Here is a 144,179-nt window from a genome sequence, read left to right as displayed (position 1 = left end):
CCAACTGAGCCCCATCTTGCAAAAACTGCATCACCTCAAACAGAGAAGCCACCGTAGGATCCACCAGGTGACGCAAACACCAGGCATAAAACACTTTCCACTGACGATCACAGGATAGTAATGTGGAACGACGCAGGGAAGCCAGAAAAGTTGAAGTCAAAGGGACCGGAACCCCCAACCACCATTCAACCTCCAAGCCGTCAAGTGCAACTGCCGCAATGACCCCAGAGGGAGGCAGGAAAATGCCAGAGGAGAGGGACAGAGAGGGAGAGCCCACATTTGACCGGAGGCCATCACCCGAAGCAAAGGAAACCAATTTGCCCGCGGCCAATGAGGAGCAATCAAGAGAACCTTTGCCCTCATTAGACGCACCCTCACCAGAAAAGCACGGAGCAACTGGAAGGGTGGGAATGCATACAGAAGACCACGAGGCCAAGGACACGACATCCCGTCCACCGCCCAAGCCTGAGGGCAACAAAACTGGGAGCAAAAGTGCTGCACCTTCGCATTCTCTGAGGAGGCAAACAATCCATCACCGGAAGACCCCACATGTGAACCAGACGATGGAACAGAGACAACCGAAGGGAAAAAACTTGGGTGGAAGGAATAACCCAGCTCAACAGATCCGCCTGAACATTGACCACCCCTTGAATGTACGTGGCCCGAAGAGACCGAAACCACTCCTGAGCCCAAACGAAAATGTCCCTCGCAATCCGAAACAGAGACTGAGATCTGGTCCTACCCTGCCTGTTCACGTAAGACTTGGCGACCATGTTGTCCATCCAGAGAAGAACATCCATGCCCCTCAGGGACACCTGAAAATGCACCAGAGCCAGAAGAACCGCCTTCAAGTCCCTCCAATTAGAGGATCGGACCGACTCCCGAAGAGACCAAAACCCCTGGACCTGCTCTGACCCCAACCATGCACCCCATCCGGAAAGACTGGCATCAGTCGTCATTATAACAGGTCGGGAAGGAGCCAAAGGTACCCCCAACCGAAGATGAGCTGGCACCAGCCACCAACCCAACTCTTTGCGAATGAATCCCGACTCAGGAATCCTCGCCCGAAGAGAGCACAGAGCCAGAGCCCAATGGGAGAGAAACCAGTTCAGCAGGCAAAGAAGATGAAAACGCGCCCAAGGCACTAGAAAAATCACCAATGCCAAATGACCCTGCAGACGCAACCACAGAACAACCCTGGGAGCTCTCTGCGACAAGACCTTCAACACCTGTGACTGGAGGCTCAACAGCCGCTTCTCCAACACAGTCACCAATCACAGTATAGTCCGAAAGCGTGCCCGATGAAAACCAGATCCTGGGAAGGAACCAAATCTGACTTCCCCCAGTTAACCAAAAACCCATGACTTTACAGGACCAACAAAACCCTTGCCACATGAATCCCCAACAGAACCCTGCTGGGGGCCTGAATCAGAATATTGTCCAAATACGAATGGACAAACACCCCCTCAGAATGAGCCACCAGAGGAGCCAGCACCTTGGTGAAAATCCTGGGAGAGGACTTGAGGCCAAATGGAAGAACACAGAATTGAAAACGGTCCCAGCCTACGGCAAAGCGGAGAACCTCTGAGAGGACAGGGCGACCGGAACATGCAGGTAAGCATCCTGCAGATCCAGAGACCCCAGGAAAACCCCCAGACTGATCAGTGGAAAAATTGTCTGAATGGACAGCATTCGGAAATGCACAGTTTTGATCCAGGTATTCACCCATTTGAGATTCAGCACCAGACGAAAACCCCCGACACCTTTGGGACCAGGAACAAGACGGAATAAGGACCCTGACCCCTTTCCCCCACAGGAACTCGGGAGACGACCCCTTTCAACAGCAATTCTATGTCAGGACCGGAGGCTCCGATTATGCTATCTCTTTCTTTACTGTACAAAATCAGCAGCCAAACAAATAACCACAAACAAAAAACTACACATCCCATGATGCTAGTAATCAAGTATCACATGCTCCAATCACTGCACGTGACCTTTGTCCATAATATGCATGACCCCCAACGTCATATCCTCTTTCTTTGCTGCTTTGCAGCAGATAAGTGTTTTTTCCTTTCTCTCTCGTATATTTGAATGTATTGATTGTTATTTGCATGTATATTTGTATAGGCCTTTAGCGACACGATTCCGCTCGCTAGCCTTGGTATTTGTTCTGATTTTCGGCTTCATGCGGATCTTGGTGCCCTTATTTGTTTATTTAAGTGGAGCGGGAGTTTATACGTGCCTCGCGCGTACAGTCTTATTTCTATTTTTGGCACGAAAGGTTAGTGCGCGCGCGATTTCACGAGCCAATCTTTCCTTTTCCTGCATTGTTGGGGATCAGCTCGTGATTTCAAGCGTGTTGTGGTCCTGAACTGATTGCCTCCTGTTTATTGTATTTTATACTCCCTGACGCCCAGCGTTTCAACGTGAGGGTTGTAAAATTAATCAGCCATTGCCTAGAGTGTTATCGCAGGCAGCTCCCTCCACATCTTATTGGGCCTCACTAAATTTGGTGCCTGCAAGGGGTTTTACACTCCCCCTAGAAATCTATATTTCTGCCTAAGTCCTACTAAAGATTACTCTATTTTGATATGGCTCAATGGACTGAGCAAGATGTAGGATATTATCCTGATGATTCTAACAACCAGTTAGAAGTTAATCTGGTTGACGCATTGGACTCAAGGGTTCAGCAGTCCGTTAATGATGCCCTAGTTAGAGTGTTAGGACCCTTCTCGGGTCAACTTTTTGAATACGCTCAGTCACAGGGCTGGTTGACTGGTCAAACCTCATCTTTCCCCGAAGGGGAGAAGCCTAAGGCAAAGGCTAAATCTAGGAACAAATCCAAGAATCTTGAAAGTTCTGATGCCCCTTCGGGGGATTTTCATGAGAATATTTTTGAGAAACTCCGCAAGAAACGAGTGGCGGAACATAACTATAGTACTAGAGATGCTTCTCCATCCTCTTCAGATAAGAGCTTTTCGGACAGTGACTCAGATGATTCTAACAATCCTGGTCCTAGTAAAAAGTCAAAGAAACAACCCTCTACTTTCCAGGTTTTAGACTTCGACCCTTCAGACATAGTTCACCCTAGACCTTCTAATTGGCTTCCGTCAGAGGAGGTAGCTCAATATATTCATGCTAATCTGAGACAGGGATTTGATAAAGAGGTTCGCTCTCGTGTGAGGGCAGAATGTCCTAGACCAGACTTGGATAATAAAGTTTCGGACACTCCGGAAATTGATCCTACAATGGTGACCTTCATGAAAAAGTTCAGGAAGGATCCTTAAAAAGATCTGGATAGATCATGGCGTCTGTGCCAAGACAAGCTTCTAGACTTAACAGGCCCTCTAACAAAATTTTTGGACATGGCCGTTCTTGCTAAAGAGTCAGGCACTCCGGTAGACACTTAGGGGCATATTTATACTCCGTTTGCACAGAATTTGCGTCGTTTTTTTCTACGCAAATTCGACGCAAAACTAACTCCATATTTATACTTTGGCGTTAGACGCGTCTAGCGCCAAAGTTCATGGAGTTAGCGTCATTTTTTTGCGTGAACACCTTCCTTGCGTTAATGATATGCAAGGTAGGCGTTCCCGTCTTAAAAAATGACTCCGATGCATATGCCTCGTATTTATACTCCCGGGCAAACATGGGCGGGTCTAAAAAACCTGCATTAGCGCCGGATTTTAGTGCCTGGGTCAGGGCAGGCGTTAAGGGAACTGTGGGCTCAGAATGAGCCCAGAGGTGCCCTCCCCTGCCCCCAGGGACACCCCCTGCCACCCTTGCCCTCCCCAGGAGGACACCCAAGGATGGAGGGACCCACCCCAGGGACATTAAGGTAAGTTCAGGTAAGTATTTTTTTTTTATTTTTTTGTGGCATACGGGGGCCTGATTTGTGCCCCCCTACATGCCACTATGCCCAATGACCATGCCCAGGGGACAGAAGTCCCCTGGGCATGGCCATTGGGCAAGGGGGCATGACTCCTGTCTTTGCTAAGACAGGAGTCATTTCAATGGGGGTTGGGCATCGTAAAAAAATGGCGCAAATCGGGTTGAGGCGATTTTTTTGCCTCAGCCTGACTTGCACCATTTGTGGACGCCCATACGCCATTTTCCCCCTACGCCGGCGCTGCCTGGTGTACGTCTTTTTATTTAACGCACACCAGACAGCGCCGGCGGCTAACGCCGGCTAACGTCATTGAATAAATACGGTGCCCGCATGGCGCTTCAGAATGGCGTTAGCCGGCGCTAATTTTTTTGGCGCAAAACTGCGTTAGCGTAGTTTTGCGTCAAAAAGTATAAATATGGCCCTTAAAGTTTGATGGGATGGGCTCAAAGAGCCGTTTGTCATCTGGGTAACACCAATTGCGCTATTTCTGCAGAACACAGGAAATCTGTTCTTATGCAAATTGACCCTAAATTAGTGGATTTAGCTTCTTCCGAAGCAGGTCCAGCAGCAGAAGGACTTCTTTTTGGCTCCTCATTCATCAAAGAATTAGCAAAATTCTGTTCCACCTTCTCCTCATTAGATAAAGCGCAAATGTCCCTTAAAAAAGTCTTTAAAAGAGGCCTTTTTGTCAGGGCCGGTCGTTTTGGTGGACGAATGCCCGGCCGTGGATCCTTTTCTAGTCCCCAAAACTATTATCCTAAAGGATGTGGTAATTGGTACAGAGAACAGTCCGACTCTACATTCTATCCCACTCGCTCCAGAGGTGGTAGACCCAGATTCCGCAGAGGACATCGCAGGGGTCAGCAAGGAACAATCCAGGAAGCTGCCTATACAGGTAAACATTATTTCCCATTCTCAAGTTATTCTTGGAGGCAGAATGGGTTTGTTTTTGGACAACTGGAGAAAGATCTCAGGGGACCCCTGGATCCTTCAGACGGTCGCAGGTTTTCATCTGGAGTTTATCAGTACTCCAACCCAACTTTCCCCTCCAGTTCAAATGCATTTTTCCCTCGCAGATCAGAATTTTATAGATGCAGAAGTTCAGGCATTAATAAACAAAGGAGCGGTAGAATTTTCAAGTCGCCACCCCTCTGGGTTTTGCAATCCCATTTTTGTGGTAGACAAAAAAGGTGGGGGTCATCGGCTAGTATTAAATCTAAAAGATTTCAATTCTTGGATCGTGTAAAGACACTCCAAGATGGAGGGGATCCACATGTTGAGGGATATTCTATTAGAAGGAGACTGGATGGTCCGCCTAGACCTAAAGGATGCTTACTTATCAATTCCAGTGTTCACCCCTCACAGGAGATTCCTTCAGTTTCTTTAGAAGGGTCATTGTCTAGAATTCAAAGCCATGCCGTTCAGCCTGTCCTCAGCACCATGTTGCTTCACGAAACTGCTGAGACCAGTAGTGGAGTGTTTGAGAACCAAGGGTGTACGATTGATCATTTATTTGGACGACATCTTATTGATGGCGCAGGAACCCTGTTTTCTTCGGATACACTTGAATTGGACAATCAGTCTGTTACAAGATTTAGGTTTCCTGATAATGTGCAGAAGTCGTTCTTGAATCCAACGCAAGTGATAGAGTTCTTGGGTTTCAAGATAGACTCAGTTCTCTCTCAGCTGATCCTTCCCTCGCTAAAGATTCGCAATATCAAGAGGGAATTGAGATCAGCCTTAGCCAGCCCGACCATCTCCTTGAGGAACATTGCCAGAATAGTAAGTCTATTGGCCTTGTCTATTCAGGCAATCATTCCAGCCCCTTTGCACTACCGTGCTGTACAGAGGTTGAAAATCAGACACCTGCGTCAGGGTCTGAGTTATTCGGAATTGATTCTGTTAACCTCAGAAGTCAAAGAGGAGATTCATTGGTGGCTTCAACACATGGAAGCCTGGAATGGCAGAGCCATCTTTGGGTTGCACCCAGAAGTAGTGATAGAATCAGACGGCAGTCAGTGGGGATGGGGAGCACGCTGCAGGTCCCTAGTGACCGGGGGCCGCTGGTCTCAGACGGAACAAAACCTACATATCAATTGTGTGGAACTCCTAGCAGGGTCTTTTGCTATAAAAAGCCTTTCTCCTCTGAAGACAGACTGTTGCATTCTTTTGAGAATGGACAACATTTCAGCAGTCCGATATGTCAACAAGCTAGGGGGAACAAAGTCCAGGCTTCTAGCAGAGATTGCCAAGGAGTTCTGGCACTATTGTTTGAATCATCAACTAATTGTGATGGCAGAGTACCTTCCGGGAGTCCAGAAGACTATTGCGGACTGGAACTCCAGATACTTGACGGATTCCAGTGACTGGAAATTGGATCAGTTGATTTTTAAACAGATAATCAGGGAGTGGGGTCCTTGCGAGGTGGATTTTTTTACCTCTCGGGTCAATGCCCAGATTCCGAAATTCTTCAGTTGGCGCCCAGACCCTCTAGCGACAGATGCTTTCCTGCAAGTCTGGTCCCCCTTTCAGGGATATGCTTTCCCTCCTTTTCTGCTGATTCCCAGGGTACTGTTGCAAGTTCGGAGACAGAAATCAGACCTGATTCTGGTGACACCATTTTGGAGGTCACAACCCTGGTTCCCAATGCTCTTCAATTAGCTTGTGCTCTCCCGCTAATCATTCCTCCTCGTCCGAATCTTTTATTGAAGATTTTAGCAGGGAAATTGACACTGATGGTATGGAAGGTTTCGGGGCAAGATGGTAAACCCCAGGCCTTTCGCAACAAGCTGAAAAATTTATCAAACAAGCTTGGGCCCCTGGCACCCACAAAAGATATTCTTCAGCATGGTGCAGATGGAACGGAAGGGGTAGTAATCCCATGGAGGCAGATATTGAAGTGATTGTTAATTTTCTTGCGGAATTGGCCTCCTCGGGTCTGGCGTATAGATCTATTAATAATTTCATATCAGCCATTTCTGCTGGTCATGGGCATATTGATGGCAAACCGGTGGGTGAGCATCCCATAGTTTGTAAATTATTGAGAGGTATTCGTTTCTCCAATTTTCCTCAGCCCAGATATTCGGTCTTATGGGATGTAAACATTATGTTAAAATTTCTATCTTCCTGGCCTAGTAACAAATATCTATCTCGTAAACAGATCTCGGCCAAGTTAACTATGTTATTATGTTTAATTTATTGTAAGAGGCTTTCTGATGTTGAAGCTTTGGATTTATCGGGTAGAGTATACTCCCCTAATGGTGTTACATTTACCATTACCAGAAGGACAGAAACTAATTGCAGGTCAGTAACCTATCCAATGTATCCAGATAATCCAAAACTCTGTGTTGTGCAATGTTTAAAAGATTATGAGGTGGTTACAGAGGACTTTAGGCAGTCTGCTAATGGGCAATTACTAATTTCTTTGCAGAAACCTTTTAAGCCAGTTTCCTCAGCCACTCTATCAAGATGGATAAAATGGTTAATGAGTGAAGCAGGTATAGATACTAGTAATTTTGGATCTCATTCTGTTAGAGGAGCTATGGCCTCGAAATCTTATGCTATAGGTTCTAGATTGGAAGATATTATGAAGGCAGCAGACTGGTCTTCTGAAGTTACATTTAGAAATTTTTACCATAAACCTGTGGTAGATGTTGCATCTGTTGTAATTAGTCAGCTCTGAACGAGCATAATCGGAGCCTCCAGTCCTGACATAGAATAAAAAGATTTCTAGCTTACGCGTCAAGAATTTTCAATTCTATTAAGTACACGGAGGCGAGGATTATCCCTCCCTTAAACGTATTATTATGTTATATATGTATATAAATGCATATTTATTTCAGATTTTGTATTACTATTATGCCCGCCCTGGGTTATTGATTAAGTTTGATAAATTCTTACTGACTATGTTAGCACTATGAGGTATTACCTTTCATCATTGTTCTTTTAGGTTCAGATCAGAAGAATGCCTGATTGCCTGTTTTGGTGGATATCAGGGAAGATGTTCTTCTTCTTCAGCCGTTAGAAGGTTGTCTCTACTTCCAGCTCCGATGAAGTCCGGTCATGTTGGGATCGTCTTTACCACCAGAAGACGTAGAAGGAGCATCATCATCCGAGGAAGAAGACCCCTCCGCCGCCCCCTGAGAGACAGGAGGCTGAAGAACATCCAGGTTGGGATGCTCCACCCTGAAGGGCCTTAGACACAGCCACCTCAATCATGTCCTGAACCTCCTCCCTGGACATGAGAGGAGCAGGAACCCCCAGTGTAACCTGGCATCCACCAGGCGTCTGAATGGGAACCTCAACATCCTTCCCCTCTGAAGAAGAAAAAGAAGACACAATCCGGCACCGTTTGGAATGACTCTGCACCGACATGCTCCAAGCCAAAATGCACTCCAAAGAAGCCCCAACAGCAGCCAAGTAAAATAGGGGAGAACCCCCCCCCCCACAAGCAGCAAATAAAAATGTCACACCAATTACACAAAATCAAGAAAAACGCAGGCAGAACGGTCAGCCCTACAGTAACTGCAGCAAGAGGACACTACCGTAGAATCAGCCCTGCAAACGCGAGGCGAAGACCCAGAAGTGCAGCCTCAGCCACCAGAGAGCCGTCCGACTCCATCAGCTGACTTGGAAGCGGTTCCCCATGGCAGCTCAGCCGACCTCCAGGAAGACGCTACCACTGGGAACCCACCGCGAGGAGCATCGCACCCGCAGAGAATCAACACGAAGCTCCCCCAGGCCCTGCCATGGAGGAGAAAAGAGAAGGTAAATCTAGCGGGCTGGACAAAAAAGAACAGGAGGTGTTGGGGGTGGGGGGACTTTTCAAAGGGGAAGGGAGTGGTCTAAGGGAGGCAAGGAGCCTCATTGGTTGGGAAAGAAAGGCAAAGGAGGAACGGGAGGCAATGGACATTTAGGGGTCGCAGCTGCAAACCGTGGCCTGCCTCTTGCTAACCTTGGCACTTCCTCGGGGGGTGGCACATGATCAGTGTCTGGAATAGAGCAGAAGCTCCTCCATAGCTGGTCTTTGTGGATCAAGTTTTTATAACACTAATAGTGAAAACAATTACATTCTTCATTATTATTATTATAGTAGCTGGAAATGTGCTTTCCCTGGTAGCTGAGGTACGGCAAAATGCTTTTAAATGTATACTTGTGTGCGTTTTTGCAGGTGAGTGTGTTTATTTGAGAGTGTGCAGCATGTGAAAGTGAAGGTCAAAGGGTGTGTGATGTCACTTCCGCTACCCCTGGCATTTTGCCGAACTGACCTGCATGTAGTAGATAGTGTCACATGACACCTCTGCTTATTGTTTCCAGATAATCGGGACTGGGTGTGAAAACAGCAATTTTCACGCCTAATCCCTGACACATAGGCTACATTTTTGCAGGATTTAAGGAAGGGAGTAACACTGCTGTAATTGGAAAGAGCTCTTGCTTTAAGAGAATGGGCCGCATGCACCTGTAAACGTTGGTGTTTCCAGTGATGGAGCAGTCAGATGCTTTGCTGAGTAAACCAGCCTGAAATGTCGACTTATTTATTCTGATATGGACTGCCCCATTTGCTCGAATAGTTTTTTCATGTTTGAATATTTTTAGTTGATTGATACATTTCGGTATCTATTGATCTCCAAGTGCATCCTATTATCCTTAATCTCATGTTATCCTTTATTACACCTGAATTTCATCAATTCCTCACTGTGCCATTACACCTTTTTGCACCGTGCCTTTATAATTTATTGTGGTTGTGACTTGTTTATTAAAACATATTTCTACAACTATTTGCTGTGCATCTATTCGTGTGGTTAGTGTATTCGCTACATTTTGGCTTACCCATCTCTTTTCTTTATCTTCTCCCAAATGAACCCAATATTTGATATGTTTATACTTCCCTGGCTCTTAGGGTTGTAGGGTGTACACTGGTTATTGCTATAGAGTGCAAGTGGCAGCAGTGCAATGTTTACATATACACAGAATGGGTAGAGTGAAGGCCGCTGAAGAGAAAAAGTAAAGTACAGACAACAGCAGAGCAAGATCTCTGTCAGACACAGAACAGGCCCAGCATGGGCAGCATCAGTGCATAAGGGGTACAGCACAAGCAGCAGCAGCTCAAGCGCATCGAGAGGGTAATGTAAAACCAGCAGCAAGGGAGCATTTTTAAAAATGGGCTCAACATGTGCAGACAGTGAATATTACCTTTACGCACACAGAGATATGTATATACACCATAGGTAAGAGCAGGCCAAGCTTCCCTCGTACATACAACAGGTACAGCGGATGCAGTAGCAGTACAATCTTCAAACACACAAGATGGGTTAAACTTCGAGGGCAGCAGAGCAAGCTTCCCTTACACATACACAAAGGTGCTGCAAAAGAGGCAGCAGCATATACTGTGTACTGCTGTTGCAGCAGCAGTGAATCTATTCCATCACATGCGAAACAGGTACAGCTTACGCATCAGCAACACAAGCTGTGGGCAGCATCAGTGCAAGCTTCCCTTGCTCGTGTAACATGTCCTGCTCTTCCAGCAGCAATGTACCCAGTCTTCCACGTGGAAAACAGGGATAGGTAATGCATCAGTAACACAAGCTTCCTTCACATACACAAAGGGTGGTGCACGGGAAGCAGCAGTGTAAGTTTCCCTCTCATACAAACTGTTAGCAGTGTGAGCAGCAGCATTTCAAGCTTCCCTTGCACATATTACACGTACTGCTCTTGCAACAACAACACTGAGATTCCCTCATGTGCAAAACAGGGACAGCTTATGCATCAGCAGCACAAGCTTCCCTCACACATACACAAAGGTGCTGCACAGGAATCAGCAGTACAGACCATGTACAGCTCTTGCAGCAGCAATGAATGCATTCCGTCACGCTCAAAACATACAACACATATATGCATCAGCAACGCATGCCTCCGTCAAACATACACAAATGGTGCTGCACAAAAAACAGCAGCGTAGGCTTCTCACGCATACACACCGGGATCAGTGTGGGCAGCATCAGTGCAAGCTTCCGTTGCTCATGTAACATGTACTGCTCTTGCAGCATCAATGTACCCAGTCCTCCACATGCAAAACAGGTATAGGTAATGCATCAGTAACACAAGCTTCTTTCACATACAAAAAGGGTGGTGCACGGGAAGCCGCAGTGTAAGTTTCCCTTGCATACAAACTGGGAGTAGTGTGAGCAGCAGCATTTCATGCTTCCCTTGCACATATTACACGTACTGCTCTTGCAGCAACAACACAGACATTCCCTCAAGTACAAAACAGGGACAGCTAATGGATCAGCAATGCAAGCTTCCCACACTCATACACTGGATACAGCAGAGGCGGAAGCAGTTCAAGTTTCAATCACACACAGAACCTGCCCAGAGCACTCAGCAGCAGTGCATGTTTTTTAAACATAGGAAATGTACACCACTGGTAGCATCTGGGACTGCTTTTGTTTAATTTTTCTGGAAAGCAAACAATTACTTAAATTAAAACATAGATCAGCAGCCAAGAAGTATTCTGAATGCAGCCAAAGGAAACTTCTGTTGTGTTAGTGCTGAAAATACATATACAGATTTTATACATGTTTACATATCCATATGCATATGTAAACAACACATAAATAGAGCTATCCCACATATCAAATCCTTTGCACGGAATAGGCTGCCAACTACTGCTACAATTTGGAGGACTTCAATATATTCCACCACTGCAGTTCTCTGTCAGAATCTCACCTGGATCTCTGCAGGAGTGAGCAGACGAAGCAAGGACAGGTCCCAACTTCCTCAAAAGACAAGAGGACCAAATATAGTCGAAGCCGCTACTGTCCACGGGGTAAGAGGAGAATGGGTAAAGAAACAACTGCTTTTGTAGGCAACAAATTCTGGAGGTATGTCTACTATTCGTTAGTGGTTCCATACCCAGTACCTGAAACATATTTGAAGGAAATTACATCCAGATTCTAATTCTCGGCTTTTAGCAGTACTTTCATATGAGCCATGATTTCTGAAATAACTACCTAATGATTCCCCTCTACAGTCTCTGCAGAGTGAGGGTTATGCAATATGTTGAAATCTCCAAGTGCAGGAGTGGAGACCTCTGGAATGGATCATGCATACTAGTAGGATTTAAATGTTATTAATTAGCAAGCGTAATTAATAGTTAAGCTCCCATTTTTCCATTCTTACTAATTTTTATAGATAAATACAGACAGAAAACAATGTGTTTTCTGTCTGTATTTTTTTTAAAGCGGAAAAAAACAGAAAATTGTGATTCTTGGGAGTAACTCTCCATGCTGTTCTTTATGAATTCCAGGCCCATAGCTGTGCAGATACAAGCATGAGGCATTAAAAAAAAACAGGAAGGGATTTCCTGGAACACAGGCATAGGAGTGCATATATTTGTATATAATGCTCATATTTATCTGTAGGTGTAGTGTTTTGTTATGTTTGGCTGCTGAGTACGCAACAGGCATCATAGGAGGAATGCATGCTGGTCAGTTAAATAAATGTGGAAATACACAATTTTACGGCTCCTTTTCCTCAAAACAAAAAATAAATATGGATAAATTCAAATTAGTTGGGAAAAGACTTAGGGGCATATTTAAGAGCCCCTAGACGCCACAGGAGCGTCATTTTTTGTGATGGTCCAGTTGCTCTAACCTCTGCTCCATAATTAAAAGGCGGTGTAATGACATTTTTTGTAGTGCTTTCCTCCTTGTAACTATGGGCCCCTCCATTGCAGTTTTCTGTGTCAGAGGGGCGTGCAATTGTGCAATGGGTGTTGCTGTGGGCGTTCCACTGCAACACCCATTGCTTTTGAGGAGAAATCGTGAATCTGTGGCAGCGCCAAAAACTAACGCCATCCCAGATGGGGCATTAGCATGACAAAATGAGGAGGAATGCATTTACTCCTCCTCATTATTTGCTTTTTCTATGTGTGCTGCATTCTGCAGCACACATAGAAGAAGCAAAATGCCATAGATGATTGTTTATGTGCAGGAAGGTGTCCCTTCCTGCATATAAAGAACCATTCCAAAATGAGGCTTTGGTTCTTCAATGTGTGCTGCATCTTGCAGCACACATAAAAGTGCCAAATCACCGTTATAGATGCCACTTTTGCATAAATCTGGGCCTAAGGGCCTTATTATGACCTTGGCAGGTGGGATACTCCGTCATAAATATGACGGATATCCCGTCCACCATATTACAATTTCCATTATATACAATGGAACTTCTAAAACGGCGGACGGGATATCCGTCACATTTTTTACGGGGTATCCTATCCGCCAAGGTCATAATCTGGCCCTAAATATGGATACATACAGAAGGAAATGTTAACAAAATAAATACGGTAAAAGTGGGAGCCCTACTAATAATTATACTGTCTAGACATATATATTTCATATGTAACATATTCAAGCCTACCTCCTACCTATTAGGGATCCAAACAAGGATTAAAAAACTGTCTCCTAGGAAGTAACCACAGATCATAGAGCCACAAACATAAATAACTAATATAAAGGACACATGCATGAGAACATAAATACAAGAATATTGCCAAACACACAAATGAAGGATTACATTGTGCTTGAGTCATTAGTGCAATATGGGCTGGAGACGTCGATATATAGGATACTGTTCGTCCCCTTTCATTGATCAAGTAATCGCCAAATTTATAGATGATATATATCTATCTGGAGATATACATATATATATATATATATATATATATATATATATATATATATATACACATAAAAATCCCTTTCAGGGTTAGAGTGACGCATAAATTATGCAAAAAAGAAAAAAGAATAGAGAACTCTGGGTAGTTCCCAAGTTTAGGTGGAGAGCAGCTCCAGTAAGGAGCACCCTGTAACACCAGCGACACTCTAGATCTGCTCACCTCAAATGTCTGTTTATCTAGCAAAGATTTAAGAATAAGATCAGCACAGTGCTATCCACACCGTGCTAGATAGGGACAAAGTATTTTGCCGTTTGTACCGAAAAGGTTTTCAGCATAGGTTTAACACAGTGTCAACCTTGCCAAGCTATAAAACAACAAAAGCCATTTACCACCCCAGGCACAGTATTACAGCTTTGGACTGGTAAAAATACCATCCAAGCCAACCTGGATTGAGTAAAAGCAACCCCTGACACATGTTTCGCTCTCATTAGAGCTCATCAGAAAGGTGTAGCTTTGTCCAGAAACAAGGGAGAACCCAGTATAAGTCAAACTAAGGCCCTTTCAGGGTTAGAGTGACGCCTAAATTATGCAAAAAAGAATGAAGAACTCTGGGTAGTTCCCAAGTTTAGGTGGAGAGCAGCTCCAGGAAGGAGCACCCTGCAACACCCGTGACACTCTAGATCTGCTCACCTCAAATGTCTGTTTATCTAGCAAAGTTTTTAAGCATAGGATCAGCACAGTGCCTTCCACGCCGAACTAGATAGGGACAATGGGCCTGATTACAACTTTGGCGGAGGGTGTTAATCTGTCCCAAATGTGACGGATATCCCACCCACCATATTACAAGTTCCATAGGATATAATGGACTCGTAATACGGCAGGTGGTATATCCGTCACATTTGGGACGGATTAACACCCTCCGCCAAAGGTGTAATCAGGCCCAAAGTCTTTTGCCGTTTGTACAGAAAAGTCTTTAAGCATAGGTTTAACACAGTGTCAACCTTGCCAAGCTATAAAACAACAAAAGCCATTTACCACTCCAGGCACAGTATTACAGCTTTGGACTGGTAAAATACCATCCAAGCCAACCTGGAATGAGTAAAAGCAACTCCTGACGTGTTTCACTCTCATTAGAGCTCATCAGAAACGTTTAGCTTTGTCCAGACATAAGGGAGCACCCAGTATAAGTCAAAACAAATCGCTTTCAGGGTTAGAGTGACGCCTAAATTATGCAAAAAAGAATAGAGAAATCTGGGTAGTTCCCAGGTTTAGGTGGAGAGCAGCTCCAGTAAAGAGCACCCTGCAACACCAGTGACACTCCACCATTTTAAACATACAAAACAGTAGAAATTCAGCTGTTATAGTTAGGGTTATTTCAAGTAACTATAACTTGTGCCCTAAGGTCACTATAACTCGCACCCCTGCCATGCACAGTTTTTTCCTTGAAAGATTTTACTGAAAATATTAACAATGATGTTATCAACGATGTCATGAGTGCTGTAATATGTGGGATATTTAACAGTGCATGGTGAGGGCGAGAGTTATAGTTACCTTAGGGCACGGGTTATATTTACTTGGAATGACTGTAGCTATAACAGCTGAATTTGTATAGTTTTATACATCTAAAATGTGAGCTTAACCATATCGTCCCTGTAACCTTTGTTTTTTTAAGTGAATAGATAGATAAATAAATAGATAGATAGATAGTACCTTAAAGTCCTTTTGAATCCATTCTCTTGCAGGTGTACAAGAAACAAGAATCCAAGTTATGAAGCAGCCTTTCAAGAACATTCCAGGAAACAGGATAAGTATTGTATGTTTGCGCGTGCAGCGAGTTACCCAATATAAAAAACTGCTCCCGGTATTAATTTGTTTTTCTTCTCTTTTTTAGGTTAGAATGCGGAACACATCCATAGCAGACCTCCCACAGAGGCGAAGCTGACGAGGAAGTCTGATGGATGCTGCTGAAGACTCCTGCAACACCAAGGAAGAACAGAGAGATGTGATGTCGAGGTAAATGCGAGAGGAAGTTGCAGGTCAATGTTCGAAACTAGAATGAGAAGCAACTTCCTCCTGTGCTGTGCACAGCTTTATAGCCGACGTGCTTCCTCTTCAACATGGCTGCTGCAGTACAAGCCCAACAGTTCCCAAATATTTATTCACTTTGACTGTGTCTTTACTTCTCACAATGACACTCAGATGGGATGATAATAACAATGTCCATCTCAATAAATTTCTCACCTCTCTCTCCATCCATTCATACCAGCACAGGACCACAACTATATACAAAATCTCATATTGGGCAACCCAGTGCAGTAATCAGCTGAGCAGACTATATTATTTTAAATTCCAGAAAGGGACTTGCAGGGCTGTGTGATGCTACCAGCATACTGAAAACCATTAACCCTCGAGGCAGTCCCTTACACTTCATCATCCAACACACTGCTACGCACTGCATCCCATAACATGATAACCGCACCTCAGTGGTCATTATGCATGGAATGATAACACTTCCCACATAGGATAAAAATAAAAACAATCAATATCCTTCCAACCACACACCCCTATTAGGTGTAACTTGCTACCCATATAGGCATGCATTTCAGAGCCCCACATAGGGGTGTTAAATACTACGTAAATGCTGCACTACAATACGCTACCATACCATACCTCATAGAAAATCTACTCAGGGGTGATAGGCTTGGAATTCCAGTGCCCACAAAGTCCTGGGAGCAAAAGGCTCAGTAGCTCTTGACCAAACTCCAAGAAATCCATGCAGACGTGACTGCTTTGTCTCCTTGTGCCAATCCTTTGAGTCCATCCAGTTCTCAGTACATGGAAAGCTGCAGAGTGCAAAAGCAAACCCCCTCCCCGATCTCCTCAGAAAATAATCTGGCTGAGTGGCCACCTAGTGCATTGAAGACATGCTTAATTATTGAGGGTTTTATAGGACACAAGCACATGTTTTTTGGGGAAGACCATTTTATTCACAAAGCTCGTTTTCCCATTCGCTCTCTTCAGTGATCCCTCGTTCCCCGTTGCCACATTTATTTATTTGTTTGTTTGTTCATTTTGGAAGATGATGTATTTTGATAGAGAACTACTTAACAGAATTAATAGCTATGTAGAAGCAGCTTTCCTCCTCTGAGCCCTTCCTTTCCATGCTCCTCCCCATACTACCATACCTCGACTGCATTCCAGTCTTTACAAGCAACCTGCATGACAACACAACAACCAGTGTGGATCTATGCATGTCTGCTCAGGCAGGAGATGTAGTGTCCAGATGATGGGTTCCCCCTTGCCCACGACTACGTGTAAGGCATCACCTGATATGGGCTAAGAGGCCAACAAGAGTTCAGATAGTCCCTGACAAGGAAGGGAGTGGGTGAATCTCCTGTTTTGTTGTGTTCACAGCTGAAAGATTGGCTGGTTGAATGTCTTATCTTGTTGTGTTCACCACTGAAATACTGGGTGTTTGAATGTCTTGTGTTCAATGCTGAAAGACTGGGTCATTGAATTTCTTATTTTATTGCGTACAAACCTGAAAGATTGGGTAGTTGACTGTTTCCTATTGTGTCTGTTGCTGAAAGCCTGGGTGATTGAATGTCCGCTTGTGTTCACCGTTGCAATATTGGGTGGCTGAAAATCCTGTCTTGTTGTGTTAAAAAAGACTGCATGTTTGAATGTTCCGTTTTGGTTGTGTACGCCACTCAAAGACTGGCTAGTTAAAAGTAAGCTTTTGTGTTCAATGCCAAACAATTGAGTGGTTCACCAGTGGTGAACCTCCAACCATACTAGCTCAGGACCACAACTAAACACAGAACCTCAGATTGGGCAACCCAGTGGAGTAACCAGCTAAGCAGACTATATTATCAGCGGTGAACACAAGATAAGATATTCAACCATCCAATCTTTTGCTGGATCACTCATCTTCATGTGATCAGTGAGGAAAGATTGTCTGGAGCGGGGCATGCCCAGGTGCTTTTTTAGCAGATGGTGCATGAAAAGAGGCCTCAAGTGTATGTCAGTGCTGTTTGATAATGTCAAGTCCAGAGCGCCGAGGGTTCGCACTCTCCTTCATTTCTCCCGAAGCCATGGCCTATTTTACCCTGCCTGCAGGCATGTTTATACACTGAGATTTTGACTCATTCAGCACATTTTTCCCTTCACGGGAGGCCACCCTGCAATACAGGTGAAAAGATTTTTCAATTTAATATATATTCAGCAGCACTGTATTTGGCAGTGACATGCAGTGCACATGTTATCTTAAGTTAGACCCTGTCTGAACCTATTACTACAAATTAGCTTTGACAGACTTAAGTTAAGTTTCTTGTTAGCAACATAGAGTAGTGCCAGGTTTTTCAGGAGGTCCAGGCTTCTGCCTCAGGAGACCTTCTGTGTTGCACACAGAGCTCTGAAACCCATTCTTGTTTATGAAGGGAGCCAGTGGAGTGATTTTTAGGTCTCGTTTTCAACAGCGCATGCACTGCATGCACTCTTGCGTGCAAGAGATATTGTATACAACAAGGGGCATTCTGTCTGCCCATTACTTAACATTAATTGGCCTCATTGTCACTTATTTGTGGCCTTCTAACTGTCCAGCATGTGCTGGCTTCACTCCCTTTGCTTCTGGCTGGAGCATGGACCAAGTATTGATTGCTTCAGCTTAACTGCAGTCCTTCCGCTGATCGCACTATGATTGGGGTACTACTTTAATTTCTTCTTCTTCCCTATTGCCCTGGTTCAAACTCTTGCCATTTGCAGCTATGTTTTACTATGCCACACACGCTTCAAAGAAGCACTTTTCTTCTTTGAAATGGATGTCTATTGTGACAGCAGATGTTATCTGTTCTGAATATGTTTTCACTAAGACAGAGATATGAGTATAATTGCTTTCTGTATGTGATCATTTTTTCCCCCCAAATGTAATCTTTTTTTCTTTTTCACACAAGGGGAGATTAACTGATTTCCTCAGAATCACAGGGGTGCCGTGCCGAAACCTAGCAGGCATTGGCAAAGCCAATAGGTCTCGCTTGAGGCTGTTGGCTCTGCCATTGCCTTTTGTTCATACTGTGCAGCATGGGCATTGCTGACTTCAGCAAATACCTGCAGCCATGATGAATAGTAGCATGGCTGCTGTGCAGCATGGCTAAAATTAACACTAACACGGGACTATGATGAATCCAGAGTCAATGCACCTTTAAAAAATAAAAAATGTGCTTTAGCCTTGGCTGCATCATAGTGTTTTTTTAATTAGTTTTAGCCACACTGCAAAGCCTTCAGGCTTCTGTATAACATGGCTACATAACATTGCCAAAGCTAGTAGCTCTCATAGGCGACACCTATACACCTATTGGCTTTGCCAATGCTTCCTTTTTTTAGGTCTAGTCTTGAGACAAATAATGCGTGTGTGTGTGTGTGTGTGTGTGTGTGTGTGTGTATGCATGTATCTATTTCCGTCTGTCAGTGTCATTCACAGCACATCATGCGGCAATGGGTCAACAATTGTCTCTCTTCTCTGTAGGTAACATATTTTTTTTTTCTCTTGCACATGTGCACCTTTGCCTACAAAGTAGTCCACTTCAGTGCCAGGTCGAGGTGTTATATGTTTTACTTACTTTTTTTTGCAAACTTTTGGGCACTTACTTTAAACGGAAGGATTTTTGCTTATCATTACCTTTACACTTTTAACCTCTATTTCATATGTTTGAGAAAAATAAATGCATAAAAATTGAAGACTTGCCAAACCCAGACCAATTGGCTTTACTATTGTTTAGTTCAGGGTTACATGTTTGTGTTTCCTGAAATTGTGGAAGAGTGGAACCACCTTCTTGGTAATCTCTGTGACTGTTAGACCTGATTTTTGAGGAGAGAACACTGGGCAGATTTACAACAGCTTGCACTACTGCAAAGTCACACAAAGTTACGAAAATTGTTGATAAAGTATTTAGGGCCAGATTTATACTTTTTGCCGCAAACCTGCGTTAGCGCAGGTTTGTGGCAAAAAGTATAGCACCGGCTAGCGCCATTCCTAGATGCCGGCCAGGTGCCATATTTAGGAAATGGCGCTAGCCGGCGCTAGGGCCCTGTTAGCGTCCTTTCAAAGGAGGCTAACAGGGCCTGGGAGGCGTAGGGGGAAACGGTGCTTGTGTGCCAAATTATGGCACTACACCATTTAGAGGTAAAATAAATTGCCTCTAAGCAGTGTAGTGCCATTTTCTAGCGCACAAGCCCCATGGACATGGCTCCTGTCTTCGTAAAGACAGGAGCCATGCCCACCACCCCAATGGAATGAATGTCCCCTGTGCATGGCCATTGGGGCCAGCGCCGTGCAGGGGACCCCAAGTCAGGGCCACTGAGCGGCGCTGGACCACAAAAAAAAATACTCACCCAGACTTACCTGCGGATGGGTCCCCCATCCATGGGTGTCCTCCTGGTGTGGGTAGGGGTGGGTGGGGGTGTCCCTGGGGACAGGGAAGGGCACCTGTGGGCAATTTCCATTCTCCGGCCATGGAAATCTGCCTACCGGTCCCCTTACGCCTGCCCAGACCCAGGCATTAAATAATGTCGCTAAGCAGGCTTAGCGCCATTATTTAAGGTCCTCCTCCCGTGCGTGATTTTTGCACAGGAGGATAAATAAAGCGCTAGCGCCTTAGAGGCATTTTTGGCTTAGGAACGCCTACCTTGCATCTCATTGACGCAAGGTATGTTCCCACAGACATGTCTGGCACCAAAATATAAATATGGAGTTAAGTTTGCGCCGGATGTGAGTAAAAAAAAAAATGACACAAATCCGGCCAAAACTTTTTGAAAATAGTCTTAAAAGTAACACAATCGGGTCCATATTTATAAAATTTTTGCGCCGCATTTGCGCCGCTTTTTGATGCGAAAGCAGCGCAAACGTACAAAATAAATTGTATTTTGCGTCGAAAAGCAGCGCAAATGGGGCGCTAAAAAAGTATAAATATGGGCCTCAGTGTTTTGCACTGTTTTGCACTACTGTGCATTTAGAGTGTGTTCAATGGTGGTAAATGGATGTTAGCACTGTATCCCCAGCGTTTTTGTTGCAAACCCCTATCTACTGAAATTGGTAGATAGGCCTTTGCACCAAAAAATAACGCATCCTTGAGGCAGGTTATAACAAGGTGAAATTACTTTATTTCTCATAACTTTGTTAACAATGCATATGTACCACACTGTATGTCACACATCCAATGTCCGAAACATTTAAAATTTTGTGTGTATGCTAAATAGCATACACACAGCTTTGCACTATGATGCAAAAGTGCTCTTCATTAAACGTGGGCAAAATTGTAATCACACCAGTGTAATTTTGCTGTAATATTGGTATTTCACATATCCACATTTTGTTTAATGAGACTCCTGTTTGTAAACAAATTGTAAAGCGAGATGTACCATTCAGGTAATTTTTTAGCACGAATGGCAGTGTTTTCAAAGAGAGCATCAATTCCTATAGCATAGGTGGCCCACAAACATTTCAGGTAAATTTTTTACCTGAGCAGACCATTTGGGTCATTTTTTAATGCAACACTGAAAACGTGAACACGAGCGGCAGTGTTTTGAATGCAAGTAACCGGAAATCGACTCAAAATTACATTCTGGAGTTGAATTTTTACCCCAGTTCAGGTAATTGCAAGAAGGATTTTGTGGAAGTATGTAAATTTCACAGAATTTTGCGGTAATTTCCTGTAGTTACACTAGAGCAAATTACATGAATTTCACACATCCTACTCTTCATCCATTGGTCTGTAGTTGCGGCAGTCATATATTTCTTCCAACCACTGAAGTACAAACCAGTGGTTCAGCCCATGTCAGCCACTGGCTGATTTCACTGGAATGACGCAGTTTGCCCTTTCACAGGAAAAACATCCACATACAAAGTAATACCCTTAAGTATGAAGAACTAGTATGGCAATGTGTGCTTTTTGACACTAAAACATATTTTTGATTTTAGGCAATCATTTTTTGATTTACATAAAAAAAATCTCCAGCCACTTCCCCAACAGTACAGTTGTGCAAAAAGCATGATAAAACAAAACAAGCACTGACAAAAAGAAAAGGCTGGTTGCCAACACCAGACTTATTCACTTTGCCACTGCCTGTTTAGAAGATGTGTCCCAGGGTGTGGCAGATCACGACTGGGCTAATATCATGCATGGTTAGTGGTGGGAGTGCACGGGGTAATTGTTCCCTTGTTCACACTGTTTGTCAGAGGGGAAAATGAAGCTCTGAGCTCTGGTCCTTGGCATTATCTCCTAGTTTCGTGGCATACCAGCAGCCTTTGGCTCGCTGGTGTTGTAGTGATGCCAGAATATTGTTTTGAAAATATAATTTACAAAAATACGTCCCTTTGGAGTTAATAATAAAAACTATACACCTAATGGAATTGACACCTGATATTTCTGTCTACACTCAATTTACAAAAGGTAGCAGTGGATATAGTGCCGAATATCCAAGTGTGTACGAAGTATTCTACCTGCTACCCTATGACATGATTTTGTTACACCTAACCATTAACTACAAACAATATGGGTGTATTTTAGGAGCACACTTTAACATTCCTTATTTTTGACATGCAAAATAGTTGAACATTATTCGATCCAAGAAATTACAGATTAAAATGTACTCTTCAACCCAGGTTGGTGTGAAGATTAAATTTTAATCTGTAATTTGTTGGATCAATCAATAAACGGAACGAAACTTAAAACTAAGAGGGGGAATTTATAGGCCCCTAGTGCCAAGGGAGCGTCACTTTTCGTGACGCGCCTGTGGTGCTTAGCACTGCGCAGTAATTACAAGGTGGAGTTAAGCCACATTTTGTAGCTTAACATCACCTTGTAAATATGGCCCCTTCCCACGCAGCACTGTGCGTGGAAGGGGCGTGCAATGGGTGTTGCTGTGAGCGGGCCACAGCAACACCCATTGCATTTTGACCCTGTCTCAGATTTATGAAATTTTTTAAACCTAAAGCAGAGCCAAAATCTAACACCACCCCAGGGGTGGCATTAGCAGGGTGCAAAGAGGAGGAATACTTTTATTCCTCCTCGTTTTTTGCTTTTTCCATGCGTGCTGAGCAAAATGCCAGAAATGACTGTTTATGTGGGGGAAGGTGTCCCTTCCCGCACATAAACAATCATTTGAAATTTACACTTTGGCAATTCTGTGTGTGCTGCATTGTGCAGCACACACAGAAGTGCCAAAGCGCCATTAGTGATTGTTTATGTGCAGGAAGGGACAGCTTCCCACACATAAACAATCACACCCCTCAATGCAGACATCCTTGCACTATTGTGCAAGGATGCCTGTGTTTTGGCGCAAGCAGCTAAATTTAGCGTCAGCGCAGGGGATAACATAGGGGTGCACTGTATTCACTTAAATACGGCGCATCCCTGCATTTTTAAAGTGACGCAGTGCGGTGCTGCCAATTTTGGCACAGCACCACACTGTGCCACTTTCTATAAATCTGGCCCATAGACCACAACGGAAATTCTTCCACATACTGATCGAGCAATTGTTGAAGAATATTTTTACAAAAACTGTTGAAGCTGTTCCTATCATACCATATGGATATTTCTATCAAGGATAATCTGAAATATATCTAGATGAGGTGGACCGGTGGCACCCTTGAGGCGTCTCTGGCTTGGGTCTATTGAATCACCAGAGGTTTCTCCTCCTTCAGGGGAGGCGGGGAGGCTCTTTCAGGCTGGGATTTGGTTTTGAGCCCTAAGGCTTCCCTAGTAACATATGATCCCCTGAGATTGCAGGAGGTGAAGCCTGGCAGGTGAATTAAGCGATCCTTTTACACTTTGAGCAGGAGTAGCGATCAAGAGGACCCCCCCACCAGTTGCACCTATTATTTTGAGTGGATGGTTCCTACATTGTGGGCACTGTCTACCCTGCCAGGACTGTTGAAAGGCGATGGACATAAAAGGCCAGCAGGGTTGTACCATTGTCAGTCACATGTTTTGTTCATATGAAACATGAGGCTGGCTCATCCCGTCATGCCAGCCCCCACAAAAGACAAACTCAACATGGAAATTACTTCTCGGGATCGACGAGGGTTCCCAACCCTACTTAAGCCCTACTGGCCTTTGAAAAGCACAGGTGCACCATGTCGCCTACTCTATTCAAGCCCTATCAGCTTATAGAAGCTCAAGCCCGAATTCGGGCTGAATCTTCCCATCTATCGACCATGTGAAAAGTACAACCTCGACACGATGCTGCATCCGCCCCAGTCCCAACGGCCTTTCAACTGCTCAAGCACGACATGTGGTGACGCGTTCCCAAACCTAATGGGCTCTCGGGCCATCGCTTTAGTTCCCTATAGGCCTGTGATCCTCTGCAGATCGCGGCAGTTCCTGATTCGCAGGTTTCCAGAGCAGTTCTGGCCCTGAGCCCCGAATGCAGGACATTGTTTTGAAGACTGGGGCCCCCTCCACGCCCCACGCCCCCGTGACTCACCGAGCAGGGACCGGAGGCCGTCTGCCTGGGAGGCTCGAGGCCACATGCTTGTTTATTTCAGCTGCAAGCCTCTCCTCACTCCCGAGAGTTTGGCAAAAGTACACAGAAAATATGAACAAAAAAAACATAAATTGAGATGGAGGGGAGGGGAGGTGCTGAGTGGTGAAGGAGAGGGGGGGAGTGTTGAGGAGAAAACAAGGGAGAAGAGAGAATAGGGAACGAGCGTAGGAGGGAGGCAGGGCCAGAAGAGATGCATAGGGAGAGGAAGCGGCGTTACGGCCGGAGCTGCTGACTTTGGAAGTGGAGAACCAGGTTAAGTCTCGGGATCTGCTCAATGTCCCGTGATTCTGGGCAAATCACTTACTCTCCCTGTGCAAACAAACATGAATGCGACCTTGTGTGATGTAACTTCTGCTTATGTAAAGTGCTCCAATACCCTTGGGTGAGTCTGCTGTGTATAAAACTGCAAAAAGAGATGAGGAGAGAGTGGTAACATGGATACAGAAAGGAAAACATCACAGCAAGGAAGGGGACTGGAAAGTGCGGTGAGAGAATTCCAAGGAAAGACTGATGGGAAATGGGAAGAGGGAGAGGAGGTGGTGTGAGACACAGGAAAAACTACAAGTAGATTAGGAAAACAGGAGGAGGTAGGGAGGCTGTGCACACAGAGAAAGGATGTGGAGTGGGAGGGAACTAGCAGAGCACTCATAGAGGTGAGACTGAACCAGAGGCAATGGAAAAAGAGGGGCATGGGAGGGAGAAGAATGAAGGAGAGCTATAGTGAGAGAGATATAAACGAGGGTTTGATGGAGGGGAGAGATAGTGAGAAAGAGAAGCATAAAGCCCGAGAAAGTGAGAGAAAGATAAAGAAAGAATGAAACTGAGAAAGTGATGGGGAGTATGTTTGAAAGATGGTCCAATTGTCAGAGGGAGATGGACAGAAATCAAGCCAGATTGAGAGCACGCAAGGGAGGGAAATACAAACTAAGACAGAGAAAGAAATGATGGAGTCAGAGAAATAGAGAGAGAACAAGCTTTGGCAAAGCAAATAGGTCTCACCTACATAGAAGCTATTGGCTTTGACAGTGTTTTTGACCTTTTATACACCAGCGTGGATAATGTTCATCATGGCTAAAAGTTAGTGGCATAAAGGAGAGTGGCATAGGTTGGCATGGAGTGAAGTGTAGTGTCATGGACTGTTGTGGAGTGTAATGGAGGGAGTAGAGTATTCTAGAGTGGAAAGGCATATAATGGAGAAGAGTGTCATAGAGTTGGGTGGCATAAAGTGTTGTAATGGCATAGATTGGAGTGTCACAGAGTGTTGTTGAGTTGAGTGGCGTAGACTGGTAGTTTACAGTGTTATAAAGTGGAGTGGCATACAGTGTCATAGAGTGAAGTGGTGTAGGGCAGAGTGGAGTTGCATAAAGTGGAGTAAAGTAACTTGTAGTGGCCTTGAGGGAGTTACGTAAGGTGAAATAGAGTGGCAGAGAGTAAAGTGGCGTAAAGCGGAGTAGATTGTCATAGAGTGGAGTTGCATATAGTGATGTACTGTGGTAGAGTGGAATGGCATAAAGCAGAGTAAAGTGTTGTAGAGTGTCATAGTGTGAAGTAGCATAGAGTTGAGTAGAATGTCGTAGAATAGAGTGGCACTGAGTGTTGTGGAGTGGAGTGTGGTAGAGTGAAGTAGTGGAGTGGCATAGAGGAAATTGCATAGAGCTTCAAAGAGTGGAGAGAGTGCAGAAGAGTGTCATAGAGTGGCATATTGTGGAGTAGACTGCTGTAGAGTGGAGGGGCATAGAGTGGAGGGGTTTAGAGTGGTGTATATTGTTATAGAGTGGCATAGAGTGGAATGAAGTGTCAAAGTGGAGTCGAGTGGAGTGGAGTGGAGTAAAGTAGAGTAGAGTGACATAGAGCAAAGTGTCATAGAGTAGAGTGATTGTAGGAAGCTGGCTCTCTACATAGTACACTGAAGTGAAGTATTCTGTGCAGAGAGTCCAGTGGATCCCCAAAGGCTTGCAGATGCAGAAGTAGACAAGTCTAGTGCTCTTTTTGTAGTGTAGGCGAGCAGTTACGCTTATCAAGGAGTTGTGCTAAGCCTTTGTTGTACTCACAGAGACAATAAATGAAACACACACTCAAAGAATAAATCTGAGGCTAAATATTATAGATAACAGTTGCTTTTATATATGATTTGAACCAAAGAACTTTGTTATAAGGTAAGCAGTTTTTAAATTAAACATACTTTGCTGTTTCAAAAATCAACAGTGCAGTTTTCAGAGTCTTCAATGTTAACCTATAGGAGGAAAACAAGTACGCAGTTTCGCAGTCCCAGTCTTCAGGGTTTTAGACTAGCACCGGGCAAGGTTCAGGTTGGTACCAAGAGTAAAACCACAGTGGCACGGGGGTGGGTGGGTGCAGAGGTCAAAGTCGAAGTCAGTGCCCAATGTTAATCAATCAAGAGTGGAGGGGGGATGAAGACACACTGCTCCCAGGTAAGTACAAGTGGTGTCCGAGGTTGGTATCTGGGGGTTGAGGTGAGCACTGGAGGTTGGGGGGGAGAGCCACAACGCAGCACCAAACTTACAGCCTCAATGTTACAGGGGTGGCCGGGTGCAGAGTGCCAACACAGCGTTGGGTGCCCAATGCTATCCAACAGAGGTAGGGGTTATCCACTGAAACGCTGCTTAAATGAAATGAAATGTAGATTTTTTTAGCACGGCCTATCACCCACGAGGGTCTCAAGACGCTGTACATGGGCACAGGGAGATTACGTGATTTGCCCAGATTCACAGGATGGTGCACAAATGCCAAGGATTGAACTCAGATCTCCGGGTCCCGAGGCAGTCGCTCTGACCTCTTCGCTACATCCTCTCCTCTGCTTACAGCACAACGTTGGGTGCCAAATGTAATTCAATGCAGCAATCACGTTCAGAAACAGGCTGCAGGCTTTGGCCAGGAGGCCAGGAGAGGTCAACCCCCAGCTGCCCAGGTAAGTTGAGATGCTGAGGGTTGAAGAGACACTGACTGTCCAGCTTCCGAAGACACAAGGGCTTCAGGTGCAGGGCTGTCTTTTGGTATCGGAGTCAGCTTACCAGGCAGTTCAAGGTCAGTGGGAGTCCTCAGATTTAGACTGCAGACATCGCTGGAGAGTCCGGCAGGGGTCAGGCCATCGTGGGCTCTTGGTCAAAAGTGCTGGAGAACCTTCATTGGACTGTGGGCACATGGACTCGGGCTGGGGGCAGTGGGTGCAGTGGTCACTTCTGGTGTCGGGTTTCGCTGTTGCTCACGCAGGCTCCTTCTTCTTAAGAGATGGTTTCTTCTGGACAGGTCTGCTGTCCACAGGAGTTTTTGATCTTTATTGAATGCAGGCAGTTCTCCCACGGCTTTAGAGGGCACTAGGCTGCAGGACAGTCATCTTTGGGTGTATGTTTATTTGAAGGCTGCAGACAGGCCAATAGGGCTGGGGCCAAGTCAGTTGGTGTCTTCAGTCTTCTCTGCTGGAAAACTTCTGGATTGTCCATCTCTTCTTAGGTCAACAGGAATTGTATTCTATGGTTCAGGGGTGCTCTCTAAATGCTGAATTTAGGGGTGTTACAGGGAGCGCCAGGTGGTAGTCAATGGGCTACTCACCTTTAGGATGACTATACCCTTTCTATGACCACTTCCTTTGGGAAGTCCTTCTACGCAAGATGGAGGAATTTAAAAAGAAGTGCCCACTTCAGCTCATCCACCCTGGGGATGGGACCGGCATGAAGTGGCACTCCTCCTAATTTACTCACCAGTCCTGCCACCAAACGTGGGGTCCTCCATCTGGTGAGGCCTGTGTCGCATTTCAAAGACAGCAAGACCTTTGAAGCTCCCCGCCCTAGAATGTCCATCCTGCCTGGCAGAGGAGGTCACACCTCTTCCCAGAGCAGACTTTTGGTCTGAGCCCCTGAGAGCATTGACTCTCACCTCAGGGGGCCAGAACTCTAAGATGGCTGTAATGGTTTTGATCAGTCAGTAGCCATGCTAGGAGTTGGTAGGTTTTCAGGGGGCACCTCTAGATGGCCTCTGAGGGCATGTATTAATAAATCCATCACTGGATTCAGTGAAGGTGTGTTAATAAGAGATGTTTGAAACCACACATCCATATTGTCAAGGAAGCCATCATGTAGCTGGGGAACTCGTAATGACCAGTGCCCAGCACGTGTACTTAAAATGACTTCACTGTTCACCCTCACATGCAATATAATGCACTTTGCCTTTAGGGCTGGAAGGCCGACTAGAAGGCCTGCTAAAAGGCAAGCAGTGTAAAGGGTACAGGGCACACAGGCTGTGTGCCATGTTGTGTTTTAATTTTAGCACTGCACCAAGACAGTCAGCATGCCAAACAGCACTGTGTGCACTTAGTGAGGGGGTCCCTGAGCGTTGCACAATTCATACTGCAGCCCTCTAGGGCCTTCCTTTAGTACGCCATGCCATATGTACCGGGGTACCATTTACTAGGGACTTATAGTGGTAGCTAAATGTTTGCCAATTGGAAAAAATGAGACTGCACGGTTTTAGGGAAATAGATCTGGCCCTGGGGGCCTGTTTAGCAGGAACCCAGTGTACTTTGAGTCGAAATTGCACCAGAAACCAGGCAAAAAGTGTGTGAGGGGGTGTGACCATGTCAAAAGAGGCACTTTCCTACAGTGATGTAGACTGAAGTGGGGGCATAGGGTGGGGGGACATAGAATGGCGTACAGTTTAATGGAATAGAGCGTCAGAGTAAAGTATCATGGAGTGGAGTGGGGAGGAGTGTCGTAGACTCGAGTATAGTGGCCTAGACTGAAGTAGCGTAGAGTGTTGCACAATACAGTATAGTGAAATAAAGTGTAGCGGTGCAGAGAGTGCACTGGTTTTGAGTAAAGTGGTGTGGAGTGCATTGCTATAGAGTGCAGTGACATAGAGTAGAGCAGTATAGAGTGCAGTGGCATAGAGTAAAATGGTGTAGAGTTGAGTAGAATGGTGTAGAGTTGAGTGGCACCACATAGATTGCAGTGGCAAAGTGTGGAGTAGAGTGGCATAGAGCAGAGTACCATAGGGTGAAATGGTACAGAGTGGAATAGAATGCAGAGGGTGGACTAGTGCAGAGTGGACTAGAGTGAAGTGGTGTGGAGTTTTGCAGGGTTGAGTGGAGTAGGACAGGGTACAGAGTAACGGTGTAGAGTAGAGTAGCACAGAGTGCAGTGGCTGAGAGTAGAGTGCAGTGGTGCAAAGTAGATTAGAGTGCCATAGAGTGGATAGTTCAGTGGTGTAGAGTGCAGTAGAGTAGAGTGGCGCAGAGTAGAGTGACAGAGTTCAGTGGCAGAGAGTTCAATGTTGCAGACTAGAGTGTCATAGAAAGCAGTGGTGTAGAGTGCATTAGCATAGAGTGAAGTGGCATCAAGTAGAGTGGCATAGAGCAGTAGCATAGAATACAGTGGTGCAGAGTAGAATAGAATGGCTTTTGGGTTAGGTGGCGTAGTGGCATAGGGTGTGCTGGCATAGAGTGCAGTGGTGCTGAGTAGAGTTGCATAGAGTAGAATGGCACAGAGTGCAGTGGTGCAGAGTCCAGGGGCTTAGAATATATAGTTTTAGAGTAGGGTGAAGTGTTGTAGAGTGGAGTGGTGCCGGGTGGAGTGGTGCAGGGTAGAGTACAGTAGCGTAGAATGCAGTGGTGTAGATTAGAAGGCAAAGAGTGCAGGGGCACAAAGTAGATTAGAGTGGCATAGAGTTCAGTGGTGTTTAATGGCATAGAGTGGAGGGATGCAGAGAAAGTGGTGTAGAGTGTAATAGCATAGAGTGCACTGGTATACAGTGCAGTAGAATGGCTAAGAGTAGAGTGGTGCAGAGTAGAATGCTGTGGCACAGAGTGGCATAGAGTTCAGAGTCAGAGTGCTGAGTAGAGTGTCAGTGCAGTGGTGTAGAGTAGAGGGTGCAGAGTGCATTGGTGTGCAGCGCAGTTGAGTATAGTGGTGCAGAGTAGCATAGAGAGCAGTGGCATAGGGAACAGTGGTGCACAGTAGAATAGAGTGGCGTAGAGTGCAGTAACATAGAGTACAGTTGAGTGGAATGTTGCAGAATAGAGTATAGTAGGAGGATAGGGTCAGCAGTGAAGAGTAGATTGGTGTAGAGCACAGTGACATACGGTGCATTGTTTTGAGCAAAATGGTGTAGAGTGCACTGGCATAGAGTACAGTGGTGTAGAGTGCAGTTGTTTAAAGTAGCCTAAAGTGCAGTAGTGTAGAGTAGCATAGAGTGGAGAGGTGCACTATAGATTGTAGTAGAGTAGTGGTGAGTGATGCAGAGTGGAAAAGGGGTGGCATAGAGTGCAGTGGCTTAGAGTAGATTGTTTCCAAGTAGAGTGGAGTGGCCTAGACTGGAGTGGTGTAGACTGCATTGGTGAAGAGTGAAGTGGTGCTCAGTAGAGTGGCGTAGACTGCATTGGCATAGAGTAGAGTGTGTAGAGTAGTGAGGTGTAGAGTGCAGTGGAGTGGTCCAGAGTAGGGTGCTGTGACACAGAATGGAATGACGAAGAGTGGAGTATGCATGCTGTGGTAGCACACTGCCATAACAGATAACCCATTTACAAATGAAATGACCATCACATTTGCACAGACACATAGTTTTACTGATAAAACTATACAGCAGACAAAAGATAATGTGTGAAAATTTAATCACTTAGTGTACTGATTTGTTTTGATCCTATTAAAATATTTGTTTCCACCTCACTTCAGAATTACCAAAAACGTGCTTCATTTGTGCTGTCCTAAAGGGACAAACTCAAGTTGGATAGCCTAAAACAGTTAAAGTCAGAAAATAGAAAGCAAGCAAATGTAAGTTACGAACCACAAAGCCATTGGCAAGCAATGGGCGGAATGCATTCACAGGGAAGCTTTCCGAAAACCCACCAGAGGTCTTTAGCAAACTGGACAGCTGTGCTGTCCGGCAGCCTTTAACCTAAACAAGCATTTGCAATGCAAGGGTCTCGCGTTTGGTCGCGTTAGAGCTATTAGCATTGTAAACTCCTAACCGGACTTTTCTTGCCACATAAACCAATATTGAAAAGTAAAACTGTTTCACATATGCGAGCCGATGGTCGCCATGAGTGTGAATGAGACACAGAAAAGGAAACAAGTTCCCTTGCAGTGAAACGTATCGGCAAAAGTGCAAATATCCATGTTACCAGCAAATATGCAATTATCCATGTAACAGGGTCGATGTTATGCAAAGCGCTTGACTTCTGCCAAGCGAGATCACGCTGCGCAAGAAATGAAAAGATAAAGTACTCCAGAAACCAGCTGAAAACACAAAGCCTTGTGTGTTTTCAGTAGTTTACCAGTGCGCTCAAGGAGGGCTAAACACCGGAAAAGGCATGACGTATGCATGCCTTTCACAAATGGAATCAATCAATTTTTAAAAGGCAAGCCCACAAACTAATGAAAGTCACGGGCATGACATGGGCGTGGTTAGAAGCCCACAGAGAGATTGCAACATGGTCCCCGAAAGCTTGCGCGCGCTCGACCCTCAAAACAGAGGCTTATGCAAACAAAGGTGAGTGGAGAGGAAGTTAGGATTGAGAGTGGGTTGATAATAGCCAAGTGAAAGAAAATAAGTGAGAAAGAAAAGAAAGACAGTAGAAAAGACCAAGACAGTCAGACGGAGAACAACACTATGCAGAAGAAATAAAGTAACACAAAAAACGAAAAGGAAAATAAGAAAGGAGACAACTGCCCATATTTATACTTTTTGATGCAAATCAGCACTAGCGCAGATTTGTGTCAAAAAGTTTAACGCCGGCTAACGCCATTTCAGCGCACCAGCCAGGAGCCTTATTTATGGAATGACGTTAGACGGCGCTGCGGCCTGGTTAGCATCAAAATAAATTACGGTAACCGGGCAACGGAGGCGAAGGAAAGACTATGGGGTTGTGCGCCAAAGAATGGTGCAAGTCAGGTTAGAGTCAAAAATATTGGCTCTAACCTGACTAGCGGCATTTTTTGACGCACTACCCCCATGGAAATGACTCCTGTCTTAGCAAAGACAGGAGTCATGTCCCCCTGCCCAATGGCCATGCCCAGGGGACTTCTGTCTTCTGGGCATGGCCATTGGACACAGTGGCATGTAGGGGGCCCATGTTAAAAAAAAAAAAAAAAAATACTTACCTGCAGTCACAATGGATGGGTCTCCCCATCCATGGGTCTCCTCCAGGGGTGGGCGAGGCAGCAGGGGGTGTGCCTGGGTGCAGGGAAGGGCACCTGTGGACTGCTTCCATGGTCTCCAATCATGGAAATGAGCCCACAGGTCCCTTAACGCCTGCCCTGACCTAGGCGTTAAAAAACGGTGCAAACTCAGCCTGGCGCAATGTTTTAAGGCCCGCCTCTGCATCATTTTGACGCCAGAGGATACATAAGGCGCACATGCCTTAGAGTCATTTTTTGCACGGGAACGCCTACCTTGCATGTCATTAGCGCAAGGTAGGTTTTCACATACAAAAAATGGCGCACACTCCATAACTTTGTCGCTAGATGGGTCTAGCACCAAAGTATAAATATGGAGGTAAGTTTGCGCCAACTTTGCACCAAAATAAATGACGTGAATCCGGCGCAAACATAAATATGGGCCAACGTGAGATGGGAGATGGCGGGAAAGAGTCAAAACAGAAACCGAGATAAGGGAGGGACTAAAAAGAAAATTGGACATCACCAGTAAGGGAAGGAAAATCAGCATGGAACTATTTGTGTTAACCGCGGGAATGTGGGGAGAGAAAAATGAATAAAAGCAACCGAGAAGGGCGGACTTGGGCGTAGGTACTGGAGGGATTTCATGCTCGGACTAGTGTTACGAGATTGTATATTTAGGCAATTCCCAGACATTTTCCATGCGGGCCCGTGTTTGTGGCAGAGAAAGAGGTGTGGTTGGGGGCGGGGAGGAACTCTGAGCACCCCTCTCATAGAAGCTCAATCGCTGCATTCATGGCCTCCCCTAAGGAAATCGATTTTATAGTGATGAAAGGTAAACACCACGGGGGAGGAAATGTCCGTCTGCAAAACATGCTGTCTTCGAGGCTGAAAAGCGCCTTTCATGAGGAAAGAAGGCTGATTGGAGGGTCCAGTGAAAGGAATGTGTTTTTCCATCTGAGGAGTCACTCTGAGGGGGTAGAGAGAGGTCGGGTCACCTTTCCTGATGAGGGCCCAGCACATGTACAGCTGCCCCCTCACAAGTGGTGTTGGAACATGTTACATCACTGAAGTCCTAGGGATTGTGAAATATTCTAGTCTCACACATGGAATAGGTTGCAGCAAATATATTCAGCAGGATACTGGAAAGCGAGTAGAATGCAGCTGGTGATGCATTTCTAAGCACACTATCGCACATTTATTGCTATAGCATGGTGGGGTAGCGCACCGTCATTTAGAGACAGCACACTTTCTATTGAAAAGGCCACACAATTTAACACTGACATGCAATTTTACTGATAAAACTATACAACCCACAAAAGATAATGTGTAGAGATAGACTTTCAGTAGAAATGTATCATTTGCACATCACCAATGGTTTTGCCTATTAAAATCTTTGTCTGCATGACACTTTAAAATTCCAAACAAATGTGCTTCGTTTGTGCATTCCTAATTGCTGATATATTCGGAAATATTTGTACAAATCATTTACAGGTATTCACATTTTCTTGCGTGTTAGATAAAATGACATCTTACATCCTTTCCTTTCTCACTCCTGTTACCCCAGGAATTCCCATTGTCACATAGTTGGCTTTACAAAATCTGTTCACTTTGCAGTCAAAGAAAGTAAACACCAATCTCCATGTTAAAAGAATAAACAGCAATTTGTAAGAAGACATAACCTGACATTTGGCCTCTGTTCTTGAAGTACAGTAAAAGTGGAAAGATAAAAACAAATTTTTAAAGCATCTTTTAATGCACTTTGAACTCCTGCATGTTTATTTTTGGGGCACTGCTGCACCCCGCATCCCTACTTCCAGTGCTTATGGCTGTCACACCTGCCGGGGCCAGGGGGCACTCATGGGGTTGGCAAGTAGAGAATGGCAGGGACACCCTTCTCTGGTCAGGGCCCAGCACATGACAAGCTGCCCCATCACCACTTTGAAGTGCCCAGTGGAACTAGCGCCCGTATTGAGGCAGGGACGCCTTGCCCTGGTGCAGGCCCAGTACATGTAGAGCTGCCTTGCCACATGTGCCAGCACCACAGGGCACTCCCAGGTGTTCACAAGTAGAGGAGAGAGAAGCAGGGACATATTTCCTTGGCAAGAGCTCAGTACATATAGAACTGCCCTGTCACATGTTCCAGTGCCACGGTGCATGCACATTAGGGGGTGACGGTTATAGAGAAGGGCAGGGCATCCTTCCCCTGGTGAGGGCCTCCCACATGTAGATCTACCCTGTCACACATGCCAGTGCCAGCGGGCATGCACTCCTTGGGGGTGGAGACTAGAAATAGGCAGGGGCACTTTTTCCTGGTTAGGGTCCATCACATGAAAAGCTGTCCTCACCAGTGGGCAGTAGCTTTTCCTTCACAGTTCTTCTTCAGCCTGCAAATGCCTGGTTTCCAGACCCCATCTTTGTGCCTTAACTTTCCTTTTATACTACCCTAGCTCTATTATTTCACCCCTACAGCTTATCTCACTTTCAAGCAGGGGCGGATCCTCTGTTAGGGCGGAGGAGCAACGCCCCCCCGCCACCAGCAGAAGCTGCAAAACTTTTAACAAACAAAACGATAAAAAACCCTGTTTATTTATCGTTTCATTTGTGAAATGGGCGGGGCCACAGGGGTGAGGAGCAGAGAGGGGAGTGTACTGTGAATTCCCCTCAGTGCACATTTATGTTTAGCTGGCTGTCTTGGGCCTGCCAAACGCACATATGCACATGTGCAGTAGGTTCTTGGGATGGAGAGAGGCTGCACAGGCTCCCAGTCTGCCTGGGAGTGCCCTGGCTGGGCGCTCTCAGCAAATCCTAACGCTGCTCTGAGCAGTTTCAAGATTGGCCACAGGGCAGGCTGGGAGCCTGTTCCTGCAGTGACGACGGGAGAAAGAGGAACGGCGCGGCTGGTCCAGGTATGACTTTTTTAAATTACATTTTAGACCCTCCTCCCTCCCCACACCTCCCTGTGAGTCGCATCTTCCCCGCTCATTATGAGCAAAGCGAGCCGTGACTGCTTCCAAGTAGTCAGCTCTATCCGAGCCCAAGATGAACCTGGTGAAGTGAGCCTGGGACATCAAGATTGCCTTCTGGTCAAAACCCAAGCAAAAAAGACTATGGCCCATCTCATTTATATGTGCGATTTTGTTACAGAGATGTACTTATTTATTGTTTTTTTTAGGTCTCGCTTGCTACAGGGCATGCACTCAGACTCGCAAGAGATATTTTAAACAAGGGGCTTGCAGCCCACCCATTTGTTTCAAATTCGTTATCTTCATTGTTACTCTTATTTGCTGCCTCCTAATTGGCCCACGCTTCATCTTTTTTCATCTGGAGCATAGAGCAAGGACTGATTGCTTGAGCTTGGTTGTTGTCCTTCCTCTGATCGCGCGGTGATTGAGGCACTGCTTTTAATTTTCTTCTTCCCTTGTTGTCAGTGTTGAATATCTTGCCATTTGTAGCTATATTGTACTATGGCACATGCAGTTCAAAGAAGCCCCTTTCTCCTTTGAAATGGATGTTTATAATGAAAACGGATGTTATCTGCTTTTATTCTGACAACTGATGTTATCTGCTTCCAAATGTATTTTTCACTATGGCATAGACATGGGGACAATTGCTTTCTTTATATGATAGATTTTTTTGCCAAATGTCTTTTTTTATTTTTCCACGCATGGAGAGATTAACTGATTTTCTCAGAATCACAGGGGTGTTGTGCTTAGACCTAACAACCACTGGCAAAGCCAATAGGTGTCGCCTTTGAGACTACTTTCTCTGCCTTTTGCTCTTAGTGTACAGCATGGGCATTGCTGACATTGGCAACAATTTGTAGCCATGCTGTATAGCAGTGTGCTTGCTGTGCAGCTTGGCTATAAATAATTATAAAAAAGAACTATGTAGTTGAAAAAAGTGCATTAGCCCTTGCTACACCATAGCGCTTTTTAAAAATTAATGTTAGGCACATTGCAAAGAATCAGTGCTGCTTGTACGGCATGGCTACAAAACATTGCCAAAGCCAGTAGCTCTCATAGGCGTGATCTATTGGCTTGGCTGATGCTTGTTGTAACTGAAATTCATTTTAACTTGTACTGGTGCAAAAATACTAATCAATTTTGCTCGTTGTCTAATGCTGTAAAGCATATATTTAAAGTAGGGCAAACATGCCAGATACTAATTTTCGATTATTTGTTTACTGTGCTCGCAGAAGAAAATGTAGAGAAAATATATTTCTTCACTTTACAGACCGTAACAGAGCTACGTTTGAGGCAAAACTATATGTTTCAGTTAAACAAGTAGGAAAGGCGTTGAAAAACCAATATGCTCATTTCTTTTTAAGAAACATTGTTCACGTACAATGTTTTTTTTGTTGAAATCTCTATGACTCATCTAAATTGCTAGATAAGCAAAAATGTGTGTTTGTACGGCAGTAGTTCCAAGATATACGTTCTAATTTTAGCCCTGGACTAACAAGATTTCTGTAATAAGGACTGGAATTTTGTAGATTCGTGCATGTTTGATGATGTTGGCTGTTATGCCTGCAAGCCTACAAAATGAAACAGGCATCTATTTTTTAGTTTACTGATCTGAGAAGGACTGCTTAACAAAAGAAGCTTCGGCAAATCCAATAGGTTGCACCTATGCGGTGCAACATGGTTTAAGGTAAAAAAAAGCTGTAAAAAAAAGCTCTATGATGCAGTCAACGGTAGCCACGCCATAGAGCTTTTATGTTTTTTCCTTTAGGCCATGTTGCACAGCACCCCACACTGCTATGCAATATGTATAAAAATATTGATAAAACCAATAGATCTTGCATACCAAATACCTATTGGTTTTGCCAACATAAAAAATAAACCGGTGGAGGTAGAGCAATGTGGTTAAAACAGACTCCAGTATGAGAAAGAGGGTCATCTGTTCGGGTGGGGGTGGAGGGACTAGTGAAAGGGGGAAAGGGGAGATGTTTTCGAAATGAACAGGACACAAATTGCTGGTAAATAATTGAAAGTTGCAAGGAAAGAAGGCAAACAGATGGAGGAAAGGAGAGAAATAAGTGGGTGGGAATGTGTGGCAAAGAAAGGGTGCCCATGGGGGGCAAGGAGAAGCTCTGTTGGAAAGGAGGCCATTTGAGGGGGAAAGCTAAAACTGTTGCTGCTGCTCCTGTGTATTGAAGAATGTGGAACAGAAAAACACTCTATATCCGATGGAGAAGCGGGTTATATCGCTCTATGGAGAACACGTCACCCTCTCGCTGAATGCATGATGGTAGGTACCGCCATAAGCAAGAGGTAAAGAGCAGGAAGTCACTCCATAGCTCTGCGATGAAGCGGTCTATGCTTCTCGGAGCAGAGAGAGTCATCCACCAGCGAAATAAATGATCACAAACAATGCCACCTAGGATGACAGCGACTGTAAAACCACTCCTCCTCGCGGTGATGAAGCAGTTTATGCTGCTAAATGGAGTGAGGTTATCCACCCACGCAGCAAATGATAGAAAGTAACACCATGTTCAGGCGGCAGAGAAGACAAAACTACTTCACACAGCTGTGGTAAGGCGTTTATGCTTTATCCATCTGAGGGAAGCATGATGGCAAAATACTACCAGGCACAGGAGTTGACTGATAAATAAACACTTCATGGCACCTTAAAAAGCGGTTTATGGTTATGTTATGTTAAAAGGTTTATAGAGTGCATAGCTGCCCCGACATACTGTCTTCCCAATGCTGGCCTACAAAACACGCACTGCAGAAACTGGTACCCAAAGAATGGGAGAGGCTAGATGGAAAAAAATTCCGTTCTTAAGAGACTTTCTAAAAAAATTATTCTGAAATATTTCTAATAGAAAGAGGAAGTGCATTCCAGAGAGAGGGGGGTCAGGGCCACCCCACTCTGGCTCTCCTCACTGGGGAACTGTGGCCAGATTAAGGTTGGCAGGGCATAGGGGAGGAGCAGGACAATACTATGAGATAAGATGGCTCAAAATGGGAGACGCCTGGGAATAGAGAATTATATGGGCATTGCGGAGAGTTTAAAAATGAACATGCTTGTCCACAGGGAGCCAGTGTAGCCTGCCGCAGAAGACCGGAAGCAGAACACAACTTCGGGAAGAAGAGCAGCCTCCCAGCAACATTTTAGGAAAGCTGCAATTTCTTAATGACAGATTTATTGGCACCCAAATATAGAATACTGCAGTAGTCCAAATGGGACAGTATAACCTCATTGATGATAGTTTGGCACGTGCGAGGATCACAAAAGCCCGAATTGGTTTAAAGCATCTAATGAGACCAAAACTGGTGCCACCAGCCGTTTGGCTTGAGCCTTAAGGCCAGGGTGTTATCCATCCAAACTCATAGGTTTTTGATACCAGACATGGGCTTGGGGGAGGCCCAAGGGAAGAAGATCACCAGCAATCATCCCAGGAGAGAGTTTGTTTGCCTAGGAGAAGAATCAACATCTTATTAGCATTAAGGCGTAGACAGTTGTTCGTCTTCCATTCTGCCACCGCAAGCATAGCTTTTTGAAACTTGACCCTGTCTTGCGATGGATTGTCCGATATTGAAAGTACAAGCTGAGTGTCGTATACGAAATCAACGTCAGCCTTATAGATTTCATAACTTGAGCTAAAGGTTGGATGTTTATGTTAAACAATGTGGGGCTTAATGACGAACCCTGAGGGATGCCATACTGGAGGGCATGGGGTTGAGAGCTGTACAGAGGGGAGATGACCTGAAGGGAGCGCTCAAAAAAGAAGGAGGCAAATCAAGAGAGCGCAACACCTCCCTTACCAATATCCTGCAGACGAGCAAGTGGGAGAGAGAGAGCCATCTACCCTCAAAATAAATGATGAGAAGTGTTGCCATATGCTCATGGTAGAGAAATGAAAAGTGCTGTATATCGCAGTGGTGAAGCGGTTTATATGGGAAACATCCTGAACAACTAGGTCTCAACCACTACTTGCCTGAACCACTACTGCTAAACAACTAAAAAGTCTCTACAACTAAGTACTGAACAACTACTGTCTAAACAACAATTGTGCCTGCATAACAATTGCCTGAACAACTAATTTTAAGTTAAGGTTTTCTTTTTGGTTTTTATGGTTTCTTAGTTGTTTAGAATATATATATATATATATTAGTTGTTCAGGCAATTGTTATTCAGGCAAAATTGTTGTTTAGACAGTAGTTGTTCAGTACTTAGTTGTAGAGACTTTTTAGTTGTTTAGCAGTAGTGGTTTAGGCGATAGTTGTTTAGGACCTAGTTGTTCTGTCACATATTCGGTTTATATTGCTCATTAGAGTGAAATGTGCCCCCCAAGAAACAATGATGGAAAAAAACGCCATATCTAGACGGCTAAGAATGAAAACCATTGCCTGCCTTGGTTAAAGAGCGGTTTATTCTGCTCGGTGCTCATAAGGTTTATGTTGTTGCCATAGAGAGCGCTGTCCATCAGAATGTTGACAAAAAAAACAACTAAGCAGAAGAGAGTGGAAAGGACAGAACAAACAACAAGGACAGGAGAGGGGAGGGAGGGATGTGAAGGGTATAAATAATTTTAAAAATGCCTCTACAAGCGGGGGCCACTGGAAGGACATGGGCTGCAGAGACAGGAATCTTTACTTGGTCCACGGATGACCAGAAGGCAGGAAGAACCAAAAAGAAAGTGGAAGCAGCAGGAGGTCCTTACCAATGAGGAGCAAGGAAATTAGAGCTACCTGGGAGCTGACCAATATAAGTAACAGTAAGTATGGGGTAGGCTCTTAGCCAGTTTTTGAGCATTTTTTACAAAAAGCTTTCGCTGACCGCGCATGCACGCTGTAGGTGTAACCTTAAAATGAAAAATAAGTAACAAAAGTGCTTTTTTAAAAGGCCGATGGGCCAGCAACAGTTTGCTGCATGGTCCCACCGCCCCCAGAAAAAATACACTAATGAAAAATTATTATTATTATTATTTTTTTAAATAGTGGGCGAGGAGTGCACTGGAGGAGCAGATGGGGTAAAAATGGGTGGAGGAGGGAAAAAATTAGAACATGAGGGATCGCAATTCATGTGGTGGGAGGGAAAGCACAAAAACAAGAAAGCAGCACCGCGTGGGGGAGGGAGACAATTTATTAGGGGGTGGGAGAACACAAGAGGGAGCTTGAAACATGACAGAGCCAGCGACATGTAGCGTAGGAGATGCAGATATTTAATGGGAGGAAGTACACATGGGACAGAACTGAAACAGACATGCTCTTTGATGGAGTGCTTAAGCAAAAAAGTAGTTCTGTAAAAGTGAGCAGCGGAAGGACACGTCAGCCAGTCAGAAAGATGGTAAAGAGGACTTGCTTCAGGGGAGGAAGAAACTTATGAGAAACAAAGTGGGACAAGAAAAATTATTGAAAAACAAGCCAGCAAATAAAAGTGACAATAAAGTCATCTAATAATAAGCAATACGTGGGCTGTAAGTCCCTTTACGTTCTTGGTAAGGCCAGAATAGGTCTTCTGCAATCAGACAGGTCAAGCTGTCTATTGGCTCAACCTAAAACATTTGTAGTGCCATTTCTAAATAGCCACAGTGTTGTCTCCTGTTTCTTTCAAAACAACTCGATAATTGTGTGATGAACCAACTGAAAAAGACATATCCAATAACAAATAATTACCAAATTTTCAATCTGGCTGAGACCTGGTCAACACCACTCAAACTTTCTTGCTTCAAGTAGTTGTTGATGTTGATGCCTGTAACATCTTGTATTGTACTGAGTCAGGTCTCCAGGTCTCCTCATTCTTTTCGACCCCCACAGCATTCAGCACCATTTATCACACCAACCTCCTCGATACACTGAGTTAAAAACTCGGAATTTAGGACGCTGTATTGAAATTACTCATTTCGTACTTTTGCAACCATAAATTAGAAACTGTTTTGGTTGATCATCGCTCTACTCACACCCCATGCCACAAAATATACTGCAGTGTTCCATCAATTCTCCCATTTTTTTCAACCTTTACATGGGGCTCTTTGTGGGGGGTGGGTGCTCCTAAATGATCTTGGTATAAGTTTCCACCAGTATGATCATGACACTCAACTTTACCTTCAGATAATCTGTGGACGACGTGCCCTTGCTTCTCTCGGGTAAATCAGCCGCTGGATTACTTTTCATAAGCTTAGGCTTAACCCTCAAAAACTTGGGGACATATTTACTAGGAATTGGCGTAGGGCAACGCCGCAAGCCTTTCCACTGGTCTGCCCTACGCCAGTTCTAAAGAGCATAAATGCACTGTGTTTACAAGATACGGTGCATTTCTTTCCTTTCCCCTGCACTGGTGCACAAATTACTGCCTAGCGCCAATGCAGGCACCCTGGCACCATGGTGCCAGGGTGTCTGCGTTGTTGGCAGGATTGCTTTTGTGCAGGAAGAGACACCTTCCTGCATAAAAACAGTCCAGAGAAGCATTTTCCTCTTTCTATGTGTGCTGCAAAATGCAGCACACAAAGAAAGCGGAAACAACGAGGAGAAATAAAGATATTTTTCTTGTTGCGCCTGCCCTGGGGAGGAGTATAGTTTTGACGTATTCCCAGGTTTACAGATTCTTGTAAATCTGGGAATGCGTCAAAACCCACAGGTGATGCATAGGAACAACCACCGCAGCGCCCATGGTACGCATCCCTGAGGCAGTGTAAGGCAATGCAGTGACTTGTGCTGCGTTGCCTTACACCACATCCACAAGGCTACGAAAAGCCATGCTGAATATCAAGGAGCAGACACTAGCCAAAACAATCACTTCAGTCCTGCAATTAGTGACCCAAGAAGCCAACTCAAACCTGAAGGCATCACCGACTGTCTGTGCACACCAAACTGTCTTGTACACCTACCCAGAAGTAAGAGAGAGTTGCACCTGCAATTATTAATGTTCATGAAGCAGGGAACCTTGAAGCTAGACTTCTCCAGAGCTACCCCAAACTTCGTGAGCTCTTGGCACACTTCCATTGGGAACACACGTACAGTTGTATATCAGAATATAAAAGTCAAATCGGCTACCATTATATGGTCACTGTAAGCAGATAAAGGTAACCATAGATTTGCTATTCTTACTCTGCGTCTACCTAATTTGAAGATATTCATATCCCATACTTTGTAAACTTGTAGGGTTAGTTATTTCTGGTATGTTGCTGGTGTGACAGTCTTTGATTTAATGCTCCGGGGTAGTGGTTAGGCTGTCTCTGGTATCAGTATTGGTTGGGCCCGTACTGTTATGGTCTTGTTGACCTCTCCTCTGGTTTATTTGTCTGACTGGCCGTGACAGTATTTTATGTCTTGTCAACTAACTTGTCATGGACTATGACCCTCTTCATTTGTTTCTAGTCTTTGTGGACTTATCTACAGCTTGTCATGGAAGAGTAGGTTCAAATATTTGGGGCCAGATTTACAAGGCTTTAGCGCCACCTTGCCCCACATTAGCGTCATTTTTTAAATGCTAATATGGCTCAACGAGGCAATTTCCGTCGCACCAGATTTACAAAGTGGGGCAATGCATGCATTGTGCCACGTTACCCTCTCTTGCGCCACATTATGCCTGTGCAAGGCATAATCTATGCAAAGGGGGCATTCCAGCATTAGAAGGCCTGCAAAAAGGGCTTAGTGAAATCTACAAGATTCCACTGTGCCATTTTTGGTGTCATTTTTACTCCTGCTTAAAGCAGGCGTTAAATGGATGCGTCCAATTAACTCAATGGGCCTCCTTGCACTTTGCTGCACTAGCGTCTACATTTTTTACGCTAGTGCAGCAAAGCTCCAAAATAGCATCAAAAATGTTGATGCTATTGTCCTAACGTGCGTCATATTGTAAATACAGCGCACCATGGTGTTGTTAGGTGCTGGTAGGGCGGGGCGCAAGAAAAGTGGTGCATCAATGCTTATGCGCCACTTGCTTGTAAAACTGGCCCTTGGTGTGTAATTAACCTTTTGCTAGCCATAGGGTGTCCGTGAAGGTGTGCCTAGTTGTTGATGGTTTGACTGTGTTCATAGCCCTAGTCCAGTGCAACTATTAGTTGGTGTTTTTACTGTGTTCACAGTGCTTGTACACTTTTTACTAATTTGTTTGGTGTTTGTGAAAGTCCATTTTTTTCGAGTTCTAGTTTGATGTTAGATTGACCGTCACTCTCAATAAATTCACCTTCGTGTTTGGCTATATTTCATGCTGCTGATTCTGCTACTGCTAATTGTATTGACGATATCCTTGGCAGTGAAGTTGCTGTGTTGTTGAGTTTTTCTGGTGCTTTACAGGTGCAATCCTTGTCACAGCCCCTTGCAGTGCTTAATTTGTAAATAAAAACGTGCCGGTGCCCAAAGCCCTCCTCTTAAACACGCAGCTGCTGCAGTTAAATGTGCGAACATGGAATACTGAGGCAGCGTAATCCTGAAGCCATCTCGGGCCTCTTCAATCCATTTACAGCCGCTCCCAGCCCATCCAGCTCACTCTTGCAGCTTTCTGCTTTCTCTCATTGCTTTTTCGTTTTTCTCTTCCACAGTCTTTCCCTTATTTGTCTTTTGCTCGCAATAAATGCTTGAGGCAGAAAAACAAGTGCTGGCCCTCAAAAATATGTGCCGGTGCGCCGCTCCGGAAACATCAAGCACAAATTAAGCACTGGCCCCTTGGAACACATGCATGCAGTTTCTGAGTGGATGCTTTGGCCGCTCATACAGGATGTGAGGAAGTTGGCAAATCCACCAAGTTTCTGTTGGTCTTCAGCTTGTTTCCATGAAGTGAGCCCCCTTGGATGATGAAGCCTGTGTAATTATGCTGCTCACTGTGAAGTTAGAGATACCTGGAGGGTGGAATGATGTGTGCTCATCTTCCGCATTCACCCCTACTGAAGGTAGGGATCCAACCACCCACATTGACCTTCTAGAAAATGAAGGCATTTGAACCCCCCCATGATGCTGGTCAATTGGATCCTCCAGGAGGAAATGGTTGACGGCGTATGCATGTGATCTGCTCTTTATCCATTCTCTTTTACTTTCACTGAAGGTGTCTTTATGGTTTGTGGTGCTGAGACCAGAGTGAACAATAACTCTCACCTCACCGACCCACGCACTGCTACAAGACCGCCCTCCCGGGGGTGGGGGCGGGAGGCATAAGCACGTTATAGACGTTCACAAAATAAACAAAAAATAAAGTGCCTTTGGCCTGGCTGCCTAGTGTTTATTCCGTCCTAGATTTGTGGATTGAGTTTCCTGTCCCTTCAGCTGACACATAGCATAACATAACACAATATAAAACAACATTGCATAAAATAACACAGCATAGCATAACACAACATAGCATAACACAACATAACATACAACATACCATAACATAGCATAGCATTACATAACACAACATAGCAAAGCATAACACAACATAATACAAAATAGCATAACATAACACAACACAGTATAAAATAACACAATATAACACAACATAGAATAACACAACATAGAATAACATAACGCAATATATCCTAGCATAGCACAACATAACACAACATAGCATAGCATAACATACAACATAACATAAAGCATAACATAACAGAACATAGCATAACACAACATGGCACAGCATAACCGAACACAACATAGCATTACATAACACAACGTAGCATAGTATAACATTACACAAAATAACACAATATAGCATAACATAACACAACATAGCATAGCATAACATAACACAATATAACATAGCATAACATAACACAACACAGCATAACACAACATAGCATAGGATAACATAACACAATATAGCGTAGCATATCATAACACAATATAGCATAGCATAACATAACACAATATAGCAAAGTATAACACAATATAACACACTATAGAATAACACAACATAGCATAACACAACAGAAGACAAAATAGGATAGCTTAACATAACACAACATACAACATAGCATAACATAAATTAACATAACCTACATAATTCCATGTCACACCACATACATCCACTCCATGCCAAACCAAACACATGGGTAAAAAACATTCTAATTTACAACAGCAATAGCTCTAACTCTAGCAAATGCAAGACCGATTGCATTGCAAATGCTTGTTTTATTTTAGTTGTGGAACTCTATTAGTGTGCATGTGTTTGCAGGTCTCCTCCTGCTCAGCATTGTTATTGCTCCGTTGTTGTTGCTTACCATATCATTGCTGTTTTATCGTTGCTTGCCCCATTGTTGTTGCTTGGCACTTTGTTGTCACCCTATTGTTTCTTGCCCTGTTGTTCCACTGTTGTTTCTTGCCTCTATGTTGTTGCACCGTTGTTGTTGGCTTGTCCCGTCATTTCTTGCCTCTTTGTTGTTGTTGCCTTGTCATTGTGGCTCTTTCGTTGCGTGCCCCGTTGTTGTTCGCCCTACCTCCTCACACTTTGTTGCAACAACATAACCCCCACCATCCTCTCATGTTGCTTGCACCGTCCCTCGCCCAGGTTCCAGCTTTCCCCCTCACCTCGCCCCTCCTCCCACGTCCTTGCCTGCCTCGCCCTATCCCACTGTGTTGCTTGCCCCATCCCTTCCTGGCTGGAAAACAATAATTGGCAAAGCTAGTAGGTCTTGGCTAAGCAAGATCTACTAGCTTTGTAAACATTTCTTTTAGTCATGCTGTAGAGGAGTAAAAAAAACACTATGACGTGATCAACGCTGTCTGCATCATAGCACTTTTTTTTACATTTAAACAAGCTGCAGAGCAGTCATACTGCTGTAAAACATGGCAAAAAGACATTATTGACAAAGTCAAATAGGTGTGCTATTTGACTTTGTCAATGTGTTTTTAAAGGAAAACATTCCTGTTTAGCTTATGGACCGCACACAGAATTACAGATTAAATAAACTCCAAAATTTAAGGAGACAAAAGAATAATACTCATTAACAGTATGATGGTGTAGCCTAGGTGCCCGACCAGATGCTGAAGTGATAACTCAGACAGCAGTCCAAGTGCTGCCACAACAGAAAATAAAGACCATAAACATACTGGGAGAGAGCTGGCTACCATTAACTGTGGCACAAAGGGATGAAAAACATCTCAGGCTTGGGATTGGAAATGCGAGAATTGACTAGTAGTGAGATTGATAAACAATCACCGGCAAAGCCAATATATCACACCTATGTGAGATCTATTGGCTTTGGCATTGTGTTTTTTGAGCCATGTTGCACAGCAACGTGGCAGCTGTGCAAAATTGCTGAAAGTAAAGAAAACAAGCATTTGCAATGCAATGGGTCTCGCGTTTGCTCGCGTTAGACCTATTAATGTGGTAAATTCCTAACTGGACTTTTCTTGCCACATAAATTGAAAATGAAAAGTAAAACAGTTGACAGAAGCAAGTCAATTCAAACCACCACGGGCGCCATGAGCAGGACCGCAAGAGTTATAGGCGCCCTGCATGAATGTCTAGAGAGGATCACGGCTGGGATGAAAGGTAAACCGAAACCAGAGGAGTGGCCATCGCATGCTGTAACAGGAGGAAGGGTGAGGTAGTGTGATGGCCAACAAAAATGTTCACTTAGTGAAATCGCCTGGGAGGGAACGCTGCACACAAAGGAGGGACATTTCACAAAATACCCCAATAAAAATAAAGCGTTTAAAACAAGCAAAACAAAGAATGAATAGCAAGAGTGGGCATGGTTGAAAGCACACAGAGAGATTTCAACAGGCCAGAGTACTTGCGCGTTCGACCCTAAAAATTGCTACGATGCAGCCATAAGTTAGCACGTCATATCACCTTTTGAAAATATACAGTAAAAACTCGTGGATTCAGATAGGCAATTCGGGTGTTTGGAAGCAAAATAAAATCAGAATATTGATTGTAGTACACAATCACAAAAAAATGTGTTGATTGACAATATTCAATAAAAACAAACGTCTATCGAAGTTGTTAAGCGACTTCCGGGTGCGTTAATGAGTATTTTAAAAAGTAAAATGTCTGTTTACATATTAATAAAATGGAAGACACAACTCACAGGAAGTAGTCTGGGAACTGGGTGTGAACTCTATTGTGATTTCAGTCATAATGTTTGTTATTTGGCCTTCTGTTTTAGTGGCTGGCGGGTCCGACCCTTTTCCGAATATAAAAAAACACTGGTATCCAAAGGACACGTGATCAAAATGTGATTTTCCCATGCGTCTGTGTTCTCTGCGTGTGAGGGTGTATGCTGAGGGATTTCAAAGTGTGGAGGGCTGGGGGACATACCATTTCCCTTGAAGTGAGTTTGGCTACTTAGCAAGGGAGGTGATGCTGATTGGGGGTTGTTTGCACGTATTTCTTTAGCCATAAAGGAAAGCCCTGAGATAAAAGCTTTTGCCAGACACATACACAATACAAAAGGGCCGCACTCGGCAAACGTGAACTTCCCTTTCAAAGAATGGATTAATTGTTTGTGCTTTTGGTTTGGAAAGAGAAGTCAAAAGTTAGCATTTTTTTAAATATTATTTAAGCATGTGCACTGGAGCTATTTAAGGAAAGCTGCCCAATGAGTTCTCCATTGTGCATCATATTCAGTGCCACTGGAATTATGCAGTAGGGGAGGGCAAAATTATGCTGCAGGGTAGGGAAAATTATGCAGCAAGAAAAGGCAAATTATGAAGAGTGAGAAGTGCCGGTACTCTCTAATTAACAGTATTACTTTTTTCCCAAGAAGTGCAGGTACTCTCCCTCTTAAAATAAAAAAGTGCCGGTACTCAGTACCAGACAGTACCGGCCCATTTAAAGCACTGGATATACTATTTCATTATTCTGTCATTTTTACACTTGTGTACACTGTCGGCATTGTTTTCACCTCATTGGTACCAGTTTAACTCCCAAATATAGTAATCAGCAACAGAAGAGGAACCAGTCACCACTGCAAAGGGCCTTCCACTGCACAGCAACGTGTGTCTCTGTGCTTTTAATAACTTTTGAACCATTTGAACTAGAAATAAAATTGTTTTTGTTAAAGTCTGTTGATTATGCAGGAGACGTGGGATTATGTGGTAACTGTGAAATCTATAATTATTAGAAAAACGCCGCGGACGCACAATCACATAATTCCATGGCCCTGGTTACATTATAATAACACACGGACATGCAAATTTGCTCACTCCCAGGCGCTTTTGTGCCCTCGTCCGTGTGCGCTAGGTAGCCAGACTTACGTTGTGAAGACTTAGGGCTAATGTCAAAACTCTTCCCCTTTCTAACACAGGTCACCGGAGCATTTAAAATTAATTCTTACTCGTAGCCCCCAAAGAAACTCTGCTGTGTAGCTGTTAAGTTCTGCCTGCGCCGACGCCCACCCTGGCATGTTGCGCCACACCAGTTGCCGGAATAAATTGGTTGGTTTATGGGCTTGGAGCAGAGATCTGTGTGCGGGCTGCGTCGGCACTGCCTTCTATCCGCCATCAAGGCAATATTGACACATGGCAAATAAGAATTCTGGCGTGGGATCCCAATTTTAAATCCACTTTCACACAACTTCGAATATTTACACATCATTTACGGGATTCCCGTTTATTCTGCGAAATGCTGTGCGCAAGGAGCAGAGAGGTGCCGCGAAAGGAGCCGTGTACCGTTCGAACCATGGCCCCCATCACATATTTGATTAAATGTGCTTTTGAAATTCGTACCTTTTATTTCTGAGGCTGGTTTGCTCCGAGTAAATAATCGAGAATAGAGGGGAATGTACGTTTTTTCCTGCTTAGCCCAGGGTATGCTGCTTTTGGACTTAGCTGTAGCCTTAAAACTGGGGAAGCACGTTCGAGCCTCAAGGTGGGCTCAGCATTCTGTGATTCTGGGCAAAATACAAAAACTCCCTGTGCCTAAAAAAATGAATGTGACCTTGTGTAATGTAATTGGCGCTCATATACAGCGGTCCCATAGTTGCCAAGTTTCCCAGGTCTATGCACGATGTCCTGCTCAAGTCCAGTTTGAATTGAAGGACTTGCAGTCATGTTTTATAATGGAATAAACAAGCCTATAAGTCCTAGAATGAAATAAAAGAACCTGTACAGGTGCAGCACAACACACACGGACCTGGGAAACTTGGCAGGGCTGCACTCCAGTGCCCTTGAGTGGAGTTAGTGCTATAAAAACTACAAAAATAGCGTTTTCTTTACTTTCAGATATAATGCTCAACATGGAAAAAAATCATTGTCAAAGGTAATAGACCTTGCACAGCCAAGGCCTATTGTCTTTTCCAGTGCTTGTTTTCCCGGTGTTTCTTCTGCTCTTTTAGGCAGAATCGGTGCTTAATTTGAGCCGGCGGTTGGGAGTGGGGGCCACGGGCTTCTTTCTCTGCATCAGACATTTACCGAAAGCAAGAGAGGGTAAACATACAAAGTGTAAAGGGGAGGAAGAGACAGACTGGAAACCCGTCATCAAGGGAGGCAGCAGGAACCGGCAAGAGTGAGGTAAAGGGCAGGGAGTGTCTGGTGGTGGATGGAGAGGCCGGGGGTGGATTCAGGCCTACTCACTCTTGGTAGCAAAGTTGCGCACCGGCTCCTATGTTTTTTTACAAATTAAGTATTGGGCAGAACACAAGATAACTTCCTGATTACTTCTCTCCTGTTATACATGAAGGCCCAGATGTACCAAAGGATTTTACCCATTCTGTGTCTATGGGAAAAAGCTTTCATACATATGGCCAGAACTGTTGCTAATCATCTGCTTTTATTAATCTCAATCTTTCGATTAGTGTGTGTTGACAATGGTCCCCCGTGCCACCAACAACATGGCCGCCCTCCTCCCCTTCTTATGCTCCAAACTGCTACTGTCTGGCTGTGGAAAGTTTGATGTGAAGCCATATTTCCATTGAGGAGCTGAATCCAAGATTGACTGCCTCAGGTTTCTCTCTGAACGTTATTACGTTTTTTTCAATAATATTCGTTTGTTTTCTTGTCTCACAAAATAGCAATATCTAATTTCCCATCTATTCCTATTATTTTTGTTGCCTGCTGCTGTCTTCTGTAATTGGGATTCTATTGCATTGATGCCTCGATGGCAATCTTTAGATATGACCTGAAAGCTCTCCTCTTTGAGAGATATTTGAGTTCATTTCTCATACCCCTACAACCCTCTGGGACTTGTCTTTGCACTGAGCCCCTCTTTTTGGATCATCTCTCTACCACAGTACTATATGCTCTTTTTTCTTGTCTCTTACATGTTCTTAGCTCTTGTACTTAATATTTAGGACTGCTGTAATGAATACTTATGTACTGTTCTTGTTCTATTTTAAAGCACTTTAACACCTCTGGGTATTGTCCTTACTATATAAAACCTCATAAATAGATGTATAGGTAAATAAATACCCACGCGTACTCCAAATCTTACTGCTGATCCACCCTACTCTGTTGCTGTCATCACCCGGTTTCAAGTGCGGGTCTATTTTCATCCATCCTCTTCTACGTCTGCCCCAGACTTCATCCAGTCCCCACAGCTGCCTCTGTATTCACCCTGCCCATGCAGCCTTCCCTGCCTCTCCTTAAAGTGCGGATTGTGTGTCTAAGAATGGCGGTAGGGTGTCCCCTCTTGAAGTGGCTGTGCTCTGGCATGGAGTGGGTGTGTCAGGAGGGCATGGAGTGGGTGTGTCAGGGCATTGAGTGGGTGTGTCAGAGGAGGGCATTGAGTGGGTGTGTCAGGAGGACATGGAGTGGGTGTGTCAGGGCATTGAGTGGGTGTGTTAGGGCATTGAGTGGGTGTGTTAGGGCCTGGAGTGGCTGTGTCAGAGGAGGGCATTGAGTGGGTGTGTCAGGGCATGGAGTGGGTGTGTCAGGGCCTGGAGTGGTTGTGTCAGAGGAGGGCATTGAGTGGGTGTGTCAGGGCCTGGAGTGGGTGTGTCAGAGGAGGGCATTGAGTGGGTGTGTCAGGGCATGGAGTGGTGTGTCAGGGCTTGGAGTGGGTGTGTCAGGGCATTGAGTGGATGCGTCAGGGCATGGAGTGGGTGTGTCAGGGCATGGAGTGGGTGTGTCAGGGCATTGAGTGGGTGTGTGGAGATAGAGAGTGGTTGTGCCCAGCCAGGGATGGAGTGAGTGGGTTCAGGGTGGCGTGAGTGTGACTAGGTGTGTTGGGGGGTATCCAGGTATAGTCATGGAGTGGGTTAAAAAGTAGTTTGTTTTTACAGCAGGGTGTCCTAGATTTTTAGTTTTTGGGACTTTATTACTGATTGACTATGCGCCAATGAGCGCAGTGAGAAGGAAACACATTCTTAGGACCCACGCATCATCCATCACTCTGTTTTTTGTCCGTGTTCTTTTTGTCCGTGTTCCATGGAATTTTTCTGTAGCAGATGCATAGTGGGTTTTATGTCATCGTTTCCTTCCAGTGGCGATTGTGAGTTATTTCACTTCCTCGCATCTGTCTTCGCTCATTGATTGTCTGTTGCGTGCCTTTGTCAATTACTTTCATCTTTTCCCGCTTGGAGCCATTGCTTTGGGGAAACCTTTGTTGTTCTAGACAGTTCCCGCAGTTGCGGTTCACTTGCTGGTGTAATGAAGGAAAGAGGTTGTGGCTATCTTGAGAGTTTTAACCTCCTGCGTGTAGTGCTAGCTGAGTGCTTTCATTGTTGTATTTTTAGATGCGGCTTGACAGAGCAGCTGTTTGCATGGGGTTCTTTGGCTGCTCCCAGAGAAGTATTTATCTCTCTCATCATGCTGTTGGCTGTAATTTTGTCTCGTACGGAGTGCTAGCCAGTGCTTAATTTATAAAATAAATAAATTAAAAAATAAATACAAATAAATGCCAGGGCCCTTGTCAGGTGGCCATTGTAGCTTGCAATGTTCATTGCCCCTGCCAGCGCTGCCAATGAAAGTACAACACAACTACTAGCCATCACACTCCAACAAGTGTGACAGATCAGACTTTTAGTACATTAAACATGACTATTAATTGCTGCCCAAGCTATTCCTATAGCTTTGGGTAGAAGGTATTTGTTATTTTTAGTGCATATTGAAGAACTTTTGTACTCTTCACATAATACAGTGCCACCATGTGGCGGGCTGTCATAAGTGCTGGTTTTGAAAACTAAGTGCTGGTGCTGAGCACCGGAAACCACCGGCTCAAATTAAGCACTGGTGATAGCCTTGCAATGTGAGGAACTGTGTTACATTTCAAAAGTACTTTGCATCATCACCATTAAATTATTAATTTCATTGATACACTGTATACAGAAAGCAGACATTTTTGTTTTGCTTTTCACCACAGGAAGTTCCTTATGTCTTGCCTACATGCAGTTTTTAGCTGCCTGTTATAGAAGATCCATTGTGGACAAGGTCACTACTTGTAGTCAGCTTTGGGTAAGCCCATTGCTTACCATTGGTTGATTTTCTTGTCAATCTCATTTGCCTGCTTGTTATTTGATGGCTTTCCTTCCTCGTGGTCTGTTTGTTAGCTTCTTTATCACCCTTTTTATTGGGTGATTTGTATCCTTGCACAGCTGCCGCCACAGGAGCTGTATTTTTATTTTGTTTTCAGCAGACTATGGGAGACATGTTCACTTGCACTCTTTTATGTGTGCCGCGTTACCCTAACGTAACTGCTTCCCCATGCTCTCAGTGTTTACCCCACCAAGCTCGTCCATTGCTCCCCTCCCCAGCTCACTCAACTTTTTGAATGCACTGCTGTTGCTTGGTGGCCTATTGTATCTAAAAATACAATCCTTTAAAGGGGATTTAAAACCACCAGTTACTTACCATTCGTCTGCATCATAATTACTCTTCTTAAGCGCCTTCTTATTCAACAGCCTGCCCCAGTCACCAGGTACTGGATTACTTCCATTCTTTGTGTGGTGCGTAGCTGAAGTATAAACGGATCTCTCTTAATTAGTGTCTGTCCACTACTCACGCTGTTGTTGAGGTACTAATTTCTTTGTTTAACATATGATTTTTTATAGTGCAAACCCGACTCAACCCGAAAATACTGGAGCACTTTACATGAGCACAAATCACTTTCATGCGTTTTTTGGTATGTGCCTTTGGAGGCAGAGCTCCATGATCTTTGCACTTGACACCAATTGCACAAGAACTGCTCCTTCTGTGTGCATTTCTGTTGCTCTTCTCTTCATTCTACTTGACTCTACTCCATTCTAATTCACTCTAATCCAAACCAATCCACTCCAATCCACTCCAGTCTAATCCAGTACACTCCAAATACCTCCAATTTTATCCAGTCCACTGTAACCCACACCACTGTAATGTACTGCAATCCAATTCAGTCCACTCCAATCCATTACACTCCACTGCAATCCACTCCATTCTAATACATTCCACTCTACTCTGATCCACTTGAATCAAGTCTACTCCAATCCACTCTAATCCCCTCTAATCCATTCCAATGAAATCCAATTAATTCCACTCTAATTCACTCTAATCCACTCCATTCCACTCTAATCCACTCCATTCCACTCCAATCCACTCTAATACACTCAACCCAAATCCACTTCACCCTATTCCACTCCAGTCCACTCTAATCCATTCCACTCCACTCTAATACACTCCAATCCACTACATTCTACTCTGATCCACTCCACTCTAATACACTCCAATACCCTCCACTTTAATCCACTCTTATCCACTCCAATCCACTCTAACAAACTCTACTCTAATCCACTGCAGTCCACTCCAACCTACTATAATCCACTCTAATCCACTCTACTCCACTCTAAACCAATCCAATTCAATCCACTCAAACCCACTCTAATCCATTCCAGACCACTCCACTCTTATCCACTTCACTCCAATGCAGTCCACTCCACTCCAATCCACTCCACTCTAACGCACCCCATTCTAATCTATTCCACTCTAATACACTCCAATCCACCCCAATTCATTCCAACCCACTCAAATCCACCCCAACCCTCTCCAAACCTCTCCACTCAACACCAATCCAATCCACTCCAATGCAGTACACTCAATCCACACTAATGCACTCCACCCAAATCCACTGCAATCAACTGCACTCTAGTCCACTCAACTCTAATCTACTCCACCAAATGCCACTCCAGTCCACTCTTATCCACTCCACTCAAAACCACTCCAATTTAATCCACTCCAATTCAAACCACTCCACTCCAATACTCTTCAAAACACTCTAACCAACTCCAATCCACTCCACTCCAATCCACTTCACTCCACTTTACTCCGTGCCACTCCAATCCCCTCCACTCTACTCTAATCTACTCAACTCTAATCCACTCCTTTATAATCCACTGAACTCCACCTTAACCCACTCCACTCTAATGCACTCCACTTTAATCTACTCTTCTCCACTCCACTGCACTATATGGCTCTCCACTCTATACCACCCCACTCCATCCCACTCTGACAGTCCACTATATAACACTCCACTATATGACATTGTTCCTTAATCCACTCCATTCTAATCCAGCCCTCTCTAATCCATCACAATCCATTCTAGTCCACTTCAATCCACTCAACTGTTCTCCAATCCACTTCTACCACCTTTAATCCACCTCACTCCACTCCAAACCACTTCACTCCAAACCACTCCGATCTGATCCACTCTAATCCACTCCACTTTTCTCTGCTCCATTGTAATCCACTCCACTTCACTCCACTCTAATTCAGTCCACTTTAATGCACTAGACTCAAATCCAATACACTCTACTCTAATCCACTCCACGCTAAACCACTCCAATCCACTTCACCTCAATCCACTCCACTTCACTTCATTCCACTCCAATCCAATCCAATCCACTACACTCCAATCTAATACACTCCAATACACTCTGATCAAATCGAACCCACTACACTCTAATCCACTCTACTCCACTCCACTGTACTCCAGTATAACCCCCCCTACTACATTCTAATCCACTTTGCTCCAATCCACTCCACTTTAATCCACTCCACTCCCATTGTCACCACTCCACTCCTACATAATCCACTCAAATACACTTTACTCCACTGTAATTCAATCTAATCTACTCCACTCTAATCCATTCAACTCAAATTCACTCCTCTTAAATCCACCCTACTCCAATCCACTCCACTCCCCTCTAATCCACTTAATTTACTCTAATCCACTTTAATTCACTCTAATCCACTCCGGTTCACTCTAAATCAATCCAATTCAATCCACTCCAACCCACTGTAATCCATTCCAGACCACTCCACTCTTATCCACTTCACTCCAATGCAGTCCACTCCACTCCAATCCACTCCACTCTAACGCACCCCATTCTAATCTATTCCACTCTAATACACTCCACTCCAATCCACCCCAGTTCATTCCAACCCACTCAAATCCACCCTAACCCTCTCCAAACCTCTGCACTCAACACCAATCCAATCCACTCCAATGCAGTACACTCAATCCACACTAATGCACTCCACCCAAATCCACTGCAATCAACTGCACTCTAGTCCACTCAACTCTAATCTATTCCACTAAATGCCACTCCAGTCCACTCTTATCCACTCCACTCAAAACCACTCCAATTTAATCCACTCCAATTCAAACCACTCCACTCCAATACTCTTCAAAACACTCTAACCAACTCCAATCCACTCCACTCCACTCTAATCCACTTCACTCCACTTTACTATGTGCCACTCCAATCCCCTCCACTCTACTCTAATCTACTCAACTCTAATCCACTCCTTTATAATCCACTGAACTCCACTTTAACCCACTCCACTCTAATGCACTCCACTTTAATCTACTCTTCTCCACTCCACTGCACTATATGGCTCTCCACTCTATACCACTCCACTCCATCCCACTCTGACAGTCCACTATACAACACTCCACTATATTACATTGTTCCTTAATCCACTCCATTCTAATCCATCACTCCACTCCCATTGTCACCACTCCACCCCTACATAATCCACTCAAATACACTTTACTCCACTGTAATTCAATCTAATATACTCCACTCTAATCCATTCAACTCAAATTCACTCCTCTTAAATCCATCCTACTCCAATCCACTCCACTCCCCTCTAATCCACTTAATTTACCCTAATCCACTTTAATTAACTCTAATCCACTCCAGTTCACTCCAATTCACTCCAACCCACTCTAATCCACTCCAGGCCACTCCACCCTAATCTAGTGCACTCCACTCAAATCCACTCTACTCTAATCTACTCCACGCAACTCCACTCCACTTCAAACCAATCCACTCCAATTCGAGCCACTCCAATCTTATGTAATACATTCCAGCACACTCCAATATACTCTACTCCATTGTAATTCAATCTAATCCACTCTACTCTAATTCACTCAGTTCACTCCAATCAACTCTAATTCACTCTAAACCACTCCAGGCCACTCCACTCCAATCCACTCTAACCCACTCCAGGCCACTCCATTCTAATCAACTCCATTCTACTCCATTCTAAACCATTCCACTTCACTCCAATCCACCTCTCTGTAATCCACTACACTCTATTTCTCTCTAATGTACTCCATTCTAATTCACTCCACTCTAATCCACCGAAGTTCAAGCCATTCCAAGCCATTCTAATTGTAGGAGGCTGGCCTGGCTTGTAGTGGGTACCAAGGGGTACTTACACTCTGTACCAGGTCCAGTTATCCCTTATTAGTGTAGAAGAGGTGTTTCTAGCAGCTTAGGCTGATAGAAGGTAGCTATAGCAGAGCAGCTTAGGCTGAACTAGGAGGCATGCAAAGCTCCTACTATACCACTGGTGTCATATGCACAATATCATAAGAAAACACAATACACAGATATACTAAAAATAAAAGTACTTTATCTTTATGACAATATGCCAAAAGTATCTCAGTGAGTACCCTCAGTATGAGGATAGCAAATATACACAAGATATATGTACACAATACCAAAAATATGCAGTAATAGCAAAAGGAAGTAATGCAAGCAATGTAAAGTTACAGTAGATTGCAATAGGAGCACTTAGGTATAGGGGCAACACAAACCATATACTCCAAAAGTGGAATGTGAACCACGAATGGACCCCAAACCTATGTGAGCTTGTAGAGGGTCGCTGGGACTGTAAGAAAACAGTGAGGGTTAGAAAAATAGCCCACCCCAAGACCCTGAAAAGTAGGTGTAAAGGGCACCTATATTCCCCAGAGAGCACAGAAGTCGTGATAGGGGAATTCTGCAAGGAAGACCAACACCAGCAATGCAACCAAAGTGGATTTCCGGACGAGAGTACCTGTGGAACAAGGGGACCAAGTCCAAGAGTTGCGACAAAGTTGAGATTGGGCAGATGCCCAGGAAATGACAGCTGAGGGTGCAAAGAAGCTGCCACCGGATGGTAGAAGCTGTGGATTCTGCAAGAACGAAGAGGACTAGGAACTTCCTCTTTGGAGGATGGATGTCCCACGTCGTAAAGAAGCTTGCAGAGGTGTTCCCACACAGAAAGATCGCAAACAAGCCTTGCTAGCTGCAAGGGTCGCGGATAGGGTTTTTGGATGCTGCTGTGGCCCAGGAGGGACCAGGATGTCGCCACTTGGATGAGGAGACAGAGGGGGCACCCAGCAAGTCAGGGAGCCCTCACAGAAGCAGGCAGCACCCGCAGAAGTACTGGAACAGGCACTTGGAAGAGGAGTGAACCGGAGCTCACCCGAAGACACAAAAGGGAGTCCCACGACGCCGGAGGACAACTCAGGAGGTTGTGCACTGCAGGTTAGAGTGTTGGGGACCCAGGCTTGGCTGTGCATGAAGAAAATCCTGGAAGAGTGCACAGGAGCCGGAGCAGCTGCAAATCACGTGGTACCCAGCAATGCAGTCTAGCGTAGGGAGGCAAGGACTTACCTCCACCAAACTTGGACTGAAGAGTCACTGGACTGTGGGAGTCACTTGGACAGAGTTGCTGAGTTCCAGGGACCACGCTCGTTGTGCTGACAGGGGACCCAGAGGACCGGTGATGCAGTCTTTTGTTGCCTGCGGTTGCAGGGGGAAGATTCCGTCGTCCCACGGGAGATTTTTTCAGAGCTCTTGGTGCAGAAAGGAGGCAGGCTATCCCCAGAGCATGCACCACCAGGAAACAGGCGAGAAAGCGGCAGGATCAGCGATACAAGGTTGCAGTAGTCGTCTTTGCTACTTTGTTGCGGTTTTGCAGGCGTCCTGAGCAGTCAGCGGACGATCCTTTGGCAGAAGGTGAAGAGAGAGATGCAGAGGAACTCTGATGAGCTCTTGCATTCGTTATCTAAAGAATTCCCCAAAGCAGAGACCCTAGATAGCCAGAGAAGGAGGTTTGGCTACTTAGGAAGGAGGATAGGCTAGCAACACAGGTAAGAGCCTATCAGGAGGAGTCTCTGACGTCACCTGCTGGCACTGGCCACTCAGAGCAGTCCAGTGTGCCAGCAGCACTTCTGTTTCCAAGATGGCAGAGGTCTGGAGCACACTGGAGGAGCTCTGGGCACCTCCCCTGGGAGGTGCAGGTCAGGGGAGTGGTCACTCCCCTTTCCTTTGTCCAGTTTCGTGCCAGAGCAGGGCTGGGGGATCCCTGAACCGGTGTAGACTGGCTTATGCAGAGATGGGCACCATCTGTGCCCATCAAAGCATTTCCAGAGGCTGGGGGAGGCTACTCCTCCCCAGCCCTGACACCTTTTTCCATAGGGAGAGGGTGTAACACCCTCTCTCTGAGGAAGTCCTTTGTTCTGCCTTCCTGGGCCAAGCCTGGCTGGACCCCAGGAGGGCAGAAACCTGTCTGAGGGGTTGACAGCAGCAGCAGCTGCAGTGAAACCCCGGGAAAGGCAGTTTGGCAGTACCCGGGTCTGTGCTAGAGACTCAGGGGATCATGGAATTGTCTCCCCAATGCCAGAATGGCATTGGGGTGACAATTCCATGATCTTAGACATGTTACATGGCCATGTTCGGAGTTACCATTGTGACGCTATACATAGGTAGTGACCTATGTATAGTGCACACGTGTAATGGTGTCCCCGCACTCACAAAGTCCGGGGAATGTGCCCTGAACAATGTGGGGGTACCTTGGCTAGTGCCAGGGTGCCCACACACTAAGTAACTTAGCACCCAAACTTCACCAGGTGAAGGTTAGACATATAGGTGACTTATAAGTTACTTAAGTGCAGTGGTAAATGGCTGTGAAATAACGTGGACGTTATTTCACTCAGGCTGCAGTGGCAGGCCTGTGTAAGAATTGTCAGAGCTCCCTATGGGTGGCAAAAGAAATGCTGCAGCCCATAGGGATCTCCTGGAACCCCAATACCCTGTGTACCTCAATACCATATGCTAGGGAATTATAAGGGTGTTCCAGTATGCCAATGTGAATTGGTGAAATTGGTCACTAGCCTGTTAGTGACAATTTGTAAAGAGAGAGCATAACCACTGAGGTTCTGGTTGGCAGAGCCTCAGTGAGACAGTTAGGCATCACACAGGGAACACATACATATAGGCCACAAACTTATGAGCACTGGGGTCCTGGCTAGCAGGGTCCCAGTGACACATAACAAACATACTGAAAACATAGGGTTTTCACTATGAGCACTGGGCCCTGGCTAGCAGGATCCCAGTGAGACAGCGAAAACACCCTGACATATACTCACAAACAGGCCAAAAGTGGGGGTAACAAGGCTAGAAAGAGGCTACTTTCTCACACTAATCCACTCCAATCCTCTCCAAACCACTCCAATGCACTAAAATGCACTAAATCCATACCAATGCACTCCACTCAAATCCACTCCAATCCACTCAAATCCACTCATCTCTAATCCACTCTAATCCAATTCACTATACTCCACACCAATCCATTCCACTCTTACCCACTCCACTCCACTCTACTCCAATTTAATCCACTCCAATCCAATACACCCATCTCCAATACAATATGCTTCAAAACACTCTAATCTACTCCAACCCACTCCACTTGAATCTACTCCAACCCACTCCATTCTAATCCACTCCACTTGATTTAAAGCCTCTTCAGTCCACTCCACTCGCCTCTACTCCACTCTAATCCATTCCACTCCAATTCACTCTAACACACTGCACTCAAATTCACTCTAATCCAATCCACTCTAATCGGATATACCCAATTTAATCCACTCCAATCGAGTTCACTCCAATCAACTCAACTATACTTGAATTCACTGTACTCCACCCCACTCTAATCCACTCCATTCCACTGTAATCCACTCCATTCCAATCCACTTAACTAAAATCCATTCCACTCCACTCTAATTCAGTCCACTCTAATCTGCTCTACTACAATCTAATCCACTACACACCTGTCTAACCCACTCCACTGTCACCAATTACACTCTAATCCACTCCACTCTAACATATTCCATTCCACTCCACTCTGATCCACTGTACTCAACACCACTCAACTTTACGCCACCCACTCTGCACCACTCTATTCCACTCTACAACACACCACTCTACAACACTCTATGCCACCCAAGTCTATGACACTTCACTCTACAACACTCTTTGCTGCTCTACGCCACTCCATTCTGCTCCACTCTACTCCACTCTGCTCCATGCCACTAACTTTTAGCCCTGCTGAACAGTGGCCATACAGGTGTACAACATGGCTAAGACTCATTACCAAAGCAAATAGGTCTTGCATAGGCAAGACCTATTGGCTGTGCCAATGCTTGTAATTTAATCTAAGCAATCCCCCTATCCCTTATCTAACTCTGCTATTTCTCACCCACTGTTACCTGCAACCCTATTGCATTCTTTTTTTCTTCTTATGTCGGACCAGAAGCTGCAATTTTCTTCTGGGCTTTTCCTTCAAAAAAGCGCTTTGGTGTCCTTTGAATAGTTTTTTAATTTACAGCTCCAAAATAGGTGTCTGCCGTGTTGGATCTGTAAATGTAAACAAACACAAAAATGGCCACCGTTTCATGACACATGCACACAGGCATCACCATGCTCAGCAACCGTAGCATAATGACGCATTAATGCACATGTTTCATGATGCACGCATGGGTATGAATCTTCATACCTATTTATATATTTATTTATTTATTGGTGGAGATGTTCTGCATCAGCAAACAATCATTTTTTTTTCTTTTGGAAGACAGAATAGCATAGGCACAAATGACTGGTAAAGTCAAATGGTCAGGTAGAGCTGTTGAAAGCAAGACCTATTGACTTTGCCTTTGCTTGCATAATTTTTAGTCAGCACGCAATCAACAAGCTTAGCTACACTTACTGGCTTTGCCTTTGCTCCTTTTTTAGGGTCAAGCATGCAAAGCGCTCTGTCCCTGTTGTTATCACTCTACACACTTGTAACCACACCCATCAGTTTGGTTGGTTCGTGGCCTTGCCTTTAAAAATTTGCTTGATTTGATTAGTGAATGGCATGCATACGTCATGCCTTTTTCTGTGTTAGCCCTCCTCAAGCGCACCGGCCAACTACTGAAAACATACGATGCTCCATGTCTTCTGTTTGGTTTCTGGACTACTTTTCCATTTATTTTGTAGGCAGTGTGATCTCGCTGGGCAGTAGTCGAGCGTTTTGCATGACATCGATCCTGTTACATAGATAATTGCACTCTTGCCGGTTACATGGATAATTGCACTTTTGCCCATAACTTTAACTACAAGCTAACTTCTGTTTCCTTTTTTGTGTCTCCTTCAGGGTAATGGCGACAGTCGGCTTCCTTATGTGAAACTGTTTTACTTTTCATTTTCAGTTTATGTGGCAAGAAAAGTCCGGTTAGGAGTTTACAACACTAATAGCTATAACTTTAGCAAATGCCAGACCCATTGTATTGCAAATGCTTGTTTGATTATGTGTTGGTTTTACTGAGAACAAAAGAGAATTGATATATTTAAGTCCAGAAGAGGAATAGCTTGCTTTTGGGAAGGACGAGGCTTAGAAGAAACGGAGTGTAAAGAGGCAGGGCTTCTGGAGAGGACAGAGACTTACAGGAAGGGGAGAGCAGTGATAGAGAAGAAAGAGTGAAAGTCCTCAACTAAAGATAGGGTGATCAGAATTTTAAAGCCAAAAAACAGGACATTTCACAGAAATAGGGCAAGGACTACAATTTTACTTCAACCCTAGCTCACAGAAAGATAGCACTCATCAGCATAAAATTACCAAAGAGGCACTAAGAACATAAATAAAGTGCAATTTTTAAAGCTAGTATCATGTCTGTTATTTCAATTGGTTTCATATAACAGCTGCTAACTCTCCCAGCTTTGTACAATATAAAAATGCACCTCCCACTGTGTTCAGTTGTCCCTCTAAAAACCGGGACATTAACTAGATTTCCCAAAATTTGCTGGGATAGCTGGTGAAAATCCAGGACTCCTGGTCACCCTAACTAAAGAGCAACCGCAGAGATAAACAGTCTCAGTAGAGAAGACAGAGACTTCAGCCTGGACAGATGCCAGATTCTGGGGCAGCCGTCTCAAAGAGAAAGGTGGGCCTTCAGGAGAAAGCAGATATGGCTGACAGATGGGCCCTTGGGAGGGGTCAGAGGTCTGCCACAAGGGGAGGAAGGTAGGGCTGCGTGTGACAGTGGTACAAGCAACCACTATCACCCGGCGGCTTATCTCGGTCTCATCTGCCACACAAACACACAGAAGGACAGAGTGATGAAGCTGAAGGACAATGGACATCAGGGCCTCTTTCATCTCCAAGGGAGAAGCGTGTCAGAGGCTGGGGCCAGCAGTCAGCTCTGTGGAAACAAATGACCTCTTCTGGGTACAATGAAATGAACTCGGGCTGGTGCACCCAGGCAGTGCTCACACCTCCTCCCTGAGGTCTAGAACAAGTACACACAGGAAAGAACTCCCACCCCACTCCATGAGATCCAGAGCCAGTACCCCAAGAGAACTGCCCTCAGCCTCCCATGAGCTCTAAAACAAGTACACACAAGACAGAACTCCAACAATACAAGTTGGGCGGTTAATCCCGACCTGTGCCTAAACTCCTGTTTACACACAAGTTAGAATTATGAGTTGTTAGGTATTTCAAGCACATGATAATTATTGGATGCATTAAATAACAAAACCTCTGTTACATTTTGGCAGGTCTAACTGAAATTTAACCAGGAAAAACCACACAGTATTTACAATATTGCAGGGATTTTGGTGCATTAAACATCAAAATCCGCATTTTGTTCCCCAAGAACTTGTAATAGGTGGTATTTATCACACTCACAAAATAACGTACCCAATAGAACACATACAGCTAGAGCTCACAGCTACTCTACAATAGATGTCACAGCTCTAGTACATACGGGTCAAGCTTCCAGCCTGTCCCTCAGCACTAGTACTAGAGCAAGTGCTCTACAACTAGTCTACACAGGGCAGAGCTAGCTTTATTAATTGAAGGCCTTTACTTAGCAAGGTCTTGGCCTAGTTGCATGGCCTCATGTCAAGCTGCATTGCTAAGGCGTTTAATAAAATGTCTGCTTAGGAAATTAAATTGTGATTTTCCACTGTACTGTCCATGATCTCGTAGCAAGTTAGTTCTCATGAGAAACTGCTCGCTAGAAGATGATGTGCTTGCTAGTGTAACAATGTTTAATGTAATGTGTGTAAGACTGACCTTCCCAGGAGAAGACAATGAATGTACTGACTGGTGTATAAGCTGCAACAATATTGATACCTGACGAGGGCAAAACTCCCCGCCTCTCCATGAGCTGTGGAACACTACACATAGTCCCATTAAATCTAGAACTAATACACTCAAGGCAGTTTTTCCAGTCTTTCTATTAGCTCTAGAACTGGAAGACGTAGGATAATTGCACCACTGCCCTCCTGTTGGTACACAGCAGTTATACAGGCAGAGCTCACAGGCACCCAAACAAGTGGGCTGGAACTAGTACCAACAGGCCAAGGTCCCAATCTCTCTAGAACATCCAAATAGGTACATTCAATGCAGTGATCACAGCTCCTGTACAAATTCTGGAACCAATGAATGCAGTCACAGAGTCCAGCCACACAGGAGCTCTAGCACCAGTACATAACAGCAGAGCTTCTTGTCCCCACAAGATCTAGACAAACCCCCCCAAAGACCTTCAAAACAAGTACCAACAGGCAGAGCACTGATCCACTCCATGAGTCCTACAACCAGTAGGCACAGGGCAGACAACCCTAGAACTGGTCCATGCAGAGAAGATCCAAGGCATACAGGTAAAGGTCTCACCCTCTTCATGAACTCTTCCAGCAAAACATACAGGGCAAAGGTCCCACTCCACCAAGAGCTCTAGAACTGGTTCCAAAAGAACACACACTCACACACCTACACACGCACAAGCACACACACACACACACTCACACACACACACACTCCCCCCGTGGAGCATTAATATCCAACAAAACTTCACTACAGTGCTCTTATGGATTATGGATGAATGTTAAATCGGTTTTCCCACGTCAAAAATATTGATCCTCTCCTGAAAATTGAAGCAGCATAAGAGAAACATACATTTAAGAGAAACATACATTTGCAATTGAATAGGTGTCGCATTTTCTTGAGTTAGAACTATTGCCATTGTACATTTGTAACTGGACTTTTCTTGCCACATAAATTGGTCAACCCTGCCTCATAATTTCATCCTTTCCTGACATATAATTCCAGTGGCCCAGCATTTAACTAAAGCACTTCAATTTACATTCTTCCTCTATCTCAAAACATATACAAATATCACATAAACCTTTATCCTAAATAAACTGTTGGGAGGGCGTGTCCAAGATGGCGGCAAGCTAGGATGCTCCCGTCCGAGCTCCGCCGCCCCGGCCTGAAAATTGCTGTTTGGCCCAGCGGGGTACGCCAGGAGGCTCCCCCCCCTGAGGTGCAGAGCACCCCGAGGGCTTCCTGTGGCCTGGCGAGGGCCCTAAGGAGGGTCGCGCTGCTCCCGCAGTGTGAGGCGGGCGGCCCGAGACTCGATCGGGGCCGCGGAGCGGCGTGGGCGGCAGCTTGGGCCGCAAGGCGGGCCCTCTCCGGCGGCCTTCTGAGCCTGGCGCTGCGGGGGACCGGGGCCCTGGAGGGCTTTGTTTGGACCCCGTGAGCTGCGAGACCGTGGTGGGGGTGGCGACCCCAGGCTGTACGGTCGCTTTGGGCACGAGGGCGCCTCTGCACACGGGACCGGAGAGGGGGCCTCCCACTCTGGCACCCCTTGGAGGGGCGGATTGAAAGCCTAAGGCCCGAGTATCGACTGGGAGCCCCATTGCTCTACCTCAATACTGCGATACTTACCTGCTGGGAGTCTGAGCATTTGTGGGTCCGTGCATACGGAGGCAGAGGCAGCAAGGGCCGCGTTGCGCAGGTGGTGGCCTCCGGATGTTAGGCATAGGCATGGTCTTCGGCACGGCGGCATCTGGGGACTCGCCTCAGAAGGAGATTTTGGAGAGACTTGAGGGATTGCCCCGCCAAATCGAGATCAGGTTGGTGTGACATGGCAACATCTAAATCCAAGCGGGAGCGCTCAGTGAGGGACATGCTGACAGGGGCCCGCCTGACATCTGGGGGCATGGCTGAGGACCCACTTGTCACGAGGACCCTGGAGGGTCGGGTGGAGACGGACTCAGACGAGGGTGCACCTGTTACGAAGGGCTTTTTGACCTCCCTGTTTGATTCGCTTCGGAGCGACATCCAAGAGCTGCGTAGGGACATATCCCAAGGGGTGAAGGAATTACGAGGAGAGGTTTCCTCCTTGGGAGAGCGAGTCTCGCAGCTGGAAGATGGTGAGATCCCCCGTGGTGAGGAAGTGGCGGGCCTGAAGCAAGAGGTAGTTCGCCTCCGAGAGCAGCAGGATGCCCTCCAGATAGTGGTCGAGGATTTGGAAAACCGCTCAAGGAGACAAAATATTTGCATCAGATGGGCTCCGGTAGGCGCTGAAAAAGAGGACGTTGGAGACTATGGGGGTGATTCTGACCGCGGCGGACGGCGGTCGCCACCCGCCAAGCGGTTCCCGCCGAAAGACCGCTCCGCGGTCATTCTGGCTTTCCCACTGGGCTGGCGGGCGACCGCCGAAAGTCCGCCCGCCAGCCCAGCGGGAAACACCCTTACCACGAGGACGCCGGCTCAGAATGGAGCCGGCGGAGTGGGAAGGTGCGACGGGTGCAGTTGCACCCGTCACGAATTTCAGTGTCTGCAAAGCAGACACTGAAATTCTTCGTGGGGCCCTCTTACGGGGGCCCCTGCAGTGCCCATGCCATTGGCATGGGCACTGCAGGGGCCCCCAGGGGCCCCGCGGCACCCCCTACCGCCATCCTGTTCCTGGCGGGAGACCCGCCAGGAACCGGATGGCGGTAGTGGGTGTCAGAATCCCCATGGCGGCGGAGCGCGCTCCGCCGCCATGGAGGATTCTCAAGGGCAGCGGGAAGTCGGCGGTACACCGCCGACTTTCCGTTTCTGGCCGCGGCTGAACCGCCGCGGTCAGAATGCCCAGCGGTGCACCGCCAGCCTGTTGGCGGTGCTACCGCCGACCTCCGCCATGGCGGTAATTTCCGCCAGGGTCAGAATGACCCCCTATGTGAAGGGCCTGTTTCGCTCTTTGCTTGGCCCTGACGAGACACAAGAGGTAGTCCTGGATAGAGTTCATTGTGTCAGCCACGCCGGTGGCCCTGGGGATCGCCCTCCAGACATTCTAGCCTGTCTTCATAATTTTACTCTTAAAGAAAAGATTCTTCAGCAGGCTCATACTGTTCAACAGGTACTTTTTTGAGGGCATGAACTCCAGCTATTTCACGACCTCTCTGTGCGGACTCTGCAGAGGCGGAGCGAATTTAGACCGATTACAGATCACCTGCGAGCGCACAATGTGTCCTATTCTTGGGGCCACCCGTTCCGCTGGTCTTCCGCTGGGGCGATTAACTTCGGCAGGTGAAATCCGTTTTGGAAGCAAGCCGTATACTGGGTCTAGAGGACACAGACCAAGAGGCGAGTGATAACGTGGCCCTGCCCGGGGGGGCCCTTTGCGCTGGCGGCGGAAGGAGAAGAGAGGAAAGCTGCGACGCCCAACGGCCTCTGCGCTAAGGTCGGAGATGGAATCTGTTTTGAACAGCGTGGCCGCCGGAACTTCAGCTTAGAGACGGGGTGGGGGGGGTGCCATTGATGACCTTGGACCCTGCTCCTATTGGCATGCTGATTTTTGAATTGGGCATGGGCGGCGGGGGCGTTGACCTGGTTACTAAACATGGTAGGATATAATGCCCTGTGGAGATTCTACCTCGTGAAGATGGATGTTCGAGGACTTCTGTGTTCTACGCACCTGTTGTGCATATCAGTTGAATGTTGTTGGGTTTCCCTGAAATATTGGCTTCTGGTAGAGATAGTCCCAGGCCCTGGGGTTATAGGTGGCCTAGATTTTGACATGGGGGTGGTCTTTTTGCGGGCTCCCTTCTCTTTGCATGCTCCTTAACTTTAAGACATGACTATTAAATGTACGAGCTTGAATGTCCGGGGGCTCAATAACCCTACCAAGAGGTTAGCCATCCTGTCATCCTTAGAGAGAACGGGGAGTCATATATGCCTTCTGCAAGAGACACACCTTCTTTCAAAAGATACTTATCGTATGCGCTCTAAGTGGTTTCCCAGGCAGTACTGGTCGTCATTACCATCAAAGCATGCAGGGGTGGCGATACTCCTAGCGCGCTCATTCCTTGGAGAAGTGATATCACAATTGTATGAGGTCTGCGGGAGGCTTATAGCCATGAGATTGAGATTGTTTTTTTTTTTCCTTTACGGTCACTTCCCTGTATGCGCCTAACTCCCAGCAGGAAATCTTCCTAAAACAACAGGCCTTGCCTCCGCTGCTGCAATCCCCTGATGGTGCAATCCTGGTGGGGGCGATTTTAATCTGGTGATGGATGGGGATCTGGACCGTTCGGGTCACTGGTATGGACAGACGGGGTCTATGACGTTGGCTGGTCGTCAGTGGTTGAGTGAGTGTGGCTTGGTGGACGTGTGGAGGAGTGCGCACCCCACGCTAAGAGATTACTCCTTTTACTATGCAGCGACTAAAACATATGCTAGGTTTGACCTTTTCCTGGCCTCGCAGGAGTTCCTTCCCCGGGTTTGGGATTCAGTGATTGAGCCTCGAGCCCTGTCCGATCATGCCCCGGTTACAGTTGAAATTCATATGAATATGGAGCGCGTAGGAGCATCGGGCTGGCGATTTAGGGATTCGATGCTTCAGAACGGGGCAACGTTACAGGCGATTCGAAAGGCAATAACAGACTATCTCAGCTTTAATGACGAAGGGACAACAAGCACTGCGAAGATATGGGAAGCATTGAAAACAGTTGTGAGGGGTGAGGTGATGTCGCTCTCGGCTAGGGACAATAAGGCGAGGAGACAACTCAGGGAGGATCTGGAACAGCGAGTGAGGGTGCTGGAGGGTTCACATAAACACACAGGTGCACCGAGAACATGGCGAGAGCTTGAGAAAATTAGGAAGCAGCTGAGGAGGCTGGATTGGGACAGGGCAGAGTATGCAGTAGTCCGCCTTAAAAACAAGTATTATGTCGAAAGTGATAAATGCGGGAAGCTATTAGCACACAGGTTGAGAGCACAGCGCGCAGCCCCAATGATAAAACGTATTCGCTCACCCTCAGGTCTGGAAGCGCGCACTAGCGACCAGATTGCGGAGGCCTTTGCGGTATACTATCAGGGTTTGTATGGGGCTGAGGAGCCTGGAGACTCAACTCCGGAGTCCTTCTTAGAGGGCATAGCAATTACTCCCTTGACTGAAAAGGAGGCAACTCTGCTAGATCACCCTATAAGGGCAGAGGAAGTTATATCAGCAATTGCGCGCCTACAATCCGGGAAGTCGCCTGGCCCTGACGGTTTCTCCGCGCTTTTTTATAAGTCCTTCTGTATGGAACTAGTACCCGTTTTAGTGCGACTTTTTAATTCCTTTCAGGACACGGGGGCTCTTACGACGAGCTTGTTAGATGCCACTATCGTGGTTATTCTGAAGCCTGGGAAGAACCCCGAGGAATGTGCCTCGTACAGGCCGATTTCCCTCTTGAATATAGATGCCAAATTATTCACTGGCATTCTGGCACACCGACTCAACTATTATATGCCGGGGCTTGTGGATCCCGACCAAGCGGGATTTATACCGCATAGGCAGTGTAGTGATAACACTAAGCGACTGCTTCACCTATTGGATAAAACTGAACGCTCGCGTAGGAAGGCGCTCTTCCTATCTGTTGATGCTGAGAAGGCGTTTGATAGGGTCCATTGGCCATACCTGTTCAAGGCGTTAGAGCACTTTGGGTTAGGCCCGGGTTTTATGGCATGGATCCTCTGCATTTATCAGGCGCCTCGGGCGGCGGCCAGAGTTAATGGAACGCTCTCTTTACCATTCTCTGTTCAGAGAGGGACCTGGCAGGGGTGCCCGCTTTCGCCCCTCTTGTTTGTTCTTTATATGGAGCCGATGGCGCAGAGGCTCCGGGACGACCCTAGGATTACGGGGGTGAAGTTTGGGGGTGATGAGCATATTATATCGTTATATGCGGATGACGTTATTCTTACTGTGGCGGAACCTGCGACCTCACTACCGGTACTAATGGGTGTCCTAGAGGAATTCGGGCGGGTCTCGGGGTTCCGGATAAATATGCAAAAATTGCAAGCTATGGGCAAGTTTATTAGTGCTAAGCATGAAAGGGAGCTGAAGTCCCGATTCCATTTTATATGGCCTTCCTGGGGCCTTCCGTACCTGGGGGTCGAGCTTGGTTCTACGGTCGCTCGTACGGCGACGCTAAACTACACTAAATTGATCAAGGAGGTGCAGCGCGACTTAGACACCTGGGGGAGACTTACACTGTCTTGGCTGGGCAGGGTGGCTGCAGTGAAGATGACCATCCTGCCACGTATACTGTATGTATTCCAGGCACTCCCGGTAGAACCCCCGCCACGAACGATAGCAACCCTCTAAACAGCGGTTCTAAGATTTATATGGGAAGGGCGAGCGTCGCGGCTACCCCGACGGGTGCTTTATCGCCCTAAGCAGGAGAGCGGACTCGCGGTCCCCTGCCTACTTCGATACTTTCAAGCAGCACAGCTGCGTTTCCTTTTGGAATGGAGCCACCCGTCTTCCGAGAAGCATTGGTGCTTCATGGACCAGGCAGTGGCTGGTTCTCATATTTGGAAGGATCCCTGGCTTAGGCGCCACCACAGAGAGCAGGGCTTGTATGTATCTCCGGTCACGGGGTCTCGATGAGGGTGTGGGATCGGGTGGTCAATAGGGTGGGCTTGACGACCTTCCCGTCCCCAATGACTCCCTTGGGAGCGAACCCTGATTTTGTTCCAGGTCTCCAGTCGGAGGCATTACGTCGATGGCATGAAGGGGGGCTGTAAAAGGGTAGGATATCTATTTGATGAGCAGGGGGTGATCCCCTTTGACCAACTGAGGGAGACATACGGCCTAACCGAGGCTGACAGGATGATGTATTATCAAATACGGCATTGGGCCATGTTACCAGCTAATAAAACATTGATAGACAGGCCGTTAATGCCGTTTGAAAAATGGCTCCTAATGAAAAAGGCAATAACCGTGTGATTTCGGAGCTTTACGCTCTTCTGCGTGGAGGGATCCTTCAGTCTAGGACTAAGGGCCAGCTGAGATGGGAGAGGGAACTTGAAAGGGAGCTCTCAGACGAGGAGTGGGAGAGCATTTTCTACAGGGCACACCACACAGCCTACAATGCAGCAGATACAGAGACAGCTTATAAAGTGGCCTCCTCTTGGTACTACACCCCAGCAAGGATTCACGCTTGGGATCCCGCTAAATCTAGCCTTTGTTGGAGGGGGTGTGTGGGTGGGGGCTCGCTCATCCATTTACTATGGCACTGCCCTAAGCTCCACCGGTACTGGGAGAACATAATAGACATAATTGATAAGGCGTTTGACACTCAGATCCCTAGACTCCCTGCGTACATTCTGCTCGGCCTTCCCAGCCCTCTCACTTTCCCCCTGAGATCACTGAAGGGACGGCAGATGGCCTTAGCTCTAAATGCGGCATTACAGCTGTTGCTATCCATGTGGGGGACTGACCAGATCCCAACAGTAATTTCATGGCAACACAGGCTCTGGTTTATCCTCGCTATGGAAAAGCTTACTCTGACCTCTCAGCAGCGAGGTGCGGACTTTAAGGAACTATGGCAACCCTTCTTACAAATACTGTCGGGGGAGTTTACAGAGTTGACATGTCCGACCTACTTGAGGGTTCTGAACTTGAACTGAGAGATTGGGGGTGAATTTGCATTAGAAATATATATGGGACCACGATTATATTGTTACAGGGCCTGGGACCGACTGATTTTCACATTGGTCTCTAGCTGCGGGGAAACAAAGTTGTATTTTGTATTACGTTTTTCTGTCACTGTACATGGAGTAAACTTTATGTCAATTTTATGCTTTTGCTCCTCTGTGTTGCATTTGTGATGTTTTATAATTGAAAAGCCAATAAACAGATTTGATCCATAAATAAACGTTTGGCATTAGCATGTAATGCTCAAAACACATAACAAAAACATCATTTGGGACGGATTGGAAGGTGAAAGGAAAGAGGGAGTCATGAGTAAAGATGGAAAGGACATGTCGTGAAGTAGTGGTGCCACGGGCCCTGGAGTAAGAAAGGAAAACGATTGACTGCAATTGCGGTAGGAAAAAACAGCAGTAATTAGAGTTGAGTGAGGTCCATAGGTCTCTGGGCCCCGGTGCCACTGCACCCATTGCTCTATTGATAACTAGGCCTCAGAAGAGAAAGTGGATGGGGCAGAAAAAGAGAAGCGAAAGGACAAAAGGAAGAAAGAAGGGAAAGAAAGAATGAGAAAATGAAAACACACTAAGAGAAGAAACAGAGCAAACTTGTGAGACAAAAGAAAAAAGGGAAGGAAGTTAGTGAACGAAAGATAGAAGAGAAAATAATGAAAGAAGTGTGAAAAAAAGAAAGAGAAAAATTAACATTAGAGAAAAAAAAGAGATGGTGAGAGAAACAAGCAGCGAAAGAACCAGGGCATGTATGTACTGACACATTTCCCACAGAATAGGAAAACCACTTTGACACTTTGGGTCCCGACAAGTAACTTGTGGCTTCCACATACAAACGGGAAAAAGAGGGAGGGATTTATAGTAAAACATGATTTGACTGCTAAAGATAAGAAAAACACCAGAGAAAGGAAGGAAGAAAGATCTGAAAAAAAAAGTGAAATGACGCTTAACGAATCAAAGGAAAGAGCAAATGAAAAAGACAACGAAATAATGAAGGGAAGAAAAACAAATAGTGAAAGAATTAACGTCTGATGAAGAAAAAAGAGAGGAATGAAACAAGGAAAGAAATAGCCAAGTTTTCGCAAGTTTGAAAGAGGAGATAGCAAGAGGATGAGGGAAATAAAAAAAAGGGAGAGAGTAGATATAAACAGTTGAAAGAAAGAGTGAAACTGTGAACGTGTAGATTTTAAGAACTGGAAAGAGAAAAGTGGGGTAGAAAGAAAACATTGAGAATAAACAGAATAAAGGAAAGAACAGAGTGAGATAGGTGAACCAGAAACTCCCAAATACAAATGGCAGCTAGGAATAGATTTATTTGGCTCCCCACGTCCTCAAACAGAAGTCAGTGTGTGGAACAGCAGGGAGTACTGCAGAACAGCAGGAGGTGCATTAGCAAAGCTGTATGTGTATCCCAATACAGCAACACTGGGGCACTTCAAATCAGGATTCAGGATTATTTTCAGAGCTGTGTCCTGGCCCAGTGCTGGAATGACAGAAAGGCAGCGGGTGAGGAATGAGAAACGGAGTGCAGTGTAATTACTAGTATTGGAATAATGGGGCACTGCAGGTTAGGGTTGAGGTGCACTGACAAAGTTGTATGTGGGCTGCAGTACTGGAATAGTAACAGACACAGAAGGTCAGAAGTGAGGTATGTTAATGGAGCTTTTTGTGGAACCTAGTATTGGCAAGCCAGTGTTGCCAAGTGTTGGCCTGGAGGTGCCCTGGTGAAGCTGCCAGTGGGGCCCAGTTTGGGAGTGGCACCGCCTCTGAACCTCAGAAGTGAGGAGTCCTGAAGGGCGTGTGTGTGAGCCTTAGTCCTGAGAATAAATGTGCACTGAATGTTAGAAATGATGGATTCTGGTGGAGCTGTGGTGGTTCCCATCAACAGTGATGTTGGTTGTTAGACTTGAGGTGCCTTGGCTGAGCTGTGTTTTGCTTTTTTGGGTCCAGTGTTGGCTTGACAGTGGGACTGAATATTAGAATTGAGCAGCTGTAATGGAACTGTATGTGAGCGGGATCCCAGTATAGAAAAGGAAGTGACCGCCGGGATAGAACTGAGGTGCACTGATGGAGCTGTGTCCAAGGTCCTAGTACTGGAACAGCAGTGTGTACTGACTGTAAGAATTGAGGTGCTCTGGCAGACGGCGTGTGTGGGGTTCTGGCACAGCTGAGGGGCTTGGAGTGTGTGAACTGAGGTGCACTGATGGAGCTGCACCGAGGTCCCAATACTGGAGCAGCAGTCTGTACTGACTGCGAGAACTGAGGTGCTCTGGCAGACAGCAGGGTTGGGGTTCCTGGCACTGGCATGGCTGAGGGCTTGGAGTGTGTGAACTGCGGTGCACTGATGGAGCTGTGTCTGAGGTCCCAGTACTGGGAAAAGCAGATTGTACTGACTGTAAGAACTGAGGTGCTCTGGCAGACAGCGTGTGTGGGGTTCCTGGCACTGGCACAACGGAAGGCTTGGAGTGTGTGAACTGCGGTGCACTGATGGACCTGTGCCCGAGGTCCCAGTCCTGGAGCAGCAGGGTGTACTGACTGCAAGAACAGTGGTGCGTTGGCAGACAGCATGTGTGGGGTTCCTGGCACTGACACGGCTAAGGGCTTCGAGTGTGTGAACTGCGGTGCACTGATGGATCTGCACCGAGGACCCAGTACTGGAGCAGCAGAGTGTACTGACTACAAGAACTGAAGTGCTCTGGCAGACAGCATGTATAGGGTTCCTGGCACGGCTGAGGGCTTGGAGTGTGTGAACAGGAGTGCACTGATGGAGCTGCAAGTCGGATCTCAATATGGAGCAGAAGTGGGCACTGTCTCTAAGGATTGTGGAGCCCTGGTAGAGCTGTGTGCTTAGTCTGTAAGCAATTACAAGCGATCCTTTGCCCTTGCTCTCAGCACACAGGCAAGCAGACTTGGTAAAGAAAATCCAAGCCAAGGAAGGACGGGAGCGAGGCAGCTGATAGGGGGTGCAGAGAGCCACAAAGACTAAATGTGACCAAGATAACAGCCTGATTTATAGCCTTGTGTACAGCTAAGCTCAGAAGAAGAATGCTCTGCAAATGAAAAGGGACGCTTCCCTGGACAGGAGCAGGAAACAAAGTAAGGAAAAAGTCCCCTGCAGACCAGATAAACAGGAAAAAGCCTAATTATATAGTAGTTGGTCACTGCTCCCACACAGAAGGAGGAGGGACGAAGAGGCATGACTGACCACTAGCAAGCAAGGATTTTCAAATGACACTGAAACTAACAAATGAAATAGCTGGAAGCCCCAGAAGTATACTGAAAAGTGTACAATAGGTCGTATGCTTACACTCGACCGAAAAGAACAATTGCATTGCTAAACGTTTTCATATACAAATAGTGAAAACATCTTCAAAAAGCTAGAACCTGTGTCTATGTGTTGTAAATTCACTCATTTCTTCCTAAAAAAAAGGAGCTTGTCATGTTAACTGAAAGACACACTCATCACAGTAGTTTTCTGTCAGTACGTTCCACAGAGTTCTGCCTTCGCGGACAGGTGCTATGCACAAACAGTGTATGATGTGAGTAGTATCTGTGTAGCTTTTGGCTAGGGCTCCTCCTGGAAATATATAAACCGATTAGGAGCCAATCAAATTGCAGTATTTAGGCTATTGCAGCGCTATCAGTCCCCTGCAATCAAACAATGTCAGGCCTATTCTTCAGTGACACTGTAATTACCACAAAGAATGACCTGTCCTGTTACACAGTTTGTATTCTGTTTTCTACATATGTACCACCATCAAACCTTGTGATCTTGAGCAGAAGTGTCTCCAATAGGAGCAATGGTCTTTTGCTCTCACTTGTAGCTCTGTGATAGTTTGGAGATATGTGCTGTTGTACTAGCTCCCATTCGGCCACTGTGGTAACACCAGATAATGAACAAGCATTGGCAAAGCCAATAGGTCTCGCCTATACAAAAGCTATTGGCTTAGGCAATGCTTTTTGACATCTTGTACACCAATGTGGCTGCTGTCCAGCATGGTTAAAAGTTAGTGGCGTGAAGTGGCAAAGTGGAGTGGCAGAGTAGAGTGTCGGAGAGTTGAGTTGAATGGAGTAGAATTCAGTGGCAGTCAGTGTCATAGAGTGGGTTGGAATAAGGGTTGGAGTGGATTGAGGTAGTGGGGTAGATTGGATTGGAGTAGAGTGGGGTGGATTGGATTGGGGTAGAATGGGGTGGATTTAATGGAATGGGATGATTGAGAGGAGTGGGATGATTGAAATGGGGTGCGGTGAATTGGATTAGGTTGGATTAGATTGCATTGATTTGGAGTGAAAGGGCTAGGATGGGGTGCATTGGATTGGGGTGGTGGATTGGATTGGAGTAGGGTGGATTAGACTGAATTGGAGTGGACTGGATTTGAGTGGGGTGGGGTGGATTGCTTTTACTGGATTGGAGTGGACTGGATTGGAGGGGTGGATTGTGTTGGAGTGGGTGGATTGGATTGGGGTGGGGGTGGGGGTGGTGGATTGGATTGGATTGGAGTAGGGTGGATTAGACTGAATTGGAGTGGACTGGATTTGAGTGGGGTGGGGTGGATTGCTTTTACTGGATTGGAGGGTGGATTGTATTGGAGTGGGTGGATTGGAGTGGGGTGGGCTGGATGGATTGGATTGGAGTGGGGTGGACTGAACTGAACTGGGATGGGAGGGGTGTACTGGACTGGGTTAGTTTGGGGTGGATTGAGTAGAGTGTGGTGGATTGGCATGAGTGTGGTGGATTGTAGTGGGGAGAAGTGGGGTGGATTGTAGTGGGGTGGGGTTGATTGAAATGGGATGGGTGGACTAGAATGTGGCGTGGTTGGTTGCAGTGGTATGGATTGGAATTGGTGGGGTGGACTGGAGTGGGTGTGTTGGACTGGATTGGAGCAAGGTGGATTGGAGCACAGTGGATTGGGATGGGGTAGATTGGAGTGGGGTGGATTGGAGTAGGGTGAGATGAATTGGAGTGGGATGGGGTGGGGTGGATTAGAGTGGATTGGATTGGTTTGGCATGGGATGGATTGCATTGGAGTAGGGTGGATTGGAGTGGGGTGGACTGGATGGATTAGATTGGAGTGCGGTGGACTGAACTGAGATGGGGCAGAGTGGATTGGAGTCGAGTTGAGAAGATTAGAGTGGGAGTAATTGGAGTGGGGTGGAGTGGAGTGGTTTGAAATGGGGCGGGTGGACCAGAGGGGTTGGATTGGGGTGGAATGGACTGAAGTGGATTGCACTGAGGTGAGGTTGTTTGGATTAAGGTGTGAATTGGATTGTGTGGGGATGGATCAGTTAGGGGTTAATCTGATTGGGGTGAGGTGGATTGGAGTGAGGTGAATTGGATTAAGTAGAGTGGATTGGATTGAGTGGTGTGGATTGGCCTGAGTGGTGTGAATTAGAATGAGGTGGATGAGGGTGGGTTAGATTTAGTAAAGTGGATTGGATTGGGGTGGATTTGATGGGGTGGGGTGAATTAGATTGGACTGGGGTGGATTGGGGTGGGGTGGTTTGGAGAGGGGTGGATTGAAGTGGGGTGTGGTGGGGTAGATTGAATTAGAGTGGAGTGGATTGTGTTGGATTGCATTTAGTGGAGTGCACCTGGGTGGGTGGAATGGATTAGAGTGGGTGGATTGGATTGGAGTGGGGTGGATTGGATTGGTGTTTGATTGGATTAGATTGGATTGGTGTTGGGTTGATTCAGTGGAGGGGGTGGACTAGATTGGAATGGAGTGGATTAAGGTGGTTTGGAGTTGGGTGGATTGGATTTGAGAAGGGTGGATTAATATAGACTGAATTGACCTGGAGTGAGGTGGATTAAAGTGGATTGCAATGAAGTGGGATGGGTTGGGGTGGTGTGGGTAGATGACAGTGAGGTGGATTGGGTAGCAGAGCACTTGATTGGAGTGAGGTGGATTGGAGTGGGAGGATTGGAGTGGAGTGTGATAGATTGGAGTGGGGTGAGATGGATTGGAGCAGGGTGGGATGGATTGGAGTGGGGTGGGGTGAGTGGGATTGGAGTGGGGTGGATCAAGCTGGAGTTGGGTGGATCAGACTAGTATTGGGTGGATCGGAGTGGATTCGGGTGGGTTGGATGGGATTGGGATGAGGTAAACTGGGATGAAGTGGATTTGATTGGAGTGGACTAGAGTGGGCTAGATTGTGGTGGATTGGAGTGGGGTGGACAGGATTGGTGGTGGGTGGACTGGATTGTAGGAGGCTGGATTGAGGTGGGGTGATTGTGGGTGGAGTGGGGAGGATTTGATTGTGGTGAGGTGGAATGAATTGGAGAGGGGTGAATTGTAGTGGAACAGGTAGTTTTGGTTTGGAGTGGGGCAGGTTGTTTTGGGTTGAAGAGAGACAGATTAGAGTGGGAGGATTGGAGTGGGACACATTGTTTTGGATTGCAGTGGGACACATTGTTTTGGATTGCAGTGGAGCAGATTGTATTAGGGAGTGGGGTGGATTGGATTCGAGTGGGGTGGATTGGGTTGGTGTGGGGTGGATTGAATGGGAGTGAGCTGGATTGGAGTGGGGTGATTTGGGATTGAGTGTGGTGGATTGAATTGGGAAATAGCCATTACTATGTGACTGTTTCCCCGACTAGCCTTTACCACTCATGCATGCGTCATTGCAACAAATAGCCTTTACCACACATACCTTAACAATGATTGTAATGGTATGCATGGTAAGGGCTACGTGTGATAATGATGGTGAAGGCTATCGCGTTGCTAGAGGAAATGGAAAGATCATTCCGTTTCCACAGAATGAGATGTGATGTGCCTTAGGATAAGGTAAGGGGGATTGGGTCGGGGGGGGGTACTGTTTTAAGGAGGGGGCGGGAGTGGGGGTGTTACGTTTTAGGGTGAGGGCGGTTATCAGGTTAAGTGCAGAGGGTGTTTGGGTTTGGGGCTGGGGGGACTGTTTTAGGGAGGGTACAGGGGGTGGGAGGATATGTTTTAGGGTGGGGTTGGTTTTTGGGATTAGGGCAGGGCTATTATGTCTGGGGGTGGGGAGGGCACTGTTTTAGGAAGGGGCGGTGGGTGTTAGGTTTTAGGGCAGGGGATGGTTTTTGGACTTGGGGGGTATTGGGCCTGGAGGGTACTGTTTTAGGAAGGGGGAGGGAGATCATGTTTTAGGATGGGGTGCTTTTCAGATTAAGTTCAGTGGGGGGTTGGGCTTGGGAGTGGGGGTGGGGGATGACTGTTTTAGGGAGGGGAATGGTGGAGGGTTAGTGTTGGACCTGGCTTTTTGACAGGGTCATCCCCAAACCTTTTGCCTCCTTCCTCCTATTTTTTCTGACCTGTTGTTGTTGGCTTTTGAACTCTGGGCACTTTACCACTGCTTACCAGTGCTACAGTGCATATGCTCTTTGTGTAAATTGTACTATTGATTGGGTTATCCATGATTGGCTATTTAATTTACTGGTAAGTCCTTAGTAGAGTGCACTATATGTGCCAAGGGCCTGTAGATTAAATGCTATTAGTGGGCCTGCAGCACTGGTTGTGCCACCCACTTCAGTAGCCCCTTAACCTTGTCTCAGGCCTGCCATTGCAATGCCTGTGTGTGCAGTTTCACTGCCACTTCGACGTGGCATTTAAAAGTACTTGCCAAGCCTAGAACTCCCCTTTTTCTACATATAATTCACCCCTAATGTGTGCCCTAGGTAACCCCTAGAGCAGGGTGCTGTGTGGGTAAAAGGCAGGACATGTACCTGTGTAGTTTATATGTCCTGGTAGTCTAATACTCCTAAATTCGTTTTTACACTACTGTGAGGCCTGCTCCCTTCATAGGCTAACATTGGGGCTGCCCTCATTCATTGTTGAAGTGGCAGCTGCTGGTCTGAAAGGAGCAGGAAGGTCATAATTAGTATGGCCAGAATGGTAATACAAAATCCTGCTGACTGGTGAAGTCGGATTTAATATTTACTATTCTAGAAATGCCACTTTTAGAAAGTGAGCATTTCTTTGCACTTAAATCTTTCTGTGCCTTTCAATCCACGTCTGGCTAGGTTTAGTTGACAGCTCCTTGTACATTCACTCAGACACACCCCAAACACAGGGCACTCAGCCTCACTTGCATACATCTGCATTTTGAATGGGTCTTCCTGGGCTGGGAGGGTGGAAGGCCTGCCCTCACACAAAGGACGGCTACACCCCCTACTGGGACCCTGGCAGACAGGATTGAACTGAAAGGGGACCTGGTGCATTTCTTAGCCACTCTTTGAAGTCACCCCCACTTCAAAGGCACAATTTAGTATAAAACAGGGCCTCTGCCCTACCTCATCAGACACTTGCTGGAGAAGAAACCTGAACCAGAAACTACATCCTGCCAAGAAGAACTGCCTGGCTGCTCAAAGGACTCACCTGTCTGCTTTCTAAAAAGGACTGCTGCCTTGCTGTTGGCCTGCTGCCTTGCTGAACTCTTGTCTGGCTGTAAAAGTGCTCTCTAAGGGCTTGGATAGAGCTTGCCTTCTGTTCCCTGAAGTCTCAGGACCAAAAATACTTCTCTTTTTCATTTGGACTCTTCGTGCGCCGAAAATTTCGACGCACAGCTTGCTCCGCGACGAGAAAATCACCACACACCGACGCTGATCGACGCGAGGCCTACGGGGCGACCGGAACTTCGACGCACAGCCTCGCATGGACAACGCCGCCGACTTCCAGAGGGGAAATCGATGCGATGCCTGCTGTGAGAAAAAAAATTCCACGCACAGCCTCGCGGAACGATGCGCAGCCAGAAAACAAGCCGAAGAATCCACGCACAGACCTTTGGACATCTGGTAATCCCGCGATCCATAAAAAGAGACGGTCGGCATCGGCAGTGCAGGGGCCCCCAGGGGCACCCCAAGTCCCCTTACCGCCAGCCTTTCCATGGCGGTGTGTACCGCCATGGACAGGCCGGCGGTCGGGGACTCATAATCCCCCGGGGCAGCGGTGCTTGCACCGCTGCCCTGGGGATTATGACCGCCAGGCGGAATCATGGCGGGAAAGTGGAGGGGCCGGCGGTATGGCCGTGGCAATTCCGCCACAGTCATAATTGCTGGTGGAACACCGCCAGCCTGTTGGCGGTGTTACCGCCAACATACCGCCAGCCGCCAGGGTCGTAATGACCCCCTATATGTTTTTCTAAACACTGTGTGGTGCATTTTTGTGGTGCTATATTAAGTTATTGTTTGATTTATTGCACAAATGCTTTACACATTGCCTTCTAAGTTAAGCCTGACTGCTCGTGCCAAGCTACCAGAGGGTGGGCACAGGATCATTTGGATTGTGTGTGACTTACCCTGACTAGAGTGAGGGCTCTTGCTTGGACAGAGGGTAACCTGACTGCCAACCAAAAACCCAATTTCTAACATTGGTGATCAGCGGTGAGGATAGGACTTGTGTTTGTGCAGTGACATACAGTAGCTAAGTATTTCACTACCTACCCACAGTTGAAGGTCAACTTGATTTTTCATCTTTTTGCTTTTGGTTCTCTGATGTCCTCTTGGATATATTATTGATATTTTGGACTTTGGATTTTGGTTTTTGCCTGTGATACCTAATCATATTGAGAATGGGTATCTACTGTGTGTCAAACGTTGTGCCTACTGAATCCCTCACTAAGGCTGACCTAAGGAGGCTTTGCAGAAAATGGGGACTTCCTATATCAAGGAGATCCACTAAGATGGAACTGCTAGATATCTACATAACCTGGGGGGAAGAAAGATGGGCAGAGGAAGAGGCAGCAAAAAACCAAATGACTAAGTACTCCCCAGATGAGGAGGAGGACTGCTCAGATGAGGAGGAGGACTACTCAGATGAGGAAAGAGAACCAGTGAGAGATGAATGGCTCCTAGCTCGAGAGCGGTCGCTGGAGGAGCTAGATGACTTTATTGAAAGGGCTGAGGCAGCAAGAGCCTTAGCCCTGGAAAAAGAAAGGATTGCTGCTCAGGAGCTGAGCTGTGAAGAGCTGAAACTGGAGGCCAGAAGGGCTGAGTCCAGTTCAGATGGTGGCAGCAAAAATCTTGCATCCAGTACTGCTGAAGAAGGGCACAAGCCCAGAGATGTGGTGCCCAACTTGAAGAAGGGAGTTGACACACCCCAGGCGGTTCAAGGGTATGAGGTAGTTCCCGTTATGCACAGGGTCCCTGAGAAGGATTGGGGAACTGGCACAGGGAGTCATATTCCTACTGGGGGGAGGGACACTTTACTGGCTCAGAAGAGAGTGACAGGGAAAAGGGTTCCCCCCTGGTGGACGTCCTGGATATAGAGTATGAAGACATCCCAGAAGAGTATGGGTTGAGTGTCAGGGACAGCCAGATACTGTCTCAGCAGTCTCAGGAGGGTGATGTAGAGTGCTTTTTCAAGGCTGAGTCACTGGATGGTTGGGTGAAGGGTACTGTGGTTAATACATGTGAAGGGCAGAGTGATGTAATTGCTGGAGAGCATATGTCTGGTCCTAATTTTCCAGAGCCACGCCAACACCCGGTGGAGTGTGAGTTCTCTGACCCCAGGGAGCTTACAATGGAGGCAGACCTCTGGCTGAATACCAGAGAGTCTGAAGAGGCATTTGGGGGTGCTCCTGAAGGGAGTGGTCTAGGTGTTACCCAACCAAGCGAGGTGGGAGAGGATTGTAGTGTCCCAGGTAGGTCCCAAGTCCTAGAGCAGTGGTTCCCAACCTTTTGACTTCTGTGGACCCCCACTTTATCATTACCTGAGCCTGGGGACCCCTACTAAATTTGTATTGGATTCTGGGGACCCCCCCAGTCATTATTGAAAGCTGAGGACCTAATTTGTTAATATTATTTTATTTTCCAAGCAGTCGCGGACCCCCTGAGGAGGCTTCACGGACCCCCAGGGGACCCCGGACCACAGGTTGGGAACCACTGTCCTAGAGGGTTCCATGAGGGAACGCCAGGAGGGAAGCCTAGCCTGTACCGTAGGGCCACCTGTTGAGGGAGGCCCTGCAGTGTCACAAGAACTTGGGGGGGGGGGTGACTGTAGCCAGCATCCCACCAGTTCTGGTGTCTGGCAGTACCACTCCTAGTGAGGGGGTGCAGAAGTCCAGACAGAGGGTTGAGAGGGGGTTGCAGACCCCAGTGGAGGTCCTGGAGAGTCAGGGGGAAGCTCTGAAAGCAGAGCACCCCAGGAATGACCCAGGTGAAACTGTTTCTGGTTTGGGGGAGATCCAGACTCTGCCGGATGGGCAGAGGTCAGGAGACCTGCGCCAACCAGACTCTTGTGTGGCCCTTGGGGACGGTGTGTCCCTTGTGGGGGGTGAGTGTGCCCCGCAGGAAGTCCTGGCATGCCAAGCAATGGTTCAACCTCAGGATGGGGACTCTGGGTTGGATGACCAGGTTCAGGGGTTAAACTCTGACCTGGTGGGGGGTAGGTGTGCCCCCCAGAAAGTCCTGGTGTGCCAGGCAATTGTTCAACCTCAGGGTGGTGACTCTGGGTTGGATGGCCAGGTTCAGAGGCTAAACTCTGACCTGGTGGGGGGTAGGTGTGCCCCCCAGAAAGTCCTGGTGTGCCAGGCAATTGTTCAACCTCAGGGTGGTGACTCTGGGTTGGATGGCCAGGTTCAGAGGTTAAACTCTGACCTGGTGGGGGGTAGATGTGCCCCCCAGAAAGTCCTGGTTTGCCAGACAGTGATCCAGTCTGAGGATACAGACCCTGGGCTGGAAGACCAGGTTCAGGGTGACCCCCTGACCTGGAGGGAGGGGCTACTGATAACAGTGCCCCTACCATGTTGTCTTCTGAGAGGGCCACTCCTAGTTGGAGGGTGCTGGACCCCAGAAGGGAGGGCTGGGGGAGGGAAGCCTCACCCCGGGCACTAGTCCAACCTGAAGGTGCAGACCCCAGGTTGGAAGGCCAGTTGCAGGTTAACAGCCCTGCGCTGGTGGAGGAATGGTACAGGGCGACTTCTATAAGCACCCTGACCATGTTGGACTCTGGGGGTACCGCTCCAGGAGGGAGGGTACAGAGCCCCAGAGGAGAGGACCAGGTTCAGGCTGTCATCCCTGACCTGGTAGAAGGGAGACTGGTTAAAGGGTGCCCAGCACCTGGGGCTACCGCCCCCCACTCTCCACAGCCACAGTGGTGGGAGAGCTTTGAGAGGCCTGGGGCCTGGCTCTCATCCCTGACAGCTGTCAGTAACCACAGTGGCTTGCTGTCTGGGTGGACAGAGTTATCACTGGGGAGGGGACAAGTGTCACACCCCGGGGGTAGAGTGGGCAACACCACTGTGTTGGTCCTGGTGGTACTATCCTGCTCCTGGGATACATCTGTGAGCAAAGTAAGGTTAGGTGCTGCACAGATGGTATCCGCAGGTAAGGAGAAAGGTTCCCCATGGGTTGGCTTAGTGGGCCCTGAGAGTATGGACAGAGGGATCCAATTGGAGTCAGGAAGGCGAAGAACTGGAGCATTCCCCTGCTGTTGTGGGCCTGGGTCCTTGTTCTGTCGCCTCAAACAGGGAAGTACATCAGGATAGTGATTGTTCTCCCCTGGCTTTAGGCTGGTGGGGGCTCATGTTGGACCTGGCATTTTGACAGGGTCATCCCCAAACTTTTTGCCTCCTTCCTCCTATTTTTCCTGACCTGTTGTTGTTGGCTTTTGAACTCTGGGCACTTTACCACTGCTAAGCAGTGCTAAAGTGCTTATGCTCTCTGTGTAAATTGTACTATTGATTGGGTTATCCATGATTGGCTATTTAATTTACTGGTAAGTCCCTAGTAGAGTGCACTATATGTGCCTAGGGCCTGTAGATGAAATGCTACTAGTGGGCCTGCAGCACTGGTTTTACCACCCACTTCAGTAGCCCCTTAACCTTGTCTCAGGCCTGCCATTGCAAGGCCTGTATGTGCAGTTTCACTGCCACTTCGACTTGGCATTTAAAAGTACTTGCCAAGCCTAGAACTCCCCTTTTTCTACATGTAAGTCACCCCTAATGTGTGCCCTAGGTAACCCCTAGAGCAGGGTGCTGTGTGGGTAAAAGGCAGGACATGTACCTGTGTAGTTTATATGTCCTGGTAGTGTAATACTCCTAAATTCGTTTTTACACTACTGTGAGGCCTGCTCCCTTCATAGGCTAACATTGGGGCTGCCCTCATACATTGTTGAAGTGGCAGCTGCTGATCTGAAAGGAGCAGGAAGGTCATAATTAGTATGGCCAGAATGGTAATACAAAATCCTGCTGACTGGTGAAGTCGGATTTAATATTACTATTCTAGAAATGCTACTTTTAGAAAGTGAGCATTTCTTTGCTCTTAAATCTTTCAGTGCCTTTCAATCCACGTCTGGCTAGGTTTAGTTGACAGCTCCTTGTGCATTCACTCAGACACACCCCAAACACAGGGTACTCAGCCTCACTTGCATACATCTGCATTTTGAATGGGTCTTCCTGGGCTGGGAGGGTGGAAGGCCTGCCCTCACACAAAGGACGGCTACACCCCCTACTGGGACCCTGGCAGACAGGATTGAACTGAAAGGGGACCTGGTGCATTTCTTAGCCACTCTTTGAAGTCACCCCCACTTCAAAGGCACAATTTAGTATAAAACAGGGCCTCTGCCCTACCTCATCAGACACTTGCTGCAGAAGAAACCTGAACCAGAAACTACATCCTGCCAAGAAGAACTGGCTGGCTGCTCAAAGGACTCACCTGTCTGCTTTCTAAAAAGGACTGCTGCCTTGCTGTTGGCCTGCTGCCTTGCTGAACTCTTGTCTGGCTGTAAAAGTGCTCTCCAAGGGCTTGGATAGAGATTGCCTCCTGTTCCCTGAAGTCTCAGGACCAAAAAGACTTCTCTTTCTCATTTGGACTCTTCGTGCTCCGAAAGTTTCGACGCACAGCTTTCTCCGCGACGAGAAAATCGCCGCACACCGACGCTGATCGATGCGACGCCTACGGGGCGACCAGAACTTCGACGCACAGCCTCGCATGGACAACGCCGCCGACTTCCAGAGGGGAAATCGACGTGACGCCTGCCGTGAGAAAGAAAATTCCACGCACAGCCTCGCGGAACGACGCGCAGCCGGAAAACAAGCCGAAGAATCCACGCACAGACCTTTGGACATCTGGTAATCCCGCGATCCATAGAAAGAGACGGTCGGCGTGTCGGAAAACGACGCACATCTTCCCCGAGTGAAAAATAACGACGCAAGTCCGTGTGTGAAGGGGCGCAACCGACGCACACACCATTTTTCCTCCCGTAGACCGACGCACGTCTCCCCGCGTGAAAAATAACGACGCAAGTCAGTGTGTGAAGGGGCGTAACCGACGCACACACCATTTTTCCACGCATCTCCTCTTCTGCGGCCCTCTGCGGCGAGTTTCCACTCCAAACCAGGTACTTTGTGCTTGAAAGAGACTTTGTTTGCTTTTTAAAGACTTAAGACACTTCATATCACTTTTTAGTGATATCTTTACAAATTCATATTGCATCTTTGATCGTTTTGACCTACAAATACCTAGATAAATATTATATATTTTCCTAAACACTGTGTGGTGTATTTTTGTGGTGCTATATTATGTTATTGTATGATTTATTGCACAAATGCTTTACACATTGCCTTCTAAGTTAAGCCTGACTGCTCGTGCCAAGCTACCAGAGGGTGGGCACAGGATGATTTGGATTGTGTGTGACTTACCCTGACTAGAGTGAGGGCTCTTGCTTGGACAGAGGGTAACCTGACTGCCAACCAAAAACCCCATTTCTAACAGTTAGGTTTTATGGGGGGTCCGTTTTCAGGATTAGGGCAGGGGATTGGGGTCTAGGTATGGGGGTACTGTTTTAGGGAGGGGCAGGGGGCGGAGGTGGAGGTTAGGTTTTAGGGCAGGGTGGTGGATTTCGAGCTTGGGGGTATTGGGCCTGAGGGGTTAGGATTTAGAGTGGGGAAGATGGTTTTTGGGTTTAGGGCATGAAAGATTGGGCTTGGGGGTGGCGGTACTGTTTTAGGGGTGTTAGCTTTTAGGGCAGGAGGTCGGTTTTTGGGATTAGAGCGGTAAGATAATTTTAGGGCTAGGGCGGCAGATAGGGTTGGACAAAATTAGGGTTCAGGGTGAGAGAGGGGCAATTTTAGAAAGACTGGGGGGAAAGTCACGCTCAGACCATTATCACGCAAATGCCTTTAAAACACATGCTTTTACAACATAATTAATTGTAAAGTCATCTGTGGTAAGGGATATGCGTAGTAGTAGTATACTCATTGTAATGTACTTGTGGTAATGATGTGCGTTGTAACGGAATGCGCAGTTCCAACATACAACTGATTGAATTAGGGTAAAGTGGATTGGATTGGAGTGGGGCGTATTGTTTTGATTTGGAGTGGGGTAGATTGGAGTGGGGCACATTGGAGAGGAACAGATTGTTTTGGACTGAGTGGGGCACACTGGGGAGGGAAGATTGGAGTAAGGCAGATTGTTTTAGATTGGAGTGGGGTGGATTTGAGTGGGTCAGGTTGTTTTGGATTGGAGTGGGGCAGACTGGAGTGGGCGGATTGGAGTGCAGCAGATTATTTTTGAATGAAGTGAGGCAGATTGGCATGAGATGGATTGGACTGTGGCAGATTGTTTTGGGTTGGAGTGGGGCATTTTGTTATGGATTGTAGTGGGGCATATTGTTTTGGATTGGAGTGGGGCAGATTGGAGTAGGGTAGATGGAAGCGGGGCATATTGTTTTGGATTGGAGTGGGACAGATTGTTTTGGATTGGAGTGGGGCATATTGGAGTGGGGTGGATTGTTTAGGATTGGAGTGGGGCAGATTGTTTTGGAGTGGCGCATATTGTTTTGGATTTGACCAGGGCATATTATATTGGGATGGGTTTGAGGCCCGCCTTAGTGATTGTGGCGTTCTGTGCTCTGTGCGACAGTGTTTCTGGCACGCTCCCAGGTGACCACCTCTTCTATGGATTCCATCACTACCACACTTTAGCAGTGCACCTCAAATATCCATAACCAATCTCTCTCAGATGTATTTAATTGGTTTTATAGTGCCACTCATACCAGTGTAGGGTGTCAACACTTTATATTGCACACACATTACACAGAGACAATCAATCATAGGTGTGTAAATCAGTATATAAAAAATGTTATTTAAGAAAGAGGACCATATGGTGTAGGTGTCACATGCCAACCATACTGGTAGCTTGTAAAGTTTAAAAGTGCTTGGTCTGAGGAAGCACAAACTTGGAATTTAAAATGGAATATCATGGTTGGAGGTTCTCTTTAATAATAAGAATTGATTATACCCAAATGAACCGTTTTTTGCAAAATTAGGCTAATGAAAGCCTGGGGAAGAATCATAGGGCCTGATTACAACTTTGGCGGAGGGGGTTAATCCGTCCCAAATTTGACGGATATCCCGCCCGACATATTACGAGTTCCATAGAATATAATGGACTCGTAATATGGCGGGCGGGATATCTGCCACATATGGGACGGATTAACCCCCTCCGCCAAAGTTGTAATCAGGCCCATAAAGTTTTAATCTATACCTTGCAGTAGGCATGTGTTTTTTATGGCAGTTAATAACCTGGGTCCAAATGTACGAACACATTTTCCAACAGACACAGAATGGGGAAAACCATTTGATACATCTGGCCCCTACCTATATTAGGATTTTAACTTATAAACTGCAAGTAACAAAAGGACCTTTCTGACAAAAGTAGTAACCAACTGTCCTATTTGCATTATATGCACCTTGCGGTCTGCATGGTACACGTTCTTTGCAACAAACATATTAACCCTCTCGGCTACCTTAAAACATCCACTAGAGAATTATCTGACCTCTCTACAGACAGAACATTAATCACCAGAGTTATCTTGGCGTTTTTATTGCTGCCTGAAAATTGTGGAGACAAGGAACACTGCAGCAGGTTTTTTAAAACCATAATATACCTGCAAACACGGCACCCCTACACAAAGTCACGACCTGGTGCAGTGCGGTGGCACTGGTCGCGCCACCCTAGAGCTGGCCCTGGTGGGTTGTGAGTATTGGAGTGAGGTGGGCTGAAGTGGGTTCAATTGGGGTGAGTAGTTTGGATTGGAGTGGGGTGGATTGTTGTGGGGTGAGGTGGGGTGGATTTAGTGAGATGGATTGGAGTGGGGTGGATTGGGGTGTACTACACAATTATGTGTTGAAGCATCATTTCAGAAATTACACATAATAAAGAAGCAATGTCTCTTTGCAATATTTAGAACAAGATAATCATCATCTTTTGAGAACAGAAACTACAAGCAAAAACAAAGAAAACATGAGTGCAAAGTTGCAAAAGGCGACTTGGCAAAATAAAAGAAAGTTAGCCATGAAAAATAAAACTTTCAATTTAGTTTGTCCTGCTGGGCACGTTTTTGCCAGTCACAAACAATTTATTTGCAGGGCAGTAAAAGTTAGAAAGAACAAAATAGTACCTCAATCATACTGGGAGCAGTGGACAGGCACTGATTAAGTTTACTCAATCAATGCCTGGTTGCTCCTCCACACATAGGAAATGATGCTTTGACTTCAGTGTTGAATCACAAGGCTGTAAAGGAGAGTACCACGCAAGCCAACAAATGGTAAGCAACAGGCAGTCTCCAAGCCCGTTAATCTACACAACAGTCTCACAAGCGAGACGCATGTGCTAGTGCATGCCCTCACAGGCTCAATCCTGAAAAGGAGGAAAATATGGCAATGGAAAGAGCAAAACAGATGGTACGACCAGTTGCACATGCTCAGCCGAATGTCGCTCCAATTTGGGAAAGAGTTGAAGGCTTATCTCTTGAAAGAATGCTACATAATAATGCATTAACCGTCAACAACTCAGATTCCTCTCCTATTACTTGTTGACTTTAAGCTTGCCTTTGATCACATATGGAGCTCTGCTGTTTTTTTACTAGGTCCATGCTATAGAAATAATATAAACATACATACAAAAATCAGCAGGAAGTCTGGCCAAGAACTCCATCCAAATTTCATTTGCACCAGGGAGTTTTCTGGGCCTGATTTCACCACCATGCTCATAAAGAACACAAAATTATTGAAAGCAGTGTCATCTTAAGGATTTTGGGGGCCCAAGCAAGTCATGTGTGGGGGGCCCCTGTACGGAACAAATTTGAATTGTATTACCCATTTGCTGCAAATGCAAACCTGCTTGATGCCAAAAAATACTAAATAAGAAGGTTACTCAAGAACACATGAAATATGTCTTGCTCTGGACCCTGAAAATCCTGAAAAGGGCACAAGATTGAGAGACCAAGTAAAGGTAGGCAGAGATGGGTGAAGGTTTAGATGTTAAAACAGAATAGGTAGTGGTCATATGGAGAGGAAATCCACTTCCCCAGGGGACCCTTGGAGGGTGGGATCCCTAGGCAATAGCCCACTTTGCCCATGCCTTAAAGCGTCTCTGATTGAAAGAGGGAGGGGGGAGAAAAGGTGCTGCTACCTATTGCAAACAATAAAATACTCTGTGCTATTTTCACAAAAATACATTGCTGATCACTTCCAGGACTGGGCATCCACATGAGACAACAAACAGTTGGAATGCAATAGGCCTCCATTTGCTTGAGTTAGAGTTATTGGTATTGTATAGTCATAACTGGACTTTTCCTCCCACATAAAGTTGTCAACTCTGCCTCATTATTTTGTCTTTTCGTACCATATAATTCTAGTGGTCCTGCATATAACTAAAGCACTTCCATTTACCTCCTTCCTCTATCTACAGAAAAAAATGAAATTGTTGCAATTTAGCATCCTAATTTAAATCTGCCATGCTAATTTCAATAGAATACCACTTTCACCCCTCCACTATCAGAGTTGTTGGCTGGCTAACACAATTCCCCCAAAAACGACACAAGACAGCCACAGAGGAGAAACAAACTAGAAGGGTCACTCAAACATATCAAGAGTGTTCAAACAGTCAAGGAGCAATAAGGATGTTAAATTGGTCTGAATCATGGTCATAACTGTAATACGGAGAGATTATTAAAACATATACAATTATCATATACACCTTTATCAGAAATAAACTTTTGACATTAAACTGCAATGCTCAAAACCGTCCCTAGAGGGCACCATAACAAAAATATAATTTATAAGAAACATGGTCATGTAACCATATTGTTAGCCCCTAGAGGGCATAACCCCATGAAAAAAAGCAGGCAAAAGTAATGCAGTGTAACTATATCTTTGGCCTCTATATGGTGTTTTTAAGGCTAGCAGCCCTACTGAAGTGATATTACAAACAAGGTCTTTACAACAAAACTTTCTCAGCTGTAAAGCAAAAGTATTCTAGCCATGAGAAAGCTTCAAAGACACTGAATGGTGGGAGTAATTGTCATTTTGGGGACCTCACTAACGTAGTGTGAGGACCCAGAGATGATTTAGACAACAAGAGTGTTTTGAAGGTGGTCCCATTGTCCTAGGACAACCACAAGCTGAGTTATGACCAAAGATTTTGTAAAAGTGATAACGCGTCTCTTTATGTCAATTTATACACATTAGGACTCGTTTTAGGCCAATGAATCTTTTGACCCAGTGGTGAGACACCGTAGGACGAGATAACTGATCAATATGTCAAGCAATATATCAATGATGTCACCAATATTTATCACCACAATACACTTTACTTTGGATAAAGACATTGATCAAACTGTCGACGCAACCATGACCTTTCAGCCATGAATAACCACACCTTTTGATAGAATTTTATGAATTTTATTCCCTATTGATTACACTCTACTAGCAGAAGTGTCAATCTCAGAACCAAGAAGCAAAAGAGCATAGTCACAACATGGCAACTGTGATAAGATTTCATTAATGCAAGAATCACAAACATAAGAACATAACACAGTGTAAACATAGATCGGAATACAAAGAATATTACGAAAGTCTCAGTTCAGCATAGCGCAACATCAGTCTTTGTCTATTTGTGTCAGTCAGAGTGATCACCTATCCTAACCACTAATTAGCATCAGCATGTTGGGCTTCATGCAAAATAATTTAGAACACCAATTTAGAAAACATCTAACTATGGCCTCTATTCACAAATACAGCAGTTGGTACCTAGAAAGGAAAAAGCAAACAGACAGATTACAATAGCATTGTCATAATTACCCTCCAAGGATTAAGTCAGCACACAGGATCAGTCTTCGTCTTCAGGACATCAGTCGAATCGCCATCGGTCTAACTTTGTCTAGAGGACAAGGGACACTTCCCTCATAAGGAGGAGAAGCATAAAAGGGCAGTCTATGGGTGAGGATAGTTTATTAAGTCTCAAAGTCACCAAACAGAGTGACAAAGTTTCTGGATAAAATCGAAAGCATTCCCTACCTAGTTCTTCTTGTCCCTTTGTGACATGAGTTTTTATCCCTTTTCGTAATACCTTCCCCCAAAATTCTATTGGATATTCACTATACCCCACTATCCTTAACCTATCAAATTATACATTAGGTAATCCCAATTGTCACCCCATGATAATCTAAAACGCTTTGATTGGTCTTCATAATTGACGTCTTCGTAGGTGGCACATCCGGGGTTACTTCACCGTTTTGGCACGCTTCTCGGGTCATGAGTTTCTTTTGTCCATGGTCAAATGTCCTTGTACATTCTTTCATTTACTTTTGTTTCAAAATCTGTATAAAACTTATACTGTACTAAGGCAGCTAGCATGCGGATGGGAACAAGATGGAATTTGTTACATAAAACGAAGGAAAAGAACAATTGCAGGGTCATGGCCCTTTGCGAGTCAGCACACTGAAAAACAGAAAATATGCTTTAATATGAGAGCTACACAGCTAAATCTTCAACTTACGCTAACTTAAGGCCTAAGAGATTTTCTATACAATGCAATATCATAAATGTTAATATAAACCATAGCATGAACAGTTTTACTTATCATTGTTAGCTTCACGTATATAATTGTGACCACACACGTTATAGTCGAATTTTCAGATGCATATTTAAGCATTACACTAATTATTATCGTTTTCTATGCAGCATTATTGATCATTGATATAAGCATTTCACGTTTAGCTTATGTAATATTTAAGCTACGCTCTCTCAGTCCCTCCTCATCACATAAACCTTTCCCTTTGTCCTTTCACTTTTAATTTTTCACCTTGCGCATAATACGCATTTCAACATCTTGCCCTTTATGTGAACTTTCCCAGATTTCATTGAACATTTCCTCTCTTTCACTTTCTTCATTTCTCCTGGTTCTTTTAGTCCAATTTCTCTTTATTTTGTCATTAATTTTGCATGCCCCCCATAATCCTAATAGACAGACCAAAACAATTAATAGACCCATCAATATTTTTGCAAGTACCCCATTCCAAATGTTGGTAAACCAACTCCCAACTCTGGCAATTCCCTTTCCAAATTTCTCCCAAACGCCAAGTTCTTTCAAATCCTTCAAATCTGTACTATCTCTAGTAAGGTTAGTAAGCATACTTCTAATCTTTTTACTGTTATCCGGAATGAATGAGCAACAATTACGCTCGTTGAGCATCTTGCAGACCCCTCCACTCTTAGCTAAAAGAATGTCTAAAGCAAGCCGATTTTGAAGAGTCATAGCTCTTTCTGCAGCAAGTTCAGTATCCATCAGGAGTATAGCCCCTGTGAAATTTGTCAGCATGTTATCCACTATAGTAGACAACTTTTGAATCTTCATAGAATTCAAGATAACCCCTACTGAAGGGATTATAGCTCCGAATATATCACCAATGACAGCCGCCACTGATTCTCGTTTTTGTCTAGGATGTTGTAATTCAGACGTTTTAGGTATCTGTTTTAAGTCATCAATCTGGTAAATCTTTGGGAATACTATTCCCAAATAACATGTGCCATACCATCCCTTAGGGAGACGGTAATAAGCATTAAGCCCACAGATGTAATAGATCCCAGGGATCGCTGGATCCTGTCCATTCAGCATAAAGGACCATTTACTCTGAAACAAAAACACATGCCTGCACTCACTCGTTCCCACAAACAGGTTGTCCTGCTCAGATTTTGGCCTATATATACAAAGCCTACCTACATGCAATGCATCTATAGCTAATTTCCCTTGGGTGTTGATTGCAGTGTAAGCATAATCATTTGCGTGTGTGCGTTTTTCTAACCCTTTTTCTAATCTTTCTTTCAATGCTTTGCGTCTATCATAAGTGTGATCTAAAAAGCTTTTCTCAACAGGTGACAATAAGCAAGTCAAATTATTGCGATGTGCATAAGCAGTTCCGAATGTAAGCGTCGGCTCAAAGAATCCCCTAACTTTTTTTATATCATGTTCCTTAGCAAACTTGTTTAAAAATTCAATCACAGGCACAAAAGAAAACACAACATCCAAGTTTGAATAAAAGTATTGCACATGCTCTTGATTATAGAATCTTCTTAGTAGCAAGCTGCAACTAATCCCATAGGTAAGAGGGAGGCTATGGTATGTAACTCCCTCCTGTACAGATGAAGGAATCTTAGGCCCATATTTATACTTTTTGACGCTAGACTGCGCTAACGCAGTTTAGCGTCGAAAAATTTAGCGCTGTCTAACGCCATTCGGAAGCGCCATGCGGGCGCCGTATTTATGGAATGGCGTTAGCCGGCGCTAGCAGACCGGCGCTGCCTGGTGTGCGTGGAAAAAAAACACGTAGACCAGGCAGCGCCGGCGTAGGGGGAAAATGGCGTTAGGGCGTCTTAAAATGGGGCAAGTCAGGTTGAGGCAAAAAAATCGCCTCAACCCGATTTGCGCCATTTTTTTCGACACCCAGACGCCATTTAAATGACTCCTGTCTTAGTAAAGACAGGAGTCATGCCCCCTTGCCCAATGGCCATGCCCAGGGGACTTATGTCCCCTGGGCATGGTCATTGGGCTTGTGGCATGTAGGGGGGCACAAATAAGGCCCCCCTATGCCACCAAAAAAAATTTAAAAAATTAAAAAATTATACTTACCTGAACTTACCTGAATGTCCCTGGGATGGGTCCCTCCATCCTTGGGTGTCCTCCTGGGGTGGGCAAGGGTGGCAGGGGGGGTCCCTGGGGGCATGGGAGGGCACCTGTGGGCTCATTTTGAGCCCACAGGCCCCTTAACGCCTACCCTGACCCAGGCGTTAAAAAGTGGCTCAAATGCAGGGTTTTTTTACCCGACCACTCCCGGGCGTGATTTTTGCCCGGGAGTATAAATACGACGCATTTGCATCGCCGTCATTTTTTTAGACGGGAACGCCTTCCTTGCATCTCATTAACGCAAGGAAGGCGTTCACGCAAAAAAATGACGCTATTTGCCCATACTTTGGCGCTAGATGCGTCTAACGCCAAAGTATAAATATGGCGTTAGTTTTGCGCCGAATTTGCGTCGAAAAAAAACACGCTAATTCGGCGCAAACGGAGTATAAATACGGGCCTTAGTACACACATAACAATCTTTCACATCCATGGTTTCCACATATTCATTTAGTAAGCGATAGAAGACATTAGTAGAAAGTTCCCCTTTTGCATTAGTTCCCTCATGCATGTGTCTTGCACCCTGCTCAAATCTTTCCTACGGTGTTAGTGTGGTAGTTTCAGGTTTTGAAGTAGCATTAATACAGTAGTTTCTTTCTCTATCCATGGCATTCCCACAATCACTCCTACAATTATCACTGCACACACAACACCTATTATAAGTCCTAGCCAACCACACACTTTACTTCCCTTGCTACTACTTCTGTTGTAAGCCATGTTTGTATAGAATCAGATAGTAGATCAACAATCAACTTGAGGATGATTTAGAATATCCTCTTGCTTTCTGCGTGTATTTACAGCGTCTTCACTCACTCCAGGACCCTTTTGTCAAATCAGGGTAGAAGCTTGTCGTAATCAGGTCTTAAAAGTCAATCCAGTTCTAGTGTCACTTTCGGTAATTTATAAAGTCTCTTTTCCAGTTTTCAAATTTTCATATTATAACCAAGCTTTCCTCAGATTCGTTCAGGTACCGTAGTATTGGCCTGGTACTTTTGGATCAAAACAGAATGCTAGGAATTCTTGTTGCCATTCAGATGTTGTAGCATACGCCCATTCAGGACCTGTATGTCTTCTGTTTGCGACTCTTTTTCTTTTCATCCTTCGTTCACCCTGTTGTTCTCCTTCACTTAGATCTTCCACTAGAGATGTATTGTTCTCTTCTATTATTGTGTCTTTTGATACGTCTCTTATCTTGAGGAGTGGTCTATCTGGCCAGTTATCACCTTTATGCGTCTTCTCTTGATGTGTCTTTTCAGGACGCTGGACAGCACCCTCCTCTTGTGATATGGTGTTTTCACTTGATGGACCTGCAGCTGGCTCGGGAGACTCTGGTACGCTCTGATTTCTCTCTACAATTTCTCCTTCTTCTTCTTCTTCTGGGTCTGTGCCGGGTTCGAGTTCTAACCCGTATTTGTCTACTTCTGGGAGAACTTCTCCTTGATTTAGTTCTCCTGCCGCCTCTACTGAGATAGGCACTCTGTCACCTCTCTCGAACCCGTTGACTGCTTGAGGGACAAGGCTGTTCTCAGTGGGCTCTCCGGTAGTCTCAGTTCCTTCTTGACTGTTTTCTGGCCCTGAGACTTCTCTTCGTGAAGCTGTTGTGCCGGAAACTTCAAGTGCCTCTTCAGCAGGACACGTTACCCTTTTCGTGTGACTGGCATGTATCCAGTTTGGAGCTCCGGCACACTTTACAGCAGTAGTAGTTGTCAAGATTACTTGATATGGCCCTTTCCAATGTGGTTCTAGACACGATTTTCTCACGTGCTTCTTGACAACCACCCAGTCACTAGCTTGTAGAGAGTGGCCTGGATCGCCAATCGGTGGCAATGTGTTAGCTTCCACCTGGTGAGAGAAAGAGCAAATCACATCAGCCAAACCCTTGCAGTAATCCAATACCATATCATCTGTGATATTCACTAGTGCATTTGCAGGTACTGCTGGTAATCTCTTAGCTCTACCCATGAGGATTTCATGGGGGGATAGTCCTGTTTTCTTGTCTGGAGTGTTTCTCATTGACATCAGCACTAGAGGCAAGGCATCTGGCCATTTCATGTTAGTAGCTGCGCACATTTTTGCCATTCTCGATTTTAAAGTACTGTTCATTTGTTCTACTAGTCCTGATGCTTCGGGGTGGTAACTACAATGCAGCTTTTGCTCGATGTTAAGTGCGGCACACAGGAGTTTAATCACCTCATTGTCGAAGTGTCTACTCCTATCTGACTCTATAGAAACCGGAAACCCGAATCTTGGTATCAGTTCCCTAAGTAGTAATTTTGCAACTGTAAGACTGTCATTTCTACGTGTGGGATATGCCTCAATCCAGTGACTGAAAACACACACAATCACCAACACGTACTTCAATCCTCCACAAACAGGCATTTCAATGAAGTCCATTTGCATCTTGTTGAATGGACCCCCAGCTCTCCCAATGTGGCTCAAAGTTACCACAGTTCCTTTCCCGGCATTCATCTGTTGACAGATGATACACTCGTGACAGGCAATTTCTGCGGCATGTCTGAATTTTGGGTTAAACCAATCGATTTTGAATGACCTGATCATTGCATCTCTTCCAAGGTGAGCCTGTCCATGGTAGAGTCTGGCAAACTGAGATAGAAGACTGTTTGGCAAGACTAGTTTCCCTTCCTCTGAGACCCACAGATCATCAGCCCTTTGTACACACTGCATTCTTTGCCAAGAGCGTTTCTCCTCTTTGCTTGCACGGCTTTGTAATGTTTTTAACTCATCTAATGTGTCGACTACCCGCAATGCAAGGTTCAGACATGTGTCATATTCAGTTTGTGGTAATAATTCCCATTGCTCCTTGAACGATATACAGTTCAATGCGCAAAATCTTGCGACTTGATCTGCATAGCCGTTTCCCATGGACACAAAGTCTTGTGATCTAATATGAGCACTGCATTTCACCACGGCAATTTCAAGAGGTAACTGAATTGCATGTAACAAATCCTTTATTTGCTCACCATTTTTCACAGGAGAACCAGATGAGGTCATAAAACCTCTCTGAGACCAAAGTTGGCCAAAATCATGTACAATTCCGAATCCATATCTGCTGTCAGTATAGATAGTGACTCTCAAATTTACAGCTGCGTGGCATGCCTTAGTAAGGGCAATTAATTCTGCCACTTGAGCGGAAAACACTCTCTCGAGCCAGGAGGCTTCAACGATACCAGTTATGGTACATACCGCATAGCCAGCTCTCAGTGTTCCAGCGGAATCTCTTAGACAGGACTTATCGACAAACATGATACAGTCATTTTCTTTCAACTGTGTGTCCTGAATGTCTGGGCAAGGTTTGGTACATAGCTCGGTTACCTCAAGACAGTCATGTTCGAATTCTTCCTCATTTTTGATTTCAGTATTTTCAACAGGAAGTAAAGTTGCCGGGTTCAATACATTACGTTTGGGAGTGACATTTGGTGACCCCAGAATGATTGTCTCATACCTAGTGAGACGAGCATTTGTCATGTGCTGAGTTTTAGTTCGAGTCAACAGAATTTCAACTGAATGTGGAACCATTACTGTTAGGGGGTATCCCATGACTATGCCTTCACATTGTGTAAGGCTCTGACCAACTGCTGCGACTGCACGCAAACAACCCGGTAAGGCTGCGACAGGGTCCAAGGTAGCTGAAAAATATGCTACAGGGCGGTTTGCATCTCCATGGACCTGTGTTAAGACAGACAAAGAACAAGCATCACCTTCATGACAAAACAACAGGAAAGGTTTCTCATAGTCAGGCATTCCCAATGCTGGTGCCCTGCACATGCATTCTCTCAACTCCATAAATGACTCAAATTCTTCCTTAGACAAGGTTATAGTATATGGCTCATCCTTGATTTCTTTACCTGTAAGCTTTATCAATGGTTTTGAAATGATCGAGAAGTTGGGTATCCACTGGCGACAGTAGCCCACCATTCCCAAAAACATCCTGACATCTCTTTTTGTCGTTGGAGGGTTCATTTGTAAGATAGCTGTTATTCTTTCTTTTGATATTCTCCTGGAACCTCTTTCAATCAAATACCCTAAGTATTTAACCTCCTTCTGACAGTATTGTAGCTTTCTGGGTGACACCTTATGTCCATTCTTTCCCAGATGATTCAGTAATGCAATGGTATTGTATTTACAACTGTCTCTAGTTTTGGACGCAATTAGCAAGTCGTCAATGTACTGCACAAGAGTTGAATTAAAAGGCAGCACCAGTGGTTCCAAATCCTTCTTCAATATCTGATTAAAGATGGACGGTGACTCAGAAAACCCTTGAGGAATTCTGCACCAGCTGTACACCTTATCCAGGAATTTGAAACTGAACAAAAAGTGTCTGTCCTCATGAAGAGGTATCGAAAATAAGGATTGTGATAGGTCTACCACAGTAAACCATTCAGCATCGCAGGGGACCTGGAACATTATTACTGCTGGATTGGGCACGACAGGGCAACATCTTATCACAATTTCATTTACTTTTCTCAAATCCTGTACAATTCGAACTTTCCCACAGGGCTTCTTTAAACCCATTATGGGAGAGTTACATGGACTGCTCAGAACTTCTGAGAAAGTCTGCAATTATTTGTGATACTTCGATGAGAACGTCTTGGTTCATGTGGTACTGTGGCACTTGAGGGAACACTGCATTTGGCTTTATCTGGACCTTAACTGGTTCTACCCCTTTTATTAGCCCTACTTCCTTCTCAGTCAGATCCCATACTTTTTCTGTTACCGTTCCCTGTAATTCGACAGGTAAATCAATCAAGGTATGCATCGGGAATAGAGTAATCAAAGGGTAATCTTCATTTGTTCCTGTTTCTTCCTCTAGAAACTGACCTTCGTCTCCTTCATCGTCACAATTTGTCTGCACTTCAATTCCGTCATTGGAACAGGTAATTGAACATTTTGTCTTACACAGTAAGTCCTTCCCAGCAGGGATACTGGACTCGAGTCACAGACTACAAACCTATGTAGTCCCTGGAAGTTGCCCATCTCAACCTGCACTGGATCTGTAATTGGGTTAGTCAGATACTGATTTGCTACTCCAACCACTCTTATGGTACGCCCTGAAAAAGGCAATCTTGGAACTTCCGCACTTCTAACTGTGGAGCGTGTGGCTCCTGTGTCGACCAAGAACGAAACCTTGTAACCCATCACCTTTCCTTCTACATATGGGCCTCTCTGATTCACCTCTAAGGATGCTGCAAGCCTGCACTCCTCACTATCTGAGCTATCATCTGACCAATCCTCATTCATGCCATTTTCATGGGAACTTTTGTACATTATTTTTTTGATTTGTTACCTGAGCGGTGACCTGTTGAGGAAGCATCACCTGTTGCTGTCCCATCGGAGCCATTGGTAATTGCATTTGCTTTCTAGGTACCATAGGAATCTGCTGCTGTACTGGTTGCATTTGTACTGACTGAAAACGCGGCATTTGCATCTGCTGCATGGGCTGTACCCCTTACATTTGTATCAGATTGTTCTGAAAATTCGTGTTTTGATGTCTCATTTTCGGGCCCCGTGCGTTTTGTAATGTACCGACATTAGCACTTTGCTGAACAGCACCATCCTGCACCAAATTCAGGCACTCCCGTTTCCAGTGCCCCACGCCCCCGCACGCTTGACATGGTGACATCTTTTTCGCTCCTTGCACGTCATTTCGACCTCTCGGTTGAGTCTGAAACACACCGTTCATTTGCGGTTGCTGCTGTATCATTTGTTGAACTCCATTTCCCTGTATTCCTGCCTGTGCAGCCCTTATCTGCATCACCATCACTTTCTCTTTCAGGTTCTTTTGTTTCAGTTCAATCTCATCACTACAGTATTTGGCATACTGTAACACCTCATCAATCGGCTTTGCTTGCCAACAAATCAAATGATTCTTAATCATCTGGCTAACTTCTGGTCTCAGTCCTTCGACGAACCTAAATACAAGATGATTCATGTCCTTCGGTTCAATTGTCTCAGTACCACTATAGTGTTTGAATGCCTTTAGCAGTCTTTCGTAGTAAGCATGTATTGATTCTTTAACCTCTTGAGAGGTCCGATCGATTTTCTGCCAATCAGTCACTTTTGGCGACACTTTTTGTTTCAAAAACTCAATCACCTTATGATAATACTTCATCACCTCTTCAGAGGGTGCCCCGGTCACCTTATCTCTTGCCGGCTCCTTTGTCGGCCAATCTACCCCTCTCTTGCACTCAAGCCACAAATCAGGTGGAACAATGATCTCAAACAAGGTATTCAAGTCTTCCCAAAGACACTTCGCAAGTTTCACAAACCTATCTGTTTGCTGATACCACTCGATCGGTTTCTCTCTCAATCTAGGATAATCGTTAGTAAAAGATAGAATGTCTCCTCTGGTCCATGGCACATGAACTAGGACACCACCAGCTGTCTCTCTCATAGGTAATATTTTTACTGATTCCAAATCGGGTGAGGCCTTGGCTTGATTAGACCCTGGACTGTCACCTTTTCCCTTATCTCTTTTCTTTGCCCATCTGCCTTCCCATTTCTCCAGTGCACCCCAAATTTGTGCACTTTGCAACAATTCTTTCAAATGTGCCTTCATTCCCGCAGACCTCATGTGCTCAAAATCTTTAGAGTCAAAATCTAATCTATAACTTCTTTTCAAATGTTTAGTGTTTCCGATATCAATATTGTATTTATCTGCCAGGTTTGCTAATCTCTGGCGTACCTTGCCTACTTCCTTGATAATTTTGGGACATAGGAATCTTAATTCTGCTTCCGTGTATGACTCCAATCTGTTTTCTCCCATTGTACCTTCCACTAACTCAGCAGCTTCTGCCCCTAGTCTTACAAAGTTCAGGTATTCATCTTGTTTTTTGTTTTTCTTTTTCTTTTTCTGGTTCGACTATAACCACTACAGTCTTTTGTGAAGTATAAGTCTTTTCTAGCCATAACATTTAGCTGTTGGACTGTAAAATCCTGTAACGAAATGTTCCCTGCATGCATCATTGGGGAATGTGAGATGTTCGTACTCATTGTCTGGGAGTTAAAAACCCTAACCCTGCTTGACGCATTGCTTCGATGGGTGCTCCCACTGGACTAAGGTCCATTAAAGACCTCGGTTGTTCAACTGCTTGCTCTCCTGGGGCCATTATCTGGGGGGTTCCCATAGACCCTCCTCTTATCACATCTTGAGTCATTACTCCCTGATCACATACTCCCAGTTTGCCTTGCGCATACAACGGCACTGGTGGACCAACAGTAATTGGTAACGATATGGCAGCAGGTGTCTGACCTGGCCCCAGACTCCGTGGAGCAGTAACTCCATAGGTCTGTTCCAAGGTACCCGGAATTGGTACTAATGGTGGACCAGCTACATGGTTGTACCCTGGTATCAGCTGTGGTTGCGGTTGGGACAGTAATTTCGGAGTTGACCCAATCTGTATTAACTTTGGCTTCGTGTATATCGGGTCTGGCGGAACTATCAGATTTGTAGTAGTCTCAAGTACTGGAACGTCTGGGTAGATTCTCTGTATCTGCGGTGGAGGTTGCAACTGTATCGGTATGTCTGGTGCAGTGGGTACACTGACACCATTCTGTATCGAAGCCATATCACTAGTCTGTACCATATCAGTAACTCCCTTTTCCTGCGTCTGGTTCCCAGGATCCATGCTAGTGCTTGGAGCACTATCGCTCACCGCATAAGGTGGCGGGCGATCATGTAGTAACCTGTCCATGAATTCCTCATCGTCTGAATCATCTTCCTCTTCCCAAGGTCTTTTATTCTCTTTAGATTTGCCTGAGTCTTTATCTGCCTTACAGGAGGCTTTCTTTCCCTGTGTCTCTTCTCCCTGCGCTATTGCTGGGAACAATTTTATCCCATCAACAAACCCCCTTCTCCACATTTTGCTCTCGTTATCCCATCTAGCCTCTGCATAAGATTTTTCTGCCCTTCTCAGTCTTCTCTGACACTTTTCTTGCCTTTGTTTAAGAGCCATTAGATCCCAAACCGCTAAAGCTTCATACTGCGCTGGTCTCGGAGGTGGTTTCTGTACACTTAACATCCACCTCAAGTTTTCAAGAACCCTCGTATTGAACGTTCTATGTTCCGTAAAGGCTAAACATCCCTCCTTCTCTGTTAATTTGCGCCACTGTTTCATCCATAAACAAGGCGCGACACCTTTTTCTTCCATGAATATATAAGCTGGAGTACCCTCGGGTGGTGTAGGTTCCCCATCAGTTGCTACAATATATGCGTCTCCTTTCAAAGCGCTCTTGAATGCTTTAACAAAATTCATTTTTGCGATTCTCTCTTAGTTTTGTATTTAATCAGAAGTGACTTAGTTCCCAGGACACTCTTCACCCACCTTTCTAAGCCTATTGCCTCTCACGGACGGCAGCCAATCCGTGCGCAACCCCTCTCGACAACTGACCTATCTCAGCGCGGCACCACTGACGTCACACTCACGTACACACTGCAGCTGACAAAGTCTTGCGGCTCGTCCGCTCCTCACTGAACCCACACAAACTAATGCTAAATATTGCGAGCACCTTAAATGACAACACAAATCTGCCGGTTTACTACAGGAAGGGTAACACATTTGCTTAAGAACTTTACAGAGATTTCACTTGAAGCCTCGGCCGCTACTTTCTCCTTATCAGTTCCCGCATACGCAAGCAGAATTCGACCCGCAAATTCTACTCTCGACTTGTCAATGGCTCCTTCTAGTGCACTTTAGAATTTGCCAAATCTCCATCGAAGGTTTCACACATACATTATGATTCAAACTTGACTTGTCAACCACGCCCGATTGACCTATTAAACCGCACAGATTACGACATAAACCCAAGTATCTCCCACACTTGTCTACATACTCCGCAGTCTTAGACCTCAACAGGTCCGTACATAACAACCAACCACGTGGATAATTTTGAGCTTTAAGCGCCACACTCACATGAAGTACGCCGACTTCCCTACTCTCATACTGCGGAGTGCGCCCACTCCTCCTAAAGCAACATTTACTTGGCCTAATACACACAAATTTCACAATCCAAGGATTAAGGCGGTCATTCTAATCTTGGCGGGCGGCGGGAGCCGCCTGCCAAGCGGGAACCGCCAGAAGACCGTACCGCGGTCAAAAGACCGTGGCGGTCATTCTGAGTTTCCCGCTGGGCTGGCGGGCGACCGCCAGAAGGCCGCCCGCCCGCCCAGCGGGAAACCCCCTTCCACGAGGATGCCGGCTCCGAATGGAGCCGGCGGAGTGGAAAGGGTGCGACGGGTGCAGTTGCACCCGTCGCGATTGTCAGTGTCTGCTATTTGTGGGGCCCTGTTAGGGGGCCCCTGCAGTGCCCATGCCATTGCACTGGGCACTGCAGGGGCCCCCAGGGGCCCCACGACACCTGTTCCTGCCAGCCAGGTTCTGGCGGTCAAAACCGCCAGAACCAGGCTGGCGGGAAGGGGGTTGGAATCCCCATGCAGCGCCGCCATGGAGGATTCTTCAGGCCAGGGGAAAACCGGCGGGAAACCGCCGGTTTACCTTTTCTGACCGCGGCTTTACCGCCGTGGTCAGAATTGGCCTGGATGCACCGCCAGCCTGTTGGCGGTGCATCCGCGGTCCCCGGCCCTGGCGGTCTATGACCGCCAGGGTCAGAATGACCGCCTAAGTCAGCACACAGGATCAGTCTTCGTCTTCAGGATATCAGTCGAATCGCCATCGGTCTAACTTTGTCTAGAGGACAAGGGACACTTCCCTCATAAGGAGGAGAAGCATAAAAGGGCAGTCTATGGGTGAGGATAGTTTATTAAGTCTCAAAGTCACCAAACAGAGTGACAAAGTTTCTGGATAAAATCGACAGCATTCCCTACCTAGTTCTTCTTGTCCCTTTGTGACATGAGTTTTTATCCCTTTTCGTAATACCTTCCCTCAAAATTCTATTGGATATTCACTATACCCCACTATCTTTAACCTATCAAATTATACATTGGGTAATCCCAATTGTCACCCCATGATAATTTATAACGCTTTGATTGGTCTTCATAATTGAAGTCTTCGTAGGTGGCACATCCGGGGTTACTTCACCGTTTTGGCACGCTTCTCGGGCCATGAGTTTCTTTTGTCCATGGTCAAATGTCCTTGTACATTCTTTCATTTACTTTTGTTTCAAAATCTGTATAAAACTTATACTAAGGCAGCTAGCATGCGGATGGGAACAAGATGGAATTTGTTACATAAGACGAAGGAAAAGAACAATTGCAGGGTCATGGCCCTTTGCGAGTCAGCACACTGAAAAACAGAAAATATGCTTTAATATGAGAGCTACACAGCTAAATCTTCAACTTACGCTAACTTAAGGCCTAAGAGATTTTCTATACAATGCAATATCATAAATGTTAATATAAACCATAGCATGAACAGTTTTACTTATCATTGTTAGCTTCACGTATATAATTGTGACCACACACGTTATAGTCGAATTTTCAGATGCATATTTAAGCATTACTCTAATTATTATCGTTTTCTATGCAGCATTATTGATCATTGATATAAGCATTTCACGTTTAGCATATGTAATATTTAAACTACGCTCTCTTAAAAGTAATGCCCTTCAAAGCATTATGGGGAAAGTTTCTCTGCCACAAATATTTTAGTATGTTGATATGATTGTAATGTTTAAAACAGCCCCTAGAGGACACCACACTGAAAATAGGATTTGTAAGAAATATGGTCATGTAACAACTATATAGTTAGCCCCTAGAAGACATAACCACACAAAAAAAAAATGGCAAAAAATAATGCAGTGTAAACATAAATTTAGCCCCTATAGGGCAGAGTGCATTACGCATTTTCAGGGGTAGCAGGCACATAGCAATGATATTATAAACAAGGCTCTTAAAACACAAGCTATTCCCAGCTATAAATTAAAGGTTCCAGCCATGAGAGCACTTAAAAAGACACTGAATGGTGGGAAGAGTTATTATTTTGGGGTCTCTACTAACTTAGTGTGAAGACCCAGAGATGGCCTAGACAGAAAGACATCATGGTGAATGTTTTATAGGAGGTCCCATTGTCCTAGGACCACCACAGGCTGAGTTACGAGCAAAAATGTTTTGTAAAAGTAATGCCTTGCAAAGCATTATGGGGCGAGTTTCCCGAGTGCAGTGAATATTGTAGTATTGACTCTCTGCTGTGCCAGTAGAGCCTCTTTCATTTTGAGAATTTCTGTTTCACGTAAAGCATTTACCAATTTCAAGTGTTTTAGGAGGAGAGCCACAAGAAATAACTCTGATTCGGTAACTGTGAACAACGTGGCCAGTGCTCCTGTACCACAGATCGAGTTCACTCTGCAGTGCCTGTTTGTGCTTTGAGCGCCATAGCTGCCATGCAGCACAAAGGGGAAAGTCAAAAGAAAAAAATAGGTCACCCACGCTGAAGAATATTGGCAATTGTGCAATAGTCCATGTATCAGGGGCAGTGTGCAAGGCGTGACAAAAACAGCAAGGCGGGACAAACGTAAAGCATTTACCAATGACATCAAGTGGTTTTTGAAAGACAAGCCCTGGAACAAATTAAAGTGATGGGGGTGAGATGGGCGTGGTTAAAATCCCACAATACTTACAACAAGTCAAAGCACTTGCACTCTAGTGTGTAGTATTATTTCATAAACCCACCCTTAGAACTTTAAGCAATACCTACTGCCTTTTAGCCAAAACATCTGAAAAACTCTGCTCTGAAATCAATTGATGTACCCCTTTTTAAAGAAAGACCATTTAGAGGGAAATAAACCCACATCTTGGACTTACTGAAGTCACTTGCTGGGCTTTACACGGGGCACTTATTAAAACATTTTCTAGAGATGCTGTTGGCACTCCTTGTCTTTCTTGTTTTCAGCATCATCCTTCTATAAAAAGGATGTCCAAGGTAGGACCTAAAGTGTCACATCCACAATGGATTTCCATGAAATTCTCATGATGCATTTGCATGCAATGAATATAAATTGAAGTAGTGTACTGGGAAAATATGACCTGGATCCTGGCCTCATGCTCATTCTACTATCACAATACTCGTCAATGATTTGCAATTTCCTTAAAATATGACTTAGTGAGTTTTTATTCCATACATAGTAGTCAGGCCATGTACCATTTATCTATAATTTCACAGCTGTCATTTCTTTGTATCCGGTTAGTTCTGATGACAGGGTAAACATGAAAACCAGGGATGTCCAACATTGGGTGGCTTAGGCCAAAACTATACCAGTTTTTCCGGGTCACCAATGACAATGCAAATAAGTTAAATTTATGTGGTATGGAAATGTACCCAACGTAGTATCTTTAAACTTTGTCAAGAATCCAGCCATCGTGGACACCAGTGCTGTAGACAGCCTTCCGCTGCAGGTAGCCCTTGTTTGACAGTGTATGATTGATAGCTGTGTTTACTAACTGTCAACAGCAGGGGTTGCAGGAACTCTTGCTGTATCAAGGTAATTTACAGGACTTTTACAGATAAGTCTGCGAGTTAAAATGCTCAGATCAGAGACCTTGTCTGACACAAAGCTTGATGTCTCCTGCACTGCTTGCATACAGCTGCAGAGGCAACAAACCCATAACGGTAAAAGATTTTCATTAATAAAGAAAAAAAAGTCAGAGGTTTGATCCTAACTTCTGGACCTCTCTTGGGATCTGTACATGACTGAGCTGAATATTCAGAGATGTGTTGTTTTTCTCTTAACCCTTCTTATTGTTTAGTTGAGTGCAAGCCTGACAGTGCCTGCCTGCGCCTAGACAGCATCCAGCACCAGAAACCCTTGTACGATCAGCCCCCAATGATACTGTGCAGCATTTCTTCAGTCACTCAACCCAGAACGCCACTCAAAAAGCTGCTGCCAAACCTCCCTTCGCAACCCAGTGGGAGCCTTCTCCTGCTCCAATTATCATGAACCCTCCCATACATACATCACGCACAAGCCAACCATGCCACCCAGACCTCCACATGATACTCACTCGCATACATGTTTCACAACAGACGTTTACTCATCAAACACGCTACTGAGATCTAGGACCTGCTAGACAGCAATGCACCAGACCCCCTCTTCAACATGGAAACCTGGTTCAACTCCACATCAGCACCTGACATCACCACGGCAATACCCAAGGTCTACAAGATCAAATGACAGGACTGCAACCACAAGCCAGGAGAAGGACTCACAATCATCTTCAAAGTATCTACCAAGTGCTCGACCACTGCAGACATTGCCACTCCTTTCATGCAACACCAGTACATCAAACTTTAAATCTCTGATAACTTCACTCTGTACTGGACCCTCGTCTACTGACCACCCAGAGCACAAACCACCTTTGCCAACCTCATCACTGACTTAGTCATCCCACTCACCATTGACTCCAGATCCTAGCTACTGCTCGGAAACCTCAACGTTCACCTGGAAAACAGGACAACTCACTGCTCCAGACCACTCCATGAAAGCCTGAGCAACATCAGTCTCACCCAGCTCATCCCAGGTCCCACTCACACCACAGGACATACACTGGACCCCATCTACACCACTAGTAACAGCATCAGAAACACCACCACAACAGTGCTCACATGGACTGACTACTCCCTCATCCATTTCAAGGTCAACACACCCCAAGTCAATGCACCCCCAGCACCATCCTCCCAAGACACAGTTGAGGCAAAATCTCCAAAGCGCCCTCACCACGGATGAGTCCACCTCAACAAGGATATAACAAACTTCAACAACTGGATCAGGAACTGCACAGACTTCCTTGCACCCATGAAATCAATAAACAAAGAAGCCCCTTCAAGCAAGCCAGCTGGTACATGGAGGACCTACCAGAATCAAAATGACACTGCAAACATCTAGAAAGGATATGGAAAACAAGCCAAGAAACCACTGTCCGATCCACCTACAAGGCTGCTCTCAGGTACTACCACAAGAAACATATGAAACACTAAGAAACGTGCACTAACGGAACGCACCGAAGGATGCGCCAACAGCAGCAAAGAGATCTTCTCATTCATAAAAGACACTTCACCACACCTTCCACAGTTGTCAGAAAAATCCCCCCCCTCAAAAGAACTCTGCAACGACCTATCAAACTTCTTCCACATAAAAATCGCCAATACCTACAACAAGTTACAACACCAACCAGACCCTCATTGCCAAGCTACCAAACAAGACAACCACCTGACCGAATGGATACCCACAGAGACAATCATGTGGACCATCCACTCAGGGGCCCCACTGACCCATGCCCCACATCTACAATGTGGGAACCCCAGTCACCACTGCCCTCTCCCACATCATCAACACCTCCATCACGTCTGCCACACTCTTGGATGACTAGAACTGCACAGAAGTAAACACTCTCCTCAAAAGCCATTATCTACCCCAAACCAACTATGCAACTTCTATCCAATACACTTGCTACCGTACCCAGACCAATGATGGAGAAAGTCATCAACAAACAACACTCAACCCACCTCAAGACTCAACACTTCTGGACAAAAACTAGTTTGGCTCCGGAAAGAACCACCACACCAAAACAGCACTCACTGCAGCCACCGACAACAACAGGACCATCATAGACCAATGAAAAACAGCAGCCTTCATCATAGTTGATCTATCTGCAGGCATCAACACTATCTCCTACAACACCCTGATCAGAATACTCCACGACATAGAAATCCAGTGACCTGCACTGCACTGGATTTGCTCCTTCATCACAAGAAGGACAACAAGATTGAGAATATCACCATTCAAATTAAAGAGCAAGAAAATGATCTGCCCAGGCCCCCAGGGATCATTCCTCAGTGCCACCCTGTTCAACATCTATATGACCCCTCTAGCCAACATCATTCGATCCCAAGGCATTTCCTTCATCTCATATAGCGAAGAAACCCAACTCATCCTCGCACTAACAGATAAAACTACTACCTCCAGAACCAACTACAACAACTGCATGACCATGGTGCAAATTGGATGAGAACAAACTGCTTGAAGCTAATTTCTGACAAGACAGAAGTTCGGATCTCTCCCCGGGACTCCGCTTTGTGGCTTTGTGGCTGTGAGAGCTTGGACCAACACCTACAACCACCGACTATGCTAGAATCCTGGAAATCCTCCTAGAATTTAAATCAGTGAGCACTTCCAGCTTCCACATCCTATGCATGCTATGTAAGATCTTCAAGTGGCTACCAAAGAACACCAGATGGACCCTCACCCAAGCACTCATCACAAGCAGGCTTCACTACGGCAACGCACTCTATGCCAGAATCTTCAAGCAACTCCTACAAAGACTCCAGACCAGTGGCATGACAAAGGTCCCTGCAGCCTCCATGGTGTGGAGGGCAAACTATGGGGGGCCCTTCAGCAAAGTACCCTGCCCTGAGGGCTCCTCAAAGAGTCTGGCAGAGGGGCCCTCAATTTACTTTACAGGAGAGCCTCTCAAGTTGTGTTACGCCACTGCTCAGACCATCTAGAACGCCACCACAAGACTGATACTCGACTTCATTATTGAAAAAAGGCAAGAGTCTGTTTTGGTGTTGTAAACACTTTTTAAAAAATGGTATTAGAGAAGGGAACACAGATTTACCACCCTTCTGTAGTATATGTTGTGTATGCATATATTTTGCATCCACGTGATGTATATTATGCATCCCCTACAAAGAGACACCTTAACTGTTCACCAGAACCATATTACAGGCGCCTAGGCAAAAAGGCAAGCTAAATGTGTGCCTCTCTGGTGGAGCTGTATGGTTAAAGAGGTCCTGAGGGTGCCCATCTTAATTGTTGCCTTTGGGGATGGAGGGCTCCTACAGATAAACAGAGACTAAGGGGTTTCCCTGGTGCGCTTTTGGCCAAGCATGTTATAAATCATGATGTTGGCATTAATGTGTACAGATGTATGGCTGTGGTTTGCGTCAGGTGCATCTAGTGAGGCGGCACAGGAGTACGAACCATGCAACGGAGCCATGTGCCACAGCCATAATCTGGCACCTCCATTTTGTACAAGATTTCATTCAGAATGACACCAGGGACTTTTAGGGCCCGGGCATGACAACCTTGAGATGCAGTTTGATCGATAATGTGCCCCAAATGTAAGTAAAGTATCACAGAACGGCTTACTGACTTGGACTGTCCCAGTTGGGGATAATTTATCCTCTATAGTGAACATTTATATAGCGAAATTCACAAAATGCCTTTCTTTTGACTCGTTAAACAACGCAAAATGAGTTTTTGTTTTTTTAAACAGCAATAAAGCACTTTTTTGGACTCCTTGTGAAACTCTTATATAACACCTCTCGATTAAACAAAGATGTTAGATTGTTCCTTTTGAAGCGCCAGTTTCAGAACTTTAAGGGTAGACGCGTTAAGCCCAGTCCTTTTGAAGAGTTTCCTTTTGTGGAGAGCTGTTTTTGTGAAAAGGTTTGAAAGGAGTCCACCTGAGCGAGTAGTGCTGAGGCAAGGCTTTTTCACTAAAGTAGATTTTAGAAAAAGACGAAGAAGAGTATGCCTGGTTCAAACTAGTACAAAGTCCTTTGTGGAAATAAAGCGAAATGCCTAAAAACTATTTGAATATTTGAAATTACACGTTATTACACAAAATCCCAGTTCAGCATTTGCGTTTTCACATCTATTTTGGGCACAACACATTATACGCAAAGAAAATAGCACAAAATGTACGTCACACAAACAAAAGCTTTTGGTTTGTTCGGTATGCCCTTGTGCTCCCGCAATAGGAATTCTACCAGAATAAAATCTCATTTAAGCAAGGTGGCATAATGGTGAAATCCCTGGCGTAATAATCATATCAAGAAATGCCGAACATTGCACAAGGTTACGTCGGCGTAAACAAAATCTCGCCCAGGTTTAGCTTTGAGCTAGATCGACATATGGTGAAGCATTTTCAGGTGAATCTCTTTTTAGGAGGGTCATTGTGAGAAAAGATTTTTTGAGGTCTGTCCCATTGACAAAAGCTGTTTTGAGGAAGCAAAGGCGTCACTTTAAAATTAATACATTTGTTGTTGTCGGTTTACTCTTCGGGAAAAATTTAGGCTTTTTGTAAACCCTACATATTTTTGTCACGAGAGCAGAAATTCTTCTCGGAATGGGTGTTTGGGACAGGGTTCCACTGAATTCCGTGTTTTTTTTGTCCTCTCGCCCTCTGCAGCCCTGTTGAGGCTTGTCACGGGCACTGGAGCTCAACAGACATTTCCTGTGGCTCTGCCCAGGCGGTCCTTGCATTATTAATAACAACAGCGAGTAGTGATGCGCCTTCCGGACACATCACATATTCCTAGCGTCCGCCGCGGGGCCCTGGAGGATTGTACAAGAAACGCTCCTCAGCGAAAATGAGTATTTATTGGATTACGAGCTGGTATTGAGTGGCAGATTTTCAGAACTGCAGCTCTGCCCTCGTTGTGACGAGGAAATGGGCGAGGCTTCAGAGGGGGTTTTGGGGTGTTACACCCCCCTAATAAATATAGTGTCTGGTAAATAGTTGGGCGCAGGGGGTTTCAGTCAAGTATGGTGAGGGGCCGGTTGGATTTCACCATGAATTATTAGGTACACACAGACACACATGCGCACACTCTCGCTTTCTCTATTTTGAAAGTCTTCACAATAGTTGGTAAGTTTACAAAATACTGTGTTCTCCCTCATTTAGTACTCCTACCAACCTGCATTCCTCTCCCTTTCCACTGCCCTTTAATTCCCTCTCATGTACTCTGCCCCCAAATAATGTATTTTTATTACATTATCTGTCAGCATGAGTGTTGGGAAATCTGAAACTCACACCCCCTCGATGTTATAGACCAAGCTACGCCCCTGGACCAGGAGTGGGAAAGCAGACGATGCTCTGCCCACAGAGAGAGGGACAGGAGAAGCTCCTGTGCAAGCTTCATTCACTGAGACAACAAGAACTGGGAGCAGACTTGCCAACTTCACCCGAAGCCTCACAGTGTGAGGAGGGGGCAGGGCCTTGGAGGGGGCGTGGCCTCATGCTGAGAAGCACATGAGAGGCACCTTTGGTCCCATTCCGGCCCCAAACCTACTTCTCAAAAAGAAAACAAGCTTACTGATGCTGCTGCCGATGTCCTAGGGTGTTTTCGTACCCATTAATGAACATTTTCAAGTAAATCCTTAGAAAGTGAGCTGAAAACTATTGTTTACAGTGGTTTTCACCTTGTTTGTCATGTCACCATGTGAAATTGGCTCCTCACCGGGAGACCATGTGACGGAAGTCATTATCACGTGTCACATGGTGGAACCACCATGTGAGTTGGCAGGTCTGCGGGCGGGAAAAGTGCAAGCCTCTCTCGCCCACAAGGAAGCAGCAGAGCAAACTCCTCAGAAGAGGCATAGGAGAGACCGCTGCAATGCAAGCTTCCCCCATGAAGACAGCAAGTGCATGCGGACAGGAACTCAAGCCTCCATCGCTCAAAGAAAGCAGGGCAAGATAGGCAAGAGCAATGCAAGCTTTTCCCATACATACAGCAAGTGCATATGAAGCACGATTGCAAGCCTCCCTCACTCTCAGCAGGGAGCGGAAAAGCAAGCTTTCCTCAGGAGAGCAACAGGAGAGGCAGCAACAATGCAAGCTTCCCCCACACATACGGCAAGTGCATATGAGGCAAGATTGTAAGCCTCTTGCTCAAAGAGAGCAGGAGAGGCAGGAGCAATGCAAGCATTCACCACACATACAGCAAGTACATGAAGTAAGATCACAAGCCTCCATCGCTCAAAGAGGGCAGGGCAGAGCAGGACAGGAAGGAGCAATGCAAGCTTTCCCCACACCGAAAGCAAGTGCATATGAGGCAAGATTGCAAGCCTCACTCGCTCAAAGAGAGCAGGGCATGAGAGGCAGGAGCAGTGCAAGCTCCCCCCACGTAGACAGCAAGTGCATATAAGGCAAGATTGCAAGCCTCCATCGCTCACAGCAGGGAGCAGCAATGCAAGCTTTTCTCAGAAGAGCAACAGGAGAGAGAGCAGCAATGAAAACTTCCCCTACACATATGGCAGATGCATATGACGCAAGATTGTAAGTCTCCCAGTCAAAGAGAGCAGGGTAGGAGAGGCAGGAGCAATGCAAGCTTCCCCCACGCATACGACAAGTGCATATGAGGCAAGATCACAAGCCTCCATCACTCGAAGAGAGCAGGACAGGGGAGGCAGGAGCAATGCAAGCTTCCCCCACACATACGGCAAGTGGATATGAAGCAAGATCACAAGCCTCCATCACTCAAAAAGAGCAGGGCAGGAGAGGCAGGAGCAATGCAAGCTTCCCCCACACTGAAAGCAAGTGCACATGAGGTAAGATTGCAAGCCTCACTTGCTCAAAGATAGCAGGGCAGATCCCTCACAAAGACTTGAAGTGTATCTCAAGCAAGAGTGCAAGATTTGCTTGCTCAGAGAGAGCAGTATAGGGTTAACAAACCAATGCATGCTTCCATCAGCAAGAAAAGGAATAATGGAGGCAGCAATGCCAGTTTCTGGCACACAGACGGCAAGTACATATGTGGCAAGATTGCAAACCTCTTTCGTCACAAAGAGCAGTCAAGAGAGACAGCAGCACTGCAAGCGTCCATCAGAAAGAAGAGGAATAGAAGAGAGCAGCAATGCAAAGTTCTCTCACAAAGAAAGGAAGGGTGAGGCAAGAGTGCAAGCATCCTTCCTCACAGATATCAGGAAGCCGAGAGGCAGCGACAATGTAAGCTTCCCACACACAGACAGCAAGCACATGTGAGGCAAGTGTGCAAGCCTCCCTTATCACAGAGAGCAGGACGGGAGAGGAAGCAGTGCAAGCTACCGCTATATAGAGAGGAAGAATACAGGAGGCAGCAGCAATGTAAGCTTCTCTCACACAGATAGCAAGTGCATGTGAGGCAAGTGTGCAAGCCTCCCTTATCACAGAGAGCAGGACGGGAGAGGCAACTGAAGTACAAGCTTATGTAATCGAGAGCCGAGAAACAGGTGAAGCAGCAGGGCATGCAATCCTCAAACAAAGAAAATTAAAGGATAGCCAACAGCAGTGCACGCTTCCCAGACAAAAAGAGAAGGTACAGCGGAGGCAAGAGCGGAAGCCTCGCTCACGCAGCGAGTACCGGAGGTACAAGAATGGGAGCCTCCTTCAAACAGAGAGTATGTACAAGAGAGTGCAGGCCCCAAGCCTCCAGCACTCACAGAAAGCAGTGTGGGATTGACACCATCAGCGCAAGCTTCACTCATAGACAGGGCTGAAATAGGAAAGGCAGCATGAGTGCAAGCTCCCTTCACACACAGAGCAGATACATGTGATACAGCAGCAAGGCAAGCTTCCTTCAGACCCTGAACCACAGTGGTCCCTGACTTGTACCCAGGGCAGCCTGGTGAACCAAACCCAGCCTCTTGGCACACCCAAATAGTAAAACACGAGTCTGCAGCTCGAGCTAACCAAGCTAAATTGCAGTGTACTGTATTATCTGACTGGGCAAGGTCACCTTGTTTCTATAGTATGCATGACTGATGTGTACTGGGAGAGAGGCCAGGGCCTTTAATCTCTTCGAATTGGAATGGGCCCCCTGTCTGCAGCCTGAAAGAGTTGAGAGTTGAAATGCTAGCGCTGCATATCTCTTCCTTTAATTACCAGAGACGTTTTAAGGCATGGGTAAAGCTGTGCTTAATTTGTGCTTATTGTTTCCGGTGCTGAGCACCGGCACTTATTTTTCAGGGCCGGCGCTTATTCTTCTGCCTCAAGCATTTGCCGAGAGCAAAAGACACACAAGGGAAAGAGGGAGGAAGAGAAAAACGAAAAAGCGTCACAAAGGAAGAAAGCAGAAAGCTGCTAGAGTGCGCGGAAGGGGCAGGGAGTGGCTTTAAATAGATTGAAAAGGCCAGAGATGGCTTCAGGGTTACGCTGCCTCAGTATTCCCTGCTCGCACATTTAAAAGCAGCAGCGTGTGTTTCAGAGGAGGGCTTTGAGCACCGGCACGTTTTAATTTACAAATTGAGCACTGGGGTAAAGTAGTAAATTGACCAAGACCCCCACCCTGTAAGGGCCCCGCTGCTAATTAGGTCGCTCTAATAATAGTAGTGTGCTGAAAACACTCGTTCTGTTTTTTTAATGTGATTACTGGACATGCCGCCTTCACAGTACACCCTGCCAGCTTTAACCAGTGCCCTACATGGCAGTCAGTAGCGTTTAATCTAATAAAAAAGGACCCCTTCTGACTCATGTCTCAGCTTCACCTCACCTCTTCCAGCTCAGCATAACCACTCCTAGATGTGCGAGAGACCCCCTTCCTCCGACCCTTAACACCTTCTTTCCCTTTCGTAAACACACACTGGAGGTGTTACTGGAAGTTACAACGGCTGAAGTTTAATACAACACAAAATAAATCACATACGTCATAAAAATCTCACAAATGGTCATACATGTGCCCCATGTTCAGACCTTCCCGTATGTCTAAGTTCTTTATTCCAGTCCTCCTTCTTGATCTGCTTGCCATCTGCTCATTTGCCCACTCTCCTATGGTTTGTGACCACCCGGGGCTTCAGCGCTTGCCGCCGGCTAGTTCTTTATTCCAGTCCTGCTTCTTGATCTGCTTGTCATCTGCTCAGTTGCCCACTCTCCTATGGTTTGTGACCACCCAGGGCTTCAGCGCTTGCCGCCGGCTTGTTCTTTATTCCAGTCCTGCTTCTTGATCTGCTTGCCATCTGCTCAGTTGCCCAGTCTCCTATGGTTTGTGACCACCCGGGGCTTCAGCGCTTGCCGCCGGCTAGGCTTCTCTGGCTGCCAAGTTCCCTTTGGCACCTCTTGGTCTAGCACGGGCTGCAGGTGCCATGTCTGCCCGCCGCTGCCCCCTTAACACCGCTTGTACCCCTCGTGGCCCTGCCATTAGGCATCCCATGGCACTGTCAGAGGGACTCTTCCACCGAGGATACTAGGCTTTTACAGAGTGTCTGACTGTCTATCCTGCCATGCTCCCTGTAGTTTGACGACCGCAAGCAGCTCCCCTCCTTCGCAAATCCAGCCAGTTTGGGGGCCCGCGCGTCACTGTCCACGCACGGTCTAGTATTGCACCAAAGCCTTCGCCCCCACTTGCATCCGTGAAAGGCTCCTTCTGCCTGGAGGATGCCCATGGCTCCCTCCAGATCAAGGCCCTGTTAAAATTGTCAAGAAACTCTAGCCATTGCTCTAAGTCCTTTCTCACTTACTTGGTCAGTCTGACTTTGTGGTGTTTCTGATTCAGACCCTTTGTTAACCATGCCAGGTGTCGGGTAAAAGGCCTGCCTGCAGGGATTACCCTGCTAGCAAAGTTGAGCCTACCTATCAGTTGTATATGGTGGCATTTTTCTTTCTACTGAGTGCCACCATGCAATGCTTGAGCTCCACCACCTTTGCCGGGGGGAGCCTGCTGATACCTTCCACCGTGTCCAGGTAATACCCAAGACTATCAATTTTGTGGCTAGTCCTTCTGTTTTTTTGCTAGCCAGGGGGACTCCCAGTTCTCATGCCAGCTCTGTGAAAGATTGAATTAATAACCCACGTTCGGAAGTGTCCCTTTGCCAATGAGTAAGAAGTCATCTAAATAATGTGCACATTCCTCTCTTGTATTGCTTGACCTGAGCACCCACTCCAGGAATCCGCTGAAAGCCTAAAAATATGAGCAGGAAATAGCGCAGCCCACTTGTAGACCCTTGCCGTTATGAAAGCCCTCTTCCAGCTTGAAACTGAAGAGGTGGTAACTGTCAGGGTACACTGGTAGGAGCCGAAAAGCAGCTTATACGTCTGCTTTTGCTAGAAAGGCCCCCTTTCCAGCCGCTTTTATCAGGTCAATTGCATCATCCACTGTTTCATAGGAGACTGAGCAGCTACTCTGATGTAGCCCATCGTTCACGGGCTCCCCCGTGGGTATGATAGATGGTGTATCAGTCTGAATTTTCTTTGCTCCAAATGCAAGGGGGAAGACTATGAAATTATCCATGGGGGTGTTTTATCCATGGAGGGGGTCTGGAAAAGGCACCGCTACCCTTGCAAGCAACACCTCTTTTTCTACCTAGTGTACTGCTACTTCTGGATTGTCCCTAACCGATTTCAGGTTTTGGCATCTGCGGCATTTCAGGGGGCCCGATATGGTAAAACCTGCAGTAAACCTTTGGCTAATAGCGGTATTTCTCTTGTCTTTGGATAGTTGGTTAGCACCTTAAGCAGCCTGTTGACTTTGATGGGTGTGTGGGAGGGGGGCTGCATGTTTCTGCCCTCCCACAGCCCCCTCGTCCCTGTAGGGGGCATTATTACTTAGTTTCTTTAAGGTCTCCTGTCTCGTTCTGTTTTTTTACATTCCACTGATGACCCCCTTCCCAAATGCTGCAGCAGTGTCTGGACTTACAGGCCTATCCCCACTTACACTCATCCTTGTACCTCCAACATGTTGCTGGGCTGATCCTGTGAGGATTACTCCCCTCGTGAAAAATCATATTTTCCTTTTCCCCCGTGTGAGCAAAAACCTAGCTCCCAATTGGCAACGCCTTCCCTGGTCACTACCATAAGGTTGGTGAACCTTTCTACATCCTGCTGGTCCCATTCTATGATCAGTCAGCTGTGCATTTTTTTCTCTGAACCCTTTTTTCATATCGTAGCCACACGTCTCCCTGATATTTTTGTTGCACCTCATGCACCTGCTGTTCGTGTAGGAACAGCGTTGCTGTGCTCCCTGGAAATTCTCCATGAAAACACAAGCCAGAGTCCTGAAAGCAGAGAGCCAGTTCTCTAATGACCTCTTTACCCAAGGCCTGCTTCTATCCTTCATGTCTTGCCTTGTCAAGTCTAGACCAGCATTGAGGAGTAAAAAGATATCTATGAACTCTTTATGCATTATCCTCTCCTTCACTGCTAGGGTGATGAGGCTTGTTAGGCCTGTTTCTTTTGCCATTATTGGTGAGAGACCCAGGGATGGTCTAATGTACATGCTGGCTGGCTTCCCTTGGTCCATTGCCTGTGTTGCCCCCCCACACCGTGCCTTGTGGGGTCCGAGGAGCCACGCCTGCTCTCTCTGACACCCACATCACTCTATCCACCACTCTCCATCTTAATCTGTTACTGCTACCTTTCTAGCCCTTCTCTGTACGTCAACTCCCTTTTTTACTGTCGCCGTTTATCTTCACTTACTGCACTCTTTCTGTCTCACCGCCTTTCATCTCTTGTCCTTCAACGTCACCTCACTCAACCTCCTTTCTATACCTCATAAGTCTTTCTATATCTTAACTCTCTACCTCTTGCTTAGACCTCTCTTCTGTACCTCTGTCATCTTCATCTCTCTTTTCTCTTCTCTCTCTCCAGGTCACACTCTCTCATTCTTTCATCACTCTCTATTCCATCTCTGCTGTGCACTGCCTACCTCTCAAATTAGCTCATAGTTCATTCACCAGTGTACATCACTTCTCCCGCCCCCCCCACCCAGCTCTTCCTACCTCTCTTCCTTCTACCCCACTTCTCTCACTACCTTACTCCTTTCTTGCTCTTTCTTTCCCTGCCTGTTTAGGTCTGGCTTGGCAGTACAACTGTCACCACACCTCACACGATGAATAGAAATAGATGGGCAAGAAGCTGTCCTGAGCTCTCTCAGACCTAGTGTTAGACCTCGCTGCTTTTTGGCATGTCTCCCCTGTCTTTTTGCCTTCTGTCCTCCTGTTTTATGGTTTACTGGACTTTGTTTTTGCTGGTTTATTGTCTCTGTGCTCTTTACCACTGCAATCAGTGCTAAAGTGCAAGTGCTCCCTAGGTAAATTGTACTGTTGATTGGTTTATCCATGATTGGCACATCTGATTTACTGGTAAGTCCCTAGTAAAGTGCACCAGAGGTGCCCAGGGCCTGTAAATCAAATGCTACTAGTGGGCCTTCAGCACTGATTGTGCCACCCACATAAGTAGCCCTGAAAACATGGCTGAGATCTGCCATTGCAGTGTCTGTGTGTGCAGTTTTAAACTGCCAATTCGACCTGGGACGTGCACTCACTTGCCAGGCCCAAACCTTCCCTTTTTGTACATGTAAGGCCCCCTAAGGTAGGCCCTAGGTAGCCCCATGGGCAGGGTGCAGTGTATTTAAAAGGTAGGACATGTACTGGTGTATTTTACATGTCCTAACAGTGAAATAATGCCAAACTCGTTTTTCACTGTTGCAAGGCCTATCTCTCTCATAGGTTAACGCGTGGGCTGCCTTTAAATCACTTTAAAGTGCAGATTCTCTTTGAGGGCCAATAGAAATATGGAGATTAGGGTCTCTAAACTCACAATATAAAAATACATCTTTTAGTAAAGTTGGTTTTTGGATTGTGAGTTTGAAAATGCCACTTTTAGAAAGTAGGCATTTTCTTTTTTAAAACATTCTGTGACTCTGCCTCTGTGGATTTCCCATCTGGGTTAGTTTGACAGTTGGGCTGTTGTTAATGCCCTCTAGACAGTGACATAAAGGGGTCTGGAGTGTAGCCTGCATATCCCAATGGGCCATCTGAGCTAGACTGGAGGGAGGAGTGGTTGCTTACACCTGAAAGGACTGTGCCTGTACTCGCACAATGCAGTCTCCACCCCCCTGGTGTGTGTCTGGGGCATGGCCTGGACAAGGAAGGATCTGGCAAACACTTGAGACTTTGCTTTGAAGTTTGCCAACTTCAAAGGCAGAAAGGGGTATAAGAAGAAGACCCAAAACCCCAGACTTTTAGAATCTTTCTGGAATCAAGAGGAACCTCTGCCCAGGAGAAGAGCTGAAGGAAGAGTACTGCCCCTTTGCTGTGTTGCTTTGCTGGACTGGCCTGCAGTTGCTGTTTCTGCCTGAAAAGAGTGCAAAGGGTGAACTTTGCTGGGTGTCCTGCTCGAGAGAGTTCTCCAAGGGCTTGGAGTAGAGCTTGCCTCCTGTTGAAAGTCTCAGGGACACCAAACAACTTCACTGAGCCACTGCTCGCACTGCGACCTGTGGGCCCGCACTCCGGCACGCCTACTCACACCGCAGCCTGAGCATCCCCGCCGCTCCTGCTGATACCAGCACCGCTGCCTGCACTGTGGCCTGTGGACACCGATCGTGAGGTACGCAAAGCATCATCCGGTCCCGTACTGCAGCCCCGGTCCACCAGTGCCAGCATCATCAACTCCAGTGTCGTGACCAGGCATCCTTCCTGCACCGTGGCCTGTGGACACCGCTCATGAGGGTCACGAAGCACAGTCCGGTCCCACACCGCTAGATTAGGCTTACGGACGATATCGCTTCAGCAACGACGCCGCTGCGTGCACCGTGACCTGGTGAAACCGTAGGTCTCACCGCCCTGCTTCACACGCAGCCCTGGTCTCACTGACGCCGCTGGACGCTATCACCGAACCGCTGCCTGCACCATGACCTGTGAGCACCGCATGTTGCATCGTCCTGCTTTGCACCGCAGCCCCAGCGCCATCCACACCAGTGCTCCTGAATTCATCATCCCGGAGTTCGATCCGCAAGGCGTGTGACTTCAAGTGCCCGACGACCCCCGGAACGACTCTGGAACAGACACTGCGATGCCAGCGATGCCACTCTTCGGAGCTCACCTCGAGGATCACTACGCCCTGCAATTCCAAAGGTACGTTTTGGGGGTCTTCCCGACACGGTAGCTGGCCCGCGATGCCGTGGCAGGACTGAACTGTTGGTTTTGTTGATCACAATGCCGTGATAGCCCCAGGTGGACCTATGGACTTCAAGGAACTGTATTTTTGAGTAAAAGTTGCAGAATTTATATATTTATTACTGTATGATGGATTTTTTAATCGTATTTGGTCTTGTTTTATATAGATAAATCTTGGCTATTTTTCTAAAACTGGTGTAGTGCCCTTTTGTAGTGTTTTCACTGTATTACTGCGTGTTATATGCAAATGCTTTACACATTGCTTCTGAGATAAGCCTGACTGCTTGTGCCAAGCTACCAAGGGGGTGAGCAGGGGTTATCTGAGTGGATCTCTCCCTTATCCTGACTAGAGTGAGGGTCCCTACTTGAACAGGGTGCAAACCGACTGCCAACTAGAGACCCCATTTCTAACACCTAGACTCTGCATTCTCATCTTCTCTACAAGCTCTTGGTTGGTCAGAGGCAGTTTACGCCCAGTAAAAAGAATGCTTGTATTGCACTTTTTACTTTGTTGGAAAGTTTATGATGGATTCATTAGTCCTGACTTGGTTTCAGTGGCAAGTATCTCTACCCTTCTACCTCTGCCAATATCTACCTCTTTCTAACTCACCTCTCTTTATACCTTGCCCTCTCTTTACTACCCACCACTTGGTGTATCCAACCCTTGTCCCTGTTGCTACGTTTCCTTCTCTTTGGCCTAGCTCTCTCTCTCTCTCTCTCTCTGAAACCTTACCTATTTCTCTACCTCTCTTTTTCTACTCACCTCTTCCTCTTTCTATCTGTGCCTTTCTTTCTGGCTACTGCTGCTTTGTCTCTTGCCTAATGTCTCTCCTTATCACACTTATCTCTCTACGATCTCTCTACGTCGTCCCTAGTTCCATTTTCCCTTTGCTTCACCCAGTCGCGGCTCGCTGTGCTTTGAAGGGGCGGGGCAAGTGTCGCGAGGGGGGGAGAGGGAACAAAAACAAATTCAGAAAAAAAATTAAAACTTACCTCCGCGCGGCTGCTCCTCCGTCTCCCTGCGGCCAATCCTGACGCTTCTCAGAGCAGCTTTAGGATTTTCAGGGAGAGCCAACCCAGGGCCCTCCCAGGCTGACTGGGAGCCTGTGCCTGCTCTCTCCAGCCCGGCAACGCAATGCCGGGCTGGATAGAGCACAGAGCGCATGCATGCTTGGCCGGCCCGAGATGGCCAGTCAAACACACATGCGTACTGAGGGGAGTGCACAGTGCACTCCCTTCATCCCTGTCATCCCACATGGCCCAGTCCCTTTCACAACAAAAGGATAATAAAATAGTTTATTATCCTTTCGTTGTAAAAGGTTTGCAGCTTCTACTGCTCACGGGGGGAGGGGGTGACGCTCCTCCACCATAGCGGAGGAGCCTCCGCTGGCTTCACCTCTCTTGTTACGCTATCCTCTTTCAACTTTCTGTTCTCCTGTCTCGCACCTTTCATCATTTATACATGCTTAAGGATATCTGAGTCAAAGACCAGTGTCATGTTCACTTGCTATTACATTTAAATGATTGCACCTGTAGCAATAGGTCCGGTAGCTGTAGGGCCTATAGTTCCCCAGAGTGTATGATTCCCTTGTATGACAGAGGGGCATAATCAGGCATTAGTTATTTTGGGCCATATTTACAAGAAACAGGCACATCAGTGCTGATGCGCCAGTTTTCTTGCGTCACCCCTGTAGGAAGTTGGCTCTGTATACACTTTCTCAAAGTAAGAGATAGTGTGCACAGAGTCAAAGGGTTCCCCTTAGAGGTAAGATAGTGGCAAAATTAGATAATTCTAATGCTCTATTTTGTGGTAGTGTGGTCGAGCAGTAGGCTTATCAGAGGGCAGTGTTAAGCATTTGTTATACACACACAGGCAATAAATGAGGAACACACACTCAAAGACTTAACTCCAGGCCAATAGTTTTTATATAGAAAAATATATTTTCTTAATTTATTTTTAGAACCACAAGTTCAAGATTTGAAGTAAATACATAAAATGCAAGGTACTCGACATAGGTAAGTTAGGAACTTTGAATTAGAGCAATATCATATACAGTTTTTGTTAAAATGGCAATAAGCCATTTTAAAAGTAGACAGTGCAAAAATCAACAGTTCCTGGGGGATTTAAGTATTGTTTAGATTGTGAGGTAAGTTAGACACTTAAAAGTCTCAGTTCCTGGGCAAAGGCAGCCCACCATTGGGGGTTCAAGGCAACCCCAAAGTTACCACGCCAGCAGCTCAGGGCCGGTACGGTGCAGAGGTCAAAGTGGTGCCCAAAACACATAGGTGCCTATGGAGAACAGGGGTGCTCCGGTTCTAGTCTGCCAGCAGGTAAGTACCCGTGTCCTCGGGGGGAAGACAAGGGGAGTTTTGTAGAGCACTGAGGGGGACACAAGTAGGCACACAAAACACACCCTCAGTGGCACAGGGGCGGCTGGGTGCAGCGTGCAAAGCAGCTGTCGGGTTTTGTATTGGTTTCAATGGAGGAATCCGGGGGTCACTCTAGCAGTGCAGGCAGGGCACAGGGGAGCTTCTCGGGCCAGCCACCACCTGGGCTAGGCAGAGGGTCGCCTGGGCTCACTCCTGCACTGAGGTTCGGTTCCTTCTGGTCCTGGAGGCTGCAGGTGCAGTGCTTGGTCCAGGCGGTCCCTTGTTACAGGCAGTCGCGGTCAGGGGAAGCCTCTGGATTCTCTCTGCAGGAATCGCTGTGGAGGTTCAGGGGGGTCGTCTTGGGCTACTCATGGGGTCGCAGTCGCCGGGGAGTCCTCCCTGTGGTGTTGGTTCTCTGGATGTCGAGCCCGAGGCGTCGGGTGCAGAGTGTGAAGTCTCACGCTTCCAGCGGGAAGAGTGAGGTCTTTGAAGTTGAAGAAAAGTTGCAAGTTTGTTGGAGGATGTTGAGCAGAGCTGCTGCTCACAGGAGTTTCTTGGTCCTGGGGGGTCAGGGCAGACCTCTGAGGCTTCAGAGGTCGCTGGTCCCTGTTGGATGCGTCGCTGGTTGCAGGTTTTTGAGTCAGGAGACAAGCCGGTAGGGCTGGGGCCAAAGCAGTTGTCGTCTTCTGTCGTCTCTGCATGCTTGTAGGTCAGCAGTCCTTCTTTAGTTCAGGTTGCAGGAATCTGATTTCCTGGGTTCTGGGTCACCCCTAAATACTAGATTTAGGGGGGTGTTTAAGTCTGGGAGGGCCAATGGGTACTGTCCTGGAGGGTGGCTACACCCTCTTTATGCCTCCTCCCGGTGGGGAGGGGGGCACATCCCTAATCCTACTGGAGGAATCATCCAAAACTAAGATGGAGGATTTCTAAAGGCAGGGGTCACCTCAGCTCAGGGCACCTTAGGGGTTGTCCTGACTAGAGGGTGACTCCTCCTTGTTTTTCTCATTATCTCCCCTGGACTTGCTGCCAAAAGTAGGGTCTGTGTCCAGGGGGCGGGCATCTCCACTAGCTAGAGTGCCCTGGGGCATTGTAACACAAAGCCTGAGCCTTTGAGGCTCACTGCTAGGTGTTACAGTTTCTGCAGGGGGGGAGGGGTGAAGCACCTCCACCCAGAGCAGGCTTTGTTTCTGGCCTCAGAGAGCACAAAGGCTCTCACCCCAGGGGGGCAGAAACTCGTTTCAGTGGCAGGCTGGTACGGACCAGCCAGTCCTGCACTGAAGGATTGGGTACATTACAGGGGGCATCTTCTAAGATGCCCTCTGTGTGCATTTGGTAATAAATCCAACACTGGCATCAGTGTGGGTTTATTATTCTGAGAAGTTTGATACCAAACTTCCCCAGTATTCAGTGTAGCCATTATGGAGCTGTGGAGTTTGTTTTGACAAACTCCCAGACCATATACTTAATATGGCCACACTGTACTTACAATGTCTAAGAATAGACTTAGACACTGTAGGGGCATATTGCTCATGCAGCTATGCCCTCACCTGTGGTATAGTGCACCCTACCCTAGGGCTGTAAGGCCTGCTAGAGGGGTGGCTTACCTATGCCACAGGCAGTATTTTGTGGGCATGGCATCCTGAGGGGGATGCCATGTCGACTTTGCCTTTTTCTCCCCCCCAACACACACAATCTGTAATGGCAGTGTGCATGAGTTAGGTGAGGTGTCCCTTAGGGTGGCACAACATGTGCTGCAGCCCTTAGGGACCTTCCTTGGTCACAGGGCCCTTGGTACCACTGGTACCTTTTACAGGGGACTTATCTGTGTGTCAGGGATGTGCCAATTGTGGAAACAATGGTACATTTTTAAGTGAAAGAACACTGGTGCTGGGGCCTGGTTAGCAGGGTCCCAGCACACTTCTCAGTCAAGTCAGCATCAATATCAGGCAAAAAGTGGGGGGTAACTGCAACAGGGTGCCATTTTCCTACAACCCCTACCCTACCTAATGACACCATGGGTACGCCGTGTATACAATACACCGCACCATGGCAGTTGTTAGGTCAATAGTGTCAGAATTGTTGATGTTATTGTTATGCTTTGCTGCACTAGCGTCAAAAATGTTGACGCTAGTGCAGCAAAGTGCAAGGAGGCCCATAAGTTACTATGGGAGCATCATTTTAACACCTTCTTTGAACAAGCGTAAAAAATGACGCCAAAAATGGCACACTGAAATCTTGTAGATTTCACAGCGCTATTTTTGCGGGACTCCTAGCGTCAAAATGCCCCCTTCCATACATTATGCCTGGCACACGCATAATGTGGCACAAGTGGGTGCAAAGTGGCACAATGCGAGCATTGCACCACTTTGTAAATACTGCACAGAAAAAAAGCCCTCCTTAATGCCATATTAACCTAAGAAAGTGACACTAATGTGACACAAGAAGGCGCTATGGACCTGTAAATATGCTGTATTGTCTTCTGTTCTAGGGAAACCACGTCTTTGTATATAGTGGGGGGTGACAAGGTAAAAGTCACACAGGCTGGGGATCAACCATGATTTTATTAATTTCTGGATTTTCAGTTGAGTTGATATTCTCCTTATACTAGATAGCATTGCAATTGCATTAATTGCAGTGTGCAATGGATTCATTTATATATTTTTTTAAATTGTGCTGTTCTCTTTGTTTTTGTGTGAACTAAAAGTGAATATTTGAGTCTATAAATTAATCTGCTTTTATGCCATCTTGTGTTAAAGAGTCTTTTATAGCATCTACTCATATTGAAGGCAGTCAGGCAGGAAAACTGTCTCTCCCTGGTGGTACTGTGAGGGCAACAGTTCAGTTTTCTGAGCTGAGTGATCACACCGTTTTTCAGTGTGATGTACCCAATGTAAATCAGGGGTCAGATTACAAGGAGATGTAACGTCACTTTTTGTGGCGTTAGGCCTCCTTGTAAATATGGGCCCCTCCAATGCACACCCACAGCAACACCCAGTGCACGCCCCTTCCATGCAAAGTGCTGCGTGTGAAGGCGCAGTATTTACAAGGCGGCGTTAAGCCACAAAAAGTGGCTTAACGGCACCTTACATATATGGTGCAGATCAGAGCGCTGCCGGAGTGTCACGTAAAGTGACGCTCTGGTGGCGCTAGGGGCTCTTAAATATGCTCTGAGACCATCTTGATGGTTTGCAACTTTAAAAGAACCTCAAAATGAATAAATAAGTGTGAAGTAGAGAAACGTATCAAAGATATATGTCATGGAAACAATGCATAATGTTTTATCAAATAGCATAATTGTGGATAGAGTGATTTCGGTATGCTTAGGGGCACTTAGAGCACGTAAAACTTCCTAAAAGAATGCGAAACTCTATAATTTGGGGGGTAGTTTATGCAACATCTATTACCTGTCTGAATTGTGATTTTGCATGTATGTGTCTGTGGGAATCAATGAGCATCTAGAGAGGACACAAAAAGGTATCCATCACTCCCCCGATCAAGAAACCATATGTGAGGAAAAATGTCAGTAATCTTTGTGATAAAGGTACGTTTTTGTGGCGTTTGAGTCTGCTAGAGTCAGATTTCTAAATTATAATATTTTAAGTCCATCCTTATTGTCCGATCTAGTGATGCTGTCAGTTCAAAACTGCACATGCTTTCATTTCATGTAATGTTCTCAAGGTTAAAGGTTATGTGATGGCACTTCCCGTGATGTCACATGTGGGTCAGAGGGCATGTCATGTCAATTCTGCTTCCCCTGCATTTTTTTGCATCAATGTCCATGATGTGTCTGCCTCTTTTCACTAAGTTAGGCTGCACGGAGAATTCAACAAGACAGTGCATTTAGAACAGGGATGTCCAACATTCATCCAGGAGATTTTCAGACCAAATACCGACTAACTAAATGAGCTCCATTTTAATATATTGAATGTACATTTACCCTATGTGATTCTCCAAAAATTCTGAAATGGATCTGGCCATCTCTGCCATTTGTTGGACACCTCTGACATAGAACTGTACATTGAGGGCAGATTATGCCAGAGAGAAAGCGTACTGAGATGTGCAGAAAGATAGAAAAGGCAGGAGGAGACAATGTTTAGACCAGTGGAGTAGACATTCTTTGCTTCTAATTGCAGCATGTCACATTGCCTATCACGAGGGGTGTCCAGTCGGGTACTGGAGGGCTGGATCCATCACAGCTCTTCAGGTTGTTCACTTTAGGTAAATTACTACTTTACATAGGCAGTGGTTATCCATACAATTTCACACAGAGACAGCCATTCTGGACCTACCCTAGACACAACTGCAGTTGCTGGGGATTTCACTCTAGACGCTCAAATTAGGTAACCCAATATTTTCACGTAAGTGTGGAAGAGGCAGCTTGATGGTCATCTGCAAATCTTACCCCTAGGCTTCCAGATATTGAAAGAGATGATTTTACTTTCAACCTGATGAACAGGACTACTGTTGAATTTTATTGAAAGTGCATCAGTTGGGTGATGCTTCACCCTACGTTTTACAGGAAGGGCGGGAGGACATTTCCTTTTTTTTAAATGAGCCTCATCAAACCTTCAGCAGGCACTGGGTGACAACCCTATGGAGTCACCTTCCCGCACCCCAATCACAATATCAGAGCTGGACTGGCCTCCCCTCGTGCTGGACCAGCGTCCATCAGTGCTTGATAGGCCTCTTATGGTGGTGGTTGCGCTGCTCCCTGCCAAGGGCATAGAAGACATTACCTTCCTGCTGGGGACAGACCTAGGGAGAGTTGATCAAGCATTCTAGCCTGGCTCGAACCGAGCCACCAAAAGATGTATATCAGGAACAAATGGCATGGGCAAATATGACAAATACTTTAAAATGAAAAAAAAAAGATATATATATATAATATTTTTTCATTACTTCTCAGTGTCTTCATTAAACGCATACAGTTGTATTACAGAATTCTGTGACATTTATTGAAAAATATTTGCTTTTAACACGAAGTGTTCGAAAATACCCCCATGCCCTGACAACATAGCCACAACTTACTCAAAATGTGTCAATTTGTCATGTTCCCTATCGATAAAGCTATATTTTTAATAATTGTGAATCAGGATTATTTTATATTAGCCATAGATGTCAAGTTGTTTATAGCACAGACCATGTACTCAATTATGCTCTCAAACGGGTTGGTTATTGAACATGATACAGAGTGAGTGAAGTAAACAGATGGGCTATGGATCACACTGGTGGGGAGGCATAGATTTGAGTCTAGGATTGCTTAACGTACAGGTAAAAGACAGGAGGGTAACTTCCTTCTCTCTTTTGTTTGACTCCAAAGATCAGTGCTTTTTTGGTTAGTTATTCAATTATTGTTATTACATTCATATTAGTATATGAAGTGCAATTCGAGCACTGTGCAAGATCCTTCCTCTGCTGCCCTCTTCCTCTAAAGCACTGATGGCCCACAGCATGACCCTGAGCCGGCTGGATTACTGCAACGCCTTGCTCTTCGGTGCCCCTGGTTACCTGCTCAATAGGAGGCTCTAAAGAGTCCAAGTAGTAGCGGCCAAATTGGCGTTAAATAGGCCCAGAAGATCTTCAGCATCCCTAGCCCTGAAAGAACTACACTTTCTCCCACTAAAACAAAGAATACTGTTTGAATCCATGTGTATTGTTCACAGATCTCTGCACAAACATGGTCCAGTTCCATTACAAACAAGAATACACAGGTGTTGGAAATGGCCCTTTTTGCAGGGTCATCCCCAGTCTTTTTGCCTCCTTCCTCCTATTTTTTCTGACCTGTTTTTGTTGGCTTTAGGACTCTGGGCTCTTCACCACTGCTAGCCAGTGCTAAAGTGCATATGCTCTCTGTGTAAAGTGTACTGTTGATTAGTTTATCCATGATTGGCATATTTGATTTACTGGTAAGTCCCTAGTAAAGTGCACTGGAGGTGCCCAGGGCCTGTAAATCAAATGCTACTAGTGGGCCTGCAGCACTGGTTGTGCCACCCACATTAGTAGCCCTGTAAACATGGCTCAGACCTCTCACTGCAGTGTCTGTGTGTGCAATTTTAAACTGCCAATTCGACTTGGCAAGTGTACCCACTTGCCAGGCCTAAACCTTCCCTTCTACTACATGTCAGGCACCCCTAAGGTAGGCCTTAGGTAGCCCCAGGGGCAGGGTGCGGTGTACGTTCAAGGTAGGACATATACTAGTTTGTTTTATATGTCCTAACAGTGAAATACTGCCAAATTCGGTTTTCACAGTGGAAGGCCTATCCCTCTCATAGGTTAACAAGGGGGCTGCCTTTAAATATTCTTAAAGCGCAGATTCCCTTTGAGAGTAGATAAAAAAGGGGAGTTTATGGTCTCCGAACTCGCAATTTAAAAATACATCTTTTAGTGAAGTTGGTTTTTAAATTGTCTATTTGAAAATACCACTTTTAGAAAGTAGGCATTTTCTTGCTTATACCATTCTGTGACTCTGCCTGTTTGTGGATTGTCTGTCTGGGTCAGTTTGACAGTTGGGCTGTTTTGCACCTCTCTAGACAGTGACAACAAAAGGGGGTGGGGGTGTAGCCTGCATATCCTGATGAGCCATCTGAGCTAGAGAGGAAGGAGGAGTGGTCGTTCACACCTGAAATGTCTGTGCCTGCCCTCATACAATGCAGTCTCCGACCCCCTGGTGTGTGTCTGGGGCCTGGCCTGGACAAGGAAGGATTTTGCAAACACTTGAGACTTTGCTTTGAAGTTTGACAACTTCAAAGGCACAACTGGGTATAAGAAGAAGACCCAAAACCCCAGACTTTTAGAATCTTTCTGGAATCAAGAGGAACATCTGCCCAGGAGAAGAGCTGAAGAGCTGAAGGAGGAGCACTGTCCCTTTGCTGTGTTGCTTTGCTGGACTGGCCTGCAGTTGCCACTTCTGCCTGAAAAGAGTGCAAAGGGTGAACTTTGCTGTGTGTCCTGCTTGAGAAAATTCTCCAAGGGCTTGGAGTAGAGCTTGCCTCCTGTTGGAAGTCTCAAGGACACCAAAGACTTCAGTTTCTTCGACTTGCAGCACTGGAAACTGTGTGTTTTGTGCTCTTCAAGAGGAGAAACCACCACCACGCCGCAAACGATGCGGCTGGCCTGCACCATTACCTGCCGACGCCACACGGAGTCGCATTGCCCGCTTCGCACCACGACCGTGGTCTCACCGACGCTGTCATCGGACTACTTCACCGGGCCGCTGCTCGCACCGCGACCTATGGGCCCTTCACTCCGGCATCACCTGCTCACACTGCAGCATGGGCATCCCCGACGACGACGCTCCAGCTGACACCGGCGCCGCTGCCTGCACCGTGGCCTGTGGATACAGCTCGTGAGGTACACGAAGCACCGTCCCATCCCGCACCGCCGCCCCGGTCCACCGACACCAGCACCATCGACTCCTGTGCCGTCACCAGGCATCCTGCCTGCAGCATGGCCTGTGGACACCGGTCGTGAGGGTCACAAAGCACCGCCCCGCACCACTGGCTTGGGCCTACCGGCGACAGCGCTTCAGCAACGACGACAACACTGCCTGCACCGTGACCTGTGGACACCGCACGTCGCACCACCCCGCTTCACACCGCAGCCCTGGTCTCACTGATGCTGCTGGATGCCGTCACCGAGCCGCTGCCTGCACCGTGACCTGTGTGCACCGCACTTCACATCGTCCTGCTTCGCACAGCAACCCCGACACCATCCACGCCGGCGCACCTGACTTCATCAACCTGGAGTACGATCTACAACGTGCGTGATCTCAAGGGCTCGACGACTCCTGCACCGACTCTGGAACCGACACCGCGACATCAGTGATGCTGCTCTCCGGAGCTCACCGCAAGGATCACGACGCCCTGCAAATCCAAGGTACTGTTTCCCGACACCGTAGCTGGCCCGCAACGCCACGACCGGCCTGAACTGTTGGTTTTGTTGATCACGACGACATGATAGCCCCAGGTGGAGCTATTGACTTCTAGGAACTGTAGTTTTGAGTAAATCTTGTAGAATTCATATTTTTCTTACTGTATGTTGGATTTTTATCGTATTTGGTCTTGTTTTATATAGATAAGGTGTTTTCACTTATTACTGTGTGTTATGTGTAAATGCTTTACACATTGCTTCTGAGATAAGCCTGACTGCTCGTGCCAAGCTACCAAGGGAGTGAGTAGGGGTTATCTGAGCAGGTATCTCCCTCATCCTGACTAGAGTGGGGGTCCCTACTTGGACACGGTGCAAACCGACTGCCAACTAGAAACCCCATTTCTAACAACAGGTATGCCCCCGTCAGGAATCTGCGCTCCTCTTCCTCAAACCTGGCCCAGGTGACCAAATTTAGGAAGTCTAGAACAGGAGGTCGTGCCTTTATAATCAGGGCAGTTCTTCTTTGGAACCACCTCCCAGAATCTCTGAGACACTTATCTGATTTGATGCACTTTCGGAAAGCGCTGAAGACTTGGCTATTTCCGCAAGGCTGGCTGACATTCTGAGGACAGTTAGCTACTCCTTGACAGTATAAGACATTTTTCTCTTTGCAGTTTATGGGATTGCCATCTTCCCACCCTGAATTTGCCCCCTCTCTTAGCGCCAGGATACCTGTTAGGTGACAGTACTTGCTTTTTAAGAGATTTAAGTTTAAAAAAATGAAGAGAATTAATATACATATCTCATCTTAAATCAGCCTGCCTCTATGCACATATGTAGACTTGTGCACAACCATAAGATTTAAAGGTCTTCCTTTCTCAGTGGAATATTAACACAGAGAGAAGGTCATGCACAGGGACAGAACATGTGTTTGTCTGAAATCATGCTGCATTTTGCAAGCGTCTTTTTGAAGAGCTGTAACCCAAGGACTCCGAGATATCTGTTTTTAGCTGATTGTTATCTAATTGCGGTGGTTATTAGGGTTTGAGTGTCTCCTAAAATCCCTTTTCTCAAGGCAGCCCCCCAGCCAGCAGTAACATCAAAAACAAACGGCATCTCCTGCCTTCCCTTACTCTGCTGGCTCGCCTGTCTTGACAAACAAAACCATTTTAGGAAAGGCTCAATACTCACAATTACATCTAAAAAAAACTCAGAGGTCTTGGAGGCCCCCCAAGAGTTTGCTCCTCAAGTTACAGCACTTCAAGGAGAGAGACGATGCAGCGTGGCTTCGGTAAGACATGTCGGCTCCGCCACTCTTTAATCCTCACTTTCCACCTTAAAACATGCGGGAATATTGTCCTCTGCGTCCCTCTAACTCCAAAATATAGGACGGATAAATCCCTTATGTTGCCTACCGTTCCTACGCCCATGTTCCCAACATGCCTCTCCCGGTGCAAGATGGACCACTTTCAGTGATGTGTAGAGAGCCACCCGGGCTCTCTTGGCGTTGGACAGGCCTCTCCCGGTGCGGGCCCAGCCTCACTCACACTGTGCTGGGCTCATCTCTGCCGGTGCTGGCTCAGCCTCACACAGTGCTGGGCTGGTGTCACGTGCTGGTCCAGCCTCACACTGTGCTGGCCTCTCCCGGAGCTGGCCCAGCCTCACACTGAGCTGGGCTGATCTCTGCCGGTGCTGGCCCTGCCTCACAAAGTGCGGGGCTGATCTCTCCCAATACTGGCCCTGCTTCACACTGTGCTGGGCTGATCTCTGCCGGTGCTGGCCCAGCCTCACACTGAGCTGGGCTGATCTCTGCCGGTGCTGGCCCAGCCTCACACTGTGCTGGGCTCATCTCTCCCGGTGCTGGCCCTGCCTCACACTGTGCTGGGCTGGCCTCTCACGGTGCTGGCCCAGCCTCACACTGTGCTGGGCTCGTCTCTCCCGGTGCTGGCCCAGCCTCACACTGTGCTGGGCTCATCTCTCCCGGTGCTGGCCCTGCCTCACACTGTGCTGGGCTGGCCTCTCACGGTGCTGGCCCAGCCTCACACTGTGCTGGGCTCGTCTCTCCCGGTGCTGGCCCAGCCTCACACTGTGCTGGGCTCATCTCTCCCGGTGCTGGCCCTGCCTCACACTGTGCTGGGCTCGTCTCTCCCGGTGCTGGCCCAGCCTCACACTGTGCTGGGCTCATCTCTCCCGGTGCTGGCCCTGCCTCACACTGTGCTGGGCTCATCTCTCCCGGTGCTGGCCCTGCCTCACACTGTGCTGGGCTGGCCTCTCACGGTGCTGGCCCAGCCTCACACTGTGCTGGGCTCATCTCTCCCGGTGCTGGCCCTGCCTCACACTGTGCTGGGCTCGTCTCTCCCGGTGCTGGCCCAGCCTCACACTGTGCTGGGCTCATCTCTCCCGGTGCTGGCCCTGCCTCACACTGTGCTGGGCTCGTCTCTCCCGTCTCTCCCGGTGCTGGCCCTGCCTCACACTGTGCTGGGCTCGTCTCTCCCGGTGCTGGCCCAGCCTCACACTGTGCTGGGCTCATCTCTCCCGGTGCTGGCCCTGCCTCACACTGTGCTGGGCTCATCTCTCCCGGTGCTGGCCCTGCCTCACACTGTGCTGGGCTGGCCTCTCACGGTGCTGGCCCAGCCTCACACTGTGCTGGGCTCATCTCTCCCGGTGCTGGCCCTGCCTCACACTGTGCTGGGCTCGTCTCTCCCGGTGCTGGCCCAGCCTCACACTGTGCTGGGCTCATCTCTCCCGGTGCTGGCCCTGCCTCACACTGTGCTGGGCTCATCTCTCCCGGTGCTGGCCCTGCCTCACACTGTGCTGGGCTGGCCTCTCACGGTGCTGGCCCTGCTTCACACTGTGCTGGGCTGGTGTCACGTGCTGGTCCAGCCTCACACTGTGCTGGGCTCATCTCTCCCGGTGCTGGGCTCATCTCTGCCGGTGCTGGCCCAGCCTCACACTGTGCTGGGCTCATCTCTCCCGGTGCTGGCCCTGCCTCACACTGTGCTGGGCTGGCCTCTCACGGTGCTGGCCCAGCCTCACACTGTGCTGGGCTCATCTCTCCCGGTGCTGGCCCAGCCTCACACTGTGCTGGGCTCATCTCTCCCGGTGCTGGCCCAGCCTCACACTGTGCTGGGCTGGCCTCTCACGGTGCTGGCCCAGCCTCACACTGTGCTGGGCTGGCCTCTCACGGTGCTGGCCCAGCCTCACACTGTGCTGGGCTCATCTCTCCCGGTGCTGGCCCTGCCTCACACTGTGCTGGGCTGGCCTCTCACGGTGCTGGCCCAGCCTCACACTGTGCTGGGCTCATCTCTCCCGGTGCTGGGCTCATCTCTGCCGGTGCTGGCCCAGCCTCACACTGTGCTGGGCTCATCTCTGCCGGTGCTGGCCCAGCCTCACACTGTGCTGGGCTCATCTCTCCCGGTGCTGGCCCTGCCTCACACTGTGCTGGGCTCATCTCTCCCGGTGCTGGCCCTGCCTCACACTGTGCTGGGCTGGCCTCTCACGGTGCTGGCCCAGCCTCACACTGTGCTGGGCTCGTCTCTCCCAGCGATGGGCCAGCCTCACTGTGCGGGGCTGGCCTCTCCCGGTGCTGGCCCTGCCTCACACTGTGCTGGGCTGGCCTCTCCCGGTGCTGGCCCTGCCTCACACTGTGCTGGGCTGGCCTCTCCCGGTGCTGGCCCTGCCTCACACTGTGCTGGGCTGGCCTCTCCCGGTGCTGGCCCTGCCTCACACTGTGCTGGGCTCGTCTCTCCCAGCGATGGGCCAGCCTCACTGTGCGGGGCTGGCCTCTCCCGGTGCTGGCCCAGCCTCTACTGGACGTCGGCAACATTTGCTGGTGCTGGGGCCGCCTCTCCTGCCCGTCAGACGCACTCTCTGCAGGATTTATCGGCCCCAGAAGCATTAACCCTAGCCCCCTTTACTGACTCAGTATAAACAGATGGATCGGCTGAGGGGACGGTTCCCAGCAAAAGAAGATGGCTGAAGAGAAGCACATAGTTATTTTCTCGGGGGTGAGAGGTTATGGGAAGCGGAAGTCACCAGAACAAGGGGGCGTGTCCTGTAGATGGGGTTGTGAGGGATTGAGGTCTCAGGTTCGAACTGGCCTGAAGTTAAAGACGTTTTAAGGAATTGGCATAACGGGGTCTGGCCCAGGGCCCCAGCCTTTTAAGGGCCCCCTGAAATAGCCAGCTCTGTTCTGCTGTGGGTTTTGCCCTGAGGACCTTGAATCATTTCTAAACAGGTTGTTTTAAATACCGTTTTCCTTTAACCTAGTTTAATGTGGGTGATGTACCAAAGCCTATTACAGATATTTTGCACAGCAATGTTTGCTTTTCCACACAATGCAATATCCATAAACAAAGTTTCTTTTAGATCAAAAGAAGAGTTCACATATGAGAAGTGGGGGGGGGGGTCACAACAATTATTTGCAAAAATATTAGTGAGCTGCTGCTGTGTTATAATATTGAAAAAACACATCACTATCCATGAATATTAGATGTAAACACATTTTTAGACCAGTGTGTCTTTGCACTGTCAATGAATGACCTGGCGAAGGAGTGAATGAAAGAGCTAAAAATAGATCACAAATACAAAGCTGCTCAGATCAGGCGCCCCTCTTTTTTGGCTGTTTGTCAGTCTATTATGTTGTTTTGTGGACCGGTTTTTACTATTGATTTAGCATTACCACAAACACTGCCACAAATGTGCGAAGTTCCCTTTCCTGGAAAAACATCTATGTTGCGTCTTTAAAATTTCGACCCCAATTTGCAAATGTCGTCCACTTTTTAAGCTATCTGAATTGCTATTGAGGGCCACTTGTTTTTGGTGCCCGGACCTATGTTCTTTGCCAGTCTGACCCTGCCAGAGTTCTCCCTACTCAGTGACTCTCAGCTGAGGGGATACCATAGGATGTAGACCAGTACTTGTAAGAGACAGAGTTCTGGTGCCCGGGACTCCACTCAGAAGCGAGCTGCTGGCGCAATTGAATATTGCTGCGCCCGATTCCAAGGCTGCAAAGTCCCAAATCCATTTTAGACCTCTTTAGAACCTCTTTAATCCACTCCCAGACACTCCCGGCCTTTTTATCTCACTCTTGCATGTTCCTGCTTTCTGCCTTTATGACAACTTTCTCGTCCCCCATCTATCCATTTTGAATGTTTTTCTCTCTCTTCCTCTCAGGAATTGTTCGATGAGGAAAAATAAGTGCTGGTCCACAAAAATGAGTGCCAGTGGCCCCCAGAAATCAGGCACTGATGTAGAGTTTTAATTCTCGTGAGAGCACCTTTCACTTGTCCCATCTGGTAATGTCCGCCCCAGTCTCCTCACAGAGCCCCTCAACCGGAAGCAAAGATTAAGAGGCTGGCGATCTGGTCACTGAGGGCAGAGCGTTGCTGCAAAAAGAAGCCGTGATGAGGTCTATGCTCAGGGCACTGTCCTACGCAGGGCTTTCAATGGAAATAGAGAAGTCCTGGTAATAAATATCCAGAGAACCTGTTTGCTCCTGCAAAGGGCGTTACTCTTTCATTAAATGTATCATAGCAGTGCTGAGAAGTGCAGATACTCACCCTTTCATTTGAAATAAGTGCAGATACTCAGCACAGAGCAGTACCTTCATTTTTAAAGCACTGGCCCTACAGCTCCACGCATGGACATCATTTAGGGGTCGGTATGCCCTTTGCTACCCATGCCATTGCCTTTGTGACCCCTGACCTCGGAGATGGCAAATTCAGTGCCAGGATCACAGGGGCAGCTCATCCTTACAGACGTCAGTTGGGGCTCAACTCTCTTTGTTTTCTGTCAGCTTATATTACACTAATAGTGGAAATAATATAGTAGTCACTATTAGTGCTATAACAATGGAGTACACTTAGCTGGAATATGCCCGTACCATGGCTTTTAAATGTATGTTGTGTGTGTTCTTGCGGGTGAGAGTGCGTTTATGTGATGGAGAGAATGTATGTAAGAGTGAATTTGTGTGTATGTGTAAGTATGTGTGTGTGATTGAAAGTGGAGAAAGTGGAGGTCAAAGGGCATGTAATGTCACTTCGCTGCACCTGGCATTTTGGTGAATTGATGTCTATGGCTCCATGGTGTCGGGGAGGCCTAGGAAGCACCCTGGTCTAGCCCTTGTCGATCCTGTTATCTGTTGCTCCTGCCCCAGAACCGCTAATGCAGGCGGCCTCACTGGGCAGCACCTGCAGCCTGTACTGCTCTTGCTTGATGCAGGACACATCTCAGAGGTCTTGTGCGTGTGCCATCTCCATCAAACAAACCCCTGAGGATGGGCTGGAGAGAGATCATCTCCAAACCTGTAAAGTGCTGTTGACTAAAATGCCAAAAATAGCTGGGATGTTAAACATGAAGGGCTATTTTGTTTCTTTCTTACTCAGGCTAAAAGAAGGGATTGTGATTCCAAGGAGAGACCTGGGAATGAACCTCCTCGAAGGAAAAGAAGCCCACGATTGAAGCATCTATTGCTAACTGGTATTCAGTTTTAATGTTTACATGTTTTAAAAGAAATCTGAGGTAGCAACTGCCATAATATTTTATGCAAACAAAATACCCAAAGCTCACCATATATATGGGGGTATAGCTTGGCTGGATTATGATTGTGACTTCAGATGGGCAAGGGCGGAGGATCCAAACATTGGTTGGGATCATACGGAAATCAGTGTGTGGCTAGAAAGAGTTAAAAACAAAACTTCCAATAAGCAGCCTTTTTGCCACCAACAGGCCTAGAGCAACAAGAAAGGGTCTTTTTGGGCATTCAACAGAAAGTTGTGCACCCGGGTCTTGTAAATTCAAACATGTATGTTTCTTATGTGGCCACCCCTCATACCCTGAGTATAAGTGCATTAATAAATCTAAAGAGAAAGTGAGGTAGAATTCTAAGTCATCAAACTAGTAATTACTCACTCCCGCAAGTATAGATCAGCAAGTTGCTCCCTTGTCTCAATTTATATCCCCATAGGACAACAGCAGAGTTACGGTTTTTTGGCGTCTCCACTGGCTTCCGAATTTCTGTCTGAGGAGTCCTTCTCATTCCACACTGTAAGAATCTACTGTCAGCTTTAGCTCATCAAGTGGTGGTTTCAAGAAAGCTATCAAAGGAGGGCTCATTGGGCAGGATCACAGGACCTTTAGTCACACCCTCATTTGGTGGCTTTTGTCTGCTCCCCGCTGGGCATGGTTCTAAAGAAAGAGTCTGGGCAGCTTGGACTGATTCATAACCTCTGAGCCCTGAAGGGTCTTTGGTTCATGATGCCACCAATCCTGATTGCTCCCCAGTGAAATATTCCTCTGTTGACTTGGCATTGTCCAAGCTATGGAGCTGAGCCTTGGGACGCTCTTGGCAAAAACTGATATTGAGTCTGCATTTAGGCTTTTACCAGTACACCTAGATGATTATCACTTGTTGGGTTTCCAGTTTGAGGGCTACTACTATTACGACAAATACATGCCTATGGGAAGTGCAGCCTCTTGCACCTATTTTGAGCAGTTTAGTTCCATGTTGTGAAACAAACAACTGGTCAACACAATATCATCCACTATTTGGATGACTTCTTGATCATTGGCCAGCCCAGTTCAGAGGTATTTAACTGGCCTTTATGGGCACTGATATCCTTGTTCCGGGAACTTGGGGGTCCCCCTAGCCTAGCCCAAGGAAAAACAGTGAGCCCATACACATGTATCACCTTTTTAGGTATGGAGATTGACACAGTAGCAGGTGAATGCTGCCTCCTTCCTGATATAGTGCTTGCCTTTTGTCAGTCTATTGACTCAATGCTCACCATCAAGAAGATCACTTTGCATTAGCTCCAAGTCTTGGTGGGCCAGCTCAATTTTGCTGTGAGAATTATTCCACTGGCTTGCCCCTTTTCTAGATCTATAGCCAGAGCAATGACAGGCCTCACTCAGAAATACCACTGTACCAGACTTCAGGCACTGCTTCCTGCAGCAATTTAATGGCTCAGTCGTTTGGCCTGCACCCCCCACTGTAATCAAACTCTAGGTCTCTTCACTCATTCAGCTGACAGTGTCCGCTTCAGAGCCATATTGGGTGCACAGTGGTGCAGGGGAAACTGGACTGCTTCTTGGCAAGACAGTGGAATTACGAGGACCATCATCTTCCTAGAATTATTTCAGATTGCTGTCACAGTGACCATAAAGTCTGAGGTGTTCATGAACAAAGGCGTTATCTTCTTGTCTGACATCATGTTTGTAGTCAAAGCCATTAACAGACAAGGGGCTTCCTCCACGCTGGTTCTTAGGTTGTTGAAGCACCTAGTTTTACTTTGTTTGAAACTGAATGTTGTGTTTAAAGCCAAACATATTTCAGGGGTTCACAATAATGGCAATGACACTGTCTCGGTCCAAGTCGCAGGAGTTTTTGAACTTTTACCCACAGACAACAGAGAAAATGGTGGAGTTCCGGAAATGTCTGTGGAAGATTAAAGCCCGTCTTACTAAATTTAGTAATGGCCGTCTTAGCAAAGTACATGTGGGGGCCGATGAGAAATGTTTCTGGATATACAGATTCTTTTAAAGGAGAAGAACGTCTCTGATTTGTTGTCTTCTATCGTCATTTGTCTCTATCTGAGGGCTTTATGTGACCAGGGCAAGCCAGTTTATTAAGCCAGTGCACATTTAGTGGCCATTAGCTTTTTTGCCAAGCTATGAGGCGTATTGGACATGGGCAGCTGTTTCTTGGTAAGGAAGTAATTAGCTTGTTGGGCGAGGTTGGGGGGCTCTGTCAAGAATGGTAGAAGATTAATCGATGCTCCGAAGCTTGGTACCATCTTGGAGAGCCTCCATGTGGTCTGCAGCTTCCTGTACTAAATAGCATTATTTTCTGCTGTATTCACATTTGTCTTCTCTGGGGCTTCAGGACAGGTGAGTTAGTTTGCTCTTCCAGAACTGATTATTTAGGGGTGTTACAGTGGATTGACACCCAGATCGACTGGGACAAACTCGCTCTTAAGCTTAGGAGATCCAAGACTAATCCGGAGGTGAAAGGGAACATAGGAGAGCTCAGGGTGGCCCACGGTTCTCCCATCTGCCCTGCTGCTCACATGAGAGCACACATCTCTGTTGGGCCTAGCAGCAGTTCTTCTGAGCTCTTCATTCATTCAGCTGGGAAGTCCCTTTCACGCTATCACTTTTCAGTGGAATGGTGCAGCACTCTCAAGATCATTGGGGTTGACCTTATGGATTACTTTTCACACTCCTTCAGGATTTTTTTGGCAGAGGTAGGCCTTTCACATCAGGATGTCAAGCGGATAGGCAGGTGGTCATCATCTTGTTTTAAGCATTATATACATCCGGAGTTTCAGTAAGTGTTGCCAATTTTTCTGTTAGGAATGTCTCACATTTTCTTCCTCTCACGCTGTTCCTCTGCTCTTTTCTAGTAGTATGCCTTCCAAGGTGCTGTGGGTTATCGGCTTCTCCTTCGTGCGGCATGCAGCTTACCGGCTGCAACAGCATCGTAAGCCAAAGCTCGGAGTGCTGAAAGATGTCTTCTTCAGGTGCATCAGACTTGGCCTTTCACAGTTTCACCGGTTAACTGAGGAGACGAAAGGTTATAAGAGACTCCAGTTTCTGGACCTAGTCATCATGCATGTGGTGCAAAACACTGAGGGTAGCTATTTTGTCTGAGTTTTCTTGGCTAAGTAGGATCTTCCCGGAAGCTGTCATCATATGGTCTCACATGAGACCATGCAGGAACTAAGGCAGGGGCATTAAGCCTAGGGTTTTTAAGATGTCTGTTAAGTGGATCAGCTCTGAAATGGCAAAATTGTGCCCTGGTCTGAGGCGTTTATAGAACATTCCCCACAAACTGATCAGGGATAGCCTCATGTTTCACAAGGATGGGGAGCATGTATCTGAGGCAGGGACTGACCTAATCTAATTATTGACAACATATGGGTGTTTACCCAGAACTTGTTTTTTGGTGGGAAGGGTGAAGGTCCTGGTGTTCCTGGTCACCCTTGTGGAGGAGAGGTTACCCCCAAGATTACTTCTCAACAGTGGGGAAGTTCTTCATCTCATTCTTCTTAGAGCAGCACTGAGGGTGAAGACAGCAATACGGACACTGAGAAAGGATGTTCATGCTGGCTTGGGACGTGGGTGCATGGTTCTTCAGTGTAGGGCATGGGGCTTTATCCCCTGGTCACACTTCTTCTAGCTCCTGAAACAGCCTAGTGTTGGTGGGTGGGACCATGGACAGTGATGCAGGTGGTTGCACATATGTGGTCCTTCTGGGATAAAAGTTTGCCTATACTTTAGTGTTGAAGTGTTGTCCCCAATTGTAAATAACTGTATGTATCATGCTCCTAAGTTTTATACTCATTTACTAAACTGTTACATATCTTAGAATTTTGACCTGTGGCTATCTATGCTTGCTGTGTTTTGATCTATGACTTATTGGCAATGTATGATTCTGAACAATTCTTGTTGTGTTTTGATCGTACAGTAATAAACATGACCCATCTTTACAAAACGAATAGTTGACTTGTCATTGACTCGTTTGGGTTTGAGGGGGTGCGGTCCGGACTGGGGTCTTCGGGTCCTATCCCTAGAGTGCCATGCTTCATTGGAGAACTGAGTTAAGACCTGGGGTCCGAGCACCGCTCCCTTTCCTGCGTACGTGACTCTATGGCCACTGCAGGTGGGGGGTGCAGGAGTTCTCCCAGGAGACGAGGGAGGCTTCCAGTCATTAGTCCCACGAGTCACAGGAACGATTACAGGAATAGGAAGTGGCATGCGGGATCAGCACGTCACTTCCGCTCCTGCAGCAGGGATGGCTGGGACTGTTTAGGGAGAACGGTGTGATTCACCCATCCCTCTTATCAAGTGCAGGTGGTATTATTCCTCCCAAGGAAGGAAGGGTTACCCCCAAGATTGCTTCTCAACCCCGGGGTAACTCTCCATCTCATTCTTCTTAGAGCAGCACTGAGGGTCAGAACAGCAATCCGGATTCCAAGAAAGCATGTTCACCCCGGCCTGGGGCACGGATGCATGGTTCATCAGTGCAGGGCATGGGGCTGTAGACCCTGGTCACAATTCTTGTAGCTCCTGAGACAGCCTGGTGTTGGAGTGGTTGGACCATGGATGCGGACAAGGTTAGAGTGAGTGAGGACCACTCCTCAGCAATGCAGGTGATTGCACCTGTGTGGTCCTTCTGGGATGAAGGGTTGCCAAAACCTTAGTTTTGGAGTGTTGTCCAAGGAAACCCCAATTGTAAATAACTGCTGCTGAATTTTGTCCTCATTTACTTAACTGTTGCATATCTTAGAATTTTGATCTGTGGTTATCTACACTTGCTGTGCTTCGATATATAACTTACTGGCAATGTATTATTCTGAAAAAATGTTGTTGTGTTTTGATTTTACAGTAATACACATGACTTGACTATCCAAAACGAATAGTTGACTTGTTTGGGTTTGAGGGGTCTTCATGTCCTAAGTAACTGTGCTCTAGGCCGGCACTTAGGCCTCAAGCTCTTCTAAAGGGTTTTGAATGCATGTGCATCATGCTGTGTGCAATCCCAACCTCACTCTGCCCCTGTTCAAAATGTTGTGGGCTGCCAGTGAGTAGGGCCGTGCCCAGGGTCTTTCTCTGCAGACCCCTACCTTGGCAGAAGTATTCCAGACTCACTGGTACCACACAGCAAGCCATGTCCACGGACTCCAGTACTCAGGTTTCCAGGGTTCTTTGAAGGACAGACTGAATCCAAAAATGTGATATTCACACACTTGTGGCATGGACGTCTTTCACGTCAAGGGGTGGCCACGTGCTGCCTGGGCAGTGGCATAGAGCTCTGGGGCTCCGCCATCCCAAGACACGTTCTGCCTAGTGTCCCCTTCACTGGTGTGCTGTACCTAAGGGCAGACAAGAAGAGCAAATCTCTTCCCTGATCCCCGCAAATTGGGGTACAAACGCAGCAAATCCCAGGTACATCTCCAAGGCCAAAGGCGTTTGTGACCCATATGGAAGGCTGTGAGATGGGATAGAATAGCACTACCTTCTAGTCAGGAAATGGCCTGTTTGCTCTCCCCCTGAAGGTCAAAGGTCATTCATGTTACATGTCTACTTGTCAAACTGACGTTCACTGCCAAAGAGGTTTCTTGGTGCTGACAGCAGATATGTATTCCACAACTGACGTTGCTCATTTTATGTCCTTTATAAGAAAGTAATGCTAGGTAGATCATCCAGAATTCAAATGTGTGATCACATGACTGAACCTAGGCTCCTCCAATGGATGCATTAGTACACAGTCATCAGACTTGCTTCTGGTTGATCCATACAGGCCTCACCTGAGTTGGTGTCTGACATCTGCATTAGTGTCTTCTTTCAGAACAACACGATATGAAAGAGTGATCAGCATTTCTAAAGGGGACAGCGATAAGGTAATAAGAAATATATAAACAGGGGCACTAAAAAAGTATGCGTCAGGGGAGGACCACATTTAGTGGCAGGGTTGACTAAACTGTGGAGCATGAAAAGGCAAGTTAAGTGACCTAGTATGGCACACTTTGTTATAGTATTATTTCATACTTTTTTCATTTTTTCACATGTTAAAACTGCCTGGGCAAAGGTTTCACCTCATAAGGACCAGTTTAACATCCAAAAACATTAATAAGTAACTGAAAGATGACCAGTCAACTTTTGCATGGGACCTTCCACTGAGCGGTAACACTGGTTGCCACAATTTGAGTAACGTTTGATCCATTTGTGCTAGAAACAAAAGTATTTTTGCTAAAACCTGCATTTTATGCACCAGATTATGGATTATGTGGCAACTGTGATGAATCCATAATTTTGCAGCTACAGCCGCAGAATCATATAATTCCAGCATCTCTGTTTATGAGGCTGAAATTCAAAGCCATTCCGCATATCTTCAGTACCTATACATTATAACATTTAAAGCAGAACATTTACCTATACATGCATTAGTATCTATGTAGTGCAAGCATAGCTAGCAAGCAATGGAGCGCTGTACATTACATGGTGG

The 144,179-nt window shown here is 46.4% G+C and overlaps 1 long non-coding RNA gene across 1 annotated transcript; it reads left to right on the top strand.

The window, feature by feature from the left end:
• The first annotated feature begins 35,060 nt into the window (after nucleotides 1–35,060).
• LOC138294154 (uncharacterized) lies at nucleotides 35,061–141,762 on the top strand. Its single transcript, XR_011203228.1, has 3 exons — nucleotides 35,061–35,142; nucleotides 137,557–137,650; nucleotides 140,575–141,762. It is a non-coding gene; the product is annotated as an uncharacterized lncRNA (long non-coding RNA).
• Nucleotides 141,763–144,179: the final 2,417 nt, after the last annotated feature.

Source organism: Pleurodeles waltl, chromosome 4_2 (assembly GCF_031143425.1).
Source record: "Pleurodeles waltl isolate 20211129_DDA chromosome 4_2, aPleWal1.hap1.20221129, whole genome shotgun sequence".
Classification (NCBI taxonomy): Eukaryota; Metazoa; Chordata; class Amphibia; order Caudata; family Salamandridae; genus Pleurodeles; species Pleurodeles waltl.
This window is presented reverse-complemented; position numbering and strand designations above follow the sequence as displayed.